General features: G+C 44.9%; 1 protein-coding gene and 1 non-coding gene across 2 annotated transcripts; both read right to left on the reverse strand.

Annotated features, from left to right (window-relative positions):
* Positions 1-4,833: 4,833 nt before the first annotated feature.
* LOC138953619 (ubiquitin carboxyl-terminal hydrolase 34-like) lies at positions 4,834-103,455 on the reverse strand. Its single transcript, XM_070325494.1, has 85 exons — positions 103,264-103,455; positions 101,515-101,605; positions 100,676-101,132; positions 99,638-99,688; positions 96,364-96,513; positions 94,883-94,950; positions 93,537-93,729; positions 93,260-93,318; positions 92,748-92,826; positions 92,163-92,255; positions 91,624-91,749; positions 90,792-90,948; positions 90,199-90,299; positions 88,903-89,103; positions 86,671-87,063; positions 86,027-86,191; positions 84,980-85,225; positions 75,595-75,752; positions 75,018-75,241; positions 74,256-74,389; positions 71,982-72,109; positions 65,304-65,390; positions 63,971-64,069; positions 63,556-63,638; positions 62,693-62,847; positions 62,163-62,279; positions 61,205-61,390; positions 56,757-56,960; positions 56,064-56,351; positions 55,419-55,607; positions 54,792-54,908; positions 53,395-53,541; positions 52,949-53,041; positions 52,413-52,499; positions 50,755-50,922; positions 49,797-49,873; positions 49,440-49,483; positions 49,057-49,181; positions 47,922-48,080; positions 47,160-47,261; positions 46,756-46,932; positions 45,999-46,182; positions 45,376-45,539; positions 45,138-45,203; positions 44,774-44,920; positions 44,416-44,472; positions 43,752-43,829; positions 43,500-43,597; positions 42,840-43,009; positions 42,225-42,399; positions 41,598-41,676; positions 41,196-41,249; positions 40,894-40,986; positions 40,633-40,697; positions 40,152-40,299; positions 39,015-39,080; positions 36,459-36,539; positions 36,032-36,114; positions 35,241-35,319; positions 34,866-35,027; positions 33,899-34,081; positions 33,272-33,376; positions 32,925-32,969; positions 32,525-32,680; positions 31,779-31,926; positions 31,476-31,570; positions 31,146-31,178; positions 30,851-30,899; positions 30,471-30,556; positions 29,658-29,741; positions 22,122-22,228; positions 21,638-21,815; positions 21,051-21,208; positions 19,768-19,846; positions 19,281-19,407; positions 18,361-18,483; positions 17,025-17,123; positions 16,564-16,596; positions 16,161-16,282; positions 13,212-13,335; positions 12,693-12,772; positions 12,144-12,287; positions 11,694-11,831; positions 10,919-11,459; positions 4,834-7,360 (listed from the first exon to the last, which is right to left on the reverse strand). Exons 1-85 carry the CDS (start codon positions 103,304-103,306, stop codon positions 6,864-6,866), a joined length of 11,604 nt encoding a protein of 3,867 aa, XP_070181595.1. The 5' UTR covers positions 103,307-103,455; the 3' UTR covers positions 4,834-6,863.
* Positions 28,542-28,660, reverse strand: LOC138954006 (5S ribosomal RNA). Its single transcript, XR_011451675.1, has one exon. It is a non-coding gene; the product is annotated as a 5S ribosomal RNA (ribosomal RNA).
* Positions 103,456-128,475: the final 25,020 nt, after the last annotated feature.

Here is a 128,475-nt window from a genome sequence, read left to right on the forward strand (position 1 = left end):
AGGCGCCCTGTGAAGACATGAAAGAGAGGTGGTTAGCGACCTGAATAGAGCGCGGAGCCACCGAACTCACCCCTCTAGCTGAACACCAGGCAGTCCATGCCTTCCAGTGGGAAGCATAAACTGAAGAGGTGGACGCTCTATGCGAGCGAGCCACCAAGTCCAGAGTCAAAGACGACGCCCCAGAGCGCTTCAGCGAGTCCCGAACAACTTCCACACGTGAAGCTTCAGAAGACTGGGCTCCTCGTGTGGAATGCCTGTTCGGGGCTGCACTAGTTCCCCTCGCACGAGTGCGAGAGGAATGGGGGGCCCTTGGGCAAGCCGAAGAAGATCTGGAAACCAGACCTGCGACGGCCACAGAGGAGCGACCAGAAGAAGAAGGGCCGGCTCCTCCATCTCCGCTTTCCGGATTACTCGGCTGAGTAACGGAAAGGGAGGAGTCTGAAGATCTGTATGTGCCCCCCAACCCTCCCTGGACGCATCTGTAAAGAGGTCCAGGTCGGGGAGGGGCACGACGATCGGAACACCTCTGCAGACCCACTCCGTGTGCAACCACGGAAGGGTCGCAGACCGGAACCATCCCTGCAAAGGGATGAGGGCGTCCCAGTCCACCAGAGGAGAGTCCACAAACGGCTTCAGCGCGAACTGAAGCGGACATTTGTGGACCCGGCCCAGTGAAACCAGAAGAGCCATAGACTCCATCTGCCCCAAGATGGAGGCGAGCGAGCGGATGGAAGCCATCAGGAGAGGTAAAGTGGAGCGAATCTGAGCTTGGAGCTTGTCCACCCTTCTCTGAGAAGGCTGGACAGTCCAAGCGACCGTGTCGAAAGACATCCCCAGATAAGTGAATGTCTGTGACGGGGTCAGCTCCGACTTTACCCGGTTGATCGAGAACCCCAACCAGTTGGATTCTCGAAGAACCGTCAGGGTATCCTGCGAACAGCCGCTCTGGGACTGGTTCATGATGAGCCAGTCGTCCAGATAAGCCCGCAGACGGATACCCTGGGACCTCACCAGTGCACAGACCTGTCTCACCACCATGGTGAAAATCCACGGTGCGAGAGACAGCCCGAAAGGGAGTGCGCGAAACTGGTAGATCTGATCTCCCCACCGGAAACGAAGCCATTTCCGGTCGGTCGGATGCATAAGAATGTGAAAGTATGCGTCCGTGAGATCGATCGAGGTCACCCAGTCTCCTGGGCGGAGAGAGTCTCGGACAGAGGCTGGCGTCTCCATCTTGAATTTTATCTCCCTCAAGAAAGTATTGAGGAGAGATAAATCCAACACGGGACGCCATCCTCCTGATGCTTTGGGAACAGCGACCAGACGCCCGTAAAATCCCAGGGAGCTGTGGACCCGAACTCTCTCCACCGCGCCCTTCTGCTCCAGGGAGGCAATTTCCGACTGCAAGACGGAACGTGCTTCCTGCGAGAAGGGGGGCTTGAACCGCGGAGGCACTCGGGTAAGAGGCGCCTTTTCCTCCCGCCAGAGTAGACGGAAGCCCGAACTCACCACTCCCACAATCCATTGGCTGTCTACTACCGACATCCAACGAGAAAGTGCCCGGGAGGGGCCTCCCGCCATCACCAAGGTGGAGGGCGGGAGGGAGGTGAGATCGGGAGCGCTTCATTGGGGGTGTGGCTTACTTCCAGAGCCGCCACGCCCCCTCCCCGATGCCGTCCTCTTCTTCCCACCACGAGCGGCCGGCGAAGCCTGCCGCTTCTGAGCTGGCTTGGGGTTAGACGATGTCTGAGCCTGCTTCTGTTTAGAAGGCTGAGACTGTTTCACCCCCTTCAGAGTGTAGTCAAGGAACTGACTGTCCTTGTTTGACTGAATCTCCTTCTGTCTGGCATCCAGTGCCAGCGGACAGAAGAGAGACTCCTCTGAGACCGGGGAGACTCTCAAGGTCTCCCTAGTAGCCAGCTCCGTGAATTGGGACTGCGAGAGGAAGAGATCCCTCCTGCAGAGTACCGCTTGGGTGTACTGCAGGGAGGAAAGACGCAATTGTTCCTCATTGACCTTGGCCAATGCGGTCAAAAGCGCAGAGACATCGTCCGCATTCTGTTCTTCACTGAGAGTGAAAGGAACTAGCGAATCGGTCAATGCCCGAGACAGAGCCCGAACGAGAGTCTCCGCAATGGAGGACAGTTCGATCTGCCGACGTCCAACCTCCTCAGCAGAGAGGAGGGAAGCCTCGGAAACCGGCAAAACCGAATCACGCTTGATCGGTTTAGTCAGAAGAGGCAGCAATTCCCGGGAAACCGGAAGGGTAGCCCTAGGGAGTGCAAAAGACGCCAGCCAATTCTGGCTCTGATTGGGCATGCCAAGCTTCCTATTGGCCGTAGGCACGAAGGAAGAGGCTTGGGCAGCTGAAGCCACCCACTGCTGAGCTGATTCCGGAACTGGACCAAAAGGAAGCAGTAACGGAACAGGCACTGGCCGAATACCACTCCCCGCATGTGCTGGACGAACCAGTGAATGCGAAAGTTGGTAAGCCACTGACGGAGACTCGGCGAACCGGAAGGAAGAAACATCCTCCTGTGCCGGCCGGAAGTCCGCCATGGCAGAAGGAACGAATGATGCGGAAGAGTCCGCAGCCACCACCCCTTCAGGAAAATAACGAGACGTTACTTCCGCCGCGACGTCAAGAACAGACTTGAGCTTCGACGGAAACACGCCCCGCGACTCCTCGCTGACCACTGATGGAGCATCAGAATAGTCACACGTGGAACCATGACCGAAGTCACCAGTTCCGGAAGCAGAAGCATGCCCTGGCAAACCGGAAACCGGAAAAGCCTGAGCACTAACGTCATCCTGCCGCCCAAAACCCTGTGAAGGTAAAGGGTAAGCAGGACGACCATCCGCAAAAACCGGAGCTGGATGAGCTGACGTCACTCCCCCGACTGAGTGGAGTGATGCCTGCTCAAGCCTAGGCGCTTGAAAGCCGGAAGGCGCACGCTGTAATCCACTATCTGGTATCCGGAAGGAACCACCAGAAGAGGAAGAAGCGTTTCCGGCCGAAACCGGAAGTGTAGTCAACGGAACCGCAAAATGCGGAAGTGAAGACTGCACTGGTTGACTTCGCGATCCGGAAGGACCGGAAGTCAGTGAATACTCCATCCTGCCGCGACCGCCGTAGCGTGCCGGAGCGGACGGATCATCACTTCCGGCAAGTGCCGGAAATGCGGCAGTCGAAACCGACTGCCGCCGCTGTTCGAACAAGTCCGGGGCCTCGTAGGTTATCGCCGGAAATGAAAGATCAGCAAGGTATCGGTCGTGACCCGATGCGAAAGAGCTGTCCCCCGAAGGAGAACGTCCAGGCGCCTCACGAGGGCTATCGGACCAGCTCTGCTTACCAACCGACGCTGAAGAGGGAGGACGCTGCTCCAAGCCGGAAGTGGAGGACAAAGACACGGAAGCCAATGCCCGGACGTCACTGCCAGATGCCGGAAACGCCGAACTGCTGGCGACGGAACGCTGAAATTCTGCCTGCACCAAGCTGCGGATTTCTGGAACCAGTGACTTTAACAGAGAGGAAACCAACGCACCTTGTCCAGGTGCTAACAAAGAAGACGAAGTCTCCGATGTAGAGACAGGTGCAGAAGTAACAGTAGCGCTAGGCGCCGCAAAAGAAGCAGAAGTAGTAACAGCGCTAGGCGCCGAAATTGGTACAGCCAACAAAGTGTTACGCTCTTGGTCTGTAACAAGTAACGTTGCTTTGGAAGAGGAAGACTTAGCCTTAATTTTCCCCTTGGGGTCCGACTTGCCACGGCGCTTGTCTGAATCAGACATGTTGACAACAACACGTGGCAACGCGAAAAAATTTTACTGAAACATAAGTCTAAACGACTGGAAAATTCAGTAAACACACGCACTAATGCGTTAACAAAATACTATAGCTAAACTTGCCCCACAAGCAGAGGCACGGAGAGCTACAAACAAAGTCACACGAGCTAGAAAACTAACTCACACAACAAAATGGCGACACGCAAGACACTGACACAAACGTCAACAACACGTGGCAAAGTAAAAAGATTTACTGAAACGTAAGTCAAAACGACTGAAAACACAGTAAACACACACGCTTACGCGTCAACAAAATACTAAAGCTACACTTGCCCAAACAGAAAGAGGGCACGCAGAGCTACTAGCAAAGTCACACGAGTTAGCTAACTAACTCACACAACAAAATGGCGAAACACGCAAGTCACTGACACACAAGTCCGTAAAAAACGGACAACGTACAGTAACGAAACAGCGCAAACAACCAACAACAAACGGGAACGAGCTCACCAAACTGTAGGCAAGGCGAGCAGACAAGCTGGGTAACGTGGCCGGCGGGTGTCACTCAAACACACAAGGTCAGCCACAGAGCGTCAAAAAGTGAACCGTCCTCTCCGAGGTGAAAAAGACGTATGATAATAGGCACGTGTTCCTAGAGGAAGTGACGTGGCATACACCCGTATGGGAGGTAACTCCCGGTGTACTGGCCCATTACCAAAGCTACTTTCACTTTCGTTTTGGTGATGGGGTTGCTTCCCTTTAAATTCTTTAGCCGGGTAAGCGTTTTTCAGTGAAGCATCTCAGGTGACTCAATGCTAATGTGATTCGGAGTAAGAATATGATATTAAATTTCAATTTACCCGAACTGAAAAAAATTCAGTCTGATTGTAACACCAACAGCAGCGGCACACTTTCAGCCTCGCAAATATTCTTCTCCATCAGTTCATGCACTTTCTAAAAGCAGTTATAGCATATCAACAATAAAACCAAAATAACTTCAGCACTGTTTATAATGCTCAGACACCTGTGGCAATGCATGCTTCTCTCTTTAACTTGATTTAGAAATGCTCCTTTCTTTCTTTATTTGGTGTTTAACGTCGTTTTCAACCACGAAGGTTATATCGCGACGAGGGAAAGGGGGGGAGATGGGATAGGGGAAAGGGGGGAGATGGGATAGAGCCACTTGTTAAGTGTTTCTTGTTCACAAAAGCACTAATCAAAAAATTGCTCCAGGGGCTTGCAACGTAGTACAATATATTACCTTACTGGGAGAATGCAAGTTTCCAGTACAAAGGACTAAACATTTCTTACATACTGCTTGACTAAAATCTTTACAAACATTGACTATATTCTATACAAGAACCACTTAACAAGGGTAATAAGTGAAGAATTTTATGGGTGAGAAAAGGAAAGTAAAAGGACTTTGGGGAGGCAGAAATAGAGAAGAAACAAGAAAAAGATCCTAATTAGGTTCACGGCATCGAGAGTGATGCGACCTTCTCTCAGAAGTTAGTAGAGAAGGCTCCCCCATCCACCACCCGGGGGACGCGCCTCTACGCCAATTAGGGGGCAGAAATGCTCCTCTTAATCATTCATCAGCAACACCTACAAATGTAAATGTACAGCACTGTTCATAAATGTACTGGTAATAATGCATGGTACTCTCTTCAACTTGATTCAGAAACGCTCCTCTCCATCACACTCATTATTGACATCCATACTTCTGCAGTCCTGCAGCTGATCATTTTCATCATCTTTGCCAGACACACATGCTGCACATGCCATATATATTTCTGTTAAAGACTAGGCCACTGAATTATTTGTGTATAAAAAATGAACGAGACAATGACGTAAGCATGACGCTGTAGGCACCGAAAGTTTTCAGCCTAAAGCTATTATCACAATGGATTTTTTTCTCCAGTGGTTGCAGTAAGTTTGATTTCTGTGTTCTGTGTAATACTCTTGGATCTGAGCTTTTGTTTTTGCAGGTATTCCAGAACACATGAACAACATGAGCTTCCCTCTCATTCATGAAACAGCAAAACTGCCCCCCCCCCCCCCCAAAAAAAAAAGACAACTACTATAACATCAACTCACACACCTTTTGTGTACTGGATAGCTTTTTTTTTTAAGTACCTTGACAGTGACAAACTGCACTGATACTGGCAAAAACAAAAGGACCTGTAACAACAGTAATTTCAGGGATACCTGATTTGACATGTGGTTACTTGGGTTATGAAATATGACACATGCAAACCAATCAAGCTTAAAAAACGTATTGTTTGTGCAACAAGTGTATTATGAGCTCAGACTGTGGAGTTTACAACGTTGATTATTAGCTTCCAAAACACACAGACCCAATGTGGGCTGGTTTACTCTCCAACACAACACTGAACAAACAATCATACCATCCCAAAAGTAAATTCAAATGAAAAATTCAACAAACACAACACAGTTGCAGTCAATGTTCAAAGCATAAATTCACATGTTCAAAGCACAAATTCACATTTGTAATAAATGCACAGTTCCATGCTCTCATACAGTGAGGCTTGAAGTATGGACAGGCGAGAAAACGGTGAAAAAGAAATTCACATAAAAAAGCAGCAGACAAAAATTCTGCTCTTTTTGTCAAACTGATATGTCCACATCACATCAGAGTTATCTGACATTTCACAGATACGCACATACGCAACAAAGGCATGAATCAAGGACAGACAAGAGAAAGTTTTTAATTTGCCAAGAAACATCGATTATCAGATAAATATATACACTCCATTACGCAGCTTCATTCACAGGCATCAAACACAGAGCTGGACTCACGAGAAAATAACAATATTGAAACAGCTCCCAGACACAAGAAGCACACATCCAGTCCATTACATCACTCAAAAGTACACATACGCATCAAATGAAATCAATTCTAGCACTCCATAAAAATAACCTTCTATGAAGGCATGAAATACCGACAGACGAAAAAAAGATGAAGGGATATATAACTGTTCAATACAAAAACAAATCCCTTCAAACCCGACTTCCCCACAGAGAAGGTAAAAGGCTCTCCAGGACAAAGAGAGACCCAGAGATCAAGATGACGAAGATTTCTCCAACAGCCTCAGTAACTGCTCAATGTTCACCGCCACCTTGTCCACAATGTGTTTGGGGCTGGAACCCGAGGTGTTGAGGGGAGAGCCGCCAGACCCATTCCCCCCATCCTCACTCTCCCGACTGCTGCCCCTTTCCAGCCGCTGTTGCCCTGAAGAGGTGCTGGCTTCTCCAGCCTTGACATTGTCCTCCTTACTGGACGACGGTCCCTGTGATGTAGACTGACCGCTGCTGTCAGGACTAGAACGACCGCTAGACTGACCGGCAGAGGTTCCGGCCTGGCTCAGTGAGGGAGAGCGTCTTTGTGAGCAGCTGGGCTCCTCTTTCTGTTTCTCCGGGGTAATCTGGCCGCCACCCTTTGAGGCCTCAGCCGTTCCAGAGTCATCTGGTTTCTGTGCTTGTTCTTTGGGACTAGAAGTTGTCTTGTCAGCGCTGTCGTCTGAAGTGGACCCCCTGGGCTTCTTGGAGGCTGGTTGGTCTGCACAAATTATGATCACTAAACATTAAGAATTAGTAACAGGGAAAAGTAATCTCTGAACAAAACTATACTGAAAGGACATTCTTTTTCTTTGCCTTTCGCTAAGACGGAACTGAAAAGACATGAATATGTACAAAGGTTTGCAAAAAAACTATGTCAATAGCAGTGTCATAAAATGCTGATTTTCATTCTGTTCTCTTGCAACTCGGGACCTATTTTTTAATGCACAAGAAAATATTCAGCAAGGAATGTAAACTTCTGCAAAATAAACACACACACACACACACACTTTTTTTTTGCAACCAGGTAATCCATTCAAGGAAGAATGAGTTGCAAGGAAATAAATAATGCAGGGGGTCCAGATAGTCCAGGGGTAGAGCTGAACGCCCCCAGAGGCTGAAGCAGTTTGGCCTTGTTACGAGGTATGATCCAAACAAAATGATCAAACCGCGATTATACAAGTCTCAAGCTACTGATCATAAAAAGTAATATATCATTTGAAATGCCAACCATTTAACTGGTATACCTCTAAGAGATGACGTCATTATGCTACTACGTCATAAATAACGAGGTTTTAAAATACGTCACTTTTGGGTTGTGCTTCAAAATGGGGTCTTTTGTCAAGCGCCATGAAAATCTTCATTTCTTTGAAAGAGTGTACAGTAGAACCCCCTGTTTACGACTTTGGAAAAACCTTGAAAATTAGGTCGTAAAAAGGGGGGGTCTTAAAAGGGGGGTTTGAGTTTTTGGCCGGTCGGTCATGAATTTGGTTGCAGTGTATGTACTGTCATGTTTACACACAAACACACAGTTGCAGTTTACTGTCATATCAAAACACACACACACACACAAACACAATCATTACAGCAGAACAACTTGAACTCAAATTTCAAAGAAAATTTACTCATGGCGTAATGCTCGCTCCCCGCTGAGTGAAGCACATTTGACATTGTGGCGCAACCAGTAAAATCCGAATGTCCTAACTCGATAGAAAGCATAACGACTTTTCTCCCGAATCATCTTTCCGCTCATATGAATGATTTGTCGCCTTGCATCGCTAAACTTGACCACGATCGTTGAGGTCTTCGTACAGGCTCCTCTCTTCGCGTACTTTCGCTTCGCTATCCTTCTCACCATCTAGATAACACCGAGTCCTTATTATCCTTGACGACACACAGGATTTTCGTATTCCCGACTCCCAAGGAAGTCGCCGCGGATTGCCACTTCGCTCGATTAGCGATTACCTTATTAGCTCTCTACTCAAGAGTCGGCGCTTTTCTTTTTCTTTCGCGAAAAGATAGCGTGCAGAAAAAAACCGGATGTATCAGGATCTCGCGCGCACGAGATTTCGTTTTTATTTCTTCTTGCGATAGTTGGAGGAGCGAGAGCCGCCATGTTGTGTTTTTGTCTGCTCGAAATATGCGCAAAAGTCGTAAATCATCCCAAAAAGCTCGGTCGTAAGTCGCGTTTTGGGTCATTATCCTTGACGATACACAGGATTTGCGTCTTCCCGACTCCTAAGGAAGTGGCCGCGGATTCTATCGTGCGCGAGATTTAGTGGGTTTTTTTGTCTCGCAATAGTTTGAGGAGTTTGTTTTCGTCTGCTCGACTACAAATGCGCGAAAGTCGTAATTCATCCCCAAAAGCTCGGTCGTAAGTCGCGTTTTGGGGTGAGTCATTCACTGGGGGTTCATTATAAAGTAGAATGCATCCGTGGTAGCAAAATCGGTCGTAAAAAGGGGGTGGTCGTAAACAAGGGGGTCGCTAAGGGGGAGTTCTACTGTAGCTAGATGGTGGTACAAAGAAAATTGCTACAAAGCTGAAGAACGTTACATGAATCAAAGCTGTTCCATATTCTACAATCTGACACAAAAAAAGGGAAATCGAAACTGGGGAAAAGGGGAATAACTCTGACAAGCCAAAAAACTTCCGAAGAGCGCTTTAAACGAGAATAATGTAGCTGCTTGTGTCAAAATTTAAGAACTAAGATGAACAAGAAGAGCAAACGCTTGATCGAGTCACTTTCGCAGTTCTGAATATTATATGAGGCATCAGATGGACAGGAAGAAATTGCTATTCACAACACAATGAGTCACGTTCACATAAAATTTGAGCCCGGTCACTTTTATAGTTTCCGAGAAAAGCCCAACGTTAAGTTGTGTGTTGCCGAACAGAAAAGGCTAGTTATCTCCCTTGTTTTTCTGATAACGTTCGTAAAAGGCTACAGATGTAAATACTTTGATGTAAAGAATAATCCTACAAAGTTTCAATCACATCCGATGAACTTTGTCAAAGATATAAAATGTCTAATTTTTCCTTTGACGCTGACCTGTGACCTTGAAAAAGGTCAAAGGTCAACGAAACCATCGTTAAAGTGTAGAGGTCATTGGAGGTCACGACTAAACAAAATATGAGCCCGATCGCTTTGATAGTTTCCGAGAAAAGTCCAACGTTAAGGTGGTGTCTACGGACGGCCGGCCGGCCGGACAGACTAACACTGACCGATTACATAGAGTCACTTTTTCTCAAGTGACTCAAAAAGTGTACATGCGAGTATAAAGTACAAAACTTAAACTTTCATATGGAACAGTCCAGAGAATTCTAATCAATGATCTTCCGCTTCAAAAGCTGGCCGCAAAATGGGTGCCTCATAAGTTTACAGGGGAACGGAAGGAGCATCAGGGTCCTCTTGCACGCGATCGGCTCAACCGTTGTGAACCCAGTAGACCCAAATTTGTTGTTACTGTAGTCACTGATTATGAGACTTTGGTTTCCTTCAACTTTAGTGCCAGAGAACACAGAAACAAAGCGTGTCTAGACCAAAATGACGAGATGCATCACATTTGTAAGCGAGGTTTTCAAAGCAGAAACAGGGCTATTCGCTGTATTTATTTATTATGAAGGTCCCGTTGCTGTCGATATTCTGTCTACTAACAGCACAGCCATTGTCACGTACTATGCAGAAACCTTTTTACCCAAACTTACTTACGAGTTTAGCAGTCAGCGACCAAACTGCGAAACCCAGACTGCCCTTCTCCTTCATGAAAAAGGTCAGTCTCCACAAAAGAAGGGCCGTAACTCCATTCCTAAAATACCAAATGATTCCATTTTTGCCTCACACATTCTCCAGGCCTGATGTAACCCCTTGTGATTTCTGGTTATACCCTCTTTGAAAACCAGACTTTTTGCCAACAAGTTTCACCGCACCCAGGACCTCAAAAAAGCCGTCAAATCAGAGCTCAAAAGCAATCCCAAATAAGGTCACCTGATTGGTTTAGGCACTTGTGACTTTGCATCGATGTCGGAGGCGAATAGTTCTAATGACTGCTGTATTTTGGGCCAGATACGCCGAACAGTCTCTGTGAAAATCACATTTGATCATTTTGTTTGGATCATACCTCGCAAAAGAATCTAACCCCGAGGGGGCGGGGCAATAGGAATCAAAACAGCAGGTCACACATTTGGTACCGTATTAACAACACATGTCCCTAATTAACTAATGAGAACATTAAACCTGAACTTCATCTGGTCAAAAACTGAGATCTTTCACTGGCTCACCTTTCTCACCGTCCTCCCCAGCAGAGATGTGACGCTTGACAGCGCCAGGACTGCTACCACTGCCTCCAGGCTGCGGCTGAGCCGACTCCTCAACGCTGGGGGTGGTGCACACTTCAATGGACTCGGACGCTTCTGTCACGTCCACACACATCACGTCCTCCTCGCTCTCTTTTCCTCCCTCCCCGGCGTGTGATGTGCTGGGCTCTTCTTCTCTGTGTTGGTATTTGGCACTGTCCGCGGCGGATGAAACAGAGTCTGGGTGAGATTCCGATGAGCCCGAAGGCTTAGCACCGCTGTCTTTGCTCATTTTCGCACTATGCGTCTCTGAACTTGAACCGTCTCTGTCAGCGTCTGTTCTGACCTCGCTGTCATCAACTATGACCTCTTCTGTCGATGACCTGGCAGCTTTGGCGGCTGCGGAGGCCCGTCTTTGCTGATCCAGCCTACAGAAGACGAGGATCTGACGTAGACTCTGCAGCAGCATGGGGTTGACGGTCGGCTGGCGGTGGACGGAGAAGATCAGGAGCAAGGCACGCACATCCTGCACAGGCAGAGCACATGGGTGAGTCCATTTAAAAGACAAGGTCTGTTTCTTACTCTGTTTTCTGTCGGCGCTGATGCCATTTCTTTCTTTCCGCAACATTGTTTTGTCATTGCTAATACAATCTTAGGCAGATTCTAAGAATAGTCACAGCATCATTTCTTTGTTTTCTTCTCATGTGTCGCACTCTCTCTCTCTCTCCCCCTCACACACGTCACATACTACCCTACATACCCCACAGATCCTGTGAAAGATGCTGTTGATGTCTTTCTCGGAGTGCATGTTCTCGAGGGCAGCCCTCTCCGACACCATGGCAGCCACCAGGCTATCGATGAAGGTGCTGGTCTGCCCCTGTAGCACCTGCTCATGCACCTGAAACAACACCAACATAATGGTTAACACCAGCAACAAAAACAACACACACACCTGCACGCATGTGCACACGGGCACACACACACTCACACACACACTAACGGGAATAAACATGATTGTGATTCCAGAACCAAACTTCCATTACAAATTCATCCTCAGTAGAAATTACCTCATGAGAAATGAGGCACCGAAAAAGAGTGCAGTTTATACAGTTTGGTACACACATAACATCACCTCCAGTGGGCAAATTCTAGATACAATCGAGTCGTGAAGTACGACACAACCAAGAATTTCAGTAATCCCTTTGCATACTTTGGGAAAGAAGTTGGTGAAGAAGTTGAAGATGTGGAAGTTGTTGAGGGACATTCTCTCGTCCATCAGGACAGCATCACAGTAGTTGAGGAAGTATTGGGACTTGCACAGCATCTGAACCAGGCTGTGATCCAAGTCAGGGTTCTGTTCACACACACATAGAGACATGTTTATAATGATCTTGTCCTGATAAGCACTGATCAAACGTACTCCACCGCGGTTCCTTTCCCAAACGTTAGAATGACATTCAACAGTGTCCTCTAAACATAGTTCAGTGCTAAAATATGCTCTAATGGATTCTCTCTCTTTCACACACACACACACACACACACACACACACACACACACACACACACACACACACACACACACACACACACTCAATCTTTCTCTTCTGCACAACTCAACTGTGCACACCTTTTTATCTAGTTTTCTCTCCTTTAGAAGGCATGGGTAATATCTCCTGCAAGCATAAAGCATTGTAATCACTTTTCTAAATCTCTTCATACATCTTTTTCAAAAGTGTTACATGATCATGATTGTACTCACATCAGAAAAGTAGACTTCATTCCACAACTTGGCAAACAAAGGTGAGTGAATAGGTACACCTTCATACGCTACCATGGCACCTGAAACAAGAAAACAAATCATAATACAGATTCATACAATCATTTCATATTTCTGTCTTTTTTTAAAATCAGCACAGTACAACAATAAGAGTTACCTTACAGGTGCTACCCTGAGAAAGTGTCCCTTTTTAACAATGAAACAAATCAATAACAACTCCTACAAGAAACCCATTTTTCATATACATTCAAAACTGAAGGTGTGTGTGTGATTCTGTGTGTGTGTGTGTGTGTGTGTGTGTGTGTGTGTGTGTGTGTGTGTGTGTGTGTGTGTGTGTGTGTGTGTGCATGTGTGTGTGTATGCGCGTGTGTGTGTGCCTTGTTTGCGTGCAAGCAGGGGTGCGTGAATGCGTGCGTGTGTGCATGCTTGCAGACATGCGAGCGTGCATGCATGCAGTGGAGTCTATTGGCTAGATCCCACCAAGTTCCTAGCTAAACGTACCCAGGTTGATGAGCGACTGGCTGAAGCTGTTGATGTTGATGGCCAGGCGCTGCAAGGTGTCCAGCATCATGTGGTACGGGATGAAGAAGGAGTACACCTGCTGGTCGTACGTATCGTCCACTCCCTGCAAACACCGCATAACATTACTCTTTCAATGTTTTCCTACTGGGTCAACTATTTCCTTGTTAAATGTTTGAATTGAATGAATGTAACCTCTGAAAATACTTTGCAGATACAGGGGAGAGAGCAAAAAATCTGAGCTATACTGGAAAAAAAAATTGGGGTCCAGGGACCAACGGCCCTTGGTGGGGTTGCAGGGGCAACGCCCCGGTGGGGGGTCTGGGGGGCAAAATTGAACTTTTTAAGGCACTTAAGTCCTCTCCTTGAAAAGAAACCTACATTTTATTAGTCCCTACAACACCTATTGTCTATACAAAAGAGTTAAAGGAACAAACTTGAAAGAGAAAAGTTAATGATTTGAAGTTCGAACAATCAAGATTTCCAAAAGAAACATTAATGGTGAAAAATATGCATATTAAACATATTTATCATCATACTCAATTTTAAGCAATCTTCAAAAGAACACCCAGCCATAACTATCGACTCACCTGCCAGGTCAATCAGTTTGTATATCCTCTGGGCACAGGAAAATCTTTGTCTTTTGGTGGTCTTTACCGTATTTGACGGACTACAAGCCGCGACTTTTTTTCCATAAAAAATCGCATTGCGGCTTATAAAAAGATGCGGCTAAAACGTTACCTAAACTTGAATAGCATTCACCTAATGGAAGTCGCCGCGGATTTTCATTTCGCTCGATTAGCGATTAGCGGTACTTTATTAGCTCTCTACTCAAGACTCGGCGCTTTTCTCTTTCTTTCGCGAATCTTCGTTTGTCAACAAGTCGTCGTGACAAGATAGCGTACAGAGAAAAACCGGATGTATCAGGATCTCGCGTGCGCGAGATTTAGTTTTTTTGTGTCTCGCGATAGTTGGAGGAGCGAGAGCCGCCATGTTGTGTTTTCGTCTGCTCGAAATGTGCGCAAAAGTCGTAAATCATCCCAAAAAAGCTTATTCCGGGCGGGACTACATGTGTGTGTTGGTTACAAATTGTGTGTGTGATATTTTTCTTCAAACTTTTTCACTTTTCTTCTTTGTTTCACTTGTTTATTCTCGGAGCCGATTTCGCCAAATACCGTACTTTCGTTTGCCTGGTTGTTTTGATTGATTGACACGATCTGATTATTTTTTTTTCGACGGCGGCTAATATAGTGACGCGGCCTATACGTGACTCGTCCCAATTTTTTTGTTAAAAGTCGGGGGTGCGGCTTATAAAACGGTGCGTCTTGTAATCCGTCAAATACGGTAGTTACAATGGTGACTGGTTAAACAGGGTAACTCAGAAAAGGGGTAAACCAAGCCGAACTTCTATAAGTTCCTTATACCAAACTTGTAATAGTTTCACTTTTCCAGTCCTTGAGCATGGAATCTAAAAGAGGCAGCTCAGATAAATGAAATGCACAAGTCCTTACTTTGGCATCAACTAAGCAGTCTTGTTTTGAGGGTGAAGCCATCACTGGTTCAGCAGCAGGAAGTGTTGATGTGTGCTGAAGCGCATTCAACCTCTCCACATGGGTTGTATCTCTCGCATGAATTTCAGCTGACTTTTTCCCGTTCGATTTGCAAACCAAACACCAGGCTGAGCCCACTTCGGACGTTTTGCGAAGCCATTTTCTAAATGGGCGATTTAAATCGTCCACCAAGTTCATACAGTCGTTCCTCCACTTGTTTTTAATGTAAGCTCTGGTAGATCTTTCGTGTCTTTGACTCATCGGTAATTAGCTCCATCTTAATAAGTAAACCGAGCTCGCGATGTCTAGGTTTCACTCGAGACAAAAATGGCGGACGGCATGTTATTTCCGGAAGTATCTTCAGTTTTATGGATCGGAAATTGCGCGAACCGAAACACGAAAACCGATATAGACGCAATTAGGATTCAGGTTTTTTCCCTCACTTTTTTTGTTTTTTGTTGTTGAAATTTTTGCTATTCGGAATTCCGTAATTATACGGAACTACTCCCACCCCTGTAATAAGTAAACCGAGCTCGCGATGTCTAGGTTTCACTCGAGACAAAAATGGCGGACGGCATGTTATTTCCGGAAGTATCTTCAGTTTTATGGATCGGAAATTGCGCGAACCGAAACACGGAAACCGATATAGACGCGATTAGGATTCAGGTTTTTTCCTCACTTTTTTTGTTTTTTTGTTGTTGAAATTTTTGCTATACGGAATTCCGTAATTATACGGAACTACTCCCACCCCTGTAATAAGTAAACCGAGCTCGCGATGTCTAAGTTTCACTCGAGACAAAAATGGCGGACGGCATGTTATTTCCGGAAGTATCTTCAGTTTTATGGATCGGATATAGACGCGATTAGGATGCAGGGTTTTTTCCTCACTTTTTTTGTTTTTTTGTTGTTGAAATTTTTACTATACGGAATTCCATAATTATACGGAACTACTCCCACCCCTGTAGATAACACACATATGCACCTCACAATGGAAAAGATCTTTGGTGCTTCTGTTCAAGACATTTCAGATAGGACATATGGCTTGTCAAACTGATGCGCTGGGGCTTTTCTCATCCCAGAATCTTCAGCACGCCTGAATTGCACTGTCCCCAGTCTTACAAACTTGTAAAACAGCCCACGCACTAACACAGGAAAAGTCAAACACTGCAGCACTTTTCCAGGAAAATGGTAGTCAAAGGTCAAGCATCATGTATTGGGGGAAAAAATGCAAAAGGAATGTTTCTGAAACCTGATATTAATTTGACGAAGTACTTTACAAAGCTCATGGAACGAAGCTTTGGCACTGAATTTTCAGCAATAAGACATCTTTGCGAAGTTAACTTCAGGTTCAATTAAGGGAAGGCCTTGTCAGGTGCAGTACCTTGGAGGCCTCTAGGAGACCAGGGTGCAGCATCATCTGGAACTGTGGGCGAGGTGGACGTATGCTGGTCTTGCTGGTCATTGGTTTCTGGCCACGTCGAGGGAAAAACGGTCCGTTGTGCACTGCAGGCAAAAAGAGATCTCAACATTCACGAAGATGCGTTTATATCAGATTTCTACTACACTGACAATAACTTCCTTTCACTCGATCTTTCCCTAAGGAAGAGTTATCTATAAATAAAACTTGTAGCTTGTAAAAAGGGTGGATTCTTCATGACAATTAAACTAGCTATCCAGAGCACACTTAAACAAAACAGAGAGAGAGAGAGAGAGAGAGAGAGAGAGAGAGAGAGAGAGAGAGAGAGAGAGAGAGAGAGAGAGAGAGAGAGAAAACAAATGCTTACCAAGTGCCTCTTTGTGTTGGCCAAACTTGCGCACTGTAACAGTTAAGACTAAACATTTCAAACTAGTTACGTTCACAAATTCAAATGCAACAATAAAGCCTACTGAAATCGTTTACGCATGAAAAAATCCTCCCTTCTTATCTGCCTTTCATGTTCTTTCATACGGATAACATTTTAAATTGATTTTTATGCCACCAAAAAAGCCACAGATTACATTTCCTGAAGAGGAATACAGTGGTACCTGCAATGTCAGGCCCCTCCAATAAGAGGACACCTCCCATGTAAGGACTCTCTCTCTTGTCTATCATGTAGACCAACATATACCTGTCGTAAAAGACCATATTTAATGTAGATACACTTTTAGCTGATTTCAAGGGTGTCCTTTTATCGCAGGTGCCACTGTATGTTTAAACGACAGAATGCCAAGAAAAGGCATCAAATGCTCATCAAATAGGACCTACCATTGTTTTCCTGAAAAGTGCTATGCCACTGGCACAAGAAGGGGACTAGTTGCGTGATCATCTCTGGTTGTAGGGTCAGTATCATCTGCTTCAGCACCTCTGCACAGCCAAAAGCAAAACATTTAGGCAACAGTTTTCTAACAACGGACCACAGAAAGACTTGCAAAAAGCAAAATGACAGTGGAACCTCTCTGTTAAGACCCTAGGTCACACGCTTTCCTTCTTTGCCACTACTAAAGCAAACGTGTGCAAGATTGTATGTTACACGCTTTGGAGCATGTGCAAGAACGGATTCAAACTCGAACTCGTCCCTCCAAAAGCCCCAAAATGCACACACGACTTTTACTTCTCCTGCTGTTATCGTTTCTTCTCTTTAAAAATTCTTTAACGCTCAGAATACTGAAAACGGCATCCCAGACGACAGTACTGTTTCCATATGCGAATATAGCTGCCCTTGGAAAGTGGCTCGCTCAGGAGGCCTGTTAGTCTGACACTATAAGGACAGAGTTCTGAACATAGATGACAAAGATTCCGGAATGAACAAACATTTCGCGGATGCAGACACAGAAAGACGTCATGAAGAATGGGATGCTTCAAAAGATACAGACTGTGACGATGACTGTGACGTCATTCACTTATACCGAGACGTCATTCACAGTTGTTCGGTCACTTCCGTCAAAAAGTAGATCTCTCCACAATGGCTGCTCCTGTGTTTAGGTTTGTCAAGCTTGAGTACACAAAACGTGTTTGTTCTCTCCTCTGTTGAAGCTGTGAGACATAAATGCTATTCCGACTTGGTCGTGTGACAGAGTTTTCTTCCACACTCGATTAGCTGATGTCTAACTCAGCCTGACGGCTTCGTTAGACAATCAACGTAATCTCGTGTGGAAGAAAACGTCTGTCACACGACCAAGTCGGAATAGCAGGTACTATTATAGGACTCCCTCTACTGCAAGACCTCATTTTCTCAGGACATTTTCTTCACAAGGTCACTAAATTGACCTCCATTACTATGTCTCTTTAAAGACCTACATTTCTCTGAGTTTAGCTCTTAAAACAGAGGTAACATTGTACTTCTAATCAGAGATCATGCTAGTCAATTTCCAAACCAGCATCTTCTAACGACTTCAAACCCTGGCTCTCACAGAAATCGGTTACCTCTTGCCATTGTATAATACAGAGAGTATATATATTACAATAGAAAAGTCAACCTTGATGATGAAAGTCTTGGGAGCCTCCCAAAAGTTTATCAGCTTGAGTTCACAGAGAGTTAACAGAGAGGAGATTATCAACAGAAAATTCAGCCTCGATGCAGACAGTCTGGGGAGCCACTTACCAAAGCAGACGGTGCGCACTTCTGGAGGAGTGTAGGAGTTGAGGAGAGTCAGCAGCTTCTTCACCACGTCCCCCCTCTCCTTCCAGTTCATCAGGATGGATTTCATCTCATTGGCACATTGCACTGAAACACCAAGGACAGTACAAGATCAGAAAAAATTATATAAAGGAAAAAAATGAATAAATATTTTAAAAAAAAAGAAAAAAAGCCTAAAAGCAAGGGACATTTTGAAAAGAAGAAAAAAATGATGCAAAATCATGGTATCTGGTACAATCGCGAAATCTGAAGAATGACCTCTGCAGCTTTGAAAAAGCCAGAAATGTTCATGTCTGAAGAACCTTCTGATGACAAAGAACGTTTTAAGACAGTATCCTAGTCCTACACTGCATGTTTCTAAATTCTAACAGCAGACTGGGGATTGTAATTTGCAACCTCAAAGGCTAATTGCTAAAGTTCACTGGAGCATTAGAAGGATTTGTTGTTTACTAGTGAACACTCCTACTGGTTCATGTTACTGGCACACATGACTAGTGGACAAAAAGAAAACCTCTCTATCCACATCCCATCCCCTGGCAACTAAATTCCTTCCATATTTAGTTCAGTTGCATGTTTGGGCCAACAGACAGACTACATGTTTTGTTATCGCTTTACGCGACTCGTTTTGTTTGCTTGTTGGATTGTTCTCAATCTCAAATCATTCTTAGGAACGCTGAAGAAGAAGAAGAAGAAGAAGAAATCCTTCTTCAACCCCATACCCTCAGTTACTTCTCTGGAATATACTTTCACCAGCTATAAAAGAAATACAATATCTGTTTAGATAAATTGACCGTTCTTGTCCATATTCTCAGTTACTTCCTGGGATGTACTTTAAATATACTGCAATAAAAATAACAACAATGTATCTGCTGAGATGAACTGACCTTTCTTGTCCATGCACTCACGAGCAGTCTTGAGACACTGCTGTAAAAGAGTGAGGAGGTCGATGATGTCACCAGTCACATGACATGCTGTGGCCTCGTGGTACATCACGTGCAGGGTGGCAAAAGACTGAAACATGCATTTAATTGGAAAAACTCAAGTCTCAGCAACATGGCAACAAGTTTTGCTGTTTCTGACAATGAAAAGATCCAACAGAGGTTGGTTGGTTTCTGATTTTTAAAATCCCTTCAACCTTTTTGGCTTTGCCGGACCGATTCAAGGTCATTTCCTTCTCAGTATCAAACAAAGATCTTTTTTTTTTTTAATTCAAATTAATTTTGTCTCTAACATGATCACCTTTCATCCCAATAAAGATTGTGTTTCATTATTCACATGCTGGCCATGTACAAACTAGTACGTCATGGGCGCTGGCAACATTTCAACTGGAGCAAAAGTAGCACTGTGATACACACTGCAAAATCAACCCACCTCAGAGAGTGTGGTCAGCCCATGGTGATACAGCAGCATTAACCTTTCATCATGCCCTTCCACCAGGATCTTGAGAGCACTACAACACACACAAACACATTGCAATTATTGAGTGATTAAGAAAGCAAAAATCTCCTGCCACTTTACAGGAACCACATTCAGGGATCGCGTTTACGCACGATTTTTGCGTATTTGACGCATTTTAAAAGTCGCTGACGCGTTTTTTTCGCCGCGCTGCGTAAGCCATACGCAAAAATATTGTAACTTTTTCTTGTCTTCACGCAGCGCTTTTGCTCTGACTTAATAATCACCCGATCCTGAAACTGACTATAGGGCTCGAGAAGTGACGACACACATGAAATCTGCGCGTCAAAACTAAAGTCCGTTTCTTTTTGCATCGAAGTATCGCAAACGAACGTAACGAGGGTATTACCAGATAATGTCTTGTCGGATAATGAAACAGACATTAGCTGCTCTCCCATCTCGCGCTTCCAAAAGGCGGAAAGTGTGTCTAGTCGTATTAGAGCGGGAAACAAACTAGCAAGGCCCAAGGTTGGAGACAGCAGGGGTGTTATTCGACAGGCGTGCGCGGAGTTCGACAGGAAAACTCGCCGTATTTAGGTAAGGAGTGTCTTTAAGTCTTTCGTGCGTGTTTTGTTTGTGTCTGTACGTGTTTTCGTAGTACGCAAAAATATTGGTCCGTGACGCGTTTTTTTCGTTTCGTTGCGTATGACTTACGCGTTTTTTAAAAAGCTAGCGCGATCCCTGCACATTACAGAAAAATCACTGTCACTAAGTATGTAATGCAACAACATATGAAATTTATTTCTCAGTAAGAAGGGCTGCGGTGCTCAAAACCAAAACTGGGTCCCCCCACCAATCTGGGTGGTACACAGCCTAGGTCGGATTGGTTTGATTTCAAATTTGATGTGATTTTAGCCAATCAGACTCCGTGGCTGGTTCCCACCCAGTTTGGTAGGACCCACTTTCAGCTTCATGCACCTCAGACAAGTCTTATACTTTCTCACCATTCAAGTAACATCACAGACAAGCATACGTCCTCCCTCCCTCAATCAGACACTGGTGAATCAAGGTGTGCCTGATACACCCCAACAGTCAATGTGGAGGACAGAAGAGTCACATAACGATAGAAGTATAATCCTGAAAGCATGCCCCAAATGATTTGTGATACAACATGACTGTGTTGTCTAAACTAAAATTCTGTATAAATCAAACTTTCCTTCCATCTGAGCATCAACCAATCACATGCAAACAGTTCTCACCTGACGAGCGTCTGCCAGTGTGTGCGTGCCTCCATGTCGCGGATGTACATGGAGATGGTGTTGCGGCGGAAGCGAGTGACAGCTCTCAACTCCTCCTCCGTGCTGTCCGGGTAGCGTGCCGACATGAGGCGCATCATCTTGTACAGCTCCTCCACCGCCTGCAAAGACACAGTCACAGTTTAACAATCCAATGCGCTTCTTCTTAACCTCCAAGGCAAACATCGCAGCTTTTTTTTTTTTTACGCTACCTGAAAGTGATCAGCCACGTTTTACTATCATACCATCTCATCATCATCCTTCTGATGCCTCTCAACTCCAAACATCACTCCTTCCAATCTCTGTGATACAGTGGGACTTCCCTTTTAAAACTACCCCCCCCCCCCCCTACCTGTGCTTTAAGCCTTCCTCCTTTTTAAATCCTTGCTGTTTCAGATTTCCTTTTCATAACCTCTACAAAGGTAACCTGCATTTTGTAAGAATCCCTCCTTCTTAAGACATTCTCCGAGTTCATAATCTAATGCCATCAAACTTCCAATCAACGAAGCAACCAGACGGCCAATCAAACCAGAAAAAAACAAGCCCCTTACCACAGTGTACTGTGAAGGATATGGCGTGATGTTCTTGAAGGCCCACTGGATGTTCTGGTGGTCGGCCAGCTGCCTGGTGAACTGGCGCGAGTGTTGGCAGGCCAGACGCAGCAGACCGTAGTATGACGGCAGCATGCACCGGTTGAACATCATGATCTCCTGGTCTTCGTGGTCCGCTCTGAAATCACACAATAACAATGCAAAATTTCATGTCAACTTCAAGAGTTAGCGTCAGATTAGACATAAATTCATAGTGCTGAACTGGCAGCAGCAGATGTTTTGCATCCAGTGAAGCTAGTTCATGGTTTGAATATTGGTTATTACAGATAAATCTACTGTCATCACTACAGATGACTGCTAGGGACAGCTTACAAACCAATTCCTGCCACTGGGTCAAATATTCATGCGACTTTCTTCATGAACCAGAACTCAACTCTGCACTTGTGGCAAGCGTTTCTTAATATATTCAGTAGATAACACTCACAGAATGTAGTTAAAGGCGATGTTCTTGCAGACATGTGCATTGCTGGTGATCAACTCCACGTTTTCTGGACAGTCTACACACACCACGTACCAGAAGATCAGCAATGCCTGCAACACAAACACATGTCGAATCACAGACTGCAAAACACCAGCCATCTTTGTTCATTCATTGATCAGTTTTCCCTGTAAAATGATATGAACTCGCCTTACCACTTCCCCATCATTTCCCATGTTTTCATCACACTCTATCTCAGCAATAACTCGTCTTTACTCTTTCCCATCGTTCGTCATTTCTGAGTCCATCTCACCTATTTTTCAGTCTATGTTTTGCAGCATAACTATAGTATAAACGAAACAGGTCTCGAGCGTCTCCTTCTCACATCCCCTCGCTTTACAAGGCACACAAAATAACTGGTTACGACAATTAGGTTGATTGTAAGGCTTCTTTTTAAGCCTACTGTCTATATGATACTTACCGAGACAGTACTATTCTTGCACATTATCTATTATAGGCCGAAAAAATTGGACAAAACGCTGAGTGGGTACAATTATCTCCCATAACCATGCGCCACCGTGGATCCCAAGCACTGTCCGAGTGCTTCCCCCTTACAGGATGTAGGTGGCGCGTCCTCTTTCTTTATGAGCTGCAGACCCTCAAAAAGCCCATAACATATCAAGAGGGGAGGCGGGAGGGAAACTCTAATAGTACTGTCTCGGTAAGTATCATATAGACAGTAGGCTTAAAAAGAAGCCTTACAGTCAATATAACACTTACCTCGACAGTACTATTCTTGCACAGAATACCAGAGTGGTGTGAGGGTGATATGTAGAGTATTAAACTCCTTAATCAAAATCACTTAAATCCAAGGATTAAGATACCCAGGCAATTTTCGAACAGTACTACCGTAAAAGAAAATATACCCAAGAAACAAACCTTAGACTGACGTGACCATGCTGGCAACCACTGCTGTGTGGTGAACTCAATGTCAAAGTCCAGGCCACTCAAAGCTTGAATACCACTGAGTCTACGGCAAGTGGCTAAAGCGATGAGGAACAATTAGTCTTAAAAATCAGCAACTTGATACTGATGCCTGCCAGGGGTTCAAACTCATTGCTACGCAGGAGTTTGAGGACCAGAAAGACATCCCCCTTGGGAAATGAAACCCGAGGTTTAGACACCGCTGCATTGCTAATACCCGAAAGGAAATTAGCGATGAGGGAGGACCTGATCAAGTGTTCAGGTCTGCGACCAGTAGCGGCCGCAATCGTGGAAGCGATGGCAGATCTGTATCCAAGAAGAGTCTTAGAAGAAAGACTCTTCTTTTGATACACTTCCACCAGGAAGTTGGCCAAGTCCTGTGTTGAGGGATAAAGCGGCTTTATCCCCTTGGACAAGGCGAAGGTGGCCCAAGCTCTCCAGCGTAAGTCGTAGAGCTGATTAGTTGATCGCCTCTTAGCGTTCAAGGAAAACTCTACTGAACTCTTGTGCAATCCTAGTGCAAGCAGTTTGGAGCGCACAAGAGCCATGCGGTCAAGCACAGACTCTCTGGACGTGGATGAGGGAGGCATGATCGAGGCTGGAGCAGACCTCCCCCGTCCAGATCCAGAGGTAGAGGGTCTACGTGGGTGAGACCGCGAAGATCTGGAAACCACGGAGCTGTTGGCCAGTAAGGCGCGACCAAAATCAGTCTTGGTCGTTCCTGCAGATATTTTGCCAGCACCCTCGGAATCAGAGATGTCGGGGGATAGGCGTAAGCATCGAGGAGCCTCCACAAGAGAGTGAATGCGTCCAAGTGGAACGCATTCATGTCTCGAAAGGGGCTGACGTACCTGGGAAGCCGAGCGCTGAATCGAGTTGCGAACAGATCGATCAGAGGACGGTCCCACCTTGCCCACAGACGCTGTAGAACGTTGTGAGCGATGGTCCATTCTGTGGAGAGAACCTGATCGCCCCGACTGAGAATGTCGGCCAGGGCGTTCAGTTTCCCCGGAACGAACTGGACTGACATCCGGACCTGATTGGTCTGGCACCAGAGCAGAATCTCCTCCGCCAACAGGGAGAGGGACCGAGAATTGGTGCCCCCCTGGTGGCGAAGGTAAGCTAAGCATGTGGTGTTGTTGTCCCCGTTGAAAATCAGAGGGGCCAAGGACAGGCCGAATGGGAGGGCCCGAAACTCGAACACTGTGCCCTCCCAAACGAACCGGAGCAGATGTCGGTACCCCGGGGCCACCAGGATGTGGAAGTAAGCATCCTGGAGGTCCCAGACATGGCCCAATCGTTTGGCCGGATGGCCAACCGGACCGACGAAGGGGTTTCCATCTTGAACTTGCACCTGTGAAGGTACAAGTTCAAGGTGGAGAGGTCCAACACCGGCCTGAACCGGCCGTCCTTTTTGGGGACGGTGAACAGGCGGGAGCAGAACCCCGGAGAAGGCTGAGAAAGGGGGTAGACCGCCTTCTTCTCGACCAACGAGTTCACCTCGTCCTGAAGAGCCTGCCATCTGGCAGGGTCTCGAGGAGGGGGGAACGTCCAGGGTAGAGCGGACAATGGAGGTTGTGACGACAGCGGTAGAGAAAACCCCGACCACACCACCCTCAAGAAAAACTGGTTGGAGACCAGTCTGCCCCACATGCCGCGGGACCGAAAAAGGGAACCGACGGACGAAAGAGGGGCAACTTGAGGGGGCGTCAACGTAGGGCCGGGACTCACTGAAAATTCTGCTGGCGGGCAGGCGCAGGCTTGCGACCACCCCCCCTGGTGGTGCTGCTTCCCCTTACCTGTCTGAGCACCCTTCGTCTTGCTTGGGAACGCAACAGGCGCCTAAGAGGAGGAAGAAGGAGGCAGTGAAACTGGCTTCTTCTTCTTCTTCTTCTTCTGAGGCTGGGAGCTGGAGGTGACTGTAGCACTTCTCTTACTCCCCGCCGCCGTCGCCGAAGCAGCGAGGCCAACCATCAGAGAATCAGTGTTCCTCTGGCGTGTGGACTCCACCACAGAACGAACAGTGTCCGGATGAAAGAGGGAAGAAGGCTGAGGAAACGTGTTCCTCAGACTCTTCCTCATATCCGGAGGCACTATAGAAGTAGGCAGAAAATGATCACGGAACAGGGCCAATAAAGTGGACCCGTGTTCCAATGGCCAATTCTGCCGCAGACGTCACGCACGATCGCACGGCATGCAAAGCCCGATCCACTCGAACCGTGTCAAGGACCCGAGTGGAATCGGACTCTGCCCGATCGGGAGGGTCCAACAGTGTGGACAGCGTGCTCATCCATGTCAAGGCCTGTGATTGGGCCTCGACTGTGGAAGAAACGGTGGCCTCAAGATTGTGGAACGAAGCAGAGCTCAGTTCCACCTTCTTGACCGAAGGCACCTCCCCAACGAACACATCACCGTCAGCCCCACCCTAAACACTCGAAGTCTGGAAAGGGAGAGTTCGAGAGTCAAAGGGAAAAGGGAGGGACGAAACAGATTGGACACGAGGAAACAGTGGAGGTGCGCCTCCCGAAGGAAAGCATGGCACTGAACCCGCGTCCTCCCGAGGAACATAAGTCGCGTTTGCACGTGAATCTGTACTCCTCAGGCGATGTGCTGCCGCTTCCACCGTGGCACTAAGACTAGGGTGGAACGCGAATTGCCGGCGGACGGATCGTTCATAAAACGAGCCGCCGGCAGACGCGGCGTGAGCCTCCCGTGCCCGGGCCGAAGCGGACTCAAAGGACGAGAGGGCGTCTCAGGGAAGGACGTCCTGAAACTGTTCAAACGTCCTTCTAGCTGTGCGAGGACGAGCCTCCTGCCTCTCGTCCTCAGACCCCGGGTCCACGTCCTGTGTGTCAACACTAGACGACAGACGCTTAAGAGAGGCATCCGTGACGTCAAGACGCCGCGTGATGTCTGTCATGTACTGTTGGAAAGTACGAAGCATAGCTTCGGAAGTTCCATCAGAAACCGGCAAGGGTAGAGGATCAGTGTTAACCTCAGGGCGACCCTGATCCTCCTCCCTATCGTCCTCCGACTCACTCTCCTCTTCACTTCCCGACAACTCCTCAAAAGCAGGAGTGTAGGGAGCTTGAGGGGGAAGAGCCGAAAGCGATGAAGCAGGCTGTGAAGAAACGCCCACAGAAGCAAGAGGCCGCGAAGACCCCTGCCCCAAAGACGAAACGTCTCCAGCAGCCGAAGGGGGAGAAAAACAACAACCCTGCGACTGTTGGGTCAGCCCAGCCAACGAACCCCCGCCATTTATAGACTGAACAGGAACCCATCGGGTCTGATCAGAAAAGAAATGGTCCGGTCCGGTCGGGGGTGCCGATCCGGTCCGGTAGGGTGGTCCGGTGTTCCGGTCCGGTGCCGTACCATCCGGAGGTCCCGTTCGGCACCGAACCATCGTACCCACAGAAGTGTTCGGGTGGTTAGGTCCGGACGTGGACATACCGTACCATCCGGACCCGTAGGTCTGGTGGTCTGGTATGGTCCGGTTCGGATCCAGACCAACAGAGGTGGTCGGGTGGTCCGGCACCGGACCATCCGGACCCGTAGGTCCGGACCCGTAGGTCCGGACCCGTAGGTCCGGTACCATCCGGAGGTCCTGTTCGGCACCGAACCATCCGTACGCACAGAAGTGTTCGGGTGGTTCGGTCCGGGCGTGGACATACCGTACCATCCGGACCCGTAGGTCCGGTTCGGTGCCAGACCATCCGGACCAACAGAGGTGGTCGGGTGGTCCGGACCGGTCCGGTAGGGTGGTCCGGTGTTCCGGTCCGGTGTTCCGGTCCGGTCCCGTACCATCCGGAGGTCCCGTTCGGCACCGAACCATCCGTACCCACAGAAGTGTTCGGGTGGTTCGGTCCGGACGTGGACACACCGTACCATCCGGACCCGTAAGTCCGGTGGTCCGGTATGGTCCGGTTCGGTGCCAGACCATCCGGACCAACAGAGGTGGTCGGGTGGTCCGGTCCGGACCGGACCACCGGTCCAGTACCGGACCATCCGGACCCGTAGGTCCGGTCCGGTCCCGCACCATCCGGAGGTCCCGTTCGGCACCGAACCACCCGTACCCACAGAAGTGTTCGGGTGGCTCGGTCCGGACGTGGACATACCGTACCATCCGGACCCGTAGGTCCGGTTCGGTGCCAGACCATCCGAACCAACAGAGGTGGTCGGGTGGTCCGGACCGATCCGGTAGGGTGGTCCGGTGTTCCGGTCCTGTGGTCCGGTCCCGTACCATCCGGAGGTCCCGTACGGCACCGAACCATTCGTACCCACAGAAGTGTTCGGGTGGTTCGGTCCGGACGTGGACCTACCGTACCATCCGGACCCGTAGGTCCGGTGGTCCGGTTCGGTGACAGACCATCCGGACCAACAGAGGTGGTCGGGTGGTTCGGCTCGGACCGGACCATCCGAACCCGTAGGTTCGGTCTGGTCCCGTAGCATCCGGAGGTCCCGTTCGGTACCGAACCATCCGTACCCACAGAAGTGTTCGGGTGGCTCGTTCCGGACGTGGACATACCGTACCATCCGGACCCGTAGGTCCGGCATGGTCCGGTTCGGTGCCAGACCACCCGGACCAACAGAGGTGGTCGAGTGGTCCGGCCCCGACCGGACCACTGGTCCGGTACCGTACCATCCGGACCCGTAGGTCCGGTGGTCCGGTGTGTTCCGGTTCGGTGCCAGACCACCCAGACCAACAGAGGTGGTCGGGTGGTCCGGTCCCGACCGAACCACTGGTCCCGTACCGTACCATCCGGACCCGTAGGTCCGGGGGTCCGGCAAGGGCCAGAGGTACTGTCCCGCACCGGACCCTAAGGTCCGGTACGGTCCCGTACCATGGGTCCCGTCCGGACCAAACCCGGAGGTCAAATCCAGTCGGGACCCGTGGGTCCGGTTCGATCCCGACCCGTAAGCCTGGAACGTTCCGGACCCTTGGTCCGGACCATCCGTCACCCGAACACCAGACGCTAAGGAATGGCGTGGGGTCAAGACGGTCCGGTCGGAGGTGTTGGTCTGAGCAACAGAAACAATGTTCCCGTCGCCCTGACCATTCGACAGAAGTACCACGTTCTGTCGAACACCTCCACGTCCAGTAACTAGTCGGCCGGAGCGTCTTATCAAGAGGGACAGCCACCAGTCACACGGACGTCAGAGGGAACCGTAGTAGCAGTGGTCGTAGGCACGAAGCCTGAAAACCCCTGCCCCCACAGGACCGCCCTGAACGGGGTCAATTCGCATCCCAACCCCAGCGGGGAGGGAATTCAGAGACCCCGTCATCTCCTCCGATCTCCCCCCCCAGGAGGCCGAAACTACTGTCGAAACAGCAGCAGACGACCCAGCGAGGGAGTTCAGAGGAGGACCCGTGTCCCTCCTGGCTTCCACAGCGGTGGAAACCGAGGAGGGCACAGGAGAGGCACCGGAAAAGGAAGATTTTAATGCCAACTGCACCCGGTGTTCCCAGGCGGTCACCCATCCAAGTACTAACCGGGCCCGACGTTGCTTAACTTCGGTGGTCGGACGAGAACCGGTGTTTTCAACGTGGTATGGCCGTTGGCTGTCAAAACCTGAGTCTCTCCAGTAGCCCCTAGATCGGATTCACCAACCCCCAAAGAGGGTTGGGAATCGACCTGCCCCCGGATTCGAGCCAGGGAGGAGAAGGAAACCTTCCCCCCAGGCTTGAAACCGGGAGGAGCTGAAGCCTGAGACTGAGGGCCGGACAACGGCGTCGAAGGGGGGGAAGCCTGTTCCACTGAAGGAGAAGGAGAAAGAAGCTTTTTCTTTCCCCTCGACCTTCCCCGAACCTTCGACGGCGCAGCCCCGCCCGAAGTCCCAGGCTCAAGCCCAGCCTGTTTGAGCAAGCTCGCATTGAGCTTGCTCAATCAGGCTTTCTCCGCCCTCCCTCGCCGCAAACGCAAAGCGTTTGGGGAGGGAGAGTCGGAGCGCCGAAAGGTCCCCTTCTCCGTGCGTAAAACATGACGCTGGGCGCCCGGAGAAGGGTTGCCCCCGGCAGACTCTGGTTCCGTAGAACCAGAGCCCAAAACAGGACGAGACATCCTACCTCGCCCTGTACGTACCCTTAAAGACCGAGAATTAACAAAATTCAAAGAAAATTTAGGTCAATACTCAAGTGAATGCGGCGAAACGAGAAGCAGACGACCGGTCACCACGAAGTAGGACGGGAGGCACGCCGAGTCCGCCACACAAAAACGGAGGCACAAGTTGAAGGAAACACAACGTAGCCTCAAGCCAGAAGTGGAAAAACACACAATAATCCAACAGGTGATAGTCCACACAGAAAAGAAGCCTCTTAGTCCAAAATAATCCGGGAGCGTAGCAGAAACACAGCCGGTCTGACACGCGCGAAAAAAGAAAGAGGACGCGCCACCTACATCCTGTAAGGGGGAAGCACTCGGACAGTGCTTGGGATCCACGGTGGCGCATGGTTATGGGAGATAATTGTACCCACTCAGCGTTTTGTCCAATTTTTTCGGCCTATAATAGATAATGTGCAAGAATAGTACTGTCGAGGTAAGTGTTATATTGACATCATACCTGTTTGTTGTGATGCATGGCTATCTGAGGTTCCAGAAGCTTGGGTTGAAACAGTTGCCACAGGTCGTCAAAGTAGTGACTGAACTGCAAAAACACACACACACCATTCACATTTTCTGTCATGAAAATACTGCATGGAATACGTATTAAATCTACAGACAATAAGCGTAGTTTCTGAACCACTGAGACATTACATCATGTATGTAAATGAAACTGCATTCCAACAGCTGATTAAAACATGTTCCCAAACAAGGACATGAGAGCACACAAGAGCTGACAGAGAGACACACACACATGTGCACGCATACACACGCACACACACACTCACAAACACACACACACACACTTTGAAACATACACAGGCATGGAGACACACACACACACACACACACACACACACACACACACACACACACTGATGAGATCAGACCTGGGAACCCTTATTTTGCACTTACAGTATTCTCAAACAAACTTGGTGTATTTCCAGAAAGGTGAGCGCACTCCACGCCGCATTTGAACATGATTCACACGCGTCCGTCAAAACGTTAATTAAGTGTACAAATACATTTAAAACATATGCTTCTTTCAATGTTTTCTGACAAAAACTGTTATCATGTGTCAAAATACTGGATCGGCTTCGGGATGCGCTTGTGAAGAAAAGTACATGTTGTCTTGGAATGTTTCTCGTCGTATTGTTTTACCCACTTAACGTACTGATCGTATTCTAGACAATCATGCGTACAAAATAAGGCAAAATCGTATGGGTTCCCAGGTCTGTGAGATTCAAAGACAAAATGATGCTCAAGCACCAACCATGAGTTTCTCTCGCTTGGTGAGCACACAGAACTGCAGGATGGTGAAGTAGCAGACCAGCTTCATGGTACCGTGCACCTGTGGGTCTGTAGAAAAAAGTGTCCACTTCATTTACTCTCCTTCCCACAAGCAGAAAAGTCAAGAGTTGCTGATAAACTGCATTTAAATAGTAATAACACTGTAATGAGCCTGAATATGCACATTCATACCCCTTCATTTCAGACCCAATTTTGCCCAAAACACCTGAACTGATACGTCCAAAACCTTATTCACTTACAAGTGTTTACTCCCCAGTGTGTCAAAGCAAATCTTTGAATAAAAAAGCACCTTGACCAAAAATCAAGCTGTGAGATAATGTAAATAGGGGTCTCTATACTTACCAACATAATTCTTGGCAACCTTGAGCAGACCCAACAGGTGATTATAGATCTGAAAAGAAAGATATAAAAAAAAAACACACTTACAAACGCAATCAAAATATTCTTGAAATAATACTGTTGTTTCTTGTTTGGTTTTTATTTGCAGAACAATGCAACTTAGTTCAATTTTACAGTCATGTATCTCAGTCTTTAAAAAATATCCTTTAACAAATGTTGTTGCAAACATGTTTGTTGTGTATACTGGAAAGAAGGAGGCAGGAGCAGAGTGAGGCTAACACGAAGAGAGGGTGCTCACCTTATGAACCACTGCCAGAGCCTCTGGGGAGATCTGCAACAGGCAAGAAAATATACAATTATTACTTTTTGACACACACCAAGACTGCTGTACCTGATTCAGAACAAGACAGCACAGTCCAAAACTACCTATCTTACAATGTAGGGAGTCAATATGACAAACACACACAGAACACATATACAGTGGTACCCCCCTTTTAAGACCCCCCATTTTAAGACTCCCTCCTTTTTAAGACCTGATTTTCTCAGATTTTTGAAGGTCTTTAAAGGGGGGTTCCACTGTATGCAGAAAGACACTGGAAACTAGTTGCTTGCATCAAAAAACACCCACCTGTATGTCTTTGGTCTGGTGCAGAGAGCGCCCCGAGCGAAACAAACTGCGGAACTGGTTGCAAGGGACCAGGGACATCAGCAGGTAGGCTGCAGCTGTAAAAGAACAAGACCAACATTTCACCACACAGCAGTGGGCACAAAATAGAGAAAAAGAAACACAAAAATGAATGAAGTCACTGATAACACTTGTTCAGCATTTGCGGGAATAAGTCACATAATATAACAAAAGTAAAACCAAACAGACTAAACAGACACAGACACACACATCTACACACAATGAAGAAGAAACTAAAACGCTTACCGTTTCGGACACGAGGGTTGTTGTGAGCAATGAGATAGTGCTCGACCCACATGCCCATCTGCTCGAGGACCCACATGTGAGCGAGTTTGTTGCGAGTCACCTGGGTGGTCAGCCACTCCATCACTGCCACTGGCGCCACCTTGGCCAGCTGAAAATACACACACATCAAGAATGAGATAACTGTAAACGCAAATTAAATCAGCATAGTATAACCCCAACAGAAACTCTTCTACAGAACAAGTGAACTCCAACCTGAAAGAAGTGGTTGGTCGATGTAGGATTGTAAAGGAAAGTTCTAGCTGTGACAGGCAGAAACTATAGTGCAGAAACCCATACACTGCATGCAGCGAATGCAATGGAAATTCCAAGCAGGACTTCACTGTAATACTAGTTAGGTCAAAAGTAGACAAGGCATTGCCTGCACTACCAAATGTCACCAATTTAAAGTCTCAACCTTTTACCATTTATTGAAGGGTCTTTTGAGCCAGAAATAACTTTTCAAAGACTTCACAGAGTCTTTTTACCAAAAGTTCAGTGCCAAAGTTTAGTGCAGTGAGCTTCATGAAGTACACTCCTCGAAGTCGACCTCACCCAATTAATACCGGACTTGACAGTCATAACTGAAGCGAGAGCTCAAACTGAGCATGTCAATAATGCAGCCTAGTTTAACTAATCCACACAAAACAAGAGGTATTCAAAGACAAAGTCATGCTTGGTTAACAGCACAAGACAAGGTGAAGACTCACATCCCACATCTTGTGCAACACGATCTGGATGAAGTTAGGCAGGCCAGGAGGGGGTGTTGTGGTGCCCGTGTTGAACTCCACCAGTAACGTCAGCAGCTTGAAGAAAGGCTGCGCGTGCTGGAACACTGGGTTGGGAGTTCCTGACTTTGACACGATCTGCAATACCATGAGTCCAAACCTTGACTTAGCACTTTTAAATAAACAACGTTTCTATAGGGCGAGTCCTGTTAATTGGCTCCAGGCGCTTTACAATTTCATAAGCACAGACACTCTGCATACAAAACTAAACAAGAACAAGTTTGTTTGTTAACTTCGACACAAAGCGACAACATTTCAACCCATAAAATGTATCTCTCTGGTAAACATAAACCATTTACAGGTATTCACAAGAAGCTCTTACCTCTGGGCTAAGTTTCTTGATGGCAGTGAAAAGCGTGTTCACGATCTGCAAAGGAGAAAAATATGAGAAACAAATATTAAGGTACAGTATCACCCTTCAGAAAACAATGAAATTGGTTATTTTCTTGATGTATATCTAACATATTACCTAACATCTTTTTTTTTCTTCTAGATACTGTGAAACCCCTACTGTAAGACTCTGCAGTAACTTCCTCTCGTTTACTCAGGTTTTCGCTGTGTTCAATTTGTAAATTAAACCCCAAAGCCCCTTGTCCTTCAACCCCCCCCCCCTCCCCACCCGCAGTCTCTTGTTGCTTATCAATTTGTAAAGTTAAGTCAATAACTCACAGTGACAGCCAGTGAATCGTTCCAGCGAGTGAGACTGTAGATGAGGTTGGTAGTCTGCCTGATGTTCAGCATGTCACGGATCTGGTTCAGCAGGAATGGGAAACCCTACAAGGAAACAAAACAAACGGTTCAACAAATTTTACAATGTGTTCCTGTATCAAAGGCATTCAAGCTGATGTATGATGGGTGTTGAACCTTGACCGTGATACCAACGTCACTCAAATTTCTACTGATACAACAACCTGCTGCCAAAAAATAAGCCAGTAACCAAGAAAAATCGTCATAACAGGAGGAATTTTATAAATGCAGCAAACAGATAATGGTCATTTGTGTGTGTGTGTGTGTGTGATCATATCATTAACATGATCCTGTAAGAGATAATAATCATTCTGCAATTGAACACATTTGCATTTTTTAAAAAACCCAATCCATATCATATCAATACCCCCCCCTCTACACCCCACCTCCTCAGGCCTAACCTAAAGAAACAACAACATGGTAAGATTTGTTGTTCCATATAAGGCTTTTTATGCTTATCACCAATGACAAAACAATCTGATAATGAATTCAAACAGAACAATATAATGTTGTGTCAAGTCATTGCAAACAGTGCATTAAGCCCCCTACCTTTCCCCCTCCCACGATGGCCATGTAGTCCTTGTGTGGCAGGTGGAGCTGCTTGTCGCTGCCCCGCGACTTCTCCACCAGCAGCGAGATGAGTGCGATCATCTTCTCCAGCGCTGTCGGCTTGTTGTCGTCTGTCAACGTCAGCACCTCGTCCTCTTCCTCATCGTCCGACAGAATCTCCACCTGTCAGAGATGAGGGAAATAGTCTCAATTTGTCTTTTGACGATACAGTGGAAGCCCCTCTTTCTTCTTCTTCTTGTCGTTCGCTGTTAGATCGTCAGTCCGGACTGCAGGGCGAAACGTGCTGTCCTCTCGGCCCCTCCCTTTTAAGACCACCCTAGTGTAAGACTCCCTCCCTTTTAAGACCCTGTTTTCTCAGATTTTCTGTTCATAACCTCTGTACACTTGCCCCCATTTGAAGAACCCCTCCTTTTTAAGACCTGACTTTATCAGATTTGTTTAGGTCTTAAACTGTAGCTGTACAATAAAAACAAGACCAGGACAAAATCTGACTACTGCCGAGGCTATTTTGGAAGCAATGCAAAGTGACAAACTTTGATAGAAAAGATTATCTGGCTAAGCAGGCCGGCGCAACAGATTGCAGGTGTGCCTTAGAATGTCATTTTCCCCAAGGACACATGGTTTTGTGTATATACACAGCATAAGCATGAACCCATGCTAGGTATCTGACAGAAGCAGAATAGACTATTTACATATGACACACATTCAAGAGGACATCCCAAAGTTTACCGGCAGCCACGAAGGCCAATGGTAGGCAAATTGTGTGAAACTAAATCACTGATATCTTCTCAGAGGTTGCAATAAACAACATTGTACACAGCCGGGAATATACCCCTAATGCTTTGACCGCGAGGGTGTTAAAAACCATTTATCATCATCATCATCACCATCCCGCAGGCAAACACAAGCAGAAGAAAGAAAACTGTGAACTGAGAGAGTAACTCACATAGTTCTCTTGCTGTTTCTGGCCCATGTAGAACTGGACCATGGTGGAGATGCAGTTGATGTTGGTGAGGAAGGAGCACTCCTCCTCCCCCAGCTTGGCAAACTCCAGCAGGAACAGGAAATACTCCGTCAGGTACTTGCTGTGTGGCCGCACATGCTCAATCTGCACACGGAGCAATAGTGTCAGCGTCATTTCTGTTTGAAGTATGCACATATAAATTTATCAAACAACTTCCATCCCCACATTCGCTTTTCACACAGAAAAAAACAACCAAAATTAAATTGACAAGGCAAAGAAAATCTGAAAAGAAAGAAAGAAACAAATGTCAAGCAGTAAAATACCCAAATGCGGAAAAAGTGTATTCGGATAACTTACGATGGACAGAAGTTTCTTGATAAACCGTGTCACACAAGATCTGTTGCCAAGCTCGGATACATCATATTCTCCATCTTCCCTGTAACAAAAGATACATAATTGAATGCGTTAAACAACCATCACCAGCAGACAGATGTAATACAAGTCAGGAATGTTATATCTGTGAGTCACAGACTTACAAGCCTGAATGGTTTTAAGCCAACCAATGATGTGAGGACTGTGCCAGAGTGTCTGATCTCTCACCCGTGCTAAAAAAAAAAAAAAGTCCTTCCAGGTACAAGTTAGGTAAAACTGTACATCAAGTTCTCTAGCTGAAGACTGTGCTAAATCTCACATCGCTGGGAAATTTGGGTCGCTTCCTCCCAGCGGGAACATAGCTTACGACTCAAGAGGCATGACAGGTGTAGAAGTCAAGAGGCAAGGGATTGTTATGGAGTGTACAAGATTTATGCATGACTTACCCCGTGACGTTGGGCTGCATGTACAGCTTGGCATGCTCCCCTCGCAGCAGGTGTAGAAGTAAAGAGGCAAGGGATTGTTATGGAGTGTACAAGATTTATGCATGACTTACCCCGTGACGTTGGGCTGCATGTACAGCTTGGCATGCTCCCCTCGCAGCAGGTGTAGAAGTCAAGAGGCAAGGGATTGTTATGGAGTGTACAAGATTTATGCATGACTTACCCCGTGACGTTGGGCTGCATGTACAGCTTGGCATGCTCCCCTCGCAGCAGGTGTAGAAGTCAAGAGGCAAGGGATTGTTATGGAGTGTACAAGATTTATGCATGACTTACCCCGTGACGTTGGGCTGCATGTACAGCTTGGCATGCTCCCCTCGCAGCAGGCTGGTCACGTGGATCAGCAGGCGGTAGAACAGCTGTGCAAAAAACATCACAGTGACAATGATTTATTTGGACGCTTCAGTGAGGATGTGAGGGCGGTGTGTGTGCGTGTGTGTGTGTGTGTGTGTGTGTGTGTGTGTGTGTGCATGTGTGTGTGTGTGCATGTGTGTGTGTGTGCATGTGTGTGTATGTGCGTGCGTGCGTGCGTGCGTACATACATGCATGTGTATGTTACGGACATGTGTGTGTTTGGTGAAAGAGGACGTGAAATGAAAAAAACCAGGGCCACCATATCCCAAAAGTCAGAGATGTCACAACATTCATCCATTTCACGTCCATCTGCACCTCCCCCATAACACCACTGACACTGATTACTGACCTGTCTGACAACGTGGTTTGGACACTTGATGAGGATCTGTATGGGCCACCAGTCATCCTCTGCCATGTGGTTGATGAACCACTGTATACAAACAAAGAAAACATTATGCACCGTGAGATATAATAGACAGAGAGTACAGTGGTACCTGAAATGAAAAGACACCCTCGGCACCTGCCAAAAGTGTCCCTACCTTGCAGGTGGCCTGTCATGACAGGTATGCATGGGTGTTACTGGGAAAAATCAGAAAACCTGAAAGGCAGGGGTCCAGGGGCCGCCGAGGCCCTGGCGGGGCACAGGGGCAGCGCCCCGTTGGGGGGTTCAGGGGAGCAACGCCCCCCCGAAGCTGAAGCAAATTTGCCAAAATGAAAGCATATAGTGGCCATTTCCAGCATTCTCACAGTCAGAAACCATACAAGAAGAAAAGAAGCAGAAACAAAAAAAGTCCACAAAAATAATACAAATGGGATACTTTACTGTCCCAATCAACCAAGCAAAATCACCGTCAATAATTAAAAAAAAATTCTAGAGCATTCGAAAAATGTCTGACAAGAAACAAGGCTTCACTGTCTTGGAGCAGAAACTCGTTCCAGGCAAATCTAGCTTCTTCAGCCAGGTTCGATATTCCTCACCATCACCGTTTTTTTCCAACAACCATTCCCACCTCCACTTGTTTGTAACACCTTCCTCTAGTTTTTCACGTTTAGAAGGATCGACATCATCACTGATGTAAGGCATTTTGATCGAGCAAAATGCTTAAGTTTGAAAGAAAGTTTCTGGACACCGACGAAACCAAATCATAATACGAATACGAATACGAATACGAATACTTTATTATCTCATACAGAGAAATTTCAGTGTGGTGCACATTAAAAGACAAAACAAATAATAAGACAACAGATAAAAATACCATACGAAGCATACTACACTCGCGCACGCATATGTACACTAACAGGAATAGTAACATGATTCCAAATAGGTAAATTGCCGTCAGCTTTAGCTAAAAGTTTACCGCTAAAAACTATCATTATCACAGGACTAGATATGTCATTGAACAATATTTATCACAGGACTAGTCATTCGAGGGTTATCACACTCAGCATAAGGGTGCACATCAAAGAATATAAAAAATATTCATCACAGAAATCAGTGCATATGTTCACCGGCACACATACTAGTTTTAATTAACTTAGGTATTTAAAAAGCCAATTGACTTTGGAATAAAACTGTTCTTAGTTCTGAGCGTGCGGAATCTGGGAGTGCGGAGGCGACGTCCTGAGGGCAGGACCTCAAAGTGGTGAGCGAGCACATGACTACTATCCTGGATGATGCAGCGGGCCTTTCGCACCACACGTCGTTCATACAGCACAGTCAGTCCTTCCTGTCTCACCCCCACAATCTTACCACATGTGTTCACCACCCGCCCAAGCACATTCTTACTCTTCACACACAGACCTCCATACCAGCAGATGAAAGAGAAAGTGAGAATGGATTCAATGAATGAAGTATAGAATGTTTGGAGGATGCGGCTGTTGATGTTCAGACTTCTGAGCTTTTGTAAGCAGTAGATTCTTGACTGACACTTCTTGTGGATAGCTTTAGTGTTTGAGGAGAAATTTAGTTTGTTGTCAATGACTGTACCGAGATATTTGTATTCAGTCACTCGCTCAACTTTCACACCATCTATGTACAAATCTGAAACTGTAGCTGGGTTTTTGCGAAAGTCAATAACTAGCTCTTTTGTTTTTGTCACATTTAGGGCTAAATAGTTATCTTTACACCAGGAGCTGAAATTTTGAACTTCAGAAAAATAAACAGAATCAGAGTCAGACAGGTCTTCAAGGGCAGAATCGTCAGAATATTTCACAAGAGGGGTCGTAACAGTGCCTTGACAATAAGCAAGATGGCGGCAAATCCAAGGGAGCGAACCGAGAAAGCACGCGAACCGGTGTCAAAAGTCGGATCGGAACCGCTGCTCGTTATTTCAACTTAGCGAAACGAAGCTTGTTTTTTTTTTTTTTAAAAACGAAAACCGGAATTTCCGGCTTCAGATTTTTTCAAAAACCGGAAATCCGGCAAAAGCCGGAAGAGTAACACCCATGGGTATGTTTTGGTAGAGATAATAGATAAAGGGACAACAGGTGTCCTTTCAAGGGAGTTGTCCTCTCATAGGAGGGGCATCACATCGCAGGTATAACTGTGCCTTGGGATTACAGAAGATGTCCTTTATTTTGGAGGTGTCCACTCATAAGAGGGGCCTCACATTACCATGGTACCTTTCAACCAGCTTCCACATAACATACTGAAACAGAAGTCTAAAATACCTCAGTCCGACATGAGCAAGCACGTTGATAAGCTTTGCTTGTTGTGCTCCGTTTGTTTCATTGATTGTATGCGGCATTGTTATTTGTAATTATCTGAATAAAACTGTTTAAACCGACATGAGCGAATTTGACTGACATCAAACTTTTCTACATTTACACTTTTAGTTATTGCTATGCCCGGACACTGGACATCACTAATTAAGCAAGCAGGCAAGATACAAGTGGTCAGACTTACCTCACAGGCTTCAGGGCAAGCGATGAACTGCTTGGTCAGCGTCTCGATCCACTGGAGCATGGTTGGCTGCACATCACACACACAAATAACGTCAGCAGGTCAAAAGCGTTTTGTATTCTTCACAAGATATATAATCAATCAATCAATCAATGAGTCTTATATCGCGCATATTCCGTGGGTACAGTTCTAGGCGCTCTGCAGTGATGCCGTGTGAGATGAAATTTTATACGGCCAGTAGATTGCAGCCATTTCGGCGCATATTTACCTTTCACGGCCTATTATTCCAAGCCACACGGGTATAGGTAGACAATTATTAACTGTGCCTAAGCAATTTTGCCAGGAAAGACCCTTCTGTCAATCGTGGGATCTTTAACGTGCACACCCAATGTAGTGTACACGGGGGGAGGTTCGGACACCGAAGAGAGTCTGCACACAAAGTTGACTCTGTGAAATAAATTTCCGCCGAACCTGGGATCGAACTCACGCTGACAGCGGCCAACTGAATACAAATCCAGCGCGCTACCAACTGAGCTATATCCCCGCCCCATAATACAAAGGCACAAAATATAAATCCATTCACAATTGTATTAATATTGTTGTAAAACTGTAAAGGTAACAAAGAACAAGCAACAATACATGTTGTGGGCAACCTCAGGGCTATGACAAGAGAGACTGCGTAGAAAGGTGCAGAAAAAAAGAAAGAAACACTGCACGCTGGCTTAATCAACACCCCCAAATCTGAGCACTAAATGATTAAGCTGTTTATAAAGGATCTACATTTTTCAGCAGAAACTTCGTACAGTAAAGATCAGCCAGCCAGCCAGCCCCCTCCTAAACCTAACCGATCGCTGGTGCCCAACAGAACCGACATCTGAGTGAATCCAATAAGTCCCTTCATATAATTTCATGGCATATTGGGGGTAGGTGCGAGGGTACAAGAACAGGAAGGAAGGACAGATAAATCAATGAACAAAGAGTTTATTCTTCAGACTGTCATTACGTCTGCCCAAAAGCAAGTACAGTCATTGAAAAATGATTTTCTATCAAAGTCGAAAGAACAGATAAAAAGGAGGACAGAAACTTCAAAAGACAGCATGAAAAAGAAGAGGAAGACTGAAGCAACCAGCCAGTACTCACCTTTTCCTTGGAGTGGATGAGGGTCTCCAGCACGAAGGATGCAGTCAGCTGAGTGGCCTGCAGGAGGGTCACGTTGGACGCAGGATTCAGCTCATCTCTGCATTTCGGCATCGTGGAAGGCAGGTAGCCACACACTTGCCACATGAAGCTGAATTCAAATATACACACACATTTTCAAAATCTATTCAGATATTCCCATCAAGTTCTTTTTGTCCATTACAATTGACGCATTCGTCTAACAGAAAAACTGGTTTCTAACATTATTTTAGACATCCAAATAAGTAAATTCTAACCTAACGAGAGTACTTTTTCCAATCTCACAGTAATCATAATCATTCCAAACAATCTTGCATACAAGACATGAATATAATAATTCTGTACAATCTTGCACACAAGACACTTAACTTCAATTCTTTTAGGGATAAGAACTTCTCAAAGACAGTGGGTATTGGATCAGTGCAAGAACTGTCTCAAAACTCACTTGAAGTAGGAGTGTTCAAAAAGGTTCTTGTCCTTCAGAAACTGCATGTTGTCTTGCCAGATCCACTGCACACAAGAACAGGATAAAAAAAAAATCAACCACTCGTTTCTGCTGGGCTGTTTTTAACATTCAGTTCATGCAGTGTAAAACACACTTGTTTCTGTTGGGCTGTTCATACAGTTCAAAAGCTAAACAGAAATAACAGCAGATAACTAACATCTGACTCCCTTTCCAGAGACAAATAACAGAATAAACACTTACCTCAGCGAGTTCTGGACAGAGCTCAAAGTTATATTTCCTTGATTTTGGTTCCTTCTCCACTCGTTTGTAGAACAGCATGTATGCACTATTGGTCTGTATAACAGAAAAAAACAAGACAGTGAAATGAGCTTTTTCATTTCCGGTTTCAGAGGGTAAGCAATAATTCTTTCGGAGAAGCCCTACTAGAATTGCAGAATCGACAGCAATTATTTATAAAAACAACAACATCAAAGGTAAGTCTAAGCTAATCTACAACTCAAATGCAGAGGATTTTTGTAACAAAATAAATGGCTCAAACTTACCTTTTCAAATGAAAGGTCCAGGAACTTGTCGCTGACAGAATCGTAGGTCTTGCTCTGCAAAAGGATGTGGGACTAAAAAAACATCCATGTTACATACTATCTGTGTGTTTTGCTTGAAACACAATACCATCAGATGGAACTTTTATACAGCTAAAAAGTAGTGTTTTACTCTTCTTTGAAGAAATACAGGCAAAAAGTTCAGACTGAGCAGTCAAAAGAAAGAACTGTCAGTGTCAAAATCAAAGACAGTAAATATATTTCTAGTAATTTGATAGACATTACAAATGTGCAGGTGATATCAAGACGCATCTGGATTACAGAACAATATGAATGGATGACTCAGACTAAAAACATATCGCAAGAACAGCATCAAGATATAAGAAGTGTCGCCAGTACACTTACTGTCATTTCTCCACCGAAACACTCTATGGCTAGCTGGCTTGCATCAAATGGTTTTACTTCTGCATCATTGCACAGCAACCTGTAAAACATAAAAGAACATGTCACAAATATTGGACATTTTGCATCAATATAGAAACCATACAAATTCTGCTAACTTCACAACTTTCTTCTTTTAGACATCCCGTCCCGAAGCCTTTTTTTTTTTTTTTTTAAGGTAGAAACGCAACTAGTGGGTGCTGTTTTCATTTTATTTCTTTTAATAACTTTCTTTTTTTGTGACTTGATAAAAAGAAAAAAAAACTGACTCAAAATTTCTACTTGCTGTTGAGAAGCTTTGACTTTTAATGGCTCAAGAAAATCAGTGAGCATTTGACACCTTCTTCATCATTTGTATCTCCTTTTCCTCAAGGCCTTACTTACTTGAGCCTAAAGTTGACTTCTCAAAGAATTCACAAAGTCTTTCTGCCGAAAATTCAGTGCCAATGCTTCCTGCAGCACGCTTCGGCTTCGACCAATGAATATCAGGCTTCACAGCAGACAAATTTCAGACAGTATTATTCTGTTTTCAGAAATCACAAAGACTTCAACCTTGTGTGAAATATTTCAGAAATCATGATATAAACTGACCATGACTCGGGAGCATCGCTGTCCTGTTTCTCCATGTCACATCGGATGAAGCTGTAGTAGTGACCGCCATCGGCCGTACCGGTGTGCACCGTCACCCCCATCAGCTCGTACTCGTAGCAAGCGTACTCGTCATCGCGCCGTTCACCCAGCCCAAACTGGTCAGACTCCTCACATTCTGCACACAAAAAAGAACAACTAGTGCATGGACACATTTGGAAAGCTAGATGATTATCTGATTTGTGGTTGGATTATAGGCAATCTGCCCAAATTATTACAGTAGGTCAATGTTAGTAAGCTTGTTTCAGTTTGAAAACGTCCTTTCTGGAGTTAAATATCACAAACAAACAAGTAAAATATCCTGTCCTGTCAACCTTTCTCTTTCTCAAAAGTCAAACACACATCTTGCGACGCTCATGCGGTCCACAAACTTCTAACTATTTTGATACTTATTCAATTAACATCTTATCAGCATCTTATCATCGGAAGACTTTTAGCAAGTCTTCCTAAACAGCAAGCTTCAGCCCTGTCACACCAACCTTTCAACAAATGTACACACCTGAAGATGCCAAAGCTTATACAGTTCTGAGCCAGTAACTAACAAACCAAAACACCAACCTTTCAGCTTATCAGCTCCCAGCAACTTGTGTTCCATGTAGGGCGACATGTCCAGACGGCGAGGGAAGGAGAAATACGTGTTGACCTTCTCCTTCATCATGCTGTTGATGTTGAACGCATAGCGCATCGTGTTGAAGCACAGCACTTTGGACAGCTTGCGGAAACACGCTCTGCACACAGATATTACAAGTCAGATAGTGCACAGCACTTTGAACAGCTTGTAAAAACATGCTCAGCACAGAGATATTACAAGTCAGATAGTGCACAGCACTTCGAACAGCTTGTAAAAACATACTCAGGACAGAGATAGTATAAGTCAGATAGTTCACAGCACTTTCGACAGATTGCAAAAACATGCTCTGCACAGAGATATAATAAGTCAGATAGCTCAGTTACAACAGTGATATCTGTTGATGTTGAATGCGTAGCATATCGTGTTGAAGCACAGCACTTTGGACAGCTTGCGGAATCATGTTCTGCAGATAATTATTACAAGTCAGGTAGTTCAGTTACAACAGAGATATAAGCACTTGAAAACCTCAAAGTTCACCAGTCAATGGTTCCTCACAATACTCAATACGCTTTTTCTTCTTTGTTTGACAAAAGCTACAAGCACTCTTATAACCACTTGGCATTATCTCAATCTCAGAAGATACTAACCTTTTCTCTGCACGGACTGGCTTTTTGCAGCCTTTGGAGCAGAGGTACTTGTTATCCCCCTCAAGCGTGTCTTTCACTGTCACTTCGTTCAGCGATGCCTGCAAACACAAAATACAAACAGGTCTTTAAATGCATTGCCAGCAGCCCCAATTTGTGTGTGTACATTAAAATAATTATTAGTTCTGAACAAAACCATTTCATAACTACTAGAAATCTGAACACACACACACACACACACAAAGGAAAACTTACATCTAGATCCTTCATGTCGCAAACTTGGCAGCGCACAGTGTAAAACTCCTCAAAGGTGCGACTCACATGTGGGCAATCCTGCAATGAGGAATGAAATCATTACAAATATTGAGGCAATCAAAACACATTTGAAACATCCATGCTTCCACAATACAACTAAAACTGACAGACAGCCGTTTTCTGGGGAGTACATTTTTATTGTTATCTTGTTCTAGTTCCTCTCAACTGTAGTCCCTTGTTCCATTTCTGACAGACAGCTGCTTTACACCATCACCCACATAGCAAAACCTATTGCTCTTGCAACAACTATTATAATAATAGAATGTACAAAACTGTCTGACCCCTCGGCCAGCTTCGCTCAAAACTTCGAACGACGCCGTGGCAAAGTCAGTTTTCTGTTTGTGAGACATACAAAACAGCGAATTGTTTCTTTGAAGACATGCTGCTGTACAAAGGTATGTCTCACCATTCCAATTCTTTTGCGTGTGACAGTCACAAAGTAAACTTTCCCAAGAGCCCTATTGCAATTTTTTTCTCAGTACAACGGTACAAGACTGATGACTGATAAAAGCTCAGGATTAAAATAGGAAACTAAATAAAGTGTCACTGGTTTTAACGAAATGCATAACAATTACAATTTTAAGTGCAAAATGAGTGTTCTTACAAGGGACACAACGTTGTTGGTAATGACTCCACCGAACAAGTCCTTGATCTTGACTTTCTGCAAAATAGAAGCAAAAGATGACGTAAGAATCAGACAATAAATTCAGAAAATTAATTCAGAAAAAAGTGGCATAACACACACACACACACACACACACACACACACACACACACACACACACACACACACACACACAGCAATATTTATGCCTTTATGGTTCTGCTATGTTCCCTGTACTTAACACTTCTACAGATCAACTGGAAAACTACAAAGTTAAGAAGAAAGATAGGTGCCCCCTTACAGCACAACTGACGGAAAGTACCCAAAGATGAGACAATAAACATCAAATTGAGCTGACCAAAGTGGGAGACATTTCCTCTATCTTGGTGATGAGGTCTGTGAAGAATTCTGTCATGTCTTTCTGCTCTCCGGTGTTCAGCGGCTGGTTGTCCATCATGTACATCTTGCAGAAACTCTTGGGGTTGTACGACTTGCGCTCACTCTCCTGCAAAGACACAAGATATGTGTTTAGTATTTTGTTTCTTTCTTCTCTGAAGACGATCAAATGTAGAAATGTACGAAAAAGTAAAAGTGATGCAGAATCGTACTGTATTCTTTTCCCTGACTTGCGAACAACAGCCCTCATATTAACACAGCTGTGCATACTCACGCACGCACACACACGCACACACACACTGAAAGCATCTAAGCTTATCCCTTACCTGAAGGTAGGCAAACATTTTCTGCAATTCCATGAGTACACCCTCATGTCTGACACACTCTGTCACCTGAAACACAAATCCTATGGTCAGCAAATTACACACACATGACAGAAACTGAGAAAACAATTCATTAACCGGACAAATGCTGATAAAGATGAATCAAAGGAAACTACACATGAAAAAATCTAAAAGAACAAACAACATTTTCGCAGCTGTCAGTTACATAACAGTAACCTACCTTAGCCTGCAGAATGCTCTCTCTCAGGTCTGGAATCATGAAGAGGAACTGAAGTGCTGCGGCCATGTAGCAGGTAGCACCCAGGTTCTGAATGCCAACATACGCTGCCTTGCTGCGACCGTCATCTTGTGGCCAGTACTCAAACGGGTAAGGCAAGTGAGATTCTGAAAAAGACAAGACAGGAACATGAGATAAATTCACAACAAAGTCCACAGCTGTACGTTTTGCAACCACATTTGATGAAGCTCCCATGCACATCTTGGATAACTTGCTGGGGATGCTAGAAGAAGTAATCACACTAAGATTCAGCAGTGCTTGCAGCCCTACCCAGCCATACAAAAAATCATACGATTCACAATGTCATCGTAATAATCCTTCAGTCCACATGAACCGGCAGTTCAGAGTTGCTCTAACTTTCCAAACCAGGGTTCAATGATGCTGAACTGTATCTTCCTTCTCATAAAGGCAAACAAAACAAAAAGGCCTAGGCTCAATGTTCAACATGACCAATCGTTGTCTCATAGCAGCAAAACAGCAGGCCTAAACTCAATGTTCAACATTTTTAATCATTGTCTCATAGCAATTTCTTTTACAGCAAATAACACCTGTATAAGTGGGCCTACCTTTCCTGTGCTGGCTCATAAGCAGACGCTGAAGACGGCTGTAGTTCTCAGGGCTGCCTTTGGCCACCTCAATGAGTAAGTCAAAGCTAGCCGAGCGTGATGCCGAACTCTTGCACAGAGGTAGGTATCGTTTTGACGTAGACGGCAGAGCAAACAGATAATCGAAGGCATCCTTCACCAGCGCCTGAAACAAAAGAAGCTCAAGTCATGCACATATTGACTTACAAACAAATAAAAGCTTTTCCTCACAAACAATCACAAAAACTTCTTTGTTTATGTTACAACTCTGTGGATAGGTTAGCAGAATGAATGTCGAAACCAAAGCACATTTGACAACACAAACAATCACAAATGTGACCATGAACTCTGAATATTTAACATGCCTTTGACCCAGACCCAGACCCCCACAACCAGGCACACTCCCTAATTATCACCCCCATCTTTCCTTCTTTATCCATCCCTATCAAACCAAACACACATACTCTGACAGTTGTTCCCAGGCCTCGGGTCTTTGGTCGTTGACGCATACTATTTGTATCAAACACATTGGTTTGACCCTGGCCAGTCGACAGTCCGATAGTTTCGACATATAGGAGGTCTTCGTACCATCAATTATTCCACCAAGCGTTCAAATCCAGGACATTTGGACCAATACATATTCTCAATCCAGGTCCAACTGACCATTTTTCCTTTGAGGCTGTGAACAACACAGCCCCTACATACAAAAGCACACTGACTCTCTCTCTCTCTCTCTTACTTTTCCCTCTGCGGATTCCTTGAACCTGGTGTTGTGTTTGAGAATTGCACACTGCAGACGCAACAAGCCGCACAACCCATCATCCTCTTCATAGCCGTGGCGAGTTTCATGGTAGGGGCGTGAGGCGATCAGGCTGGAACAATGTCGCATCAGGCTGTCCAGGTCGATGCCGGTGTCCTGTGGAAGATTAAGATCATCTATTGGAAACGTTTTTAGTTAACATTCAACACATACACACACAAACACTTTCCCTAATATCCTCCATTGATACCCGACACAAAATCACAGACACAAAAGGCTCACCATGCACCCACATGCTGATTGTCTGCCCGATCCACAGATAGACACACATACTCTCTCAGCACACATGCCCACACACTTTCTTGCAATAACACAACACAGACCTGTTGAGAAGTTGCTTCCTCTTTGCCAAGACCCTCCAGCAAATGACACACCAGCCAGAAGTAATCACGACAACCTGGTCCAAAAGGCTCTTTCCCTTCAATCTGCAAAACATGCACACAACTCAATCATAAGTTCATGCATATCTACTGCAACAAACTGGTAGATCAAATACCGTGCAAGGGCTTGATGCTACAGAAGGACCCAGAACACTGTCCTATAGAGGTAACTAACACCAACCTCTTCAACATTTGCAAATGCAAAATTCCCTGTGTACTAAGCTCATTGCTGTGCTGCTGCTTATCATAAACTCTCACTGTGAATGCAGTTGACCTAGCTAGCATCAACCTCTGGTTCTATTTCTTGCCCCATTCCTGTCACAAAACTCCTCTCCAAGTGTTGTTCTCAGGTCTCAGTCGTCAGTCGCTGGTGCATTTGGTTTTTTTATCCGACGCATTGTTCTGACCTCTGGACAGACAACCGTCCCATAATTTTGAACCGTAGGTCTTAGACAGGATATTTGGACTGACAGTGAAACCCCCCCTTTAAGAACCCCCAATTTAAGACTCCCTCCCTTTTAAAACCTTGTTTTTTGACTTTCTGTTCATAACCTGATTTTCTCAGATTTTGTTAGGTCTTATGGGCGGATCCTCTGTATACATATTTATAATCGAGGTCCAACAGACCCACTGTTCTCCGAGTCTGCGAACAAGAATTCTCTGCCATCCCCATGCCTCCCAACACTGAGCGCATCATGCACTAACCTCACTGCCTTGCTGTGGCTTGAAGAGGATGGCATCCTTGAGGAAGGTGAGGAGACTAGAGAGGATGGGCACCAGGAAGCCACGGCCCAGCTTGTTGTCTGCCGTGTGGCCCAGGCACAGACGATACAGTCCCATGCACGCCTCTTTCCGCACGTATGGCTGAAATCAGAACAGGCATAATAAAATAAACAAGGAATAATTATAATCATAATAATCATAATATCATTAATAATAATGAGGATTCTTATGTGGCACAAATCCTAAAATAGTTCTAAGCACCTCACAAAATACATTCACAAATAAAATAAATTCTGTACACAATGCCAATTCAAATGTATGTATCAAAGTAAACGTACACAATTTATAAATGACCAACATTGTACCTTTCACTAACATAACATTTTGGAGAGAAGCACCAGAATGTGGCACACAAAACTTCATGTGACATCATTCTTTAGCATTGTCATCCATTTTTGTGTGTGTCATTTTCAAAATCAAATCAAAATGCCACAATCAAAGTTAGGTACAAGTATTATATTTAAAAACAAGAAGAGCAAACGCTCGATCGAGTCACTTTCGCAGTTCTGAATATTATATGAGGCATCAGATGGACAGGAAGAAATTGCTATTCACAACACAATGAGTCACGTTCACATAAAATTTGAGCCCGGTCACTTTTATAGTTTCCGAGAAAAGCCCAACGTTAAGTTGTGTGTTGCCGAACAGAAAAGGCTAGTTATCTCCCTTGTTTTTCTGATAACGTTCGTAAAAAGGCTACAGATGTAAATACTTTGATGTAAAGAATAATCCTACAAAGTTTCAATCACATCCGATGAACTTTGTCAAAGATATAAAATGTCTAATTTTTCCTTTGACGCTGACCTGTGACCTTGAAAAAGGTCAAAGGTCAACGAAACCATCGTTAAAGTGTAGAGGTCATTGGAGGTCACGACTAAACAAAATATGAGCCCGATCGCTTTGATAGTTTCCGAGAAAAGTCCAACGTTAAGGTGGTGTCTACGGACGGCCGGACGGCCGGCCGGCCGGCTGGCCAGACGGCCGGCCGGACAGACTAACACTGACCGATTACATAGAGTCACTTTTTCTCAAGTGACTCAAAAATTATATCCCTTACCTCAGGAGCTTCCAGTGTAAGTCGCTTGAGCCAGGCAGTGAGATCTGGGGTGGCGGACTGCAGCCCTGTGATTTCACTGCAGGAGTACGCCACGGAGACCAGCAAAGACAGAGCACAGCGCACCACTGAAAACAGCAAAAAATGTATTTTTTACAAGAAATATGTTACTTTGATACAACGAAAAGTTTGAAGTGTATGAAAAGGTAAATATGCTGTTCTGCTAATGTCCTGTATGGAAAAGGATTTTTCTTAGATAACTAGCCTGTTCTAACAATCACAATCAGAAAAATGCATCTGTATCAGGAAAGGCAGCAAACTACCACAATTCCAAAAAGTTTAAATTGAAAACACGACTAAATCTCAATATCATCAAAATAACTCACCTTCAGCCCTTCCCCATGAGCAAAGGTATAACTGATTGGTATCCCTGAAACCAAAAATACACGTTGTTTTAACACAAAGGCAAAGAGGGTTAGCTAAATCTTACTGAATGGAAAAATAAAATGCAAAAATTCAAGGACAATCACACTCTTAACAAATAAAGCTAAAACATTCCGAAGCATATTTAAATGCCACCAACAATTAATCAATCAATCAATATCAATCAATATGAGGCTTATATCACGCGTATTCCGTGGGTACAGTTCTAAGCGCAGGGATTTATTTTTATTTTATTTTTTATTTTTATTTTTTTTTCAAGCAAAGAAAGAAAGGGTGAAAGAAAAAAGACAACAACTTACACCGGCAGGGCAGCTTCGTACAGGATCTGCATGAGAATCTTCAGTACTGCCTCTTCGTTTAGCACCTTCAGTGTGGACTGAAATAAAAAAGAAGTTAAAACACAACGCATTAGTGAAAGTCAAGAGACAAATCATCCCCTATTACAGTCCTAAAACAACTTCTGTGTCGAGAACAGGTTTATATAAAGATTCAAGTGTTCAGCCATGCAACAAATGACAAGAGTGAACTTCAAAGAAGCATTTGAGGAAGCCAACATTTTGGCTACTAATTAATCCACTCCCCTAAAAAAAAAAAAAAGACAGCTTGAGACCAACATACCATAATTATAGTAGCAAACTAACCCTCATGGGTGCATGAGGGCTAAGCAAATCTGCCTGACTTTTTCCTTGAGCCACCAATACCATCACATGATTGTTACACTTGGTTAGGACCTGGCTTAACTTTCTTCAGACAACACTGACTGCCAGAACCCTTACCAGACTGTCAGAACTCTGGCAATAGCCACATGCACCAATGGACACTATTTTCTCTTCCTTTTCTATCCAGGGGTCGAACCTGGGACCAGAGGTTAACCACCAGGCCACATTCCTACCCACACACCTCCCTCAGACCTGCATGATACAGGTAACAAGGACTTTCTCCTCCAAACTCCCTGAGACATTATACATTTTTTTCCCTGTGGCTAACCATACCAATAAGGTACTTCTTCTTCTTCTGCGTTCCCGGTGCCATGCTAGACTGTCAACGTTGTTGATGCAATGAGGTGTGCAGTTCGCCGAAAGAACTCTGCCGGACCCTACAGTTTCTTCATCGGGTCCGCCATCTCTGGCCAGAACTCGTTTCTCAAGTCCGCAAAGGTTTGCCATGTTTGGGGGACATGTTCTTTGTGCCCAATAAGGTACAACTTTAACGCATTCCACCCCCCCCCCCCCCCTTCTTCCCCTCGACTGCACATACCTGCATGATCCGTGGTATGAGGACCTTCTCCTCCAGGCCTCGCAGACGGCGGATCTTCTTCCTGGGGCTCTCCTGGGCCTCGTCCTCCAACATGCTCTCCACGTCCTGACGCTCCACAGAGAACTGCGTGATTATCCGCAGCAGGTACGCCAGGCACTCCTGGTTCCACTGAAAACCGTTTCAAGGAAGATTAGATACAGCTGAGGGCTTTCAACAATAATATCAGCCATGAAAAGGGTTTCTTCTCTCTATTTCTTGACACTTATATTTGTTTGTTTGTATTTTACTACAAAGTCCTTCTTCTTCTTCTTCTTTGTTCATGTTTTTTGCACGAGTGGAATTTTACGTGTATGACCGTTTTAACCCCGCCATTTAGGCAGCCATACGCCGATTTCGGGGGAGGCATGCTGGGTATTTTCGTGTTTCTATAACCCACCGAACTCTGACATGGATTACAGGATCTTTTCCGTGCGCACTTGGTCTTGTGCTTGCATGTACACACGAAGGGGGTTAAGTCACTAGCAGGTCTGCACATAAGTTGACCTGGGAAATCGGAAAAATCTCCACTCTTAACCCACCAGGCGGCAGCGACCGGGATTCGAACTCACGACCTCCCGATTAGGAGGCCGACGTCTTACCACCACGCCACTGCGCCCGTCCTCATCTGTAGATAAAATTTAGTGCAAAAAATGGTGCTACATGCATTGAATGCCGAAGATGACGATGAAGAAATCATTATTGAACAAAGAAACAAGAAGGGCAAAGCCCATACGACTCACATGCTTGACCTTCTGCTTTACACATTTTTCCTACCAAAATACATGTGACCTTGACCCAAGGTCAAGGTCATCCAAGGTCATGCAACACAAAGCTGTTAATTCAAGACATAGGAAGTACAATGGTGCTTATTGGCTCTTTCTACCATGAGATATGGTCACTTTTAGTGGTTCACTACCTTATTTTGGTCACATTTCATAAGGGTCAAAGTGACCTTGACCATGATCATATGTGACCAAATGTGTCTCATGATGAAAGCATAACATGTGCCCCACATAATTTTTAAGTTTGAAACAGTTATCTTCCATAGTTCAGGGTCAAGGTCACTTCAAAATATGTATACAATCCAACTTTGAAGAGCTCCTGTGACCTTGACCTTGAAGCAAGGTAAACCAAACTGGTATCAAAAGATGGGGCTTACTTTGCCCTATATATCATATATAGGTGAGGTATTCAATCTCAAAAACTTCAGAGAAAATGGGGAAAATGTGAAAAATAGCTGTTTTTTAGACAACATTTATGGCCCCTGCGACCTTGACCTTGAAGCAAGGTCAAGATGCTATGTATGTTTTTTGGGGCCTTGTCATCATACACCATCTTGCCAAATTTGGTACTGATAGACTGAATAGTGTCCAAGAAATATTCAACGTTAAAGTTTTCCGATCGGCCGGACGACTCGGGTGAGTACATAGACTCACTTTTGCTTCGCATGTGAGTCAAAAAGGAAGAAGCAAGGAAAACATACTTCTCCCACTTCAGACAACAAATGCTTGTGACAGTATCAATTTTTTCCGTTTTTTCTCTAAACAGTTCAGCTTAGAAGTAAGCAAACACATGAGTAAGCTGCTTACCAGTGAAAGAGATTTTGAATAACTACTGACCTGGCTCCAGGACTCAGCCTCTTGTGGCTGCAGTGTTCCAGTCATGAAGATACTCAGCAAGTGAGACATGCCTCCTTTCGTCACAAACTGAAAGGAAAGAATCATCCAGAAATGACAAAAAGAAATGTCTGTGACATGTACATGATGTGCCAAGCTACTTTATTTCTGAACTCCTGACAGAAGCTCTGACTTTAAACAAAGCATGCATACCCACAGAGGCACACACAGACATACACACAGGGTTCCATCCAGTCTTCCCATCTAGATTCTTACATTTATTTTTGTTGTTCAAACAACTACCAATGATCAAAATAACTTCCTTCTGTCTCTATAGTATTGACTGAAGAAAGCAACACAAAAGCCACTTCGCAGAACACCTGCAGATTTTTCCCTCTTCGTTCTTGTATTTTTCAAATGATTTTTTTTAAAGATTTTATTTATATTCATCATTTTCTGCCTTTTCTTTTCTCTCTTGGTTCTAATTTCCATGTTCTCTTTATTCATCATTCTGTCTTCTTGTCAGCACTGCAGCCTACCTTGGAGCTCCAGTCAGATGTGTCCGAGTCAGCGCCTGTTTCTGAGCTTCCCTCTGAAGCAAAGGCCAGAGCGTCTCCACCCCCTGTCCTCATCTGCACACAGGAATGTTTCATGATGTCACCACAATGTCTTCTCAACTGGCGATAATTTTGCACTTACAACATCGTTATTATGTAACGGCTCTTTTTTTTTAAAGACATTTTCAAAATAGTACTTTAGTTCAGGCCACACAAACAACTTAAAATTCTGTTTCACCAAACATTGGGCCTCACAGTGATAAGCACTTCAGCGCATGATGAAAGTTTGTTAGTCTGGTTACCGAAAGTAGAAAAAATACAGAAATCTAACAAAATCTGTTGGCGCAATCTGGCCAATCCACCGGGGCTATGGCAATAATGAGGGTATGGTGCAGTATGTGGCATTAAAACAAAAGACAGCAACTGACCAGAGCTTTCTTGCGCTGCTGTTTGCCGTAGGCCAGCTGTTCGACGATCTGCAGGGAGTAGTAGAGGCGGTGGGGGCTGTGAGGGGGCAGCAACCTGTCCCACATCATCTTGCTGCTGCTGGCGTCACCACGGCTCGTCTCACCATCCTGTGTACAAGGCAAGAGAGAGAGAGAGAGCGTGTGATTCAAAACTCAGAAAACAGGACCATTGATGACTTGAAGTTAACCCCTTCACTGCCACAGTATAACAGCATTTTGGTATTGCTGTGCGCCAGGGCAAATTTCGCTTTCTTCAGTAGGTTCACTAATCTGTTCACTGCTCAATCATTTATTAAGATATCTCTTAGATCTTTGGCATGTGGTTTGCTTACACCCTTGGTTATTATCTGATAACATGATCATTGGACTTTGTTTGTGATTGTTATAGTAAAAATCGATATAATGACCATTTTTGTCAAAAATTACAGTTTCCAAACTTTCACACACACACTGCAGCACGTAAAACCGCAGAAAACACAGCTAAAACTGGTGTCAAACATCAGGTACTCACATTACAGCCCATAACAGTATTCTTCTGTGTGGTAATCCATAAATCACTTCTTGTAGAGCTTCCAGAACACTGTATCATTTAAAAACAGGTCTACGAGTTGATGTCTGACTTTCGGCCGCCATTTTGAATCTTACAGATCGGAAAAAACTTCTAAAAATGTTTTTACCACGTGGTACTAACTTATCTGAACGGTCAATGGGAAAGAACTGAGTTTAAACCCCTACAAGAAGTTGGACAGTGGTTACCTCCCATTTAGTTTTCACAAATGTCCTGAAAAGTGCTGATGTAAATGCCACGTACCTAGTACGTGTATGGGCGTATGACAAACCAAACATGACCACATATCTAGTACGTGCTGGGCAGTGAAGGGGTTAAACCACCTGGGGATGATACCTATAATGGTGTCGAGTCAAATAATGAAGAAAGAGGTAAAGATGTAAAGTTTTGCTGTTGTTGATGATTGCAGTAGTTGTTTCTTTTTTTCTCTTTTTACAAAAAAAAGAAGCTGAAGCTGGCTCGCCATTCTGTAATGCAAGTCTTTTGATTTAGAGTTTACATCCTCAAAACTCATGACCTGCGATTAATCTGCTACAAGCATGGCTGAATCTCTTACCTTCAAACCCAGCATACAAACCCAGACACGAATAAACTGTTAAAAGGAAGCATCTCGGGGCTTTTTTTCCCTTCTCTTTTTCTATTGCAGTGAAAATCTTCAAATCTTCAAAGCTCATAGCATTAACATAAGCCCCTACATGGAGTTTAGAAACTCATTTCTAAAATGCAAACAAACAAACCCCCAGCCCATTCTCTCACTGTCTTTCATCAAACGAGCAGCGGGGAAACTTACCTGCTGGGTGAACCCTTCAAGGTGTAGGGGACTTGTAGGGAGCATCATCAGCAGTTCCCACACGCTGCGAGACAGTCGTCGTGCATCCGCTTCAATGCTGGCACGCTCCTGGCTATCCTGTAATACAGAAAAGAACCAGTTCAATACATGAATGCTAAAGGTTCTAATTTGTTCTCTTTTGAGTGCTTTGTGTCAGTTTATTTACGTTCATCATCTGCTTTGTGTGCCATGCGTTCTTTCTTGTATATCCCAAGGAAATCTCACACAAAACCTAGCCTTGTCTTGTGTGAAAACGACTTATTGCTTCCAGCAGACCCATTGACATAAATCAGTCTTCCAGAGATTAGTAAAAAATAAATAAAGCACTGCTTTAGACAAGTTGAAGTAACCACCCTGCCATGTATGTCTGATAATGGTGTTATCATGGAAATCCTATTCATAGTGAACAACCTTGCTTTGAACAATTTACCTCCAAACATATCATGCTAATGTGAATCAAAATTGCGGCAACATCTTTCTTAACATCTGACACCACAGAACTTTTTTTTATATCAACACCATCTTTCTCTACATCTGATACCCCAGTACTTTTTTTTATCAACTACATCTGACGCCACAACAACTCACCAGATGATCTAGTTCGGAACCAACATTGCTGAGGTTTTCAAGGAGCGTGAAGAGGTTTCCAAAGTGGGGCTCCTGTGTCAAGAGATTCTGAGGGATCTTGGCGCGGTCTGGAAGCGGCAAACAGGAGGAGGGGAGCGAACCATCGTGTCTTTTAGGCTGACGGCTAGCACCCACTGACACAAACACCAGCTGCAAGAGAATCGAATGTAGCAGATCATCAAACTATGTTCATTATGCTTTTGGAGCATGCTTTGTTATAGAGAACATTGTGGTGAAGTTTTCTGGATCAAAGTGTGGTATTATTGTATGAAAATCCAAAATCTACCATCTGGCTTAGGTACTAGTGAAAAACGGTGCGCCTTATCTCGTCCTGCTGCTAAACCTGAAAATGTTGACTCTATTCAAATACGCAAAGGCAAACATTTTGCCTTTTCTGTCTTCAATTGAATAACCTCTTTAAAATTCCCTTTTAGATGTAGGTACTAGATTATTTACCTTCTATTTGTAAATGAATCCCTGTGCTTTCTTTTCATTTCTTACAAAAACTGACAATTTTTATTGTCCATCAACAAAAAGAAAGAAAAACAACAACAAAAGAAAAAATTTGGCATGTGCAAAACACAGAAAACGTTGAAGAGTCCTCACCTGCATGTCCTTGATGCCCACCTCTCCAAGCGACTTCTCGTCAAAGTCCACCGTCAGCTCCTGACCCAGGGTGATAATACGTATGGGGCCGTCGCCCAGCATCGCTCCCAGGATGGGCGACAGAAGCTGGTGACCGTGGTGACTGTGAGGCAGCTCCGACATGGACTGTTGCTGCTGTTGTTGCTGCTCCTGCTGCTGCTGTTGCTGCTTTTGCAGCATCTCCCACCAGCGGGTGACCTCGGCGCGCAGCTCGGAGACTAGGTCCGAGCTCAGCATGTCCAGCTGAGTCTGTGGAAAGAAAGGGTAAGAATGACCACGACCACAAATGAATCTAAAACAGAATTGCAAATTTACCAAACATTTCACGGAGAAAAACAACACACCAAATCAATCATTAAGACCTTCCAAAAAAACATTTTGCATGAACTGAATTGACTTTAAACTATGGGGTAATTTAGAAAATCTGAACAGTAGTTTTATTCTTAAAAAAGCTTTAAATCAAAACTCACAGTTACATACACTCAAACAATCTGGAAACTTTTAAGGTGACTAACCCATCCTTATTATAATCTCCTAATATGCATGACAGGACATACCAGAAGCTTGGTCAAGTTTACTTCACTTCAAAACAATTATTTCCCCCTATCTTGCGAAGTTTTCTCACAATGTCGATTCGATCACCATACCACCCACCTTCTCTGTGATGCCAGAAGTCTGCAGCATGATCCTGAGAGGTGACGACACTTTGCCCGACGCCTGTGCCTGATGTGGCATCACTCCCACGCCATCCAGCTGCCAGGTACGCAGGTGAAAGGCATAGCGGCGGTTGAACAGTTCCAGGTGATTCTTCAGGAGAATCAGAACCCTCTGCTCTCTCTGCAGGTACACTGTTGGGTTCTGTGAGCAATACAAAAAGAGAAAAATTAGGCACGAAGATTCTAAGTTCAATTTGGGTGAGTCAATACTCTGCAATGTTGACCTAAACGAAAGAATTATCTTCTTGTTATAACCTGGCTGTACTGAAATGAATATTCCCTAGCATTCATGCCACTCCTCCATAAAAATAATAGGGAGCTGAAGGTATTCCAGTGCTTAACATTATCACAGGTGAAGTTATGTCAGGTCGAAAGCTGCGGTTAGTATCTGTTTGAACTCCACAATTATACCACATTTGTATTTCGCTTCAATTGAAAAAAAATAAAAATTCATTATTCTTCATGTAAGTTTTATCTATTTCTGTCTCTAATACTCATAGCAGGTATTCCAAACTGGCACGCTGAAGTGGAAATTCTGCCATTTTGAGCATTTTTTGTGTGCTTTTCAACTGTTGATTTCGACTGTGTACGTTCATAAACAGAAAAAGAATGTATATTACAATAAAGATCAATGTTCTGTGGTTCTAATGAGATACTTTTTGTGATTTTCTGTGACCGAGATATATTTTAATTTTAATTTACAAGTACCTCACCCTCGCGTCGACGTTCCGACAGCATAGCGCTCGCGACCAAAACGCGTTTCACCCCTTACCGCGTTGAGGCTCTGTCACGTCGCATGAGTGGTCGTAGCTGACAATAACAGCCAATCAACGGAAAGAACACAAGCTGAGCTTTCTTCCGGTATGCAAATGACCAAAATCGGCCCGATAGTTCGGCGCAAAATGAGTCGTTGGAAGTTTTGCAGCGTTTTTTCAGGATGAAAAATGCAAACAGGACAGCTTAAATGCATATCATTTTGTAGATAATTCAATTTTCTGTCGGAAAAGTGGCATTTCAAGTCATGGATTAATTCTCACGCGACGTGACTGCCGATAAAAGTGAGCGCGCTGACACTGTTTTCAACATTCGGCGTCGGACAAGAATGGCGAGCGCTGTGTTCATACGGCGTCTCACACAAACGAAGTTTGTGATGATCAGAGTTTGCCATCCACCCCTCTCAGCATTCTAGTTGGTAAGTTTATGCCTTGGCATTCCTGTTTCTGCTGTTCATTTGTATTATTTGTATGTATGGTCATCAAATCGGCCTTCTGAATCAGCGAAGGTAAGATCAAATGATATTTAGGTCAAGACCGTGAAGACGCGTTAATGTACTGGTTGAAAACTTTGTTGATTATTTAATGTCAGTGAAAAATATGGAGAAATGATACGTGTTAGCAATATTTAAGGAATTGAAAATGAAAATTCGACATAAATTTGAACAGATTACTTTGAATATGTGGAATAGTTACAGGTTTTTCAAAGTCACGTGACCACCTCCAAGTAGGTAGTGTGTACTTTCGTTTTCACAGCAAGGCGCAGGCAAAGGATATATCCCCTTGTTTCCCTTTTTTCTCGTGTAAAAACCAGAATACTGTTTTATCATGGAAGTTTACTTGTTCATACAACAGTTGTTTATTTGAATGTTCACCACTTTATTTCTTATTTAGACCACATTTTGTGAGTTCTTAAGTGGGCGTGACCAGTTCCTTTTAATACTTTGTTTACTTTTAACACAGTGTACAGTAACATGCATCAATCTTCGCTACAATTGGTTTATCTCAAATGTATGCCATCAACTTTGTTTCTTTTTATATTAACTTTCTTTCTGCTGTTTTCAATGTTTGTTCAGCTGATGACACATGACCCCTGAAGAGAAGTCTACTGCCTGGAAAAGGAAGACCACCTTTGCTTCCAAAAGTAGAACTGACCAACCGCACCTTGCTGCAATTGGTGGCTCTTCAAGCAGAAGGCAATAAAACTTCAAAAGATGTAAGATACATTTTTTTCTATAGTAACTTTTAGTTTTGCTTCAATATTTGTCAGTTCCTAGTTAGGTTGTGGGTGCGTATTCCCAAAAACAAAATTGTGTCCCCAAAAGTGACCTGCACATATGAAGTTAATAACAGCAATTTATATTAACTGCCCCCCTACCCCACACCCTATTTGAACATGTTTTGCTTGTGTGTTTGTGTTTGCTTCAAATATGAATTTTTGACACAGAAAATCTCCTCCTACATTCTAATCTGTTTTCAAGCTTTGTTTTCTTTCAGTTCAAGTCTGATTTGACTTACTCCATTGGGACAATATATGACTTTGGCTTCTATATGGAACTGGACAAATCTGCCACCACAAAATCATTTTGACGATTATTTAAAACTCACTTACAGGTTTGATGTTGCTGCAGTCAAACAACCAATGCGCATGCCAGAGAATTTGTTCTTTTGCGTTACGTTTTGCTTACAATGATTATTGCAATTTCAGGTATCCCGATGGTTCGACACCCTTTTTCCTGATGTATCCTACCCATCCGCCTGGCTGAGTGGAATGCTTGACAGGCTTATCAAGAAGATGAAAGAGAAACCAGGGCAACCTGAACAAGTTGAAGAACAATCAGTTCCTTCTACTGCTAATGAGAATCCTGAAGATGAGACCCGTCAAAAGCGAAGACGCCTGGACAACACTGCTGCACCTGCAAGTAGCTGTCAGCCTCCCGAGGGAGCTTCGGACGATCAGCCATTCACTTTTTCAGCCCAAGGGCAGTGGGTGGCTACCTACTACGATGACAGCTTTTGTGTGGGACAGGTGATAGAGGTGTGTAGTCCGCAATCAGGCACTGTTCAGTACCTTTAGCGAACCAAAGCCAGGAATGACAGCTTCAGGTGGCCTAAAGTAGATGATGTGGCTCTGACGGAGGCTCATTACATTTTTGAATGGGACTTTGAAGTACAGCCTGCCAACCGACTGTGGATTGTTCCTGCTGTGGATGATCTCGAAGTCAAGTTCAACAGGATTGTAGCACCCTAGCGCGCTCCCACTCCCAACAACCCCCCGCGGATTAGGGGGAAGAATTTACCCGATGCTCCCCAGCATGTCGTAAGATGCGACCAACGGATTCTGTTTCCTCTTTTACCCTTGTTAAGTGTTTCTTGTATAGAATATAGTCCATTTTTGTAAAGATTTTAGTCAAGCAGTATGTAAGAAATGTTAAGTCCTTTGTACTGGAAACTTGCATTCTCCCAGTAAGGTAATAATATATTGTACTACGTTGCAAGCCCCTGGAGCAAATTTTTGATTAGTGCTTTTGTGAACAAGAAACAATTGACAAGTGGCTCTATCCCATCTCCCCCCTTTCCCCGTCGCGATATAATCTTGAACGGTTGAAAACGACGTTAAACACCAAATGAATAAAGAAAGAAACCACTCCCAGCAATAAGATTTGTGTGTGTGTGCAGAAGTGAGTATGTCTTAAAGAACAGTCTTTGTGGAATTTCTGGATTTGCACGTAATGGGAAGACTTGTGTCGCTGGGCTGTACTTTCCTACGATAAAGGTTATTCGTCGTATTCGTTTTATTACAAATAAATTTAATTTTAATGTCATTCTGAAGTTACATTTTTTTTCACTGAATATTAACTATTTACAAACAAACAGGCACATCTCTTTATTCTGATTCCAATGATACCAAAAGAATTGTTGTGAGTTAATTAGATGCAGAGATATTGCATTTTAAAGAATGTATCTCTCTTCCGGACTTAGCGTTTACAAACGTGTCATGTTTTGGGTGCAGATATTTGACATTTTATCATATTCAATCATCTGCAGAAGTCAGAAATTAAAGATTTGCAGCTCACAAAAAATCAGAGGTCTAATATATGTTATAAGCAACTATGTAAAAGAGATTTTATTTGTTACTTGACACTAGTTTGAGTTTGAGAGAACTTCAAACTTGATGTTTTGTTCATTTCTAATGTTATGTAAAAAAAGGTCGAAAAAATTAAATATTAAAAAAATCATATCTCATGAACTAATTAAGTCTCCAACAAAATCTTGGTATCATTTGAATCAGAATACAAAGTTCTATGTAATAAAATTGACATCTGAAAAATACTAGGGAATACAAAATTCAGTTTGGAATACCTGCTCATAGTCACTATACGTTACTCCCACAAAGCAAAACCCCACACACACTATACAAAACCAGCTCAACCAAAGCCATCACTTTCATCCTAGCTGAGATTTGAACCTGTGACCCGAAGATTACAAGTCAGTTTAAACTTGTTGTGCTCCTTTGCAAGCATGTTGTTGTATTGTCATGTGTGTTTGTATATGAATAAAATGTTTAAACCAAGTGCTCTAACTGAGCTACCGGGTCCACTTTCTCTCTGACCTCTTTGATCTTGGTGAGGGTGTTGATGAGGTTGTGCATGCATCGCCTGATGAACATGTCCTCCCTGTCCAGTATGCCGCCGCCGTAGTTGATGTAGTAGTTGTTGATGACCTGGGTGGCCGTCATGCTCACGTCCTTGTTCTCCGCCTGCAGGGCTATCTGCCACATCTGGTCCATGCCGCAGATCTGGAAAAAATGTTTAGCACTATCAGTAAGCTGAACAATGTTTAGTCAGCAACACTGGAAAATCCACCTTAAATTCTCCACGTACTTCCTCTTCTGATAAGAGAAATGATTTAGAGAGAGTGAGAGAGAGAGAGAGAGAAAAAAAGAGAGAGAAAGAGAGAGGGGGAGAGAGAGAGAGAGAAAGAGGGGGGAGAGAGAGAGAGAGAGAGAGAGAAAAAAAGAGAGAGAAAGAGAGAGGGGGAGAGAGAGAGAGAGTGAGTGAGTGAATGAGTGAGTGAGTGAGTGTGTATGTGTGTGTGTGTGCGTGTGTGTGCTTAAAAGAAGCTGTGTTGGCCCATTTTATTCTTTTTCATTCAATACTAAAACAAGGGCTTGTATTGCCTTTTACACAGAAACACTGGATTGTAATGAAGTAACTGATGCTCAAACAAGGTGCTAAAAACATTGAAAGAAGAGGTCAACAAGAGGGCACAATTGGGAGAGGGCAGAAAAGGGAGAGGGCAGAAAAGGGAGAGGGCAGAAAAGGGAGAGGGCAGAAAAGGGAGAGGGCAGAAAACGGAGAGGGCACAATTGGGAGAGGGCAGAAAAGGGAGAGGGCACAATTGGGAGAGGGCAGAAAAGGGAGAAAGGAAAAGAAAAGAAATGATAGCTACCATGGCAACCAAACCTCTACACAATGAACACAAGCTAAATTGCAAACACCGCATCAAATATAACCCAGATACTTAGCCACACCTACTTATCATACCTCATGCCACTCTTTCTTGCTTACCTGGTCCTCAGTAAGAGGAGGGTGGTGAGAGGTGCTGGACATGCGTGTCAGGTGAGACAGGTGTTGGAACAGGTTCAGACCTATCATCGTCATGCTCTCAGGATTGAGCTGTGGGATCTGGATAAAATGGAAACAAATATTTCTCAGTAAACAGCTCACAACAATCTACACACATCTGAGGGGTGAACAGAAAACTGGAAACCCAACACTGAAAACTGAGGTCTGCCTACTGACATAACAGTTTTTGCATACCCACCCCTGGAGGGTAAAACTGCAGCACATGAGTGTCAGTTATGCTATTAGAGCACAACATCTAGGCTGTTTTTCCAAGCACACCTGACAACAATCATTCCATCCAAACAACTTATAAATGCACACCCACCCTCCGAGTGATGCGTGAAAGTGTTTTAGTACGTATGCAAGAGTGAAATCTGAAAAAGTAGCATGCAACTGACAGACACATTATTCAGCTGAAGAAAACAACACATTATCTTGTCTACAATCAAACTCATCATCTCGTTTACACCCACCTTTTCCAGGAAGATGTGGCGGAAGGTCTCGACGCCCAGTGCATGGTGGTCCTTGCTCTTGGCCTGGTTGAGGAACCAGGAGAGACAGTCGTCGGAGCAGGCAGGGTTCTGTGCCAGGCACCTCCACAGTGTGTCCACCTGCTCCTGGTTCAGTCCTGCTGTCACAAATAGCACAGTCAAACCCCCATTTAAAGACCCACTAATTTAAGACTCCCTCCCTTTAAAGACCCTCTTTTCTCAGATTTTCTGTTCATAGCCTTGGTAGATTTACCCCCATTTTAAAACTCCCTCCTTTTTACGACCTGATTTTCTCAGAATTTTGAAGGTCTTAAAAGGAGGGTTCCACGGTACAGTCAAACCTGCCCCACTGACCATTTCTTCATAACCACCACCTGTCCATTACCACCATCCCAAAGGATCCCTGATGAGTTTTTTGTTTACTATGATTCATCTTTACACAGCAACGTTCTGTCAATAACCACTTTTGGTTGGTCCCTTGCATTGCCGTTATAGACAGGTTCAACAGTACAACAAAGGCTGATGCTTTTAAACAGTCACAATGTAAATGATCTTACTAACCGTAACAATGTATCAGGCAACAACCCTAAAGCCTCACCTCCATAGAAAGTAGTCATGACTGTATTCTAGTAACCAGTCAAAGTAAGCTTAACAACTCCATCGCTATGTCGAACATTTCTTTCCAAAAAAGATACAACCAGTACTATAAACAAATATATGAATGTATTCAAATCTTAAGACTGATGCAAAATGTGTGCAAACAACCCTTCCTAAGCATCTTATAAAAACAATTCATCTGTAAAAAAAAAGTTAATTTTAACTGGGGTAGTTACAGTGTTACTTACGGAATCTGTCTGGAGAACCCAGGATGGAGAACACCATGGTTAAGAACATCAGGCGAACCTGAATCTCGTCTCGGAAACTGTACCTGTTAAAGGATACGCAAAGTATATTGCATTGATCAATGTCTTGCAGAAGATGTTATGCAACTCCTCAAGATCATGGTAAAACTGCCTTCAGTTCATTTATAAAATGATTAAAAAAATGTCAAAAAATCTTACAAATCAAATAACTGGAAATTATGTAGTTATGAAGCAAAAAAGTACACTCATGCCACTGATTAGACAACACCTCTCCAAATGAAACTCGAAATGCACTTTAAACTTCTCTCACGATGCACCACAATCACCACCATCACTCATCCCCCCGTCGGGCAGACAAGCATAACAATCTTCTTCCAATATTAGACACTGAACTTACAGCGCATTTGGTGGCATGGTGGCTGCACTCCTAGTTTCAGTGAAATGGACCAAGTCATTGAAGAAATGACGCATCATGTGCAGTTCTGTCTCTGCCCACCTGCGACATGCAAAATACTGAAGGCTTACTTTAGAGCTCATGTGAGCATCACTTATTTGTTGCTGTAAATCTACCTGCTGTACTATACATGAGAATAGTCACTCCTTAACAAGAAGGGCAAAGCCCATACGACTCACATGCTTGACCTTGACATGACCTTGACCTTCAGGGTCAAGGTCAAATAACTAAACCTAGCAATGACATCATACACTAAGAACGGCTTTACACATTTTTCCTACCAAAATACATGTGACCTTGACCCAAGGTCAAGGTCATCCAAGGTCATGCAACACAAAGCTGTTAATTCAAGACATAGGAAGTACAATGGTGCTTATTGGCTCTTTCTACCATGAGATATGGTCACTTTTAGTGGTTCACTACCTTATTTTGGTCACATTTCATAAGGGTCAAAGTGACCTTGACCATGATCATATGTGACCAAATGTGTCTCATGATGAAAGCATAACATGTGCCCCACATAATTTTTAAGTTTGAAACAGTTATCTTCCATAGTTCAGAGTCAAGGTCACTTCAAAATATGTATACAATCCAACTTTGAAGAGCTCCTGTGACCTTGACCTTGAAGCAAGGTAAACCAAACTGGTATCAAAAGATGGGGCTTACTTTGCCCTATATATCATATATAGGTGAGGTATTGAATCTCAAAAACTTCAGAGAAAATGGGAAAAATGTGAAAAATAGCTGTTTTTTAGGCAACATTTATGGCCCCTGCGACCTTGACCTTGAAGCAAGGTCAAGATGCTATGTATGTTTTTTGGGGCCTTGTCATCATACACCATCTTGCCAAATTTGGTACTGATAGACTGAATAGTGTCCAAGAAATATCCAACGTTAAAGTTTTCCGGACGTCCGGACGGACGTCCGGACGTCCGGACGGACGGACGGACGACTCGGGTGAGTACATAGACTCACTTTTGCTTCGCATGTGAGTCAAAAATGCTCCTTCAACTGAAAAATAACCAAAACTACTAACAAAGTGTTCATTGCATCCAAGACCTATTCTAAATAATGTTGATACACATTGTTGAGAGTTATGCCTCTCTTTACATGTAGCTGAAATATTCTGGGTGACTTGGGAAAAGAGAACAATTAAATTTAATGGTAGCATGCCACGAACACATGCTACAACACTGCTTAAGAAAACCCTTGATACAACAAATCAAGTAACAGTTTATAAACACCGAAACATAACACAGAAAATTACATCGCTTACATGGTAATGTTGTGATGCTCAGAATTCCTGAAACTCTGAAAGGAGCTGAAGATTTTGGGCAGCAACCTCAGAGACACATACACAGATCTGAAACAAATCACCCAAAATCGAAAATTTTATTGTAAATTTTCATTTAATAAATATACCTACCCGAATCACATGTAGCAGTTGACTCAGTCTAAAGTGCTAGGTCTGAAAAGGCTACCCGTCTAAGGGGAGCAACCCCAACTAAAAAAGTGTAAACGTAGCTATGGTAATGACGACGCACCCAGGGAGTTACCTCCCCTCCTGCGTACTACGTCACTACTGCTACTGACCACGTGACCCCTATCATTCGACTCGAAGAATAAAATCTCCAAATCATAAGCGGGGTAGGTGGGAGGGACTACGATATGTGATTCGGGTAGGTATATTTATTAAATGAAAATTTACAATAAAATTTTCGATTAAATTACATATTCCTACTCCGAATCACATGTAGCAGATTGAAACAACAAGGCGGTGGGCAAGAAAAAAGTTCAAACTCACTCTCAAATCCTTGTCAAGAGCTGACCCCCTGCCACCATGGCAGGCAAAGCTCTAGATCCATCCTGGCGAAGAGCCGAGATGTCACGCAGGTAAAAATTTATGAAGACATCCTCGGAACGCCAGTATGCGGTGTGTAGCACCTCCTCCAGTCTTCTTGATCGTAACACGGCCAAGGAGGAAGCCCAAGCTCGCGTCTCGTGAGCCCGAGCTGATTCCAGAGGAAGGACAGGCTGTGTCCCCCCTTCATTGCGGCGGCTCCACTCGTAAGCATGCTTAATGAGCGCCGACACCCACCGGGCCAGAGTCGTCTTAGTAATATCCTTATGTCTCTCCGTATTGAGAGAAATAAACAAAAGCTTTTGAGCTGCGGATCTAAGAGACTGAGCACGGGCAAGGTAGATGTGAAGGGCTCTAACAGGGCAATTTACTAAGTCTGGGTCATTCGGAGCCAGAATAGTGGACAACGGCCTGACATGAACCAAAGGAGAAGCTCGCTCGGGAGCCTGGTTTTTCGCAAGAAACTCAGGTCGAAACCGCAAGGTAACGGACCCATCTGATTCAAAGGAAATGTCGTCCGAATTACCGGAAAGAGCGTGGATCTCACTGCCCCTTCGTGCCGATGCTAGCAGCAAAAGGAAAAGGGACTTGCGTGTAAGATTCGCAAAACTGGCATCTCTGAGAGGTTCAAAATCCGCTGAACGCAGAAACTCCATGACCAATAAGAGATCCCACTTAGGAACGGGCGTACGAGACTTGACGTCAGAAAGGGAAGCGCCCTTGATGACTCCAGCGATCACGCCACTAACATCTATAGAGCGACCTATCTGGCGTAGGGTCGCCGAGATGGCCGATCTTCTTACTTTCAACGAGGCAGCGGAAGCTCCCTGAGAGGACATGAAAGCAAGATGGTTCGCCACGTGCATCGTGCGGGGCGCCGTAGCATCCAGCCGATGCTCGTGACACCAGGTAACCCAGGCCCTCCAATGTGACTCATAAACGGACGAGGTAGATGCTCTGTGCGAGCGTCCTACCAGGTCCATGGTCAGATCTGATGCCCCTTTGCGCCTCAGAGAAGACCGCACAACCTCCACGCGTGAAGATTCAGCATCTGAGGCTCTGCGTGGAGGCTGCCGGTGTGAGGCTGTACCAGTTCTCCTCGCGTGAGAGCGAGAGGAATGGGAGGGCCCTGGGCGAGTCTCAGCAGGTCCGGGAACCACGGCTGAGACGGCCAAAGAGGAGCGATCAGCAGGAGGGACGGGCCCTCCTGCTCCGCCTTCCTGAGAACTCGCGTGAGCAACTGGAATGGCGGGAACGCGTAAGCCTCCAGGCCTGACCAGGAAATGTCCATCGCGTTCGTCTCCCACGCCTCGGGATCCGGGAATGGTGAGACGAACACTGGTAGTCTCTTCGAGAACCTGGTGGCAAAAAGGTCCACCTGAGGTTTCTGCACAAGAGACCAGAGACGATCCAGCGCTCCGTGAGTGATGGTCCACTCTGTTTGAAGCACTCTGTCGGAGCGGCTGAGCGCGTCCGCCAGAGTGTTCAAGCTTCCAGGCAGGTACCTGGCCGAAAGCCTGATTTGATGCTCTGAACACCAAATCAGGATCTCGCAGGCCCTGGCCGAAAGCGACGGAGACCGCGACCCTCCCTGCTTGTTGATGTAAGCTGCCACTGTCGTGTTGTCTGTAAACAGACGAACATGCTTGGCCTGAAGGGAGGGCCGGAACTTGTCCAGAGCTAGAGCCACGGCTTCTAGCTCCAGCAAGTTGATGTGCTGCATCCTCTGATCTGCCGACCACAGACCTGACGCAGTCAGCTGGTCTGTGTGAGCCCCCCACCCCACCAAGGACGCGTCCGTGAACAGGTCCAAGTCTGGGGCAGGAAGGGCTATCGGCACGCCCCTGCACACCCACTCCGTGTCCAGCCACGGAAGGGTAGCGGATTGGAACCATCCCCGGAGAGGGATGAGGGCATTCCAATCCACCGTGGGAGAGTCCACGAACGGCTTCAGCGCCAGCTGAAAGGGACGTTTGTGGACCCTCCCCAAGGGGACCAGGAGAGCCATGGACTCCATCTGCCCTAAGATGGAGGCCAAAGTCCGCAGGGAGGCCCTCGGGAGAGGCAAAGTGGAGCGTATGCACGCCTGGAGCTTGTCCACCCTCTTCTGAGAGGGCTGAACCGTCCAAGCCACCGTGTCGAAAGACATTCCCAAGTAGGTGAACGTCTGACACGGCGTCAGCTCCGACTTTGATCGGTTGATCGAGAAGCCAAACAAGTTGGCCTCCCGAAGAACCGATTGGGTATCCTGCTCGCACCCCGCCTGACTCTGACTCAGGATGAGCCAATCGTCCAGGTAGGCACGTAGCCGGACACCCCGCGACCTCACCAGCGCGCAGACCTGTCTCACGACCATGGTGAAGACCCAAGGGGCGAGAGACAGGCCGAAAGGAAGGGCGCGAAACTGGTAAACCTGACTTGCCCACCGGAAACGAAGCCATTTCCGGTCGGCTGGATGCATAAGAATATGGAAGTATGCATCCGTCAGGTCGATGGAAGTCGCCCAATCTCCCGGGCGGAGAGAGTCCCTGACCGACGCTGGCGTCTCCATCTTGAACCTTATCTCCCTCAAAAAGGTATTGAGGAACGACAGGTCCAAGACAGGACGCCATGCCCCTGAGGCTTTGGGGACGGCGAAAAGCCGTCCGTAAAACCCAGGGGAACTGTGGTCGAGGACTTTCTCCACTGCGCCCTTCTGCACCAGGGAGTCTATTTCCGACCAAAGGACGGAAATGGCTTCCTGCGAGGAGGGAGGCCTGAACGCCGGCGGACGCCTGACCAGAGGAGCCTTGCCATCTTTCCAGAGAAGACGGAAGCCCGACCTCACGACCCCCACGATCCATTGACTCTGTATGGACACGAGCCAATGGGAAAGTGCCCGGGAAGGGCCCCCCGCCATCACCAGAGTGGAGGGCGGGGTGGGGGGGAGATCGGGAGCACTTCATTGGGGGTGAGGCTTGCTTCCAGAGCCGCCTCTCCCCCTGCCGGAAGACGGTCGTCTTCTCGAGCCCCGAGAAGAGGAACGTCCACGACCCTTGTCTGCCGGTTTGGGAGGGCCAGCAACCTTAGCCTGCTTAGGCTGAGAAGGCTGAGACTGCTTGGACTGCTTAAGGCTGTGCAGGGAAAAGTCAGAGAACTGCTGGTCCCTGTTAGCCTGAATTTCCTGTCTTCGGGCATCAAAAACGAGATGCCCAAAGAGGGAACCCTCCAAGACCGGTGAGGCACGCAAAGTGTCCTTGGTCGCCTGATCCGAAAACTGAGAGTGTGACAGGAAGAGATCCCGACGACACATAACAGAGTGCGCATAGTGCACAGCAGAAAGTCTCATCTGTTCTTCATTGACCCTCGCAAGAGCGGCCAACAAAGTGGAGACGTCATCCGCATCCTGATCCTCGCTGAGAGAGAACGGATTCAGCGAATCAGTGAGGGCACGAGAGAGGGCCCGAATGAGAGTCTCAGCAATGGAGGCAAGCTCCAGCTGCTGACGCCCTGCCTCTTCAGAAGCAATCAGCGTGTTCTCAGAAAAGAGCACGCCGTCATCCTTCTTGATAGGCTTGGCCAACAAGGCCAGCATCTCCGGAGGAACTGTCAAAGATGAACGCGGGAGAGCGAACGCATCCAACAAGTTCCTAGGAGACTTCTGCAAGACCAACCGCCTGTGAGACGACAGAGCGAATGCAGAAGCCTGAGAAGGCGAAGCCATCCACTGCTGAGCCAGCTCCGGAACTGAGCCGTGAGGCACGAGCAGCGGAACCGGAAGTGAAGGAATTCCGCTTCCGGAAGGAGATGGCTTGGCCAAAACCTGAGAAAGCTGAAAAGCTATGGATGGAGACTCCAAAAACCGGAAGTATGAGTCATCCTCCTTCCCAGAGCGAAAATCAGCCATCGCGGACGGTGCCGTCGAAGCGGCAGCCGAAGAGACCGAAGCCCCTTCCGCGAAATATCTCGAAGTGACCTCAGCAGCGGCCTCAAGAGCCACTTTGAGTCTCTCCGGATAACCAACACGTGCAGCCTCGCTGGCGACGGACTGAATATCCGAAACATCCGGCGAAGGACCGAAGTCCACGTTGCTGGTAGAAGGGCGGTGAACACCGTAACCGGAAACCGGAAACCCGTCCACTCCAATACCATCCGAACTCATGCCCTGACTAGGGAAAGAGTAAGAGGACGGCATGCCCGCAGCCGCCGGAACCGGAACCGCAGTCGAAGCAACAACCGAAGACGGAAGCGCTGACTGCCCCGGCCAGGGCTGAGACACCTGCCCAAAGGGCTGGTGATGCCCCCCCGCGACCGCCACCTGAGAGGAAGCGGAAGCGGAAGAAGCAGCAGATCCGGTCTGAGCCGGAAAAGTATCAGACGCGACCGCGAAAAGCGGAAGCGCAGACACTGTGGACGGCGGCCGGAAGGCCGAATGCCCAGAGGGCCACGTCCGGTCAACCCCGGAAACGACCCCAGCGGGTGCGTACATCGGGGGACCTATGCTTCCGGCGAGTGCCGGAAGCGCAGCAGACGGAACCGGCTGGTCGACTCCGGAAACGACCCCAGCGGGTGCGTACGTCGGAGGACCTACGCTTCCGGCGAGTGCCGGAAGCGTCGAAGCCTGAACCAAATGCCGCCATTGCTCATCGACACGATGGTCTTCCGTGAAGCCAAAGTGAGAACGAACAGGGGTTTGCGGGTCGTGAACCCGCCGAAAAGGGCTGCTTCCCAGCAGGGAGCGTCCAGCGGCCTCACGAGGACCTACGGACCAGCCCAACTTACTTGCGTCGCCAACCACAGCGGTAGAAGGCACAGAAGCAACCGCCTCGGTCAAGGACAGCGTCACAGCCGGAAGCGGAAAGGAAGCCATCGACGGGACAACGGAAGTCGAAGGCTGAGAACGCACCATCTCCTCTCTCACCAACGTGCGAAGCTCGGGAACCAGCGAAGAAAGCAACGATGAAACCAGCGACGTCGAATCTGCAAGCGGCAGAGAAGACGAGCGAGAAACAACGGTACGCGTAGGTTGATTAGACTGCCCCACAACCGGCTGGTCATTCGGGGCAGAAATAGGGACCGTCATAACAGCATTGTTAGCCGCGTCGGAAACAACAACCAAAATAGGCTTAGGGACAGAAGTGGAAGACTTGGGTTTAATTTTCCCTTTCACATCAGCCTTGCCGCGCTCACGCTTTTTGTCTCCGTCAGACATGCTGACAACAAAATGGAGACACAAAATTCCAAAATGGCTACCACAAAATACGTGACCAACACGTGGCCGAAAATTTCAAGTAGCAACTGAAAATTACGTTCGATACAAGTAAAGGAACGAGCTCACCAACTACCAGTGCAGCGGGTGAAGAGACGGGTGTGGGTGCCGGTGGGTGTCTAAGCAAACACCAAACAGCGAACTTCCACTAGAGCCAAAAAATTCACGACCTGCTCCCTAGAAAGCTGAAGTGTCGAATGATAGGGGTCACGTGGTCAGTAGCAGTAGTGACGTAGTACGCAGGAGGGGAGGTAACTCCCTGGGTGCGTCGTCATTACCATAGCTACGTTTACACTTTTTTAGTTGGGGTTGCTCCCCTTAGACGGGTAGCCTTTTCAGACCTAGCACTTTAGACTGAGTCAACTGCTACATGTGATTCGGAGTAGGAATATGTAATTTAATCAAGGCTACCACTGAAGATAAGCAAACACCTCTGAAATTCTAGCTGGGTTCATATAAAAATGGTACAATTTGACCCAAATCTGAACACATTTATAGGTTTCTTATTTTAACATTTCTTCGAAATCCGCCAGTTTACAGAAAAATGGGAGCCCTGCAAAATACAATGCAATCATATTACAAAAAAGCTTAGCCCTCAATAACTCAATAATTTCTCATTTTTGAAGTAGAAATATGTGACACCATTCAAAAAATTATGATTTAACAGGTGATAAAAAGTCAAACAAACCAGACCAAAAAGAAACCACCTCCAATTTAGTTAACGCTCCCTGCTCATACACTAGGAAATCTTTAAACAATGCCTGAAAACAGTCTTGAAATATAGGCTGCTGATACATCAAAGAGTTATCCACATCAGCTTAGTTGTAAAAGAAACACAGTCATACTTGTGGTTAGCGAGGTTCTGGATGCAAGCCTCGATGAACTTGGTCTTGATGCAACGATCCACGGAGTAACACACCAGCGAGTGGAGAGCTTTCTCCGCTTCAATCAACAATCCTTCTGGCAGCTTGGCCTGCATGAGAAAACAACAGGTATTATTCATGATGCTTGATGCTTTCACAGTTTGCTGTGATGCCCTCATAGTTAGCTGTTAGTGCCTTGGCATTATACATTTGACACAGACTTCAAGTATGTGTCGGAAGTGAAGAGAGACACCAATAACATAAGAGAAAAGTTCTCACACGGCAGAAATTAATATGTAAAGCGCATTGAGCATATATATGATTATGCGCTATAGCAAATGTCCATTATTATTATTATTATTAAAGTGATGTAACGCTGTAACAATACAAATATGCATAATATATACATTCATTTACCTACCAGCAAACAGAAATAAAAACAAAACAAATCCAACCATAATAGTATTGACACAGTGTTATCTGTGATGAACGATAATCCTCGAGACCAACCAATAATTTCCCTACATTGCCGGTGGCCTTCCCCATATTTGTTTGTTTGTTTGCTTAACGCCCAGCCGACCACGAAGGGCCATATCAGGGCAATGCTGCTTTGACATATAACGTGCGCCACACACAAGACAGAAGTCGCAGCACAGGCTTCATGTCTCACCCAGTGACATTATTCTGACACCGGACCAACCAGTCCTAGCACTAACCCCATAATGCCAGACGCCACTAGATTGCCAATTTTAAAGTCTTAGGTATGACCCGGCCGGGGTTTGAACCCACGACCTCCCGATCACGGGGCGGACGCCTTACCACTAGGCCAACCGTGCCGGTCCCTTTCCCATATCTAGTTAAGATAATAAATTGAAAAAAAAACAAGTCGCGTAAGGCGAAAATACAATATTTAGTCAAGTAGCTGTCGAACTCACAGAATGAAACTGAACGCAACGCAACGCAGCAAGACCGTATACTCGTAGCATCGTCACTCCACCGCCCGTGGCAAAGGCAGTGCCCGTGGAATTGACAAGAAGAGCGGGGTATTCGTTGCGCTGAGAAGGATAGCACGCTTTTCTGTACCTCTCTTCGTTTGAACTTTCTGAGCGTGTTTTTAATCCAAACATATCATATCTATATATTTTTGGAATCAGGAACCGACAAGGAATAAGATGAAAGTGTTTTTAAATTGATTTCGAGAAAAAAAATTTTGATAATAATTTTTATATATTTAATTTTCAGAGCTTGTTTTTAATCCGAATATAACATATTTATATGTTTTTGGAATCAGTAAATGATGGAGAATAAGATAAACGTAAATTTGAATCGTTTTATAAATTTTTATTTTTTTTTTACAATTTTCAGATTTTTAATGACCAGTCATTAATTAATTTTGAAGCCACCAAGCTGAAATGCAATACCGAAGTCCGGGCTTCGTCGAAGATTACTTGACCAAAATTTCAACCAATTTGGTTCAAAAATGAGGGCGTGACAGTGCCGCCTCAACTTTCACGAAAAGACGGATATGACGTCATCAAAGACATTTATCAAAAAAATGAAAAAAACGTTCGGGGATTTCATACCCAGGAACTCTCATGTCAAATTTCATAAAGATCGGTCCAGTAGTTTAGTCTGAATCGCTCTACACACACACACACACACGCACGCACACACGCACGCACACACGCACATACACCACGACCCTCGTTTCGATTCCCCCTCGATGTTAAAATATTTAGTCAAAACTTGACTAAATATAAAAAGGGACAACATAAGGTGCTCTTTGTTGGGATGTGTCCTCTCATCAGAAGTCTCATATCGCATGTACCAGTGTAATCAATCAATCAATCAATCAATGAAGCTTATATCGCGCATATTCCGTGGGTACAGTTCTAGGCGCTCTGCAGTGATGCCGTGTGAGATGAAATTTTATACGGCCAGTAGATTGCAGCCATGTCGGCGCATATTTACCTTTCACGGCCTTATTCCAAGTCACACGGGTGTGGTAGACAATTATTAGCTGTGCCTAAGCAATTTTGCCAGGAAAGACCCTTTTGTCAATCGTGGGATCTTTAACGTGCACACCCAATGTAGTATACACAGGGGGTGGTTCGGACACCGAAGAGAGTCTGCACACAAAGTTGACTCTGTGAAATAAATTTCCGCCGAACCTGGGATCGAACTCGCGCTGACAGCGGCCAACTGAATACAAATCCAGCGCGCTACCAACTGAGCTATATCCCCGCACAGACTTACCGCCATATCATCCTGCACGAGATCCCAGATGAGAGTGTTTCCCTTCTTGCAGACGTCATCAAAAGTGAAATCCGAAGGGGGTGCTACGCTCATCTGGTGTCGTTCTCTGGGCATGCCTCTGTGGTGAATCACAGCTGAAACCATAAAACAGAAATAATCACACTGAGTGCTTCAGTTTTTGTGTGCTCTTTTTCTTGTTTGCTCCTGCAAGATCTTCCTCCATTTATCAGAAAGGGCAAACATGCACTGAAGTCTCAATTTCATCTACATTCTGTAACAGAACAATGATAAAGAGCTTTGGGGGGAGGGGAGGCTGGACGACCTGCACTGTATCGACAGCTACGTTTCAGGCAGGGCCCCCTCTCGCTCTCTCTCGTTCTCTTTCCCTCTCTCTTTATGTCTCTCTCATTCCTACCCCCTTTCTCTCACTCAAACTTTCGCCATCCCACTGTATTTTCCACCCTTGTTCAATCCCACTGGCTCTCTCTGAATCTACCAAGAACATTTAAACTTTGAAGTAAATCTTCAGTGACACAGAAATGCCATACCATTCCGCAAGTCACACTGCTTTCCCATTTTCATGATCAAAGTCTTAAGGCTGTCCTTAAGTGAGCCCAAAGTTGACTTTGTGAGGACTCCGCATAGTCTTTTCTCCAAAAATTCATTGCCAAAACTTCATGCAGCAAGCTTCGTGAAGTAGACTTCACAGTGTTAAAGTTCAAACAACACAGTGTTCTCTCTAACACCTTTCACCCTACTCACATTTGGGCAGGTTGGGGTGGTGGTAGAGGGCCATGGAGGTCAGGTGTTGAGCGACGTGGTGAGGGCTGCCTCCGTACTGAGCCTGAGCGTGGATCTGAGCAAGCTCCTCCTCGCTCAGCGCCTCCTCCCCCTCAAAGTCGGCCATGTTCTTCTCTGACTTGGTGCTGATGCGAGAGCTGTGGCAGCTGCCGTCGTCAGGGCTCAGGATGTCCTCTACGTAGTCACTGCACGAGGAGAAAGACGAAGGAAATGTTACACAGTGAAACTGCATTCTTTGTATGTTTCTTTAGTTTGAGAGAGTTTGTTCACTCTGGAATATGGAAAGACATCACTTCAAAACGCACACTGTTGTGTTACAAAAAGTACTTGGTCTACCTTTGTGGAAGGTTTTCAGCATTTTATACATAACGTAAAAACAGTATCTCTCTCTTTCTTCCACTTCCCAACCCCACATATTCTTCTCCTGTCATTCTGCATTTTTTTAACTAATTTTTCTGCATACTAAACAGTAAGCAAAAACAAGCATTCTTTCTCTCATTCTTCTACTAACCCCCCTTACCCCCCCCCCCCCACAAACCTATGAATTATTCTTCTCCTGTTGTTCTGCATCTGTTGGATTGCGTTGGAGCAGTCATAGATCTCTTCCGTTTCCTTGCTGCAGTCAGGCAGGACCTCTCCTCCCTGGTGATGGTGGTGGTGGGAGCTGGAGCAACCCATGCAACCACTGCCACCCTCCTGCAATGGTACGAGAATAGAACACATCAAAAGTATAAAGCACCAGCAGTCAGACAGTTTTTCAGGTGGAACGACATGGTGAAGCCTGTTAATTGAGCCCGAAATCTTTTACAGAAAATTCAGTGCCAAAACTTCATACAGTGAGCTTCGTGAATTGGACTTCGGGAAGTCGACTTCGCCCAATAAATATCAGGCTTTAGCTTTCTTCTCAATCTCAGCACTGTGTGTCTTATCACTATGTTCTCAGTGACTGCTCAAAATTCTGTGGGACAGTGACACAACTAATCTCCGCACTCTGTGTGATACCACCACTACCATAATGTTGTAAATGATACCAAATGGGTCTCAATGTTCAAAGAGATATATCTGTACTTACCAAGTTTTCAGCTTTGATGACTGAACTAAGCATTCCCTTCAATATAATGCAGCCTTCTTTGAAATTCCACTGTTATTTCAACCATTTGTGTGACACCACCATGTTCTACTTCCAATCTTCAAGATACAACAACTAACACACAACACTGCTCTTCAAAATGCTGTCTTGCTGCAGGAAAAGACACAACAAAACGCATGCAGCATTGGACTCTAAACGGTGCCCAAGATTCCAACATGTTTTGTTCATGGAAGATTCTCTCTTGACACTGGGAAATCGATCACAGCCATGCAATGATCCTAGTGGAAAGAAAGCAAATATACAGTGATGGGGACAGTGATAAATCCAGTGTAATTATGTTCATAGTGCAAAATGACAGCAGAAGGCCAGCCTATCAAAACATGAAAATGGCACAATGACAGTCAAACAATCATGCTGTCCAAGAGTACAAAGTTCAAAAGGCTGATTTTGATGCTGTTACTGAGCCAACTACAAGAATAGGATACCAAACTGCAACCAAAACGATCCCTTTATTGCAAAGAAAGTAACCACAAAAAGCCAGAACCTAACCAAACCACTGTTCTCCTTGTAAGACTACAGCCATGCCAGAACAAACTGCTGCAACATGTCAAGTAACCATGCATGTAATGGCTCTGACTCAAGTCTAACAGAAATTATGCAAACCTACCCAGAAAAAAGCCACAGAAAGATGACACTGCTGCATCTAAAGCCATAAAAGAAAGCCATGCCACAACCAAACCTCCATAATGCTGCCCCAAAACCAAGCCAAAGAAAGCAACAGAGACACAGCCAAAAATGTTTATGACAGTCAAGTAACCATGTATTGGGCATGACAAAAATTCCAAGGAAAATTCTTTCTTTCTTTATTTGGTGTTTAACGTCGTTTTCAACCACTAAGGTTATATCGCGACGGGGAAAGGGGGGAGATGGGATAGAGCCACTTGTCAATTGTTTCTTGTTCACAAAAGCACTAATCAAAAATTTGCTCCAGGGGCTTGCAACGTAGTACATGTACAATGTATTACCTTACTGGGAGAATGCAAGTTTCCAGTACAAAGGACTTAACATTTCTTACATACTGCTTGACTAAAATCTTTACAAAAATTGACTATATTCTATACAAGAAACACTTAACAAGGGTAAATGTAGAGATTCTTATTAATCTCTCTTTCTACAAGTACTTACCAGTTCCATTTAACTTTGCATACCATGCTAATTATTCAGTAAAAAACTTTATACCATCAAGGTTATACCTCTATGTGGAATAGCCCGGTAAGTGTGCTATCCCCTATAGCCCGGGCGTTTCCCGCCAAAAGGGCAGGCGCCTCTACACGCCTATAGCCCGGCGACGTCATAGTGACGTCATAGAGATGTAACCTGCGCATGCGCCAACGGCAAGCTGATCATAAAACTCAGGTCCCATGACCCCAAAACCAAGGTCTGATTAAGGGGAGGTCGGGAGGGAGTCTTTGTTAAATGGAACTGGTAAGTACTTGTAGAAAGAGAGATTAATAAGAATCTCTACATTCTACTACGTTCTTACCAGTTCCATTTAACTTTGCACGAATACCATCCTGGAAGGTGGGAAATCAGACTGAAGAAAACAAAGCAACTACAGCCTAAAAACCCGTGCTAGATCGATAGCTATCTTCATTGGCACAAAAGATAACTATTGTAATCCTTATGACATAACGTAGTACTAAAAAGATACACATTACGTACCTATAAGGAAGTTGCTGCCTGTGCTACCACCACTTTGTCTATCCCAAAGGTGTTGTCAGTCCGAAGGGAAGAGTAGTGTCGGAGGTAGAAACTGGTGAACGTAGATTCGTTTTTCCAGTAGGCAGCGCCCATGATCTGGCTCAAGCTGACTCCCCTGACCAAGGCCAAGGAAGTGCTGATAGCTCTGATCTCGTGAGCGCGCAGTGTGTGTACGATGGGAGTGTCGGTCTTATCGTAACAGAATTTAACACATGATGTTAACCACCGCGCTATCGTTCCCACAGCGATATCTCTGCTATGTAGCCGGTTGAGCGAAATGAAAAGTCTTCGTTTAGTGCCGCGGTAAGGTTCGGTCCTTTTGAGATAAACCTTGAGAGCTCTAACAGGGCACAACAAAAGATCATCATCATCAGAGGATAAAAAGTTATTTAAGGCAGGGATCTTAATAACTGGAGAAAAGGCGTCTGATCTCTGATTTTTCGCTCTGAATTCTGGCAGGAAGCAGATCGAGACTGAGTCGGGAATCCGCCCTCTGCCGAAGGCGATGTCTCCTCCTAAGCCACTGAGTGCGTGAATGCCACTTACTCGTCTGGAGGAGGCCAAAGCCATCAGGAACACTGTCTTCCAAGTTAGCATAGTCAACGAGATGTTTTCCAAGGGTTCGAAGAGAGGGCCTCTAAGTACCTTGAGTACTAGGAAAACATCCCATTGGGGAAAGACGTTAGGCTCCTTGACGGAAATGTTCTTAATTCCGTCTAGTAGGTTCCTGATGAGGGGAGAGTCAGAAAGGTGGATCGGGTACTTCCCAGTGGAAGCTGCGATCGTATTGGTTATAGCAGAACGGTAGCCGGCCAGCGTGCCTGCGCGAAGCTTTCGCGACGCGTGCAGGTAGCCCAGGAAATTGGCTAGTTCGATTGCTGAAGGATGAAGTGGGTCAAACTTCTGCTGTCTGGCAAACCCCGCCCATTCAACCCATCGGTAGTTGTACAGGTTGTCTGTAGTACTCCTCTTAGCTTTGAGTACCAGAGGGATTACAGACTTGCTCAAGCCTTGTGAGTGCAATCCTGACCGCATAACTTCCATGCGGTCAGTTTGAGAATGTCGACTCGCGTGTGGGCGATTCCGGAGCGTGGTTGAACGAGCTGTCCCTCCGACAGATCGAGAGGAAGAGGGTCCTCGCAGGACAGGTTTTTGAGTTCTGGAAACCACGCGCTGGTTGGCCAGAAGGGCGTGACCAAAATCAGTGTGGGCCTCTCTTGCCTGTACTTGGCCAGTACCTGGTTTAAGAGAGATGTCGGGGGATAGGCGTAAGCCTGTAACCCCTCCCACGGAATCGCTAACGCGTCGATCTTGAAGGCTTGATCGTCGTGAACCGGGGACACATACATCGGAAGACGAGTTGTGTACTTTGTCGCGAAGAGGTCGATGAGAGGTTTGAACCATCGACACCATACCTTGTGAAGGGCTTGGTGAACGATTGTCCACTCTGTTGGTAGGACCTGTTTCCCTCGGCTCAACTGATCCGCTATCGCGTTCAGCTTCCCCGGAACGAAGCGAACCGAAATTGTGATCTGACGTTTCCAGCACCATAGGAGAATCTCCTCCGCCTTGAGAGACAGGGAGAGGGAGACCGTGCCCCCCTGCTTCTTGAGGTAGGACAGGCAAGTCTGGTTGTCCCCGTGAATGGTGATGGATTTCCCTGTTAGAGAAGGAGCTAGGCACTGGAGTGTGCGAAAGACTGCTTCCATCTCCAACAGATTGATGTGGAGTTTGGACTCCGCTCGTGACCAAGTCCCCGCGAACTCCTGATTGCTCGGGGAGACGTGGGCCCCCCATCCCGCCTTTGACGCATCCGTGAAAAGGGACATCACTGAAGGGGGCGGCTGGATGGGTACTGAGCTGTGGAGCCACGATTGGTTTAGCCACTGCGATAGGGAGATGTGGAACCAATGTCCCAACAGAATAACCTCCTCGTAGAGAGGCGGTTTCCTGGTGCGTTTGTGGATCTCTCTCTGCAGGGGTCTCTTGAAGAGGCGTCCCAGGGGAAGCAGATTTGCGAAAGACTCCATCATTCCCAGCAGTTCCAGAAGCTGACGGTGCGTGGCGCTCGGGAGGTTGAGAAGAAAGTCTCTCTTCCGTATGAACGTTGTAAGGCGTTCGGGCGAGGGAGCCACTGTGAAGAGCACCGTGTCGAAATACATCCCTAGGTAAAGGAACTGTTGGCTGGGGATCAAGTCTGACTTGAGGAAGTTGATCTGAAAACCCAGCCGAACGGTGGTCTGTAGAACGTTCTCTGATTGACGCAGACAATCTGAGTAGGTGGACGCCAGCGTAAGCCAGTCGTCCAGATATGTCCGCAGGCGAGTGCCGTTGACACGAACTAGAGCCGCTAATTCTTTCACCATGCTCGTGAAGATTAGGGGAGCTGTGGACAGCCCGAAGGGGAGGACGTTGAATTCGAACGTCTTGTCCCGCCAGACGAACCTGAGAAACCGCTTCATGTCTTCCGCCATTGAGACGTGAAAGTAGGCGTCTCTTAGGTCTAAAGACGTTGCCCAATCGCCGGGGCGAAGGGCCAGTCTGAGTGAAGAGGTGGTTTCCATCTTGAATTTGACCTTCCTGATAAACTCGTTCAGAGCCGAGAGGTCCAGAACAGGGCGGAATCCCCCCGACTTCTTGGGGACTGTGAACAAGTGAGCGTAGAAGCCCGGCCTTGATATGTCCGCTGGGCGTATAGCGCCCTTGTCCAAAAGACTGTTGACCTCCGCTGAAAGAACTGCCAACTTGACAGGGTTCTTGGGAGCACCGAAGTCGATTGGGTGAAAGGAGAGAGGAGGAGGAGAAGAAAACTGGATTCGATACCCCGAACGCACAATCCTGAGTACGTGAACGTTGTCCACTGACTGCAGCCACTCGGATAAGTGGCGGTGCAGGGCGCCAGCGGAAGAGCCCGGTACGTACTGACAGGGGCGAACGGGGCTTACTGAAAAGACTGCTTCTTTGCCGGAGCGGCCTTAGCAGAGGAATGAGAGTTGTTCCCTTGCTTCTTGTTCTTGCTTTTTCCCTTGTATTTCTGCTGGGGAGCAGACTGAGGGGTAACAGAGTGTTGTTGCGAGTTGTAAGACGACTGAGCGTTACCCTGAGCCTTACGCTTTTTCGCTTTGTGTTTAGTTCTCTTGGCGTTGGGCTGACCCCCTTGGAAGCCTTGGCGACTGGAGCGCAGGAAGGACTCTGCTTTTGCGTCCTCTATGGTTTTGTCCGCAAGGACCTTCACAAGGTTAGTGTCGAACAGAGAGTCCCGAGCGAGAGGGGAGTTTCTGAGAACACGGACTTCCTGAGGCTTGAAAATGGAGTTTGCTAGGAAGTGATCCCGATAAAGCGCTTCAGACTGAACCCGGAGGTTGACTGTACGACTAATCTGGTTGCTCAGCTGATGCCCGAGTAGCGCGAACGTGCTCCCGACCAGAGTAGGATCGATGTTCTTAGAATGAAACTGGAAGGTTCTCGCATCCTTACGAACAGAATGAGCCCCAAGCATGTCAAACAGTAACTTCTGTAGCGACATGGCAGTAGACAAACCTTGCACGACCTGAGAAAGGGAGGTCTGAAGGTCCTGGAACGTCTTTGGGGTGAGGTTGATCCCTGTGACCGGACTGGCTTTACGGGAATCCGGGAGCATGTTCAGGTCCGACGCCGCGGGCCGGCTGCAGGGCATGAAAGGTAAAAGTTCTGGAAGGAGATCTAACGGAGCCTTTACCTCAAAGGGAACGAAGGAACCTGCTTCTCGCGCATGTTGAAACGTCGGAACTTCGTTTTTGACAGGCGCGTCGGACACTCTTCTGTTGTTGAGTGGTCCGGAGGATCTCAAGATTTTCTCGCTGTCCTCAACAGAGGCGGCTATACTGGGGTGAGGGCTGAACCCAAGTTTGGAGGAATGTTGTTCGAAACTCCCCAAGCCGCTTCTGTCTGCCTGGATCTGTCTCGCCTCATGAGAGAGTGAAGACTTCTCTACAATAAACTGTGTGAAGGGTCTCAAGGCCGCTAATAGCTGTTGATTTTGACGGGCGAGACCCTCAGACTCCTCTGTCGCTAAACTCGAGGGGTCCTGAGGGGGTCCCCCCCACTGCCCTAAGATAGGAGTAGCATGGGAGGACGTGCGCGTGAAGGTGCCCGGAACCGAACGGTGAACGTTCGCTTGAAAACCACCACTACCGGCTGGAGTGGTGTACGCGGGCAGAGGTAGTGACGGCGAAGGACGCAGCTTCGCTACCAATGTTTCAATGAGGTCTTCCTTGAAAACGTCTAGGATCGGACCTATTGAGTGGGTGGTTACCACCTCGTGATCGTTCTGAAACGATCGAGTCTTATCCTCGAAAGACGGGGCGTGTTGTGGGACACGGGTCGTCTGAGAAGTAAGGGGCAGTTGCGGGGCGTGTGTCTGACAAGGCAGTAGCCCGTGGTGAAACCCTGTGCCTGGGTCTCCCGTGTAACTGCGCCTGTTCTCTAATGGTTCTTCTGAGTCTTCCTCTTCAGAGGAGGATTCTTCCGAAAATTCCGAGGAACCCGCTCTGCTGAGCTGAGATACAGGGTAGACACCTAAGAACTGGTCCTGAGCTGGGCCATTCCTAGGTGCCTCTGTCTCAAGCGTCGTCTGACCCCGGGAAGAAATCGGGTGTAGACGCTCCAGTGCTCGCGGAGTTGGGCCGAAATCGGTAGGAATCTGAACACTTGGATTCATTTCCTCCACCAACTTTAGCAGTACTGCTAGTTTCTCCTGAGAGATAGGAGCGGTAGAAACCACCTCCCTCTGAGAGGACAAACTGTGCTGCTCTTCCGAAAACCCCCCCGACGTCGGTTCGATCCTATGCCCGCTGATCCTATAAGAAGAGGCAAGCCCCCGATCCCGGGCTTGCTCTCCCCTCATAAAATCTGCGCCCGGTTCCTTCTGCCCGGTACCGAAAGAGAAATCGGTACGCGGACCGTGAGGGACGGGGCTCGGGCCGCCGGGCCCGAGCGACGCATAGAACCCGCTAGTGCCGGGCTTCTGTGAAGCACCGGGCACATCGGCGTGGGTGGTACCGGGCCCCTGGGTACCAAACACTCCCCTCTGGGAGTAGACTGGTTCCAGGGTTGCAACGGACCTTTCGTCATTGCCCGGTCTGGCCAGCCGGGCGTGACTACTAAGTGCTGTGCGTCCACCGCCCCGAGGTGACCGGGCTAGGGTCTCCCCGTGAGCGGACCTAACATCAACCCGGGCGTTGGTGCCCGGAGGCAAGTCAACATGGCCGTCGGTTACTCTCCTCGTAAAGGAGGAAGGTAACCTTTCAGCCCCGGGGACGAAAGGGATGCCGCCATTCTCGGTATGAGCCAGACCTGCAGCTGGTCGCTCCAGGTCTGTGCCCCGCGAGAAAGCAGCGTGCTCCCCTGCGTATTGTGTGGACGGTGTTGCCTCCATAGTGGGGGAAGCCTCGTCCTGTACACACGCCAGGGAGCAACCACTCACCTCCTCATGTTTGCCGCCCGGACAAACTATCAGAGGTGAGGGGCCCGAAACGTTCAATGCTACCCCTGGGGAGGCTATCGAAAGGAAAGCGAACCCAGGGGGAGGGCCGGTCAGTGCATCTTCGCTCACTCCGATAAAATCTCGGAGTGCGGAATCCGCGGTAGACTCGCCCGGTTGAACGGTGGACGGGGCACCGTCATTTCCCGCCCCGAGAGGATTGGGATCCGACAGGCCATGTGCCCCGTCGCGTGTTCCGGGCCCAGTAAGGTACTTGTTAGCCCTGTTCAGTTCAGCACTGAACATAGACTCAAGAACCTGTCTCTGGGAGAGATCGCCCGGTGAAGGACGAGCGACCTTGGTCCTCTTCCTTGACCGGTCGGTCTTCCCAGTGACCGTGGTTCTATCTCCCCCCGACTCCGGAAGGGAGGGGGGAGCAGAACCTTTACGCTTATGCGAGCGTTGTTTGGGCGCATCAGGGTTGTTTCTAGTAAACTTGCCTGTGCGTCCCGAGCGCTGTGCATAGCGGTAATTCGGGCTCCCAGACTGCTCTCGCGAGGACAAGCGCTGAGAAGAGGAAACCCCTTCTAAGCCCCCGGCCTGTTGGTCGCTCATCGTGGGAGTTGAATGATTAACTAGAGTGAAAGAACTTTTGATTCACTCAAGAGAATTATAAGAGAGAAAATATCTCCTGGTTAACTCTAACAGCCCCGAAAGGGGAATAATTTTATCTACCGAAAACAACAGTTAAGGAAGACAATAAAAGAGAAAACAGAAGGAGACAGTATTCTAAATGCCCTACAAACAATAAGGCAAGTTAGAACTCTCAAGGTTTTCTTACAAATTAGATCTAGATCTAAAAGAAAACCGGTTACACAACAAGATGGCTGAAAAGAAGCGTATAGAAAATCTTTATCTTCGTTTTTGAAAAGTAAGAAAATTTCAAACACTTCCCTTCATACGACGACACTGTCCGACCCAACGAAGAAGAGGCTTCAAACTGGTGAGGGCAGCGTCTCAAAAGTCCCACAAATCCGAAACTGAACGAAAATCTTTCCTTTATTAGCGAGAGGTCACTGAACACACGTCTGGTGTGCTTGTCAGTAAGAGTTTTATGATCAGCTTGCCGTTGGCGCATGCGCAGGTTACATCTCTATGACGTCACTATGACGTCGCCGGGCTATAGGCGTGTAGAGGCGCCTGCCCTTTTGGCGGGAAACGCCCGGGCTATAGGGGATAGCACACTTACCGGGCTATTCCACATAGAGGTATAACCTTGATGGTATAAAGTTTTTTACTGAATAATTAGCATGGTATGCAAAGTTAAATGGAACTGGTAAGAACGTAGTAGAAAGGAGAAACAGAATCTGTTAGTCGCCTCTTACGACATGCTAGGGAGCATCGGGTAAATTCTTCCCCCTAACCCGCGGGGGGTTCAAAATTCCAAGGAAAATGCTAACCCAGCCACACACAACATAAAGCAGTATACAAAAAGCTGACACTACCGCAACTAAAAGCCACAACAACATAAAAAGCCAAGCCATGACCAAAACCACCATGACGCTGCTAGAAAACGCCAGGGACACAGCCGACGACAAAACCTTCACTAACCTGCACAGAGGTAGTGAGCTGAGAGAGAGGCAGCTTCCCCAATCCTGCCTCGCCCGTCAGACGCTCCCCACTCACGTTTATTTCACTCTCATCCTGGGACTCGCCCTGTGACTCTTGCCCTGCTCTCATTGGTCGAGACCGCGGGCCCCCCGCCAGAGGAAGCTCGGCGGACTGCAGTTTGTGACGCATGACTATGTTGGCAGCCTGCTGAATCAGCGTAGGCGAGGCGCCTTGTTTTTGCAGCTGCTGCAAGAGTCGAGACCTAGTTTGGTCCTTTGAAAAATCAGCCTGTCCGCTCTGCCATCAGACCTTAGTATTCATGCCACCAATACTAACTCTGGTTTGTGTCTATGCCTCTTCAAGGCCTGGTTTTTCTTGACACTCCCCCCTTCTTTATTCCGGGCAGACGACTTCGGACACAGGACAGGCAAAAGAACAAACTTCCCTCGTCATGCTACTTGTACTAACTCTGCTTTGCGTCCCCTCAAGACCTGGTTTTTCTTGACACTCCCCCCTTCTTTATTCCGGGCAGACAACTTCGGGCACAGGACAGGCAAAAGAACAAACTTCTCTCGTCATGCTACTTGTACTAACTCTGCTTTGCGTCCCAGACACCTCAAGACCTGGTTTTTCTTGACACTCCACCCTCCTTTATTCTGGGCAGACGAGTTCGGGCACAGGACAGGCAAAAAAAAAAACCTTCCCTAGTCATGCTACTTGTACTATTTCTGCTTTGCTTCCCTGACATCTCAACGCCTGACTTTTCTCGACACCCCTCTCCTTTATTCTGGGTGGACAACTTTTGGCACAGGACAGGCAGAAGGAAAATCTTCGCTCATCACCTGTGACATGAACAATTTACATACAGGCAAACCCTTCTGTAACCAATGTATTTTCCCATCTATTTCCCTTATTTGTAGAAGTGACACAGGCACACCCTTTGAATCCAATTTATAATCGTGAAAATGGCGAAACTTTAAAGATCCAATGCAAATGGCTAAACGTTAAAGTCATCAGTGCTCCTGTAGACTCTACCTGCCTGCTTACCTGTTGCTGGTGCAGACGATGCTTCATCATAATGACATCTTCTTCAAGATCTGGGTAGTCTGAAGAGTCTTCACTGTCATGGGGGTAGACGTGCTTCATCCTCACCAGCTTGGCTTGTTTCATCAGCTCCTCGTCAGAGTCCAGCAGTTCAACCTCTGAGTGATCCTGCACACAAGTGTTACATGTATTTTGCATTTTCTCATCTTTTTTTGTCTGTCTCCTCCCTCCCCACACCCAGCCATAGTTTTACAGCTAAGTTTCCAGGTGAATCAACCATCCATATACATGTCCTCTTATACATATGTCACATTATGTGAAGGTTGAAGATAGTATCTAAACCTGTACAGTGGAAACCCCTTTTAAGACCCCTCAGTTTAAGACTTCCTCCTTGTAAGACCCTCTTTCCTCAGATTTTTTCTGTTCATTACCTCTGTAAATTTACCCCCATTTTAAGACTCCTTCCTTTTTAGGCTCAAGATGGCTGAGAAAGTACAGAAAGAAATGAGAGAGACAGACAGACAGGCAAAGAGAGAGAAAGAGAGACTGTGGGTCTATCAGATCTTCCTCAGCAAATGTACCAAGAACGGCAAGGCACATACAGAGACTATCATCAAGCACCAAAAATATAAGCAAAAAACACATACCTGGCCATACACCTCCATTTCCGAGCTCTCGTTCAGCTTCTTATCCGACTCGGAAATCTCTTCCTCCTCACGCCTGTCGCTCTTTTTCCTCTCTTGTCCCTCAGGGCTCTTCTTCAAGCCCGCCATCTTAGCGCCGTCCCTCCTCAAGGCCGCAGCTTGCTCCTTCTTCTTCCGCATCTGGAGGGTCTCTTCCTCCAGGAGTGCCGCCTCCTCTTCATCCTCCTCATCTTCCTCGTCCTCATCCTCTTCTTCCTCCTCGCTGGATTCCGTGCACTCCTCGCTGTCGATGGGCGCGGAACCTGGATGCATGCGATGGTGGCGGTGTTGGGGTGAAAGGTGTTTGGCAAACTTGTGCTTTTCTGCTGCCTTGGCCGCTTCCACCAGGTGATCCTCCTGAACAATTGAAATTCACAGGTTGAGTGTTAAGTTTGCGTTTCAAAGGTTCACAGTGCGAGTGTTAAGTTTCTGTTTGAAAGATCTCAGAAACAAATGGAAGTAAGCGCTCTAAATGCATATATGACATGTGCAATAGAGTAAGCGAGAGATATATATATCGTCGCAGTAAATGTAATTCATAAACATCATATCTCAATTTTTGAGGTTTTGGAACTAAAACAATAGTAAGCTACCTTATTATGTTACCCGTGTGGTGATAAAAGCTCGTAGCTCCAACTGCTCTCCTGCTTTTTAAAGTGAAGAAAAGTTCTTGGAAAGAAAACTCGTATTTTCATTTCTTGGAAGTGAGTAGCAAAAAATCCTGCTCAAGTTAAACTTACAAGGTTTTCATGCCACACTTTGACGGAAACTATGTCATATGTCATAATATGAAAGATACGGGGTTCCTGCTGTTGCATTTTTAGCTTGCATAAAAAAAACTTGTATATATACCACTTCTGGATGACTCCTTTGGATAAAAAGCTCCTATATCTCAAATTGTTTCTCAAATTAATGGAACATCATTAATAACTGACATTAACACACATTAAGAATGGTATTGCACTGTTTTAAAGAAAATATTAACCCATGAATTGAAGTTATATTTGAAACAGTGGTTTTTCAAAACAGTTTTTTTTTTCTTTTTCAAAACAGCAAACATTTAGATACGAGGTTTGTGAATTACAGCGACAATATGTGGAACCAATCTCCTGGCACCTGAGAGAATAACAAGCATTGGAATGAATAGGCGACTTCCATCTTCATCTGTTTCAAATTTCAAGTTCTGAAAGTCTTGTGGAAAGTTTTGTCTTGGTTCTGCAAGGACACTATATCACTTTGTGCTGAGTTCATAATTAATTGACATACAGAGAAGTTTTCTGTGAAGTTAAACACACAGCTAACCCTCATAAGATACACACACACACACACACACACACACACACACATTTATTCTCTCTCTCACACACTCCCAGCACACAAAAGCATACCTTTTAGTTTTAACAGATATAACTTTTTTACCACTCAACATTCAAAAGTGTTCGTGGGGTTTGGGCAGAAATCAAGAAATAGTTAGTACAAGAAACAAAAATGTTGTAAACCAAAACAAAACATCAAATCCACACATAAAGGTACAACAAAACTGTTGAAATTGAAAAACGTGAAGAATGAAAAGAGGGCAGCATGCAGTTAGTCTAAAAAAATAAGAATAAAATGTCCGACATATGATTAGTGAAACTCGGACATCACTGCAGGGTAATTTTGGAGACTAAACCTCACCGACATATTCATGGTCACCAAAAAAGAAAGGGAAGAAATGAAAAGAAAAAAATAGAAAAGAAAAAATAGATAGGACAAGAAGCAGCCAGATGTTAGAACTAAAAGTTCATGCACGAAAACGGTTGCAGTGGATTAGCTGTTGAATGAAAGAAGAAACACTCATCCAAACAGTGGAAACACAATTGAATTCAGGGTTAAACAGCTCCAAATCCGGCCCTCCACAATCACCTCACTTCATGCAAGTCTGGTTGGTGATCATTACCAGAACTGCCCAGTCAAACTTACTGGATGTTATCTGTCAGCATCTTGTTATAGTCTCGCAACACCCAGAAGTGATAACATAGAAAAATAACTGAAAAATGTGTGTGTACATGGGGGGTTACATGCAGGCTGTACAAGCGCAGCCTAACGTGTGTACTTGTAACTGTAAAATCCTGCATAGTCAACAAGGAAAACCAAATGAAAGATGTGTATGTACATGGGGGAGTTTACATGCAGGCTACATAATCGCAGCCTAACCTGTGTACTGTCCTCGCTGAGGTCAGACTGAGCACCAAGGCTGCTGTCCGAGCCTAGGCTGTCCTCGTGTAGACGGTGGTGGTGCTGGTGGTGGGGGTGGTGCTCCATGTGGTGGTGGTGGTGTGCGCAGCACTGTTCGTCCCCAGTGCTTTCCATTTCCACCTCTCCTTCCACCCCTTTTGCCGGGCCACCCACCCGCCTCTGCAGGAGTCAAAGACAACAGTTGACAGGCACAACCAGGAACACAAAACAGAGTGGAGGAAACAAGATGATCAGGGGTGAAGCTCGTTGCAAAAATGTGCGGAAATATTGCATTTTTCAGGGAACATAACAATGCGCAGAATAGGTCTTGTTTTGCGTCAACATATGCGAATCACTCGTAGTCAGCGCGACCCCTGAGTTGACAGCAAGAGCCAAAAACCAACAGAATGAGAACAGATGCAAGAGATTCAAGGGGAGAAAAGCGAGGAACACACACAGACAAGCACAAGCCAAACGAAATATTGCATCCGCCTCAAAAAAAGAACAGACAGCTTGTCAATTGTTCAGACAAAACAAGACTTGGAAACTGAAGGGGAATAGCCCAACAAGACAGCAGAAAGGCAGTGTTAGAAGTATAGAAACAGACAAAAGCTTTGGACAGAGAGTAGAAGTCTTGAACAAACAGGTGAAGTCCATAGCACACAGGCAAAGTGCAGAACAGGCAGAAATCTTCAATGGAATATAGCAGACACACACCACTATGGAATAATGTGAGATTCAGTAACAGTAAAGAAGAGAAAAAGCAGCACAAACCACAGCAATGTAATAGGATAGTCTTAGCAAACACCACAAGGAAGAGAGGAAGACATATCACCACAATCACAGTCCACAACGCCTTTTTTTTCACTTTGGATGATTCAATATCTAACATGAAGATGTACGGGGGTCATTCCCCGGATTACAACAGTTTCACCCGTGTAAGTGCAGTCAATCCTGGTTTTTCTAACCCCATCTGTAGAACAGTTGCCATTAACTGTTGCCGCAGGTTCTCCTGCACAGTAAATATTGTTAAAATCTGTAACCCTTTGCACATTAATGCAAAGTTCAAGTATAGCTGCTTTACTTCAGTACGCTTGACTTGGATGACCAGCATGGTCTGATTGAAATCCAAAGCCAAACATCTGCGCAAAGACAGGTACAAGGGTGTATCAACAGATATGAAGCAGTCAGCATTCAGAGTATGGACTCCGCCCACGCTGCTGAACGGAACCCTGGGGAATCGTACATGACAACAAAAATTAAAATAAAATTCACCTTTTTGATCATTTTGGGCCGCATGGGTCTCTTCCTTCCTTGCTCTCCGTCACTCTCGCTTGAGCTGAGGTCATGATCGTGCTTCACTCCCTTGCCAAGCCCTAAGAAAAGGAAATCAGAGCAGTTTCCTTCATTATTTCTGTGAAATAATACTCTGGATTTTACAGTGACTGCACACATGTGCATATCCACACACAGACGAGTGTGCACACACACTCACAAGTACTCATGCACCTGTAAGTGAGCATGTGCCAGTAAACCACACTGAAAACAGCAAATCCTATTTTCTTCTCAAGTATACAGTGGAACCTCGCTTTTAAGACCGCCCCGAATTTCAGACTTCCTCCTTTTTAAGACATGAGATTTTTCAGATTTTCTGTTCATAACCTCTGTAAATGTACCCCCATTTTAAGACTCCCTCCTTTTTAAGACCTGAGATTTTTTAGATTTTCTGTTCATAACATCTGTAAATTTACCCTCAATTTAAGACTCCCTCCTTTTTAAGACCCGATTTTCTCACATTTTGGAGGTCTTAAAAGGGGAGTTCTATTGTATACATCATTTTCCAACAACATTACTGATCAAAGTCTCACCTTTGACATCCACAGCATCACCTCTGTGCGCTGCATAAGGACCGACGTGAGGTTGCAGCTGCTGCTGTATGGCTGCCGGATGCAGGTGGTGATGATGGTGCGCATTCATGCGACTCTGCCACTTGAACTTGTCTAGTGCGGATGATATGTACAGTGTCTGAAACACAAATTAAATATGTATCAGTGCTCAACTAACATTTTCTGAGCACAAAAATACACCACAATTGTGTTTATCATCACAATTCTGTTGAAATACTGAAGTTGCCCCATCACTGCTGACTAGATATCTTTGCTTATTGGGAAAAGCAGAGAACTAACATTTTCTGTGCACAAAAAAAAGAATCAACTAACATTTTCTGAGCACAAAAATACACCACAATTGTGTTTATCATCACAATTCTGTTGAAATACTGAAGTTGCCCCATCACTGCTGACTAGATATCTTTGCTTATTGGGAAAAGCAGAGAACTAACATTTTCTGTGCACAAAAAAAAGAATCAACTAACATTTTCTGAGCACAAAAATACACCACAATTGTGTTTATCATCACAATTCTGCTGAAATACTAAAGTTGCTCCATCACGGTGATTAGATTTCTTTGCTTATTGGGAAAAGCTGAGAAAAAATCTGTTCATTTGGCCCTTACTGAGTTAGTATGTGAACGCAGCACCAAATCCAGACAACTGAAAATATAGAACACAAAAAAAGCCATAAAAGAAACGAGAGAAAGAAAGAAAGAACTGAAAAAAAGACAAGAAGAAAACGTATAAAAGGTTAACAGCAAGAAAGAAAGCAAGACGGAAGTTAGACAAATGTAATCAAGATTTCTTACATTTTCATTGTGCACGGAGGGTTCAAGTTCAGAGACTAGGTGAGACAGGTGTTTGTTGGCCTGGTCATCCAGGTTTTTGATCAGAGGTATCAGGATGTCATACACCTGTTTGCTGCAGTGCTTCAGCTGTTAACAAAATACAGGTAAAAAACCCAGATCAGAATCTTCATCCGTACCCTAATAATAAAAAAGAAATCCCTTTTCTACATCACAAGTCCCGATAATATCAACAGCTCAAAGTAATTTAAATGTCCAACACCAAATTACCAAGAAGACACGGAAAAAGGCATCCACTGTTAAAATCGACAACCTCCTAATTAGATCAGCAAAGTCTTCATAACACTGAACAAACAAAAACTAGAAAGACTCGGCAAATATTTGTGTGTTGGTTGTTCGTGTTGGCATTACATTTTTACAAAGGCTGGGCAAATAATTTGTTCAGCATTATTCCTGCATTTTGATTTATTTAGAATTCAGGAGGCAAGTATCCTCATTCCACTTTCTCCCATAATAATGGTCAACATGGTGACCATACTGACCTGGCTAGCAGCCCAAATGCAGTCAATGTGATCATTGGTCAAACGATTGTCAATCGCCAGGAAGTTCAGGATCATCTGACTCTGCTTCACAAGCTATAGGAAAAAAATGAATAAACAGTCACAACTAAAAAGTCACACAGAAAAGAGCAAAACAAACAAAAATGTCATTAAAATCAGAATCTGGTCATCAGAAACGGTTTCCTGCAATTCAGCTGGAAATAGTAAAAAAAATAAACAAACAAATTGAGACATTGTAGAGTGGTACCTGCGAATGCGATAAAAGAGTATCCTGGGAAACAGCTAAATGTGTCCCTACACAGAAGGTGGCCTTTCATGACAGGTATATATTGGTCTCGATAGTAAACGAAGGGACAACAGAGGGAGTGTGTTCTTTCTTAGGTGTCCTGTCATCGGAGGGGCCTCGCATCGCAGGTTCTAACTGTACAATCAATTTCAAGTCACTGACTGGGAATACAGCTACGCTTACCTAACCAATCCAAATACAGAAAGGAAAATAGTCCCTATACAAATAAACTGAAGAGCACAAGTATATCAACGTCTTTGTATTGTAAATAATTTGCTCACCTCTACATGTAGGTTGGGTCCAAAGATGTGCTCTACTATCTTCTTGTCCAGCAGCCATCTTGCCAGCTCACCACCAAAACTGTACACATTTATAAAGGGATTTGATAAATAATTAAGTACCACATGCAAAGTACATGACAGGCAGTAATCGGGGTCAGGCAAGTGGAAAAGGAGGATGAGCATGAGGTAGAATAAAATCTAGCTTAGTACAGTTTCTTCTGCTGGGTGTTTTTCATTCGTGTTACCGAGAAAATCCACAAGCAAACATAAACTGTTGCATTTTAAGACTTCTCAATCATTAAAATTTCTGAAAAACAGAACAATATTCAAGAACAACCACCGGACAATCTGTTATCTATTCTATCACACTAAGGTGATGATAAATTTTACACTGTATGTAACAGAGGGGTTAGGGGGTCTTTGTTGGTTGCGCAGAGAGAGAGATAGAGCGAGACACTGCATTACACTGTTCCTACACAATCATGCTCAAGAAAGTCTGTAATTGCACTTACCTTTGTGCTTCCTCCAAGCTGTCATTACCCATGCTCTCATTATAGATGCTGATTTGATTCTGGGGAAAAAAAGAGAAAAATAAGAAAATTAAAGATCTTAGCCAGCATTCTTTCCAAGCCCACTTTTTTAAGGACATTGTGAACAAGCTTTCCATTAACAACATTCCATTTTCATTTCATCAACAGCAACAGTCTAAACACACTTTCCATAAACAACATTTCCATTACATTGTTTCTATAGCAACCGTTTTAACGCATTTTTCATAAACAAACTCACATTGATCTGAGCAATGCCGGTGAGTCGACTGGTGAGTGTGGAACAGGTGAACCACTTGTAGGCCATCTTGAGACCCAGGCTGTCGAAGGTGTAGCTAGCGTCTGGAGGGAGCTTGACGGCCGCCCACATCAGGTCCGTCATGTGGCGGTTGCCGGCCAGTCGTAGATCCGAGTCTGACAGGCTGCATATGTACCTGGTGAGTGAACATAAAAGGGTTGTCTTCTTTGAAGATTGTGATGGAATAATGTGGTTCTCACAGCACTCTTCTAGACCAGCTGTGAGGGTGAATGCAAGGAAAGATTTGTTTTTGGTTTTTTGCAACGTTCACAACCACTTGCCTGTACTGCAGGATCATTAGCTGTAAGAAACAGTATGCCATAACAGAAAAGTAGGGGGGAGTGGGGACGGCAAACTTAAACGTGTACAAACTCATCCACAATTATTCTCTGTCCCACTCCTCTCATAAAAGGCAAACAAAAAATATTTTAAAAAATATGCTTGATGAAAACAAGAACAAGAAGGGCAAAGCCCATACGACTCACATGCTTGACCAACCTTTACATGACCTTGACCTTCAGCTAAACCTAGCAATGACATCATACACTAAGAACTGCTTCACACATTTTTCCTACCAAAATACATGTGACCTTGACCCAAGGTCAAGGTCATCCAAGGTCATGCAACACAAAGCTGTTAATTCAAGACATAGGAAGTACAATGGTGCTTATTGGCTCTTTCTACCATGAGATATGGTCACTTTTAGTGGTTCACTACCTTATTTTGGTCACATTTCATAAGGGTCAAAGTGACCTTGACCTTGATCATATGTGACCAAATGTGTCTCATGATGAAAGCATAACATGTGCCCCACATAATTTTTAAGTTTGAAACAGTTATCTTCCATAGTTCAGGGTCAAGGTTACTTCAAAATATGTATACAATCCAACTTTGAAGCGCTCCTGTGACCTTGACCTTGAAGCAAGGTAAACCAAACTGGTATCAAAAGATGGGGCTTACTTTGCCCTATATATCATATATAGGTGAGGTATTAAATCTCAAAAACTTCAGAGAAAATGTGAAAAATAGCTGTTTTTTAGACAACATTTATGGCCCCTGCGACCTTGACCTTGAAGCAAGGTAAAGATGCTATGTATATTTTTTGGGGCCTTGTCATCATACACCATCTTGCCAAATTTGGTACTGATAGACTGAATAGTGTCCAAGAAATATCCAACGTTAAAGTTTTCCGGACGGACGGACGGGACGGACGGACGACTCGGGCGAGTACATAGACTCACTTTTGCTTCGCATGTGTGTCAAAAAGCACACTATCTATCAAAACTCACTCAATAATGGAGGAACGCAGAGGTATGATGTGCTGTAGTACTGTAGGCTGGTTCATCCACATCCGTAACTGGAAAGGAAAAGTACATACAACACAGAAATTAACCCTGTGAATCAGTCACCCACAAAGCACTGAAGAAATGGAAAGGCTAGACCTTCTTGAACAGGAACTCATTCAGTTCAAATTTGTAGGAACGGCAAGCTCTATTTTTGTCCATGTTTCAACATTCTAATAGAACACTGTCTTAACCACTCATGCTCAGTTCTTAGTGAGCGAGATGAAACAAAAACAACATCAGCTGCTATCGATTTTCGTTACTGCTCCTTATCATAATGTATTCAGGGTTTAACACTCATTTCATGCGAAACAGAACATGCTACTCTCAAGACCAGTTCTTAGACTGCTGATTTCAAACTCGATGCAGCAATTTCATATGGACCTATAAAGAACAAACAACTTATCCTGATCATAGGAAAGACAACAAAAACTCACATCAATGATACAAACAGAACTATAAATAAATACACATAAATTATGAAAACTGGAATAACAATCTCAGGCATGAGATCATGACACTGTATAAAAGCCTGAACTTTACAATGCACCAGAATTTTGTCTGCAAAAAATTATAGAAAATCACGCAATTTGGGGAGCAAATACAAATGCTAACAAGAAGGGCAAAGCCCATACGACTCACATGCTTTACACATTTTTCCTACCAAAATACATGTGACCTTGACCCAAGGTCAAGGTCATCCAAGGTCATGCAACACAAAGCTGTTAATTCAAGACATAGGAAGTACAATGGTGCTTATTGGCTCTTTCTACCATGAGATATGGTCACTTTTAGTGGTTCACTACCTTATTTTGGTCACATTTCATAAGGGTCAAAGTGACCTTGACCTTGATCATATGTGACCAAATGTGTCTCATGATGAAAGCATAACATGTGCCCCACATAATTTTTAAGTTTGAAACAGTTATCTTCCATAGTTCAGGGTCAAGGTCACTTCAAAATATGTATACAATCCAACTTTGAAGAGCTCCTGTGACCTTGACCTTGAAGCAAGGTAAACCAAACTGGTATCAAAAGATGGGGCTTACTTTGCCCTATATATCATATATAGGTGAGGTATTGAATCTCAAAAACTTCAGAGAAAATGGGAAAAATGGGAAAAATAGCTGTTTTTTAGGCAACATTTATGGCCCCTGCGACCTTGACCTTGAAGCAAGGTCAAGATGCTATGTATGTTTTTTGGGGCCTTGTCATCATACACCATCTTGCCAAATTTGGTACTGATAGACTGAATAGTGTCCAAGAAATATCCAACGTTAAAGTTTTCCGGACGGACGGACGGACGGGGGGGGACGGACGGACGGACGGACGGACGGACGACTCGGGTGAGTACATAGACTCACTTTTGCTTCGCATGTGAGTCAAAAATGCACCAATTGGCAGAAAAATGTTGTGGCTGAACGTACATTGGCTATGAGGTTGACCAGCCACTGAGCAAAGTTGAAGGGCAGGTTGTCAGGTGTGGCCTTCTGGAAGCAGGTCTGCAAGGCCTGAAAGCCCTGGCTGTCGCACATGAAGCACACGTTACGCAGCAAGGCGATCGGAGCCTCTGGGTCCTGCAACAAACCAGTGGCTGTCACTCATCAACCATTACCCAAGGAGCATTGATCAAAATGGAAGGCAGAAAATCTGTTGCAAAGTATGATCCATTGTTGTGCTGAGGAAAAGGTAACATGTTCTCTAAATTTCTCATATTTTAATTTTGCCTTACCAGCAACTACAGCATATCTGTGGCTGAATGACATACATACAGGAAGCCAAATACACCCACACTTTGCCAAATGACGCTGAGAATCTTGCATGGTGATGGATATGTCTTTATCTTGCACAAATTGGAACTAAACATAATCATGACTGTTCTGCTACATTTTCCTTTTTGGTGTTTTTTTTGCGCATTACTTTCACAGTAACATGTGTTCAAAAGTTTTCTACCTTGACACATGTGATACAAACCGATGCGTAAACATGTCAACTTCAAGTGAAATGTTCTCTGGTCACTAACATAAAACCTGTGTCCCTGTAGGTCATCAAGTTGGTAGTCCACAACGCCCATTTGAGTTCGACTCGTTTTGAAAGACCTGGCTTCCACTACAAACTAAACAATATGTGTCTTTGGGGTTATTTATTGCAGCCCAAGTTACAAAACGCATCTGCCCTTCGACTTTGTTTTAATAAGCACTAACTCAACACTTGTGGTGCAAAAGGCGCTTGTAAAACATGCAGTTGCACAAATGAACACTTAAAAGATGCAGTTGCACAATGCAATTTGGGAGTTCACATACTTCAAAAAGGCAGTGAATGAAAATCAACAGATTTCAAGAGCGAAAGTAAAAGCACACCAAAGGTAAGGTGGGCAAAAAGCAGTCCTGGCACAAGACAGGAGTCTCTTTCAGTTTCACGGACATAATCATCTTCATATTTTGGTTTTTAACAAAAGACAGGTAATTGAAAGGAATGGATGATGAATGTTACTGTTATCTCAATTCCCTTTAAATCTTAAACCCTTTGCCTCCAGCTAAGAATCATGCTGTCTCCTTTGAAAGTCCCATGAGATTTAACCAAATCATCTAAGGAAGCAGGGCTTGCTTTAATCTGCTCAAACCATGCTGTCTTTTGGCACAAAAGGGGGAAAGCGACTTTCCAGATGATTCATGCAGACAGCACAGGATCTGCATCTAAACAGTATTGTTCTCCTGCCTTGGTCTTCTGCCACAAGCTCTTTCCTTCTGACCCCTGGTTGGTCGACCGTCAGTTAGTTTTGACAGGCAAGAGGTCATCTAACAGAACAATGTTTTTTGTAACCTTCTCCACCCCACCCCACCCCCTCCTTCACCCCATAGCACTAACAGTAAAAACAAAAATACTCTTAAAAGGGACAAGGGATTGGGGGGACGAGGGCTATTCAATTCACGCTAGCCTGCCAAAACCTAAATTCAGTTTAAAAGACACAATTCTACAAGGCTGCCAGTAGTCCTGGTAAGAGCAAAGTTCTTTAAAACAAAAAAGTACAAATTATGTATTGGTTCGCTGCATACAGTTCTTCTATAACATAAAATTCAAAACATAAATAAATGAGCAAATTACTTTTAAGTGCACATATGCAATAACAATAATTTAATAAAACGACTTGCTCAAGTAAACCCAAAAAATAAAAATAAAATAAAAAGACCAAACAATAAGATAGCATAAAGCAAGAATTTGAAGAAAAAGGGACAGCCTCAACACAAACACCGAGGCATTTTGAGAAAGGGCTTGAACTGTCAGTTTTAATGGAAACTTTTATGATTATCTTTTTAAAAGCTGCCATGGCTATACCATTAACAACAAAAAAAGACAAGGCAAGCACTTAATATATTCAAACCAGGCCAACCAGACATGTGAACAAAAAATTGTAACATCAAGAAAGAAAAACTGAAAGCGTCCCCAAAGTTTTAAAAACAATGATGTAGACTCATGCAACCTGGGGATGTAAACTCATGCAACCTAGGGATCTCAAGAATGATCTCTGCGGTTTTGTTATTGCCAGAATCTTCAAATTCACAGAAAATCTCATGCCTGCTAACTTCTTCATGTAATACATTTACACCAGTGTTGTTCCCTGGGAATTGAGTTTTTATTTTCGATCAAATGCATTGGTCTGACCCCTGGCCAGTTAACAATCTGATACTGATAGGTTTGACATGCATAAGGTTGTCTGACAATACATTTTTATACTAAATAGACAAAGCCAGGACATTGGACCTGTACATAGTGTTAATCCAGGCCCAACTGACCCATTGCCCTCTGAGACGGGAAACAACTCTGATACACATGTATGCAAAAACAATCACAACTACACTCCATTCTGGAAATTAGTATTACAACCACTAACAAAAATAAAAATCATAACCATCACAAAAATAAAGAAACATAACAATGTTAAAAAAAAACCACACACACACAAAAACAACATTTACAAGTAATGTCACAAAAACCGGCACAGTTCAGAATTCCCTAATATTTATTTTATCATTTGCCCACCTATCTGCCTACCCCTTCCGTCCGATGAAGGAATCGGAATCTTTTGTCAACACCTCCGTTCTCACAGAAACACTACTCTAGAAAGTGTTCTTTGGAAAATGTTTCCACCATCTAAACGTCTTTGCCGCTTTCAAAAACTACAACAGATGTTTTCAGTATGCTGAGTTCCTGGAAATTCACAAAATGCAACCCTGAACTTAAGGATAACAGTGCTTCCTTAAAATAAAATTAAATTAAATTAAAAAAACAGTAGAAACAGAACAAAACACATCCTCCAAATAAAGGTTACTTTCTCACCAGTTACATTCATTAGTATACATGCTTCCTTTTTTCTCTCAGTCTCATTAATAAGTGATGCCACACAGATAGATCTCTACTGAAAATCACAGGCATGCTTCAGGATTAGTGGAAAATAAAAAGGAAGTCCCGTCGGAAGAGGAAACCTTCACAAATGCACACACGCACACAAACTGTAGAAATTAGACCACTTAAACAGTAAATAGCACACAGTCTATGGATACATGTGGTATGGAATGTGCGCTCTACAGTTGAGCTTTGAGGACAAAACCTCCGTAAAAGCCAAGGCATTATCTGAGATAAGAATAGTACATTACAGATACAGGATAATAGTATACAGGTGTCAAAAACGACCCTACTCACATTCAGCTCACAGTAGTTGCTAAGCGCTGCGGTTTCGTGGGGGTTAAGCTCCTGAAAGTAAAGTGCCCCACCAGAGGGGCGCTTCTCGATTAATCCTACTCACACACTTTCATTCTGAACTTATCACAGTTTAACAATGACTGGATGTAATTCAACGAGAGCATGATCTCATAATTAGCAGCAATGTATGCACTTTTCTTTTCTCATAATTGGCGTGCATCAGACCATATAAATATTTAAGAACTGATTAAGGAAGAGATCACTGAGAGTGAGACACACTTAGAAGCTACCACAAATGATAAAACAACCACGAAATTATATCTAAACTCTTCTCTAACTAGAAATAGAGCATGTGAACATCTGCAACGGAACCTCCCTTGTCTTATATGACAGACATAACAAATTATAATATGGCACGCCATACTTCTTTTATTAGTCTCAACATATCCAAGTTTATTACTCTTAACATATATCCAAGGTTCATAACACTTTTACAAACTATCTCCTTTCTTTTAAATCAGCTTACAGTTTCAGTGTCATAGGAATGTTTAACTAAGAACTCCAATGTATTCAAGACTCAGTGCTTTAAGCCTATCACTCAGATAATCAGTATCAAAATCAACAAGTTTTCCCTGCCTTTTGCTGCTTCTTTTCTTCTTCTTCTAGAACTTATACAGCAATGCCAGTAATTGGCAAACATTGACCATGCTTAAAAACACCTGGTTATCTTTAAAATAAACATATACCAACTCCTGAAATTCATATAAATGTATAACCAATGAAGAAACTGTATAGCTTACAGTTACATTGTACTGACTCAACACGGATTAACATTTAAAAAAAAATCCAAACATGGATTTAAGTACTTAATCCTTAGTCATGTTATCAATGCTGTGAGTAAATAAATTCAGAGGAGAGAAATGCTGGCAGTTCAGCACATTAAGTGTTTATCAAAACCTGAACTAGTTACAAGGAAAAAGAGTTGGCAAAACTTATCAAGCACTTATAAGGCAAAAATAACGTAGAGAACACACTTACCTCTAACGTGGTAGGAGTCAGTATCTTCTGAGCGCAGTACATGGGAAAGTTGACCATGAAGACTTTGCAAGTGAAGTCAAGAAGCCTGACTTTTTCCTCAGCACTAAACAGGTCCTCTTCCTCAACCTCTTTCTCACTGTCTTCCATGGTTTCATCTTTCTTATCTTTACCCTCAGCAGATTCTTTGGCCTTGCTGTCAGCACCTTCCGATTTCTCCTCTTTTTCTGCAGATGGGTTGTCATTTTTCCCAGTGATTTTGTCACCTTTGTCTGTTATAGAGGAGGAAGCAACCCCTTCTGCCTGCTCTTCAGCTTTGGACGTCTCTTTTCTGCGTTCTCTGACCAGCAAGTCTGGCAAATTTTTGATGACTTCGATGGCTGTTCTCAAGACTACCTGCACGATGTTGTTCATGCGGTCGAGGTTCTTCCCATCCTTGCTGTAGCAACACATGCACTGTCTGTGAAATGAAAAACCAGCAATGAATAATCAACACAAAGAAATTGTACGCATGTTGAGTACCTGTGGTACTTGCATTTTCCACCCACTATATTTTTGTCTTGAATTATTTCCTTTGAATGTCACTTGCTTTCCCACATCCTTTATTATTTTGTATTTCACGTTCATGTATTTTTTTTTATATTGATTATTCTTCTTTCTATTCTAATCACTTTATATGATGGACAAAATATTTCTCATTAAATTACCTAGTCTGTGCACTTGTGTGTCTTGCAGCTTAAGTGTGTATCACTTTCAATCCTTCATCAACCTCACTCAACAACGCAACCACATACAACACAATTTCTGATAAACTTAATTTTCAAAAACAATCACTAAAATACCTCTGATTCCACTGATGCATGTACTGCACGACACACATGATCTCTTCCTTGGACAAATGCAGTCCATTTTCTGCTTTAATGCGAGCATCATCTGGAAGCAAGTACATAATTCATATTAATTAAATTAAAAGAGTACATTAAGCAACATTAACACAGCTGATCATTCTTTTCAGGACAAAACAAAACAACAAAATACAAAAAATTACCTCCAAGAAACTTATGATTAACAGTAACCAAAATCACTTAGTTCAAAAGAGAAATTTTGACTTTTCACGTGAGTTCTCGAGCATGGGGCTGGGAGACAGTATCAACTCGTCGGTTTCCGAGTCGCTCCGTTCATATTTATGTACTGTACGTTCTGTCGATCTCACTGTTCAAGGTAAGTTAACTTGATAACTGAACCTGTGCTCCTGTTCACTTTGCATCACTATCATATCATTTTACATAAAGATTTCTCTACCCAGAATTCCAAACCCAAGCGGTTTACCAGACGCCAACAGAGCCAATGAAGGAAAACAGGAATTTTTAAGATCATACACCTGTGATTCTCAGGTTTTTCTTTTTGGGGCCACTGGCAGCAGTTAGGCTTTAGATGGTACAATAATTATAACTATTGACTGACATAGTGACACTGACAACTCTCATTCTGACAGTGACAACAACTACAAAAACACTGCAGCTTTCTTTGCTTGTTTTTATCTGACACGTTGGTCTACTCTAACCCTTGGCTGGTCGACTCCAATACTGGCAATAGTTTTGATTAGAGATCTTCTGACCATCAATGTTCCTAACAAGCAGACAAATGGACATTTGGAGTTGGACCAATACATATTATACATGTTCAAACCAGGTTGAACTAACCTTATTTCCTCTGAGACTGGGAACAACACTGATTGAATTTCAAAAGCTAAGAGGAAGGTTTTTAATACTAATAGCAACAGGACAGGAAATTCTTATAATGTTAAACACCTCAGACTGAGAGTAGACCATCGTATACATTGAAAGAAAAAGTCCAAAAAGTGTATTTGCACTGTACACTTCTCATACCTTTGAGGAGTGACACTAAAGTAACAGTAACCAAATATTGAAATAAAACCAAAAATAGAATTTCAACAAAAGCAGTGACAATGACATTTAAAAAGTGCCCATACAATCTATTAAAAGGAAAACCTTCTGGTGCAAGAATTGGCGGAGGTCAGAATTCAGCTGATGAATTACAGTGTAGCCTAAGTTTACAAAACACTACTGTTCAGATAAAATGCAGTGTAACTCAACTGTTATTGTTAACTCATAACACTAACAGTCCTGAATAATAAAAAAAAAAATGTCTGACTACATCACATCAAGTTATCAACCAAAACACAACACCCACTTTTCATAGGGCAACCCTCACTTTATTTCACCCACCCCTTTTCCTCTGCAGTTTACTGAAATGATTAAGCAAACTCTCTTGTTTAACTGCAACAGTGAACAGACGCCGGCCTACACACAATCAATAGCTGTGATACTAATAGTGTCTATTCCCCCTTATTTTTCAGGATTATAATGCATCGATCTCTTTTTTATTACCAGACCTAACGAGTGAACAAAAATCTCGGAAAAGTTCGCTGTGAGGGAAAACCAGCGTTTCTTTGGGGCAGGGAAACGTTGTTTGTATTTGTATTTAACCCAGTCAATGTTTGTGTGTGTGTAGAATTATCAAAACAATGATTCAGAGGCGCGATATTGAAACTGTGTTCCTTTACTTACGGTTTTCTAGGAGGCGCGTCGCCCCTGCACACTGTTCACACATCGCTAAAGGCGATGGGTAGGGCACACAGGTTTAATCATATGTTATTTAGGCATTAGGAACTTTGCCCACAACAGTTATCGGCTGCTTTTGGTGCAATATTTCTCCGAAACACTAATCCAAGCAAAGTAAATGGCGTACGTGGTGCCCGGATGTACACTTTCCAGATCGCAGTTCTGTCCCTTGTCTGACGATACTTTTCCAAACAATACAAAAGGTCAAGTAATCAAGAGCAATCCCTTCAGGGAGCTCAAGCCAGAAAAGCACCCGCAAATAAAAGTTAACTGAAAAATATTGGATTTGATCTGTACCCCATCAGAATCAAGATATGCAAAGTTTGATTTCATTTTCTGGGAGTAATATTTTGGTATATTCTTGAATTTGGGCACCATAAATAACTTATTACCCAAACCTATAATTATTTCACTGACAATATCAAGTGTAACAATAACTGATAGTGAACAATAATTAAATCTCAAGTTGTAACTGCTTTCGACGTCGAGGCTTAATAGCGGCTGTCTTCATCTCTTTACAACAATAGAAGAGCGCAAGCAAAATTCATAACTATGAGACAAGACTGTTGCACTACCGTGAACAGTAACAATACGTGATTATACTGACAGTCATGCACGCGCTTAAATTACATTATAAGATGTTTAGTGGCTTGTTGGCAGACCAGGTTTTTTGTTGGTCCGACCATATCGTCTTTTGTTTCATCTTTATCGACCAAGGCCGAAGGCCGAGTAATTTAAAGTTCGGAAAGGTATTTTGATTGGATTTTGTATGACAAGTTCTAATTGTAATGACTGGTTCCATTAGTATATATATCTGCACGCGTGTTTAATATAAGATTATTTTTTGTTGCTGTGTGTTTTCGTTTTTTTAGCTCCTTGGGGCAAAAACTTGATTAAAAACTTGGAAAACTTGAACTTGAGAGGGGAAAAAGGGGGGGGGGGGGTGTGGCCGGTAAGATCGGCGCGGCCTGATCATAACAGTGAATCAGTGTAAGGCCGCTGTTAGACTTTGTTATCAAACATAAATCATTCGAAGGGAGAGAGAGAGAGAGAGAGAGAGAGAGAGAGAGAGAGAGAGAGAGAGAGAGAGAGAGAGAGAGAGAGAGAGACTGAGAGAGAGAGAGTGAGAGAAGAGAGAGAGAGAGAGAGAGAAAAAAAAGAGAGAGACACACACACACACACACACACACACACACACACACACACACACACACACACACACACACACGGACAGACAGTCAGACACTGAGAGAGAGAAAAGGAGAGACTGAGAGCGGAGAGAGGGGGGGGGATGAGATTTTGTTTGTTTGTTTGGTTGGTTGGTTGTTTGTTTGTCAGTCTGTCTGTTTGTTTGTTGTTTCTTGTCTCGGGAACCCAAGGTTTATGCAAGACTGATTCAGCATCGATCATATTCTCTGTGACCGGCACGGTTGGCCTAGTGGTAAGGCGTCCGCCCCGTGATCGGGAGGTCGTGGGTTCGAACCCCGGCCAAGTCTTCATAAGACTTTAAAATTGGTAATCTAGTGGCTGCTCCGCCTGGCGTCTGGCATTATGGGGTTAGTGCTAGGACTGGTTGGTCCGGTGTCAGAATAATGTGACTGGGTGAGACATGAAGCCTGTGCTGCGACTTCTGTCTTGTGTGTGGCGCACGTTATATGTCAAAGCAGCACCGCCCTGATATGGCCCTTCGTGGTCGGCTGGGCGTTAACGCGGCAAACAAATAAACAAACAAAAATTCTCTCAGTGATTTGTACTCGGCCCACGTACTCGAGCCTTTAAAAACGATCACAGTCATAACAAAATATAAAATGTTCCTTAAGAGAGAGAGAGAGAGAGAGAGAGAGAGAGAGAGAGAGAGAGAGAGAGAGAGAGAGAGAGAGAGAGAGAGAGAGAGAGATAAAGAGAGAGAGTAGGAGGGAGAGGGAGGGAGAGAGAGAGGAATGAAGACAGACAGACAGACAGACGACGAAGAGTTACATGGGACACAGTTTTAACTCTTTTGTGACAGCAGATCAGCGGACCATTTTAATGCCCCTTGGTAGGCCTACCCTACAGGATCAATTAATGCACACAAGTGTGACATTGGTATCATTTAAACTGTTCCAAGCACAAAGTGAATGGGCTTCTGTTCCAAGGCATTACAACTAACTGACCAACACCATGTCCAGACTGGTGAAGGTCAGCTGGCCAACTTTTTCACGGGCGATATTCAGTGTAGATTTATACCGTGCAGTACCCACAACGACCGTCCGAAAAAATCCAAGGCGCGTTTTGTCTATATAATTTACCGTTTTTTAACGACCACTTTTGATCGGTCTCTTGAGTGCGTTGTCGTTACAGACAGGTTTGACTGTCATATTATTTAGTGATAGATTTTATCATCTCTCCGTAGAGTGTTTGTTGTTGTGGTCGGTTGTGTGTTTGTTTGTAGGAACAGTACTTTCTTTCCCGATCGTGTGTATGTGCGTGTGTGTGAGTATGTGTGTGAGTGTGCGTGTGTGTGTGTGTGTGTGTGTGTGTGTGTGTATGAATGTATGTGTGTGTGTGTGTGTGTATAAATGTGTGTGTGTATGAATGTGGGTGCGTGCGTGCGTGTGTGTGTGTGTGTGTGTGTGTGTGTCAGTGCCGGCGAGCGTGCGTGCGTGCGTGAGTGTGTGTGTGTGTGTGGGTGCGTGCGTGCGCGGTGTGTGTGTCAGTGTGTGTGTGTTTATGCGTGCGTGCGTGCGTGCGTGCCGGTGTGTGTGTGTGTGCCGCTTGCGTGAGTGCGTGGGTGCGTGCGTGTGTGTGTGTGCGGTGTGTGTGTGTCAGTGTGCATGCGTGCCGTGCGTGCGTGCGTGCGTGTGTGCGTGCTTGCGTGCGTATGCGCGTGTGTGACTGAGACTGACGGCATAGCGGAATACCTTCTGACTCAGGGACACAACTCCTTCGCCGATCTCAGGGGATCGAACTGCGGCGGTGGACTATAGATATGCATTAGTTAGACATGTTAACCACTTGCGCCTACAACCCGTTAATGGCCTGTGTATGAACCATAATACAGTCACCAGAGTGGCAAAGTCTGCGCCGCAGAAACCTATACAATGGAACCACACGATCATGTACACCGACTCGTTCTTTCGTCACGGATCACTGGTAGGAATCAGAGCGTGATTATTTTAAACATGTTGACCTCACTATGGCCGAGCTGTAACTGTGTTAAAGGTGCCATCCGTGTCGCATATTATACCCGTGTAACACGACATTTTTACTCACCTTACGTACGAGAAAAAGAACTCCCCAAGGTACGAAAACATTACTCCCTCCACGAAATGTTGACTCCCCAAATTTTTACTTTCAGTATAAATCTCGTACGCGAAAATGGGATGCGGGAGAAGGGATAATGCCTATAATGTGATCTTGCGCAAACAACTTGAATGTCGCGCTACCCTCCCTCCACCCCTTCCACCACCAAGACTAACAGGGGACAGGGGAGTACAAGTTGCGTACACCTGGGGTGGGCAGTAAATTGCTCGTGTTAGGGTGGAATACTTTATTCGTTATTTATTCGTCAGGGGAGTAACATTTTCGACCGAAATGTTGACTCGGAACACACCTGTCGTTGGCAGTTATTTTCTCGTGTTATGGGGGAGTAGATTTTTCGTAAAAGGAGTAAAATGTTCGTACGATGTTGTCGAAAAAAACAGAACAAAGGAAAAAGAATGACAAGAAGGGTTTGGGATATCAAGCTGTCTGCATAGCATGTATTGATGACACGATAAGGGTAGTAAATCGTTCTTTTGATATTATGAGCTGTGCAGTATGCATAGGTGTCACGACGGTTAGTCTACTCTACGAAAGCGAACATGGTTTGATCCTCCTAGCAGCTGAGCGGCGATTATTCTTTTATATCTTAGCTTTAAAGGCACAGTAAGCCTCCCGTAAACCATCACAGATATACTGTCAGGCTTTTACACACAGTACAAACACCCTTCCATTTGAACGCTTACCGAACGGGAAACATCCTAGGTGCCCTACGTAAAGAGCGAGCAATTTTCAAAGAATTAATTTTGCGGGTTGTCTTCTCACACAATCGGACTGTGGTGCGTTTTGGCGCTAGACCTAACTTTTAAAATCTAAATAATAAATTGACAGCTTGTTACACAAACATTCTTAAATCATAAAAGAATTCTTTTTTCATCAAGACAAGATCAGTACAATTCGAAGTTTTGAAAGTTTGAAAAAAGAAAAGCCCGGAAGCAGGGTCACGCAAGGTCGTGGTTCTCGTAGCAGACGACGGTTTATGCCTATCGCCAGTTCCTCTGAACAGTCAAAAGCCATCGCTAGAGTTCTTGTGAACCACAGCCGTTTGTTTCATGCATAGTCAGAGGTACATAATAACGTGCTATTGGAGATAAGCCCACAGGAATTACAAACTGACGACAACATTGTGAAAAAGGGAAACTGGATCACACAAGTTCACAATGGCTCAGGGGTAAGATAAACCACGCAAAAATAAATTCTTTGAAAATTGCTCGCTCTTTACGGAGGGCACCTAGGATGTTCTCAAGCGGTCTAGGCTATTTGGTCTATGGTCAGAGTGAGTACATTGTCATTGACATTGTTATCTTCTTCTAGTCCTTCTGACTCTCAGTCTCTTGTTCCATATTCAAATACTGATGGCTGAAATTTCGTTTTTACATTTAGTCAAGTTTTGACTAAATGTTTTAACATAGAGGGGGAATCGAGACGAGGGTCGTGGTGTGTGTGTGTGTGTGTGTGTGTGTGTGTGTGTGTGTGTGTGTGTGTGTGTGTGTGTGTGTGTGTGTGTGTGTGTGTGTAGAGCGATTCAGACTAAACTACTGGACCGATCTTTATGAAATTTAACATGAGAGTTCCTGGGAATGACATCCCCGGACGTTTTTTAAAATTTTTCGATAAATGTCTTTGATGACGTCATATCCGGCTTTTTGTGAAAGTTGAGGCGGCACTGTCACACTCTCATTTTTGAATCAAATTGCTTGAAATTTTGACAAGCAATCTTCGACAAAGGCCGGACTTTAATACTGCATTTCAGCTTGGTGGCTTAATAAATAATTAATGAATTTGGTCATTAAAAATCAAAAACTTGTCATTAAAATTATTTTCTTTTAAAACGATCCAAAAACAATATCATCTTATTCTTCTTCATTTTCTGATTCCAAAAACATATACATATGTTATATTGTGATTACAAACAAGCTCTGAAAATTAAAAATATGAAAATTATGATTAAAATTAATTGTCCGAAATCGATTTAGAAACAATGTCATCTTATTCCTTGTCGGTCCCTGATTCCAAAAACATATAGATATGATATGTTTGGATTAAAAACAAACTCAGTACGCTAAAAAGAATAGAGATACAGAAAAGCGTGTTTATCCTGCTCAGCGCGACCATTACCGCACTATTCTGGCTTGTCGATTTCACTGCCTTTGCCACGAGCGGTGGACTGACCAAACTACGAGTATGCAGTCTTGGTGAAAAAATGCAATGCGTTCAGTTTCATTCTGTGAGTTCGACAGCTTGACTAAATGTTGTTATTTCGCCTTACGCGACTTGTTTATACATAATCACGGAATGTTGCTGCCTGCGGTCACAAAACACACGTGCCGCATTCTGATAACCATCGGTCCACGGCTATTAGTGAGCATGTTGACCAATTTCAGATTGCTATGACAGTTCGAGACAGTTGTTGTACTGAAACTAGTGCTTCATGAGTCCCTCGTTTTCGAATTTTGATAGATGCAAGATATTTGCAAGCCTTTTTTTTGTTTTTGTTTTGTTTTTGTCTTTCCTTTTCTTCTTTATGTATTCAGTATTTTCATTTTTGTTTTGTTTGTTTTATCCTCTTTTTGCTTGTTCCGACGCTTGTTCCTTCTCCCAGTATGCTCCCACGCCGCCCCGTCCCATCCAACTTTGTCGAATCCATGAGCCCCCAGTGTTTGTCAGGCACCTGGGCACCCTCACAAATCTTACAGACACTTGCACTCCAGGGAAGGATGTTAGGCCGCTGCCTTAGGCTACCTTCAGAAGATGACACTGCACTGCTGCTGAGTCACTTCAACGGCACCGCTACCTACTAAGCCCTCTACTTACGACACTCACTGTTGAGTCGCGGAGCCAGACTGAGTGAGCGTCTCCTCAGAGAGCAGACCGCCACTGCGTCCTTCCGCCGACCCCCCTGGAGCATCCCAGGGTGGCAGCAGAATATTCAGGGATGGCTGGAACAGGAACACTGGGACCAAGGTCACCATGAGAGCCCTGGGCAGAAAGGGTCACAAGAATCGAGACAAGTTTGTTTATTTTCGCGCTTTTTGAGTCAATCGCATTCGTGAAGTGAATGACACTCGGCTGTGTGATCCCAGCCTTCCCATTGGAACTTTAGCACTTCCACTCTGGGTAGGAGCCGACCGAAGCCCGAAAAACCCACGCACCCCTTATGGGATTCGAAACACGATCTCCCGGCCCGCAGTCCGATGCGGTAACCACTGCGCCACGGGGACCAGTCACTTTACAGAAACCATGAAAAGAGCTTTTGCAGCTTGAACTGAACGTACTGCAGCTTGTCTACGCAATTTGGACTGCAAACTTTGATCAGTTTGTCCAAGCACTGGCGGTTCTGATTTCCATTGTTTTTCGCACTGGACCACATATATATGCGCGGTGGCTTTCTGTGCATCTGCGTGACATGTGTCAGCTGTTGACAAGGATTCCAGCTGTGTATCAAGCCTTCTATCTGGGTGCATTTGTCGTCAACAAAACCCGGCGGCCATTCTCTTCCATTGCGATTGACCACGCACATGAGCAGTGCTTCTTCTTCTTCTTCTTCTGCGTTCGTGGGCTGAAACTCCCACGTACACTCGACCAAAGAATGCATTTGCAGAAGTTGATGCCAGGATATTTGATGGTGCTTTCATCGTTCAGCTTCTATCTCCAAAGACATGACGCACGTTTCAGGAGTATGCAGATTTCGTCTTTATACCATACGTGCTTTCTCAGCTGGAAAACGTGTCAAGAGTGGATGTTGTCTGGCATATCTACCTTCCTGACAGCTTCAAGTCCTCAACACGGCGGATACGTGGCCATGGGCAGCGACGGAAAGTGACTCCAACTTCCCCAATTCCATCGAACTGGATGAGCTTCCTTCGAAACGTGAACAAAGAAGATTTGTTCCAGTTTCTCGCAAGAGAACTGATCCGCCAGAAGGTCACGGACAAAGTTGTCATTGCTACATGTGGAGAAACAGTCCTCTGCTCTTCCCCTGATGTTATCCTGTCCACCATTGATAGTTGCAGTCAAGAAGAAGCGGACACACGCATGTTTCTTTATGCTGCACACGTATTGCACAAGGACACAGAAGAATCGCGATACGAACTGCAGACACTGACGTTGTTGCCCTTGCCATTTATTTCGCTGAAAAGTGGCATGGTAATGAGCTGTGGGTATCATTTGGTTCGGGGAAGCATTTTTACCATATTGCTGCACACAAGATTGCTGGTAGTCTTCCGCCTGAGAAGGCAAATGCCTTGTCAGTTTTCCACGCATTAACAGGATGTGACACCGTGTGTTTTTTTTCTCGTCAAAGGGCAAGACAACAGCATGGACAACTTGGGCAGCTTTTTCAGAAGTAACTTCAGCTTTCTTTAAACTTGCTGCAATGAGAAAACCTTCCAGCGATTGCATCAGTAAGATTGAACAGTTTGTTGTCTTGATGTATGAGAAGCACATCGTCAACAGTCAATGAAGCAAGGCAACGCTTGTTCTCTCAGAAGTGCTGTTCCATGGAGAACATTCCTCCCAACTCCGATGCTCTGCATCAGCATGTTCCCCGCGCTGCCTACCAAGCAGGGATTGTATGGGAGCAATCTCTGGACAATGCTCCCTCTCTACCTTCTCCAAAGGACTGGGGTTGGACCAAAGAAGAAAAAGAGGGGTGGAAGCCCTTGTGGACCACTTTGCGCCAGGCTGAAGATTCCTGTTACAAACTGATTCGCTGTGGATGCAAAAAAGGCTGCAAGGCAAGGTACAAATGTGGAGCTGCAGGTCTTCAGTGCACCGCCCTTTGCAACTGTGGCGGGGACAGTGGGGAAGAGTAACAGCTCCAAGCGTCAGCTGTAAGTTCTGTGAGTTATCAAACATTCCTTTGGTACACTGACGATTCAAATAGTGTTATGTTCAAGTGTTTGTTGGAAAACGGTGTGTGTTTTTTTTTAATCCTTTTTGACACTTACAAAATACATTAATTCATGATTTTGTATATTTTGGATGTTGATCGGGATTTAAAAAAAAAAGGTTTTGCATATATGTACTAATAAAAAGAGACTTTTTTTGTATGTGCTTATGGAAATATAATATTTTTTTTGCAGGAATAATTTTCTGTAACACACACTCACACACACAATAGTTTTCTGTAACACACACATACACACACACATACACACACACACACACACACACACACACACACACACACACACACACACACACACACACACACACAGAAACATGTGATGTGGATTTTGAAATGTACATGTATGTAAAGTTTTGCTTAACTTTAACCATCCTTTTACATTTGTACTTGTGAAGGACGAAATGAGGGGTTGATATTTTGTTGCAAGAGGCAAACGTCTTTCGCTCCCGGTAGTGATGACCTATATTTCAGCAAAATTAGGTCATATGAGATATATGAACTTGTCAAAGATAATCAAAAGGTTACAGACTATTGCAGGAATGTATTTGGTTAACTGTAATAGGTATTACCTCGTGACCAGAAAAAAATCATTTATTCATCCCTGTGACTGTGACAGAATGGTTGGAGACTGTCGAGGGCACACCATGTGACCTACTTTTGAAGGGTCAGTACCCTGTGTTGTCAATGAATACGCTTACTTCTAATGAAATATATTAATCTACAAGCTTTTTACTCTTTTGTTTGAAAATGCACGCTTTGAATTAATGTTCAGGCGCCACACAACGCTACAATGGAGTTCCGGGCAGCTATGACCTATTTTTAATCTAATGTAGGTCATCACACATATCAATCGATCAAGTGTTTTGAAAAGCTTGCAGATTAATACAGGACATTATGTGATCGATTGTTTTAAATTATATCCCTGTGACAAAAATTCATTTATTGATCGGTATAAATGTTTTCACCGAGTGTCTGGAGACTGTCGAGGGCATACCGTGTGACCTACTTTTGAAGCGTCGGTACCCAGTGTCAGTCAATACAAACGCTTGCCTCTATTAAAAATATTCATCTACATGCTTTTCCACACAGGTGTGTAAAAAAGGCATGCTTCGAACTCGATTAGCATTCTAATGGGGGTTTGTGTTGCTCAACATGATCACTATATTGCCAGTTTCTAGAATAGGAATGAGACCCGAAGGGAAGTAACTCATTCTTGACCTGAGTTCAGGATGACACGTGCCGGTGTAACACGAGAAAATTACTCCCACGCCGATTTTTACTCCGGAGTAAAAATTTCGTACGAAAATGTTACTCCCTTTACGAAAAAAACACTCCCCCATTACACAGAAAATTACTCCCCACGACAGGTGAGTTCCGAGTTAACATTTCGTACACAAATGTTACTCCCCTGACGAATAAAAAAACGAATAAATTACTTCACCCTAACACGAGCAATTTAACTTCCCATGCCAGGTGTACGAAATTTTTACTCCCTTGTCCCCTGTTAGTCTTGGTGGTGGAAGGAGTGGAGGGAGGCTAGCGCGAGTGTGTCTGTCTGTGTGTCTGTCTGTCTGTCTGTGTCTGTATCTGAGTGTGTCTGTGTATTTGTGTGTCTGTGTGTGTTCGCTGTCTGTTCTGCAAAGCTCACAATCTCTGATCTGACTCGCAGCTCAACGACAAAAACAAGAGTCAAACATAAGTGGGACATAACTCCCAAGTCAACGAAAGTGGCTAACTCAGAGGAAGTATCTACAACCTGATGGCATCAGCTGTTTAGCCGTGGTGTTGTGAAAGGAAAAAGTCAAGCAACGACCAAGATAGTTGTGAGTGTGTTTATGGGCACTGATAAGTGAGACTTATCAAGCATCGTCATAAAGAAATATGGCTCTTCGATTCGCAAACCTCACCCCCGCCGATCAGTGCTGATCACGTCAGCACGTCTCTCGGGCGCATTGACTCATCATCACAGACTCGCTGACGGTGATCTACCCCCTTGACCTCATTCACCTCCTCAAGCTGTCTGACCAAAGAGCTTTATCTACACCATAAGATCTCCGGTCTCGCCACAATGGCCGCAGCAATGGTTGGCACTCCAGAGCAGCCACAATGCTCCTTGCCTTCAATCGGCAAGCCCCCTCCAGCGCGCTTGGGGCCGGGGTATCGCTTCGGAGAGAAGTCCATGTCATGTCATAGGTCGTGTTCTGTCACGTGCATGTCATGTCACACTCAGCACGAGTAATTCACTGCAGTTGCTGGCCCGTAGAGTGCGTTCTTTCACAAGCAAACATGCTGATTACATAGCGACTGCTTTAACGCACCTCGAGCTTACATAGCCAAGTCAGTGCTCAAATAGCGATTTTCTCCCGAATTCCTGAGGGTAAAGGGGGACAATCACATTTTCGTTGTGTCTTAAACACACGACACAGCTCCCTCTGCTCTTGGCGTGGGTCCAGAAAGGGGGCTAGCTGCCCTTGGTGGCGTTCCCACTCGCCCTGCAGGAGTCCTCGTGTTTCTCGGGAGAGAAGTGAAAGTCGCTAGAGGGGTGAGCTTCAGCTCACTCTTTGTCTAGGGACGCTTTTGTTACCCTGCTTTTATCCTGCCTTTTTAACCCTGATCTGTTTGGCTTGTTTTTTCTTGGTGACCGTACCGTACCTTGTAAGTGATGAGCCAAGTTGCTAAACACAAACTGCCAAACACCACCTTTGCTGATAGGCGGGAAACGTTCATCTGGGTAGATAACTACCTTCCAACGGACACCACTGCTCTGAGGGAGCAAGATTGGTCCCTTAATATGGACCAAACAGCAAGCGGTTCTGACCGCGCCCCAGATATTCCCATGGAATCACTGAATGAGACTGACCGGGCCAGCCGGACTGGTCAGTCCCCAAAATCCAAACAGCTTAATAAAGCAATCACCAATGAGAAAACCAGCATATCTTCTCCTTTCAAGAGAAAGAGATTGCGGGAGGACGACCCTGAGGGGGGGCAGAGCTCTCCGGAATCTCTTCTCTTCCGGGATAGCCCCCCACGCTCTCAGATTACTGATCATTTTGAGGAAGACTTCACCGAAGTCAATCGTAAGAAGCCCAAAAAGAAAAAGAAGCAAAAGGTCCTCTGCGAGGGTCCCCCTCTTCAGGGAAACACAGGTATTTCCCATGCAACATCTGCCCGGGGGGTCGACACCTCCCAACCCCTAACTGAATCACAAGAAAACCAGACAACTCAACAGCCACTACCACCTGCCAATACACACACACACACAAAACAAAGACCCCGAAGAAAACTTCTTTACCAACCCAAGCAACCTCCTCCCTCCTTCTTAGAGTTCCCCGTGGTGGTGCAGGACCTGAAGGAGGGCCCTGCAACATTGCAGGGACTCGGCCTCAGGAGGAAAAAAACTTTTGACCTTGCCATCGGCGAGGTCAAAGAAATACGCATGCTGGCAGCTGGGAGCGTCCTGGTAGGGTGCTCCTCAGCATCACAACAAAACAAGCTATTGAGGCTGGACTCGATCGGCGGCATCAAAGTGAAATGCCACCGTCCGGAGGTAACAACCGAAGGTGTCATTAAACGCATACCCACAATACATTCAGGAACAGACCTGTCTGAGATGGCAGTGGGCGTGCGCGTCCGGATGGAGGATGGGAGTCTTGTAGAAAAGGGCCCCTCCTCGGTTCGATCTTTTCGCCGTCTTCTCCTTAGGGATGGGAAACCGTCTCAGGCGGTCCGTGTCACGTTTACAACGGCAATTCTTCCAGACAGCGTCGTTCTGGAGAGTGAGGTGTACGGCGTCGAACCCTACACTCCTCCAGTGCGGCGCTGTACGAAGTGCCAGAGACTATCGCACCTAAAACAACAATGCAAATCAAAAGTGCAGATCTGCCCCCGATGTGGCTCCAAGGGCCACGACGGAGCGACGTGCACCAAGGCCAAACATTGCGTAAACTGCAAGGGCGAGCATTCCGCCGCTTATCTTGGATGCCCGGAAATGAGACTGAGGCTGCAGGCCAATAAGATCAGGTCGGCAGCATACATACCATATTCTGAGGCCCTGGATCGGGCGCGGCGCGAGCTCGCCAAACAACAAAATAAAACAGCGACTGCCCCAGCGGAAATGAGGGACTCCTTCTGGCGTCCCCCTCCGCAACCGATCCGGCGGACCTCAACCCCCCGGTCCGGGTACTCTTTGGCTGTCCAGAGACCCCCCCTGGGTGGGCAAGTAAATAAAATACAAGAAATCAAAAACAAAATGACCGAACATGACAATACACTCCTTCCAGTTCATGCGGACAGTTCTGCTGCAACCGCGAAGCACCAAACAACTTCGCAAAATCCAAATCCTGGCCCCCAGGCGCCCTGTAAGTCTCAGACGGCTCGGGCAGAGGCGCCGCTTCATGGGACCCCCGGGTTAAAGGCCTCCCTCCTACGCAAAGCCCAGAACAGGAAGGAGGACTCGAAAGAAGAGCAGCTCTTCGAGAGGTTGATGGGGAGAATGGAGGAGGGATTGGCCCAGAGATTCAGAGAATACAAACTTAAAACTGAACAGGAAATAAAGCAGCAGATGAGGGAGGAGCAGGAGAAGGCAGAGCTTGAGCTAGCCGACGCTGCACTAGATAAGCTAAAAACAGGAGAGCAATATGCAAATTTAAATGAACAACAAAGAGGCCTTCAAGGTTTCATCGAGCAGTGCCTCGGCTTCATGGTTAAGGCCAGACAGATGCAGAGTCCTCTCGACCTGATCGACTCCCTCTCAGCTACATACACACAACTCTCCAACACCAAGGTTGAACGCTTAACTCCGGGCGGCGCCACTCTGGCGCTGGGCGCTCTTGCTGGTGCCAAGCAGTTGTCCGTGACGGATATGAAAGCTGTTAAAACCACTTTTTAACCTATTTTAAATCTGCCCTTTAACTTACCTTCTTTGTGCGTGTTAAAATGGCTGAACAAGGTGAAAGCGGTCACGGATTTATCATATTACAGTGGAACTGTCGCTCTATCAACTCTAACTTCTCTCAGCTATATAATTATATATCAAATCACTCTGCTGACATCTTAGTTATCCAGTCAGTCAAGAGAAAACGCTCCCTACTGCCTTCTATAGATGGTTTTGACTTCCCTCCCATAGTAGAGCAAAAGGGCTCAGGGCAACTCATTCAAACAGCTATTTATCTAAAGTCTTCCTTAAATTACAAACCCTTTGCACCTCTCATCCCTAGTTCAGAAAATCTCAGTACATGTGCTGTTGAAATCGAAATAAAAGGATCCAAAAACCTCAACATAGTTAACATATATTACCCCCACGGGTGTAATAAAAAAGGAACTACCGACTGGCTAAAATCCCTGGATCATGGCAGGGCACACTGGTGCGTGATGGGTGATTTTAATAATCACCACCCTCTGTGGGACTCTGCTAACCCTAGATACAAACATGCCAATAGCAACCTTGCTGACGTCATTTTGGAAACTGACTTTTGTATACTAAACGATGGCTCGGCAACCAGACTTCCAGACAGAGCTGACCATTCCCCGTCAGCAATCGATCTCTCCCTTTGCTCAAATGCCATAGTCACTGACATCGACTGGAACGTTTTCCCGGACGCCCTCGGCTCCGATCACTTACCCATTGTTCTTACCTTCCGCCACTTCGCCCCTAATCGCAATAACTCGGAGGTCAGAAAAAAGTACAATTACAAACAGGCAAATTGGGACAGCTTCCGTGCGGAGCTCGAGGGTGTCAGGGAGGAAACTCTCCTTACGGATGACATCGAAGCCTCTTACAATAACATACGTCAATGTATACTCACTGCTGCCAATAATCACATTCCGCTTAAATCAGTAAATCCTAACTGTAAGGCCAAAAGGAATGAGTGGTGGAATGCAGACTGTGATGAAGCCTTGGCAAACAAGCGATATCACATTAGGACATATCTCAGGCACTGCTCAGACGCTAACTTCACGAATATGAAGTCAGCTGAAATACAATTTAACCAGATCACCGCTGAGGCTAAACTTCAAAACTGGGAAAACTTTGTCCACAAAGAAACTAAAGATTACAAAGACTGTGGCAAAATCTGGAAGAAAATCCGCAGATTTAAATGTAGATACAGAACTAAAGAAAAGCCACTACTATCGGGTGATAAAATGACCACAACTGACTCTGAAAAGGCAAACCTATTAGCAGATACCTTTGCCAAAAATAGTCAATCAAAATCCCTAGATACTGAACGACTCAATTATAGGTTAGATCAGGAGAAGGGTTTCACATACCCCCCAGATGACAACCAGTTGCCTATAAACTGCATGTTTAAGGCAAAAGAAGTCCAAAACGCCATCTCTTCTGTGAAAGACCAAAAAAAATCCACAGGTTTAGACCCAATATCATATCACATGATAAAACATCTACCACCTAACTTTGTTAAGTTGCTCACTCAGTTTTTCAACCTATGCTGGTTAAAGGATACTATCCCCGCAGCGTGGTCAGACTCACAAGTAGTAGCAGTATTGAAGAGCGGAAAACCGGGCAATCTACCTGGCAGTTACCGCCCCATATCACTAACCCCCCACCTCAGCAAGATCTTTGAGCGTGTGGTGAACCAGAGGCTGGAGTTCCACCTCAATAAACACAATATCATTCCTACATGCCAGGCAGGTTTTAGGCAAGGTCGTTCGTGTGCGGACCACATTGTGCACGTCACTGAAAAAATCAAAAAGACCTTGGCACATAGTAATAATTCTCTTCTTGGAACCTTCTTTGATATTAAATCTGCGTACGACAGCGTCTGGCATGCTCGTCTACTCCTAAAACTCGGCAGAATCGGTGTCTCTGGCCACATGTACCAATTCATCAAAAACTTCATCAGCAATCGCAAGATGTCTGTCCGGGTGGGCTCTTCGGTGTCCGAAACCCATGCGCTGGACATGGGGGTTCCCCAGGGCAGTATCATCGCGCCAAACTTATTCAGCATCATGCTCTATGACATTACTTCTGTTAAGGTTGACGGTGCCAGTGTACTTCTGTATGCGGACGACCTCGCCTTAATAGACACTAATAGACCACGCCATAACAGAGTTACCAACACTGTTGACTTATCTTCTTACCAAACTAAAATCGACAACCTCTGTCAATATATGTACACCAACGGCTTCCAACTAGCCTCAAATAAAACAGTCTTTCTTGTTGTCTCCCGTAGACAACTGTACAGGAACTGCAGTATAAAGATAGGTTGTGATATTATCAAACCGAGCTCAGAAGTTAAGTTCCTCGGCGTTATCATCGATACCCGACTTAACTGGACCAGTCATATCGAACATCTGATCAATAAGACCAACAAGGATCTTTATATCATACGCTACCTGGCGTCCCAATCCTGGGCCAGAGGGCGTAAGTGTGTCACAGAGGTAGTGCGGGCATTAATTCGCTCCCGCCTCCTTTACGGGTGCGAAGCTTATTTCGCGACGCGCCCGGCGCTCATGAAAAAACTGGCTATTATAGAGTGCAGGGCGCTCAAAATAGCTCTGGGACTCTCCCAACAAGCGAGTAAGAGTCGAGTCTACAGCGAGTGTGGGTGGCTGCCCCTTGTGGATGAGATAAAACTCCGTTCAGCTCAGTATGCTGTCAGAGCCCACGCGGTAGAGAACTCTGCCTGCGAGGTCCTGACTGACTTTTTTCCTCAGCACCAAAATTATGAGGCCAACACCAAACATAGCACTCAACTCTTGGCCAAAACGCTACCCTTATCCGACACAGTAAACCGCATTCTAGCCGATAGCGGGGTGAAGGTCAGTGAGCTGGCCAGGGTCCCCCCGCCCTCCTACCCGCCTTGGCTTGAGGAAACCCCTACTATCATATACGACAGTGAAGATAATACTACCAAAAAAGATAACCCCGTCTACCTAGCTACTGTTACAAAAGAAACCCTAAACTACAAATTCTCGGAGCATTTAAAAGTCTTTACTGACGGATCCAAATTTGCAGACGGCAGCGTTGGCTGCGCCTTTGTGATCCCAGATCTCAAAATCTCAAGGAAATATACTCTTAATAAAGACATCTCCATATTCTCAGCCGAGCTATTTGCCTTGCTCATGGCATGCACTTTTATAAATGACCTCCCAGTCACACCGCGTGCGGTAGTTTTCTGCTCTGACTCGCGCTCTTCATTACAAGCTCTGCATCGAAACACATCAAATCGGGCAGAGCTACAAAGAGAAATCCTCTTTATATGTCACCAGTTAATCTCATCCGGCACATCCGTATCATTTCTCTGGGTCCCCTCTCACGTAGGGGTCCGGGGAAATGAACTGGCGGATGTCGCTGCCAAAGAAGCGGCAGAATCTAGCCCAGCTAACACTAACATCGGCTACTCAGTAACCGAGTTCTACAGTAAAATCCGTAAACTCATTCGAAGTCAGTACGTAACATCTCTGTCCTATCAACCCATTGATATGAACGATCTACACCCCGATCTCCCAACAAACCTCCTCACTATCTTCAGACGCCTCCGTGCCGGCGGCTGCCGCTTCCATATCTTTAACAAGTCCTGCCATTGTGGAGAACCCTATTCATTTCAACACATTTTCGCTCCATGCGCTACAAATAGAATTACCTTTAAAACCTTATATGACCATATGCAGCTCCATGGTCTGAGTCCCCAGGATTATCTGCGCAGTAGCAGTTCTCTAGGCTGGTCACACAGCTTGCTGCTGTGCCGACTGGTCAGGGATTCGGACATGGGGCTGTGGGTATAACTAAGCCCAGATTATCACATCAGCGTGTTTCAGTTTGAGGTCGAGTGGCTCCCGCCATCCCTCCTGATTCCAGCGACTACCTTCTAGACAACATATCCTCACCCAAGGCCCACTAGTCGCCAAACTGTACATATTGTTTTTATTACCACGGCCTTCGTGGCTTACATCTTAATCCTTTTATTTGTAAAAAGTTTTGAGATTTATTGTTCGTGTTCCTCTTACTTGCTCATCTATTTGGTTTTATTGGTGATCCTTAAAGGTTCCACTTTTTAACTCGATTTGAAATAAAAAAAAAATAATATTACAAGCCCGTTATTCAAGATATAGAATACAGACTTATAATTCTTACCAAGAAACATCTTAACTACTTTTCATTTTAACAAATTCCACAGAGCATTATCAACTCAACCCCACCCCCTGCCCTCCTCTCCTTATTTTTTGTTTCTTTCTTTCCTCTTTTTGAAAGCGGACAAACACTCAAGTCCTTAATGGCTCAAAACCGTAGGACTTTTAATATTAATTTTAACGGAGAGAAGTCCGGAAGCTCCTGAACCACGAAGCACAACAAATCGGGTAAGTCCGGCATGTCACGGACTCAGCCGAGAACGGCCCAAAGATGGGGAGGAGGAATTTCGGATAACCGTTGGACAGCCAGTGAGATCGCTGCCTACTTCGGTTTCGAACCCAACAGGACTCCCAGTTTGAGCAGCGCCAGTTCAATTTTTCCCTCATCAAGGTAAGAATTTGTTGGGAACAGACAATGCTGATTTAGGCTATACAAACTCTAGTCAAAGAGCTAGAGCTTCAAGAAGCTGCTACGGTCTCTTTAACTGAGGTTTTTAAGTCTTTTAAAGGCGACGTTTTGGTTCGTATTTCAACTATGGCTAGTATGTGTGGGCACAATCAACGAGCAAAAAAAGGAATGATTCGCGATTTTGCTGTTTAATATGCCTGTTGATGAAACTTTACCACTGTCAGCAATGTAATGTTCCAATTATTTGTGAATTGTGTTGACATTTAATTAAATCATATTTGATATTTGGTCATCGTCGTCATCAATATTGTAATCGTTGTCGACGTCATTATCATCATCATCATCATCATCATCATCATCATCATCATCATCATCATCGTCGTCGTCGTCGTCGTCCTCCTCCTCCTCATCATCCTCCTCCTCCTCATCATCATCATCATCGTCATCGTCATCATCATCGCCGCCGTCCTGGTCGTCTTCCCAGCCACCAAACACCTCCTTCAACACCACCACCACCACTCAAAACCCCATACCTCCAAACTCTACAGATACAGCAAACCGTACGCCAGCAAGTCCGCCGACTCGCGTACGACCTCGTGCAAGTCGGACATGACTGGACTTATGCTAGACAACATCATCATCATCCTCATCATCGCCGCTGCCCCAGTCATTTTCCAAGCCACAACCATTCAAAACCCAATTCCTTCTATCTCAACAGATACGGCGAATCGTACGCCAGCAAGTCCGCAGGCTCGCGCACGACCTCGTGCAAGTCGTACATGACTGGACTCATGCTGGACACCAGGGACCCCGAGGACAGCAGAGGGTCCTCCAGAGAGAACACGGCCAGGTCCGCCTGGAGCTTGGTCCAGTACCACCACGAGCCCGACTACGAGCAGAAGAAGCAAAGGGTGTTGAAGGGCAAGTTCTCCAAGCAGCTGACTGAGTACTTCCCCGACCTGACGGCCAAGAGGAAGGTGGTGTCTGAAGACTCCGAGGATGACGCCTATGATACGGATCTGGACACGGATCTTGGTTAGTGTTGGTGGTGGTGATGGTTGTGTGTTTGTTTGTTTGGTTGTTTGTTTGAGTTTTTGTTTGTTTGGTTGGTTGTTGTTGCTGTTAGTGGTGGTGGTGTTGCCTTTGTTGTTGCTGTTGTTGTTGATGTTGTTGTTGTTGGTGGTGGTGGTGGTGTGTGTTTGTGTGTGCGTGTGTGTGTGTGTGTGTGTGTGTCAGTTTGTGTGTGTTATTTATAGAGTTATAAAGAGAGAAAGAGTGCATGCGTGCGTGTGTTAATTTGTGAGTGTGTGTGAGTGTGTGTGTGTGTGTGTGTGTGTGTGTGTGTGTGTCTGTGTGTGTGCGTGCGTGTGTGTGTGTGTTTGTGTGTGTGTGTATGTGTGTGTGTGTGTGTTACATCATAACTCTTTTTCAACGATGTTAGAATGACGATGAAGATGATCCTACCCCGGCTACCCAATCGCTGAAGGAAACATCGTTTATCTTCCAGTGGACTTACTAAGGCGTTTTCTTCCTTAGAGATGTGTTGTTCAACTTTCAAATGTGTATTGACCAAAGGTATTACCGTTTGGCTTTTTTAAACAATGAGAATTTGATTAAAAAAGGCAAGGCTCTGTATCAAACTGCTTTCAGTAACTTATTCATTGTTTATTGTTTAAAAACTTTTGATTGACAAAATCCTAAACCAGTTTGAGTAAACTTTGTTTTTTTGTCTTGGTACTTTTTGCACGCATTATAGTTGCGCAAGGAAGCAATGTCTGTAGATAATGATAAAGTAGAATTTCCTTTAATCTGAGCGGTAAAGGTGAATTCTTAAAAGGGGACATAATCAAAGGCATCAAGGAGGAGTTTTAGAAAGAGTTTCTCCCCTTGACTTGTTATGCCGCTCAACATTTAGGTTGTCGTGTGGGGATTCGAGACCTATTCTCTACTGGAATGTCCGAATGGACAGTAGAAGAGAAGTTTTGGTGTGTTTTGTTTTAATTTACTGGTAAAGTAACTGTGTTTTGTGTTCTGTCTTGTTCTTCTATTCAGGTGTGCTCATTTGATTGTTGATCTGTTAACATAATTATTCACTGTAGAATCTAAGGAATGTATTCTGATGTGATTATCATAATAATAATAATAATAAATGAGCATTTATATAGCGCAACATCATAACTTTACAATTATGCTCTTTGCGCTTGACACATTTAAAATTAAAACACAGTTATACAAGCATTTACATCTACATTCATAGTCAGCAACGCTTAATTAAAAGCATACACCATCAAACATACATACAAAAGATTCTTCCACTAACTAAGTAATAAAAACATGAATAAAATAGGTAGTGAAAACAAGGAAATACCAGCTGAATACCCTTAATCAAACAGAACATGCTATCAACAATACTGAAAACAGCCCTAGACATTATCACATTATCACTAAAACAACAAATACACTACATGTAGCCTACTGATGGACTGAGAAAACAAACTCAGGGGTTGTATTTCTGGAAGAGTCCCCGATTATTGTGGGGAAACAAATCAAATACTCCATATTCAAGTTTCAGTCGTTGTCTAAGACCGAATCCTCTTTTTCGTGTGTGTGTGTGTGTGTGTGTGTGTGTGTGTGTGTGTGTGTGTGTGTGTGTGTGTGTTGTGTGTGTGTGTGTGTTGTGTGTGTGTGTCACTGTGTGTGTGTGTGTGTGTGTGTGTGTGTGTGTGTGTATGTGTGTGTCGTGCGTGCGTGCGTGCGTGCGTATGTGTGTGCGTGTATGTGTGTGTTGTGCGTGCGTGCGTGCATATGTGTGTGTGTGTCGGTGTGTGTGTGCCTGCCAGTGTGTGTGTGTGTGTGTGTGTGTGTGTGTGTGTGTGTGTGTGTGTGTGTGTGTGTGTGTGTGTGTGAGCATGCGCGCGCGTGTCTGTTTGTGTTTTAGCATATATGCGTGCGCGAGTCTGTCTGCGGTCGTGCATGTCTGCCTGACATCATTGCGTGTGAATTAAAAATGACGTCACCTCCCCAGTACGATATCATGCAACCGTTTGCGTGCTGTACCCGCTCAACGACACTTGCAGTGAGTGTTGATTAATTTCGCCCCAAGCGAATCGCCCAGTGGATCAAAGGAAGCATGTCGTGTCATATCAGGGAGTCAATTTGTGTCAGATTCTTTCCGATGATTCTATCTAATTTAGCTTTGAGCGTTCAAAGTAGGGCCTAAAAGTTATGAAACCTAGTTATCTTTCGTGTCTGTGAACAAATTAAATAAATCTCTCTGTCTCTGTTTCCTTCTCTGACTGCCTGCCGGTCTATCTGTCTTTTCCTGGATGCGATCCCCGAACTGGGAACCCCTGTTTTGTACTTGGAGTATTCTCAAACAAAATTGGTATATTTTCAGAAAATGAGCGTCCTCCACACTGCATTTGAACATCCATGATTTTAACATGCTTCACACGCGTCAGTCACATTGTTAATTAAGTTTACCAATACATTCAAAACAAATACTCTAATGTTTACTGACAAAATCATGTAATCATGTGTCAACAAAATGTATCGGCTTCGAGATGCGCTTGTGAAGAAAAGTAGTCCAGAATTTTTCTCGTCGTATTTGTTTTCCACTGACCGTACTGATCGTATTTTAGACAATCATGCGTACATATACTACGGCGAATTCGTATGGGTTCCCAGGTTTGCGATCCCCTTTACAAATAGTCTAATGATGCGAGCGCACACACAAACACATGCGCGAACTCACGCACACACAAACACATGCACGAACTCACGCACGCACGCAGTCACTCTTGCACGCACGCACGCACACACACACACACAGTTCTTAGAAATCTTAGATCGAGCAATTTCGCTTTGATTTTTTTCTTAATTTGCTTTTACTTTTTCCACTCTCCTCTCTAACGTTCGTCTTTACTTTTAGCAACTTCTCTTTAATCTTCTTTTACCAAAGAGCTTGGGTACTCTTGTGTCTTCGATATTTACTGAACTCTAACATTGTCTTGTCTCCTTGGTCATGAGCGGAGGAGCGTAGGAGTCAGAAGAAAATGGTAAAAAAACTCGCGAAGAAGCAGTCGGAAAAGGCGGTGGTGGGGAGTCAAAGAGGATTGGAAGAAGGAATGGGGCAGGGTTGGTAGGAGGGGGGGTGGAAGTATGTCGTGGAAGGTCGTTGAAAATCTTTTGCTTTTTGGAGTGTCATTCACCTCATGCTTGAAAACAGATTTTAATCATGCTTGTAATTACTACCGTGAGTTTTGTTTTTAATGACATACACAAAAAACACCCACAAAATTGTACCGGATAGAAAAATAAACAGAAAAAGGGAAAAAAAGCATCGACAACAACTCAAATTGAGTTTGTTAATTACCATCAGTGGAAAAAATCAAAAAAAATCAGCGGACAAAGGCAAAGAAACAGAAGAAATTTACTTAAAACCAAAGCCTGCCGGTTGTTTTCCCATCAAAACTTTTCCTCTACTCTCCAAGAAGTTCAAGCAGCGACCACGCAGATTCAGAATTCCAGACAACAACTGACTTGAACTTCAAGTGGGCGTGAACCACCACCACCACCACCAACAACAAAAAACAAAAAATCCAAAAACAATCACGAAGATGGTCAAGATGGCGCCACAAGATATTACAAGACAGAGAACAAGACGGCGATTCAGAATTCCAGAAGACAACAACTTGAACTTTAAGTGGGCGTGAACCACACCAAAAAAATAAAAAATAAATTAAAAAAAGAACAAATCACGAAGATGGACAAGATAGCGTCACAAGACATTACAAGACAGACCAAGACAGCGACGACTGACACAAGCGGCGCTATGTGAAAGCGTGTGTGACTCATTTTTGTCAATTAGTCATCTGAGGGAAGGGACAGCCCAACAACAAAAGCCGGAGTGTCATCAAGGGGATACAAGGGGTCGTGGGGGTGGGGGTGGGGGGAGGGGGGCACTTTGGGGTAGTGTGACTTTGCTGTTTTCATTATCACCGCTATTAATCAGTTTCTCATCCGATGGTTGGAAGCGGTTTGGTTGTCGCCCTCGGAGTATCGTATCGAAAGTCCACAGGGTCAGAACCAGGGTAAACGTTTTTTGACCCTGTGATCTGCATAAATATGAAAGTGGTGTCCGGTCTTGGGTGATAGAGTGCTTGTTTATCCAAATGATTGACTGAATGGTCGATAACGGGTAAATGATTAATCAGTGATGGAAGTGACTGGTTGATATTTGTAAAATCAACAACAACAACCCCACACTATTTTGTTTGTTTGTTTGCTTAACGCCCAGCCGACCACGAAGGGCCATATCAGGGCGGTGCTGCTTTGACATATAACGTGCGCCACACACAAGACAGGAGTCGCAGCACAGGCTTCATGTCTCACCCAGTCACATTATTCTGACACCGGACCAACCAGTCCTAGCACTAACCCCATAACAGGGCCGGACCAAATGAGTTGTAAGGGGGGGGGGGGGGGGTTCCTCCTTTTTTGGGGGGGCAAATCAGCGAAGTGGCGAAGCCACAAGCGCGCGCCTGCTTTGCAGGCGCGCGAACTAGGGGGGTCCGGGGGCATGCTCCCCCGGAAAATTTTTGAAAAACGGTTAAAATCTGGTGCATTCTGGGCCTTGTTTTGAGGGTTAAGAGCAGCATTGTTTTGGTGCTAAAACTAGTAAAAAAAACAAAAACACTCAAAGCAAGGTACATGCTTTTTCCAGGGGTGGGGTTCCGACAACTGGCTGACAAAGGGACAGGCGGACAAATGGACTGACGGATTGACTGATTAGTTGACTGATTGACCCATTGATCCTGATCAGTCATCACATGGCCGATTCATATGTCAGTGCATGGTTTGAGAACTTCGGTCGAACACAAACCCATTCCGTACGTCATTTGGAAGCTTGGTTTTTTTTCTTTCCAGGGATCTCTTTGACAAAATAATGTAAAATGAAAAAAAAAGAAAAACAAATGCTGCATGCACGGAATTTGTTTCATTCCTTGATTTAGTAAATTGATTGGGCCTTTTTCGACCCAGGATCTATATCTGTTGAAACAAATGTTGGAAAATAATTGGAATGATATTGGCCTGATTGGGATCGCACGGCACCATTCACACGAAGTACAACCGCAAATCTCAATTAGGGTTAAAATCATGGCTCTCGGATATTCGATGTTCGGAATTAACTCTGTCGGGTTTGTAAGGGTTGTGAAAGAGTGAATGCCCTTGCTTTTTCTCGGATTAATACATTTACACGTGCTCCTGTCCACGCCAGTGTTTCAGACACACCCCGCCAGTGTTTCAGACACATCCCGCCAGTGATTCGCCCCTTGAATGTTTGTCCTAGTAAAAGCAAGGGTCTTCACTCTTTCACAACCCATTATTTTCGGAATTCGTCTTTTCTACCGTTTTGATAACTCTGAGAACTCTTAACCGCTGAGCTACCGCGATCTCCCTAAAGTCACGGTTCTCTCCCTTGTTTTGCCATCCTCCGTCGAACAGATACAAACGGTTTGAAGCGTTTTGAAGTCCTTTCATCAGCGACGGCTTCCCCGGCAAGGAAGCATCTTCCCTTTTCAAGGTTTTGTCCGGCGACGGAAGCTGAAGTTGTTGCAACCTCTTGTCTGTGAGAAGATCGCTATTTTGTCTTTTCACGCCATCGACGCTACTCGCTGGCATCAAAACGTTTTTTGTCTGCTTGATCAGAGTCCGTTTCTTGCTCTCTGTCATGGTGAAAATAATTGGTCAGCCTTTTTATGTTGAGAGCCGGGGAATTAGGCCGTTGGTGGCTGAGCCGGGTGGGCCGTCGAAAGCAGACGTGTGAGTGTGTGCTTGTGCCAGTGTGTGTGTGTGTGTGTGCCAGTGTGTGTGCCAGTGTGTGTGTGTGTGCCAGTGTGTGTGCGTGTGTGTGTGTTGGGGGGGTTGCGTGCGCGCGCGCGCGTGTGTGTGTGTGTGTGTGTGTGTGTGTTCGTTGATAATGTGTGCGAGTGTGTTTGAGCGCACGTGTGTCCACGTGTGTGTGTGTGTGTGTCTAAACACACTCCCAACATATTTCCTGCCAATCTCAATGCCGCTGTTAAAAAAGCGGCAGCATAAAACACTCGCTTACTAGCCTACATCCGAAAGCGTGGGCAATCGCTGCTAACAAGCCTGTTACGGCTGCCTAACGATCTCTTGAGCCGTTTCAGCGAGAACGAGTCAATGCCTTATTCGCTTTTGTGTTTTCATGACTAAGTCATTAAAGGAGAAAAGAAACACCCAAGAGGAGGAGGAAAGAAAACACAGTGGAACCTCCATTTTAAGACCTAAAAATTTAACAAAAACTAAGAACATCAGGTGTTAAAAAGGAGGGTGTCTTAAAATGGTGTTAAATCTACAGGGGTTATGAACAAAAAAAGAAGAAAAATAAGGTCTTAAAAGGGAGTAAATCTTATATGGGGGGGGG

Source organism: Littorina saxatilis, linkage group LG17 (assembly GCF_037325665.1).
Source record: "Littorina saxatilis isolate snail1 linkage group LG17, US_GU_Lsax_2.0, whole genome shotgun sequence".
Classification (NCBI taxonomy): Eukaryota; Metazoa; Mollusca; class Gastropoda; order Littorinimorpha; family Littorinidae; genus Littorina; species Littorina saxatilis.

Coding starts and splice junctions, on each gene's coding strand:
- LOC138953619 (XM_070325494.1), bottom strand. CDS start 103,306: ATGTGTGAACAGTGTGCAGGGGCGACGCGCCTCCTAGAAAACC. Junction 89,104..90,198: donor GGCCCAAAATGATCAAAAAG/GTGAATTTTATT, acceptor TGACTCCTGCAG/AGGCGGGTGGGTGGCCCGGC. Junction 22,229..29,657: donor CCATGCATCACAACAAACAG/GTATGATGTCAA, acceptor TTTGTGTTGCAG/GCATTGCTGATCTTCTGGTA.